General features: G+C 40.4%; 2 long non-coding RNA genes and 1 pseudogene across 2 annotated transcripts; 2 read left to right on the top strand and 1 right to left on the bottom strand.

The window, feature by feature from the left end:
* Window positions 1–47107: 47107 nt before the first annotated feature.
* On the top strand, window positions 47108–86374 carry LOC136882160 (uncharacterized). Its single transcript, XR_010861105.2, has 3 exons — window positions 47108–47207; window positions 69054–69247; window positions 86260–86374. It is a non-coding gene; the product is annotated as an uncharacterized lncRNA (long non-coding RNA).
* Window positions 86375–88009: 1635 nt separating this feature from the next.
* Window positions 88010–127426, bottom strand: LOC136882338 (uncharacterized). The gene is made up of 4 exons (XR_010861145.2): window positions 127227–127426; window positions 119564–119636; window positions 104609–104681; window positions 88010–88218 (listed from the first exon to the last, which is right to left on the bottom strand). It is a non-coding gene; the product is annotated as an uncharacterized lncRNA (long non-coding RNA).
* Window positions 97019–98847, top strand: LOC136882069 (uncharacterized; annotated as a pseudogene).
* Window positions 127427–129199: the final 1773 nt, after the last annotated feature.

Here is a 129199-nt window from a genome sequence, read left to right as displayed (position 1 = left end):
AGAATATTCCTAGTCAGATTGTACATATGACAAGAAAGTCAGATTCAAAGGACGAGAATCACGTGACAATCTGTCCTTTGGTTTAGGATGCAGCACTTCGTGGATCTGTTTCCTTTAGTAGCCATTGCTCAGGAATGTTCTGGTTAGGAACTCAAGTTCACCGCTTAATTTAGCCTCCTCACAAACCTCCAGTGCTCGATATATAAGGGTGTTAAGTATATCACGCTTTTTGCAAGGATGGTGATGTGAGGACCCATGAAGATATATGTTATTAGTATGGGTGGATTTACACTAAACCGAATGACCTAAGGTCTCATCTGATTTCCTAGAAACCAAAACATCCAAGATCGGCAAACATCCTTCACGTTCAGTCTCCATGGTAAATTTAATCTTTGGATGTATGCTGTTCAAGCGATCCAAAAATATGGATAATTCGTGTTCACCACGGAGCCAGATAACAAATATGTCATCGACATATCTCAACCAAATGGAAGGCTTGAGCATGCAAGATTGAAGACATTTTTATTCTATTTCAGTCATTTATAAAGAGAAACATTTTATACCTAGAATTATTCGTGAGGTGATAGAAATTGCTAAACACCCGAATAATTTTAACAAAGGTGATGGCTATATACTGAGTAGAACATCGCTACCCTCCATAGTTAACTCAACATCTTTCTCATTGAGTCTGGAGGTCCTGGAATGAACTATATTTCTAACTGGGTCTCCCTACCTTGAGTATGGTTACTACGGAGTGCCAGTTGCCAATACATTATTTGTTATTGCTCTGAAGACGATCCTGGTGGTAGGATCGAAACGCGTCAGCAGATTATAAATATTCCGCGACCTAACATCCTCAGAGTAATATTATAATTATACCTCGGATTTGTAGGTGGTAATAGGTTAGATTGCAAAGTAATTTGGTTTGTAGGAAGTGTCATGCAACCCGTTGTACCATAATGTAGGAAGAGTAGCATAAATTCAAGGAGTTCTATAGGCTGTAACCCCTAATATCTATGAATATCTCATAGCATAACCGTTGTACAGTGTAGGGTACACTTGTTACTGGCTTAAGTAAGTTTGCATTCTAACCTAGCAGTACCCAACAATCCGGACTCTAATTATAATGTCATTTAGTGGTCGTGAAAGTCTAAGTAATAAGATTTATTTATATTTCTTTTCCTACATTCCTCCTATAGTATTACATAGTTTCCCCGTTGTCCCCGGCGTCTTCCATTCTTTCTCCCTCTGTGGGCAGCGGCGGTAGAATAACAACCACGGTATCCCCTGCCTATCGTAAGAGGTGACTAAAAGGGATCCCAGGGTCTCTCAACTTGGGAGCGTGGTTTTGTGATCACGGGGCCCTAAGCTGAGTCCTGGCATTGCTTTAACTTACTTGTACCAGTCTCCTCACTTTCACCTGCCCTATCCGACCCACCTTGTTCAACTCTTGTTCTTTTCCGACCTCGACGGTATTAGAGTACTCGCGGCCTAGGGAGCATTTCATTTTCACGCCCTTCGTAACCCTTGGCTTCCTTCGGCCGACACCTTCATTTTTCGAAATGTCGGACCCCTTCCATTTTTCTCTCTGATTAGTGTTATATAGAGGATGGTGACCTAGTTGTACTTCCTCTTAAAACAATAAACACCATAACCATTCTTTCTTTAATAACTTAACAAGAATGTTAAGTTCAGGTTCATTTTAAATTTTACTTATCTCCTTCCCCTCTATATGTTTTTCACTGCTCTTTCTTGTTTGTTTAGAGTATTTTAGTAGGCGTTCCAGTTTTATATCTTTATTGCATAAAATGCACCTATTTTCCTCACATTTTATCTTACTGCTTCATTCTTACATACTCCCATCAGCCGCTAAATTATCCCTCTCGTTTCCCTTTCGTTAACATTTCAGTCCTTATTGCCATATTTCTATTTCATGTTTCAATATCAGTATTCATGTAATTAAGTGTAAGTAGTTCCTAGAATATGACAAATTTCAATTGTGATATTTATTCGCTGAGGAAGGGAATGGTAGTTCTCGGAGCATGTACGATAATTAAATGTTGAATTAATAAAGGATTACACACATCCTTTGAGAAAACTGAGATAATGCCAATGATACCCCTTGACATAAACGAAAAAATTATCATAGTCCTACAATATAAATACCTTGGAGACATCATTATGCACAACTTAAGCGAGAAAGAAGCGTGGATAAATAGAACCAACAAAACGAAAAAAGAACCATTTCTAACCTGATCAACTTATAACAAAAAGTGCTTGTCAATAGACACTAAGATCCAACACTACAAAACTGTAACTTTGCCAGAAGCCACTTACGCTTTCGAAGCTTTGTTCCAAATTAAAAATGAAAGAAGAACTTATCAGCTCCTCAAAATTAAAAGAAGAATTATCAGAACTTGTATAAATAAAAAGTACCAGGTTGAAGGAGTCTGGAGAATCCTCCCCAATGAAACTGTCTATCGAGAGATTGATCCAGTTACCAGCACGATGAAGGAAAGAATAAACTATTTCTTTCACATCTTATGATTACCAAAAAGCAGGATTTTACAACGACTACTAGTGATGAGAAATCTGGCAAAGAAGACAGGATGGCATTGGATCGAACAAATTCAAGAGGATTTCAAAACAGTTGAATTCGGAATTACAGATGCAGAGAACAAGAATAAAATTACCACAAATTGTCAACTGAAATGAGGCACAGAAGGCCTCTAGAGATTTAAGATCAGAACGAATGAAGAAGTAATGGACAGATAAAAGAGTGGTCCAATGTGGCCAATAAACTTAATAAAGGATATTCAATTGTGTTCTTGACAAAGTGATTAGAGAGTGGCGCCGCCAAATGCAAGGTACAAATGGTATACGAATAGGATGCAAGAACAAAGGAGATGGTGTTGACTGTTTAGCCTTTGCGGTTGACATTGTGGATCTGTCAGAGTCAATAGAGGAGGCACTGAATCAAATTGCCCAACTCCAGGAAGAAGCAAGCAAGGCAGGCCTACGGATCTGCTCAGACAAGATACAATAAATGACCAACATGGAAACAGAACCCACATGGGTGACAGTTGAGAGAGAAAGGATTCCGAAAGTTGAGAAATTCAAATATCTGGGGGAATGGATAGACAATAACTGTCAGAAAGAGAGGCACTGTTATCGAGAATCAACAAGATGAACTATGAACACTTACAATAAGAAGAATATATTCTTCAATGTAAAACTCAGAGACTCCCAGACAATCATCCGCCCGGAGGCTGTATTTGCAGCTGAAAGTTTGAACCTGATAAAAACAGGATTGGTCAAGAAGTTGGTACTGGGAAAGAAAGATTCTGAGGAAGATGCTTGGACCCCAAAGAACATAGAATGGATCATACAGAAAGAAAGGACGAGAATTTTAACTCATGGTGGAAAAGATCTCAGATACCATCCTGAAGAGGAGACCCATGTTCTTTAGCCCTATATACAGAATGAACCCGGGAAGTCTGAGCAATCAGATAATAAGATTTTTAGAGATGAAGAAAACTAATATGCGCTGGTATCAGGAGGTAAAGAAGGACATGGAAGAAATGGGAATACAAGGAACGGAAATTAGCAAGAGGGTTGCTTACAAGTCGAGGGTCAAGGTCACCATGAGGTTTCAACGTTAGGTTCCGTACCCAACTGCCATGGACAGAAAAAAGGAAGAGGATTGCACAGTGAAAGAATGAAGGACAACTGGACGAGGATTAAAGCCCAGAAACAGATGAAGCTGAATTAACGTCGTCCATAGTCGGCCATAACGAAAGATCAAGAAGAAAGTATATTAAATATTGACAGGGCGGACCTAAAAACAAACCCTTGTGTTATTCTGTATTTTTATTTTACAAAAATCTACAACCATTCTCTTGTTATTACATTCTGTCCTTTATTTTGTCTTTCTGTGTCTTTGACTCTTTGCACCACCTTCTTACACAATCCTATATCACCCCTTGCTAAATTTCTTCCCCAGTGGTACTGCATTCCTCTAGAAGTTTCTTCACCCCACCCACGCAGTAGCCCTGATTTTCATTTGGTGCAGGTGTGCTATTCTTAGGATATCACCTCCAGTACCGCTAGACTGTGAATTAGATTCCACGTCAGCTTTCTCTATTTCAAGTAGAAGGTGTCACAGCCTTACAGACGGCGAGATGAAAGACCCAGTTTCCTAAATTCGTGGCAGAATAACTCTCACAGCCTTCTGTATGTGAGTAGAACTACAAGAGAGAAAAGAGATAGTTGGAAATAAAGCATAGCATTGCATTGCATTCATTCACAGAGGCTTTTGAACAGAACGCTGAGAAGGTGCTAGCATTAGGGCCTAGGAAAATAGGAACATGCCCAGAGAGGAAGCTAGGTGGACCGACGTTAGGGAGCTTTCTATCTGTAAATCCATCCGTATTTTATTCACTGACAACAACATATGTACAACATTATAACTGAAGCACTCTTTCAAAAGTAAACCAATAAACTTCTATTGGCCTCTTACATACAAGAGAGAACAGAAAATCTATTATCTCCAGAAAATATAATGGAAACAAGTAGTACTAGAAAGTAATATTAAACGTTAACATTAAAGAAAAAGAAACGGCCGTCAACTGGCCATAGGCCCCTGGACTACGAACCCGGCCCATCCACACAGCACAGCACACACAGAAGCACAACTCTAATCCACTTACACACCCATTCGCGGCCACAAGCATTAACCTCTCACTCAATACACACACATACAACATTCACTCACGACTTACGCTCCGATGTTCGCAGCCCAGAAGCCTTGGGTTCGAAAGGAACCTCCCAGTAGTTGCTCAAGAGAGCGACAAATAATTAGTGAGAGTCTAACGCTGGATACAACCAGCCACCAATACTACGTTTGAGAAGGGAAGGGGAAGGGACAGGGGGGGGAACAACCAATGTAGAAACAATACACTCGACTGACAGCGCAGGCGCACTTCAAGTGTCTGTAAGAGTCTTGTGAGAGAGCGTAATAGAAGTTTCTCGTAAGGCAATTTCTTAAATACATGAAAATATCTGTGATAACGCTGAAAGACATATTAGTCTATAATGAAGAGTATTGTAATCGGAGATGCTGTAATTTGTGTATACTGTTTTATTTACAAATTTTACTCACACATTAATGAACCATCATCTTGAACTGAATCGAACAAGAAGAAGAAGAATAAGACTGCCACATTAGCATGTCAACCTTCTACCAACACAACAAAATCACAACATGAGTTCACACACTTAATTCGACTAACGACTTTCACTAACAACTCAACTCAACTCCCAAGACGGTCCTTTAATATACCTTGCCTGGCCAGGCTTCTAGAAAGGTATGACACAACATGCTTTCTTGTATCTTCTCGAGTCTCCAATAACCTATATACAAATAGATAGAACATTCTGTAGAACTCGAGTGACAAAGGTGTATTGGTCTAGACTATTACCCTGTGTTGCAGAACATTACATTGGATTTATACATCATATTTATAGTCGTAATAGCACAAGTATCGTGACATAACCTCACATGTTCTCTTAGACAAGACAGATCATACAACACACAAATAATAAATTATACGACCACGATTTATACCGAATAAAGTGCCTACTGACAACGTGTCGTACATAACTACCTGGATGATAATAATAATAATAATAATAATAATAATAATAATAATAATAATAATAATAATAATAACACCTACTAATCGAGCTTGTTATTTTCATTATTTACCCATGGGTTTAGAGGAGTGTTTCCAAGTTATAGTAGTCCATTACACTTGCATCAAGATGTAGGTTTATCTAAGTAAATACGAAGAACCAGACTATAGCTATACTATCCGCAGTCAGTGATCGCTACAAACCAATAGAGTGGTGAGTTCTTTACTAAACTGGGCTAATTTGTGAATATGAGGATTGCTCTTATTCCCTGTAATTTCGATTAAAATCTTTATTATTTCTTATTACCTAGCCGTGAAACTGAAATTCTTTGAAGGCCAACGGTATTTCCTTTCATTCTAACCTTCTCATATGCCAATGCAACTCACTACGTTTCCATTCCGAGAAAGAAACGTGAAGCTAGAAATTCTCCACTCAACATGTCTCTGGTAATTTGAATGCAGCGAGCACCTGGCGACAGCTGTGCTGCGCGGGTAATGGAAATCCACGACCTAATTCATTAGCTCGCCCCCTTGTTGTTCCAGCTGGTTTAGAAGTGTCCTTCTAACCTTAAGAATGGAGGCGCTGCTCTCAGGAAACTTACGATGGTGTGTCAGTTATGTTTTATAAACTAAACGTATAAAACACTCAGCTTGACGATGGGGATAATACAGTGCTCAGAAACAAAGTACAGATACAGACGTGCCAAATTTCAAAAGTCAAAAATCAGGAGATTTTCACGGCGTATCGCGACATGTTGCGACACATCATTGATGACGCAACTTTGAAGAATTTTTAACACATTGTACTACAAAATTATATGATTTCTTTTTTTCTTATTTCTCTTATTAATGTATTTATAAATACTGAAATACCGCATGTATCTGAGCTTTAGAACACATGACTCTTCATTGTAACTTCCTTAGGCCTCTTCATAAATTTCTGAACTAGATTTATGTTCAAAGCGCTGCCTTGTTGGACGGGTTTTAAGGTTTATTTGTCTTCAGAATTCTTTTTCCGGAAGCTTTGATCTGAATTGAGTTTTTGTCCTTTTAAACATGCTTTAAAAATAGTCTCACAGTTGGTATTGCTATGTGGAAATGATAACGTAAAAAGCATTACGTTAGAGATTCTGTCATATTTAAGAACACCACCAGATGATTGCATCTGTTTCGACAGAGTCCACTGAATATCAATTCTCTCCAGGTACTTAAAGAACGAGGTCAAACCTGGGATTTTCAAAAAATACAGGAATACTAAATCTGTTCTCCAAACTGGTAGGAGAGAGGGAGGTAATGTAAGGGTGTATTCTGCCCCAAAGGCAGGTCCGAACCTTCGCAGAGGTGTGCCTGAGCCGGAGTTTACGTACGGTAGTGTGGCCAGTTCCTTTCCGCTCCTCCATTCCCTTACCACAGCGCGTGGCAACCCATCCACTTCTTGACCACGCCCAATGTTGCTTAACTTCGGAGATCTCACGGAATCCGGTGTGTCAACACTGCTACGGCCCTTGACGAGAGAGGGAGGAAGGACCAAAAATACGCAGTCGGGGGAGACGGTACATCTGCAGACAAGTCTTACGGCGGTGATGGGGTAGAAAAGGGCTAGGAATGGGAAGGAAGCGACTTTGGCCTTAATTAAGGTACATCCCCAGCATTTTCCTCATATGAAAATGGAAAAGCACGAAATGTCAAGTGCTTGAGGTTCGAATCCAGTATATCCCGAATGAGTTACTTCGTATACTGTAGAAATATGTCCGTGCCCGTGAATTACACTGTTCGGTATTAAACTTTAGTCTTCCAAGAGAAGTGTTAATATCTGTTATGTAATATTTCGAGTTTTATATACTTAAAATTGCTAGATGATTTTTAAAGACACGTAATTAAATTCCATTAACAGGTTTCTGTATGACATTCTTTTTTCATATGATGAGGTATTGTATTGCACTGCTTGAAATACAGATATCGTTAAAATGTATTCGGTAGTCTCTCTAGTTTATTAATGTAAGATTTATAGAATGGCATCTAGAATACAAAAGCACATTGCAAATGCCTCCGTATTAAGGAATTAAATGGCGTTGATATGCAGTAAATATCATTCATATCTTTGCTATTTCTAATAATAAATTCCAACAGTTCAAATGTATCATCACAGATTTTATGAATATGCAAATTAAATGAATGGATTGAAGCTAATGAAACACCCAGATCTTTTACACTGTTTAACATTCCATTTAATGTGCAAGATGTGTGAAACAGGAGAAGTTCCATTCGATTTTACGTATTCGCAGAAAGCCGGTGCTGACAAGAGTGAAAACAACGTACTACTTACAGGAGAATGGAAAGACAAGTTGAAGCTGAGTTAGGAGAAGACCAATTTGACTTCAGAATAAATGTAGGAATGCGTGAATCAATCCTGACTTTATGTCTGATCTAAGAGGATCGAATTAAGAAGAACAGGAGCATGTATAAGGCATTGGTACATCTAGAGAAGGCATTCGATATCCAAGCTATTTGTTATTCTGAAGGTCGTCGGGATTAGATACTGAGAAAGAAGAATTGTCTTCAATATGTACAAAAATCTGTCTGCAGCAATAAGAATCGTGCTTTATGAAAAAAAGAAGTAGCAATCAAAAAAAACATTGAGGGAAGGATGCAGTTTGTCTTCTCTCCTTTTGAATGTCTATATAGAACTGGCTGTAAAGAAAATCAAAGAGGAGTTCGGGGAGGGAATCGAAACTCTGAGATTTGCCAGTGATATTGTTATTTTATCCGAGTCTTCAAAAGATGTAAATAACTTGCTGAATGCTATGGACAGAGTCTTGGAAAAAGAGTACAAGATGAGAACAAATACGTAGGTGGATCAAAAGGTTAGTTGCACTACCGCGCCGCAGCAGCGCGCTGTGTGTCGCAAACATGGGCACAGCAGAGAAAGGGACAGACACTGCCCACACGTCTGTTAGGCAGGTCGCTGTGGTGTCTCGTCTAGTATTGTGTGAATAGCGGCCAAATGCAATGGCGCGTCAACTGGACGTTCACTCCAAATATGAGGTGCGTGCGACAATCCGATTCCTATGGGCCAAAAGGAAGAATTGCACGGACATTCAGCGTGAAATTAGTGCTGTGTATAGGGAGCGGGCAATTTCCCGGCAAGGTATCGTAAAGTGGTGTCAGCAATTCGAAGCCGGGCGCACGGATATCACGGACAACCATCGCGAAGGCAGGCCCGCAACGTCCAGGACTCGTGCATAGGTCAACAGTGTGGATGCGATCAATAGACAGAACCGGCGCATTAAACTGAGAGAAATCGCGACGCAGCTGAACATGTCGTATGGCAGTGTGTTCGCCATTGTTCACGAGGACCTTGGATATCGTAAGCTGTGTCAAGGATGGGTCCCACGTCTTCTCACCGATGAGCATAAGGGACAACGTTTCCAATTCTCCCTGGCATGTTTGCATCTCTATGCCGCAGACGGCAAGGGGTTTCTGCGGCGAATCGTCACAGGCGACGAAACGTGGGTCCACCACTTCACCCTCGAAACGCAGCGAACATCAATGGAATGAGTGCAACCCTCGTCACCACAACGAAAGAAGGCCAAGGTTGAACCTTCAGCCGGTAAGGTTATGGCGAAGTATTCTTTGACATAGAGGGTTTGCTGCACGTGGAATTCATGCCGAAAGGAACGACGATCAACGCGCCGTCGTATTGTCAAGCGCCAGGGGAAATTGAGCGCCGGTGTGATTTTGTTGCACGATAACGCAACACCTCACAAGGCCCGCCAAACGAGAGAACTGCTGCAGCGTTTCAAGTGGAAGGCCTGGCAACATCCACCCTACAGTCCCGACCTAGCGCCATGTGACTTTCATCTGTTCGGTAAGCTCAAAACAGAGCTCGGTGGTCGACGTTTCCAGACCGATGAGGAGGTGAAGGCCGCTGTTTCCGAGTGGTTCCAGAAAGCTGGAGGAAATTTCTATGCATCCGGCATCGACAAGTTGGTTGTGCGTTCGCAGAAGTGTTTGGAGTCTCTTGGAAACTATGTGGAAAAGTGACGTTACAGTGTAAGTCGTTATAGTCGTGTTGCTGTTGTATAGGTGGTGTAATAAATGGTCATAACTGGGAAGTGCAACTTCTGATCTGCCCTCGTAGGTCCGAAACAAAAGCAATGGAGTGCAGTCGAATGAAATCAGGTGAGGCAGGAAATATTAGATTAGGAAATGGAGTCTTAAAGGAAGTAGATGAATATTGTTACTTGGGTAATAAAATAACTAACGATGGCAGAAGTAAGGAGGACATAAAATGCAAACTAACACAAGCAAAGGAGGTATTTCTTAAGAAAAGTAATTTGCTCACCTCGAATATTGGTATGTTCAGTCTTCAGCCCTAGGGCTGGTTGGATCCTCAACAGTTCTGCCATCAGCTGTCATAGATGGCCTAGGCATCACTGCAGAGGCGTACTAGGGAAATGGGGAGTAGGAATTTTAAATGTTTTTGAAGACTTTCCTCTGGAGCGTGGCATTGTATGGGAGTGAAACATGGACGATAAGTAGCTCAGAAAGAAAGAGAATAGAAGCTTTTGAAATGGGGTGTTACAGAAGAATGCCGAAGGTGAGATGGATAGATCAAATCACGAATGAAGAGATTCTGAATGGAATTGATGAGAGGAGAAAAATTCGGCTGAATTTGACGAGAAGACGAGATAGAATGCTAGGACACATCTTAAGACACCCAGAACTTGTTCAGTTCGTTTTTGAGGGAAGTGTAGGTGGTAAGAAAGGTAGAGGTAGACCAAGGTACGAATATGACAAGCAGATTAGAACAGATGCAGGAAGTAGTTGTTACGTATAAATTTAGCAGAGGATAGGGCGGCATGAAGAAAGCCCGCCTGATGGCGGTGATTGTTAAGGCGCTGAAGTCTAAACGGTCTGACACCGGGGTTACCCGGTTCGAGTCACCATCAGAATGTTGGCCGGCAGGTAGGGGAGGTGGTGGTATACAATTTCTAATCCCTGGATTGCGTGCCAAAAGCAGTGCTCATATAGAGTGAGGGCATATAACGCTGTTGATGGTGATTCGTCCGTCGGATGGGGACGTTAAGCCTTGAGCAGACCCCTTGGTGCTATTTGACAGGAGTGGGCTATGTGCCGGCACCGGGTTTTACACTCTCCCTACTGTCATATATCACGTCATTCATTTCATCGCATTAACTCCTCTCATGAGGTTGATGTCAGGAAGGGCATCCGGTCATAAAAACCCACCATGACAGTTTCATCTCACCTCATACCCGACCCCGTAAAGAAACGGGACAAGGGTTGGACAAACAGGGTGGCATGAAGAGCTGCATCAAACCATTCTATGGACTGATACCCCAACAACAGCAACATTATTTGCAAAATAATAATAATGAATCTTATTATTATTATTATTATTATTATTATTATTATTATTATTATTATTATTATTATTATTATTATTATTATTATTATCCACCTCTGTCGTGTAGAGGTTAGAGCTGCCACTCCCGAGAGTCCGGGTTCGATTCCCGGCTTGCCACGAAATTTGGAAAGTGCTACGAGGGCTGGAACGGGGTCAACTCAGCCTCGGGAGGTCAACTGAGTAGAGGTAGGTTCGACTCCCACCTCAGCCATCCTGGAAGTGGTTTTCCGTGGTTTCCCACTTCTCCTCCAGGCAAATGCCGGGATAGTACCTAACTTAAGGCCATGGCCGTTTCATTTCCTCGTCCTTGTCTATCCCTTCCAACCTTCCCATCCCCCCGCAAGGACACTGTTCAGCATAGCAGGTGAGGCCGCCTGGACGAGGTACTGGTCATCCACCCCAGTTGTATACCCCGACCCAGAGTCTGAAGCTCCAGGACACTGTCCTTGAGGCGGTAGAGGTGGGATCCCTCGCTGAGTCCGAGAGAAAACCAACCCTGGAGGGTAAACAGATTAAGAAAATTATTATTATTATTATTATTATTATTATTATTATTATTATTATTATTATTATTATTATTATTATTATTATTAACGACGGACACGTTCCCACCGAAGCACGGCTTAGCGCGCATGAAACAGGCTGACCGCGAACCAGTTTATCATAGAGCAGCGTGGTGCCGGGACGCTAAATAATCCCGGACAGCCAATAAAGTGGAATAAAATGTCAGCACAAACACCTTTCAATATAATATCCCCCGGAAATACGTGTTTTGTAGCATCGCGTTTGAAACTGTGGGCTTCAATATCGTGACATGCTCTCCCCGTGAGCAATCAGCGAGCAGAAAACTGTGAGATTCCCTACTGCACACCTTAATAATAATAATAATAATAATAATAATAATAATAATAATACAATTTGTTTTACGACGCACCGGCACAGATAAGTCTTATGGCGAGGATGCTATAGGAAAGGACTAGGAGTGAAGGAAGCGGCCGTGGCCTTAATTAAGGTACAGTCCCAGCATTTGCCTGGTGTAAAAATGGAAAACCACACGAAACCATCTTCAGGGCTGCCGACAGTGCGGCTCGAACCCACTATCTTCCGGATGCAAGCTCACAGCTTCGCGCCTTTAACCACACGGCCAAGTCGCCCGGTACAATAACAATAATCCACCTCTGTGGTGTAACTATTAGCGTGATTAGCTGCCACCCCCAGAGACCCAGGTTGGATTCCTGGCTATGCCACGAAATTTGAAAAGTGGTACGAGAGCTGTAACGGGTTCTACTCAACCTCGGGAGGTCAACTGAGTAGAGGTGAGTTCGATTCCCACCTCAGCCTTCCTCGAAGTCGTTTTCCGTGGTTTCTCAATTCTCCTTCAGTCAAATGTTGGGATTGCACCTAACTTAAGGCCACTGCCGCTTCCTTCCCTCTTCCACCCAATCTTCCCATTTCCCCGCAAGGCCCCTATTCAGCATAGCAGGTGAGGCCGTCTGGGTGAGGTATTGGTCCTCCTCCCCTGTAGTATCCTCTAACCGAAAGTCATACGCTCCAGGACACTGCCCTTGAGGCGGTAGAAGTGGGATCTCTCGCTGAGTCTGGCCGAAAAAACAACCCTAAAAGGCAAACAGATTAAGAAATAATAATAATAATAATAATAATAATAATAATAATAATAATAATAATAATAATAATAAATAATCGTATGACCTCAGCTACCGTATGCAGACATTTCAATGTGACGCCATCTGGCTGTCTGCTCGTCAATTTCGACGTTCCGTTTTACTCTAGGCCCACTAGATGGCAGACCGAGTAAACCGAAACTCTCTTGGGCGTCTATGGCTGAGATTTAATTAATTTTGTCGGGTAAACACCAAATGTGTCACCAGAGATCTTTTACATGCCGACATCGTACGACAAGGAGTGTCGAATGGACTTTTTTCCGCCCTTCAAAAATCCGACTACCTCTGCCGGGTTTGAACCCGCTATCTTGGGATCCGGAGGCCGACACTCTACCAACTGATCCACAGAGGCTCATCTCACATAAACTGTCTGAATGTTTCAACGTGCACGGGAGACTCCTTGCACTCTTGAAAATCTTTCTGAGTGAAATATTACAGCGCGTGGTGCTTGATGGATGCAGTTCTTGTCCCGGTACCACACTCTCGGGTGTCCCTCAGGGCAATGTCCTAGGTCCACTTCTTTTTACTTTGTTTATTGATGATCTTATCGTTACTGTTTCCTACAATTCATGTGAAATTCTTGTGTTTGCACATGATTGTAAACAAATCGATTCGCTCACAGATGCAATCTACTTGCGAGATGCACTTGATTCAGTATCACAATGGTGCTCTAGATGACGTCTTAAACCTCATCTCTCAAAGTGCTTCACCGTTTCGCTTACACTTCGTAAATCCCCCGTTTTTCAAGAACAGTAAATTCTTGTTTATTTCCCAAACAAACAGGTTCACCTCACGTGCTATGTCAGTACAGCTCTTCTCACATCACTAAACACAGGATGTTTAGTCAGTGATTGGTTACAATGCAAACTAATCTAGTTATCAAGAACTGCTCTCTAGCCCGTCCTTCCGTAAAGTAGCGAGAGTAACATAAATTCTAGGAGTTCTGATGGGCCGTACCCCTAATGTTTATGCAAAACTCTTAGCATATTCGTTGTGCAGGTTACAGTATCCTTGTTACTCGCTTGAGTAACTTAGCATTCTACGTTTCCTGTGTTTTGTAGATTGCCGAATACGCCTCTTAAGTCTGCTCCATTTCTTCTTCCACTTCTTCTTTTAAAAAATCAGCCACCTTGACCAAATACAATCTTCAATCGTCAGCCCTGTTTGTCGCAACTTGAGCACAAATCAAGTGGTTGGAAAATTAAACTTCAAAATCCTTTGAGCTCGGAGGAAAGTAGCAGACTGTACAAAGCAACTAATGGTCTACTCAAATCACCTGAATTAATTCCCTTCTTCCCCTTTCACGTCCATTCCTGTAGTTCCAGAGTGAAAACATTCTTCCATATTGCCTACCCCCAGATGTCTTTCATGGAAAGGTATCCTTGCTTCTGCCTTGATATTTATCGCAGAACTTAGCTTCAGTTTTTTTTTTCCTTCCGGCTCTTCCCTCAGCTTCCATATATTAATCACAGCCGGGCTGTGTGGCTCAGACGGTTGAGACGCTGGTCTTCTCACCCCAACTTGGCACCCTCGATCTTAGCTCAGTCCGGTGGTATTTGAAGGTCCTCAAATATGTCAGCCTCGTATCGGTAGATTTACTGGAAAGTAAAAGAACTCCTGCGGGACTAAATTCTGGCTCCCCGGCGTCTTCGAAAACCCTAAAAGTAGTTAGAGGGACATAAAGCCAATAACATTTATTATTATTATTATTATTATTATTATTATTATTATTATTATTATTATTATTATTATTATAAATGATAACTTGGTCAAGAAAGGAAGTTTCTCCATTTATACACGTTCCTTGGCTATTTATAACACATAGGATATAAACTTCACGGTTCTGATGCGTATTGAATGAAAATGAAAACCTACAACCTGTTTTCCAGTCATTGACCGGGTCAGGGATGTAATGAATGAAGCAGATATAGGCTATTAGTACGATGGGGTCGCCACTCCCAAAGTGATATATTAATGAGTGATAGATGCTATGAAATGAGAATGGAGAGTGTTGCTGGAATGAAAGATGACACAGGGAAAACCGGAGTATATGGAGAAAAACCTGCCCTGCCTCCGCTTTCTCCAGCATAAATCTCACATGGAATGACCGGGATTTGAACCACGGTATCCAGCGGTGAGAGGCCGACGCGCTGCCATCTGAGCCACGGAGGCTCTTGTAATCACAATAATTATTATTAAATTAATGTTGTAATGGTCCACCTTTCAATACTTTCCTTTCCTTTCTATGAAAGAGTCTCGATGATGAGCTTACTCAAGATGCTAATAATTTAGAGCCTAATTTATTTTCAAATTACTCAGAATTTCATCTCAGTTTTCAATGTCAATTGTGTGTATGTACATTTGTTTAGTTATTACATGTTTTACATTAAGGCTGAAGGTGGAGAGCGCAGGCCGAAACTGGTCCCTAGATAATGTAATTCAAAATAGTATTGAAAGGTGGACCATTGCGACATTAATTTAATTTAATAATTATTATTGCTATTTTAACTCACCTTAGAATATATATTATTTCTGAAGTATTGAACACCCTCTCTTCTTCTTCTTCTTCTTCTTCTTCTTCTTCTTCTTCTTTCGTTCAGGCCTCTGTTGCACCTCGGGCAGCTTTGCCATGGTTTGGGTTTTCTTTCTCTCCTGCTAGAACCTCTTCATCCTCTCTCTCCTCCTCTCACATTCTTCAGCTAAGATTTTCAGTATCCTCTTCTCTTGTATTCTCTATCCTATTCCTGTACCTTTCTCTGTCCTCTAGTTCCCTGTCCCTTCCACCTTGATCTCTACCTCAGTCCCGACAACACACTTAGTTCCATCCTGATCATCTTGTTCTTTTCATTCTTATTTCTTCTGATATCGTCCCCATGTTTCGGTTTAGTTCGTCCCTTGATATTCGTCCCCATCTTTCTCCTCCTCCTTTCGGTCGCAATATCCTCCTGAGAATTTCCCTCTCTCTTCTTTCTCCAGTTGCTGTTTCCCACGCTTCCCACTGTTACCACTCTGGCATTAATAAGCAGTACAGTTCGACCACTTAGTTTATTTACGCTGTCTGATTTTCCTTTGTCAGAATCTTGCGTTCACCTCAACACTCCAACAGGCTGAAGATGGTTATGAATAAATTCGAAACTTAAGTCCGAAAATCAGAGTAATTTGTGGTAAAAACTGCTTATCGGAGTGTTTATATTTGTTTATAATATTTTCACCCACCCTTCATCTTAAAGTTGGAAAGATGTCTTTCCATTCCGGCCTCTGCCCCGACTCTACTTCTCGTAAGATGAGCCCGATGTCGTCGTCCGTCAGCTGCTCCCTCCTGAGGACGTCTCGATCCCATCCTTCAGCAGCGGTGGCCCTCACGGCCCGGACGTCCACGATGCCTGCCTGTCTCTCCACTTTCTGGCAGTGTGTACAGTTCGCAGCGCACGGTCTTCTCGATAGAGCGTCAGCGTTGCAGTGCTTCTTTCCTTGTCGGTGCTCGGTGGTGAAGTCGTACTCCTGAAGGCGTTGCACCCAGCGAGCTGTCTGACCTTCCAGGTTTCTGAAGCTTAGGAGCCAGGTCAATGCGGAGTGGTCGGTGCGCAGGCGGAAAGGCTGCCCATACAGATACTAGTGGAAGTGCTCCAAGGTCTTCACGATGGCCAGCAATTCCCGACGCAGCACGCAGCACGAAGCACGTCATTGATAATTAAATTTCTTAGGTATATTATGTTATTAATTAAAAGTCTTCTATTTCAGTTTTTTTGCTTCGAAAGACTGGAAAACTTGGTTATATACTAATAAATAGATACCGGATCTAGAGAATGTAAAATTACTTAAGCGAGTAACAAGCATATTCTAGCCTGTACAACGCGTATGCTATAAAATTTGCATAAACATTAGGGGTGCGGTTTATTGGAACTGCTAAAAGTTAGGTTACTCTCTCTACATTACAGAAGAGCGGGCTAGTAGCCCTATTACAGCCGTAACATCCGAGCTCAACTTATCAGATAGGAGTCCGACATTACCAGGAAGAGTGTATCAGCAGGAGGAAAGGAAGGACCTGGGAAGGTGTGAAAATACCGCAGGCGTCAGAAGAGAACAAGAGTTGACCAAGAGAGATCAGGGCTAGGAAAGATAAAAGTGAAGAGATCGGGAGAAGAAATACTCGGTTAGATTATCATTATGTCAAGAACTGTGAGAGCTGAGCACATCAATGGTAATACCTCTGTAACTATCCGGTAGAGATAAAATTCCGTTTTATAAGGCCTGTTTACACACGGACAGTAATTTAGTGGTAACTAAACTTTTAACTTAATTTTAAGTGACTTGCAGCGTGTAGACTGCGACTTTAGTGGTAAGTAAGCAATTAAATAACAATTCACACAAGTGGAATAGAATCCCCTCTGTTTTTCCTCTCAAGTAGATGTCCCACACGCTGCGCGCGCACCCATCGGAGTTCTGTACTTCCTACCCACCTCGTGCAAATAGCCGCAATTTAGTCAAGTCCATAAATTGTGGGTGCAGTTACAGAGTTCATCATCGCTGTGAGTTCGTGTTTCATTCGATCGTTCGTTGTAATTAGTGTGAAAAAAGAAACAAATGGAAAACTTGAAAAATACTCCAGGATGCAGGCTTCCAAAGGAACTGATAAAAGGACCAAACAAGAAGCATACTAAATAACTGTACAAACTCAGCAGAGAAAATATAAGATGGGTAGTAGGACTGTTGACAGGACACTGCCATCTGAAAAAAAACCTACATAAAATTGGAATAATAAGAGACAACATATGTAGGAAATGCAATGAAGCAGAGGAATCATCTGAACACATACTTTTCGAATGTGAGGCGCTGGGTATAATCAGACTCTCCACTCTAGAACTACCAGATGAAGAGAGAAGAAAAATCCAGGAAAATCCAATAAGAACAACCTGCAGCTTTGTGAAGGGAGCAAGTGGGAATGAAGGAAATACATGGTAGTAAAAGATCTTAGAGGGCGACACTAATTAGGAAGTAATAATTAGAGGCCCCATGAATAAAATAAGAAGAAGAATTGCTTAGAACAATGGCTACGTGAACAGAAGATAACACTCTAAACTTCATCAGTAGGTACGTAAGCACGAGTACCTTTGGAATAATAATAATAATAATATGCACTACACATGAAAGTATCTCTCTTTTGTATCAAAGTTTCAACTTTATGCAGTTATTCATTAAATGTCTGGCATTCGCAAGGTTAACAAAGAAATACAGTCGAACCTCGATATCTCTAAACACTTCGAGTTATCGCAATGTCGAGATATAGAGAATACCGTTTTTGAGGATGTATAGCACATATCATAATTGTGTCATATGTATCTACGGGCTTATAATGAATACACTATTTTCTGTTCTGTTAGGTCATCAGCCCAGAGGCTGGTTGGATCCTCAAATAGCACCACCAAAGGTTATGCGGTTATAAGGAAACCCCAAAAACCAATGGCAGCACCAAAATGAGGTGTACGAGGCAAGATGAGGAGTGAGGTAGTTTGCCATTGCTTTCCTCACTGCGTCAGAAAGTACTATTGCAGCATGACTGACCCTATGAGCAGCACCTTTCATAACACTCAGATGCACTAGTCATGCTCTGAATGTCATTACTCAGCACTGCCCATACCCCAGCAACTTCCATATTGTCACAGCCATGGATGTTAACTGGGGCTTCGGTGGAAGCTACACTTTACTCTGGCCTGTGCCAAGAGATGGATGCAAAAGTACTGTATCCATCAAGAAATGACAGCAGGCAGACACTATTTTAACAGTATTTAAAAATATGCAAACAAACTCTATTTTACAGCATCACATTAATTATAATCCTTATTATACTAACTTTTTAAAGGAAGCGTGCGGCTGTGAGTTTGCATCCGGGAGATAGTAGGTTCGAATCCCACTATCGGCAGCCCTGAAAATGGTTTTCCGTGGTTTCCCATTTTCACACCAGGCAAATGCTGGGGCTGTACCTTAATTGAGGCCACGGCCGCTTCCTTCCAACTCCTAGGCCTTTCCTATCACATCGTCGCCATAAGACCTATCTGTGTCGGTGCGACGTAAAGCCCCTAGCAAAAAAAAAACTTTTTAAAGTACAGGATACAGCACGTTCAGTTGTGAAACAAGAAACACGCCTCGATTAACACCTTTGGAAAAAAATCCGTTAGTCTCTTCTGTGTGTTACTGTTAACCTTTCCTCCCTTCAAGTTGAAACTTCTCGTTAGTACCACTCAGCCGAGATTCTTAAGTGGAGCTTGTCATCCGCGACTTCCTGAGGGGGGGAGGCTGTTCTTTCGTACTGACCGCTAATTAATTCATACAGCGAGGCTTCGCCGATTTTCCGATCACTACAAGTTTTAGTTTATGGGTTCCCGTCATATTAGTTCCCAGCATCACTGTAACCCTTCCTTTACCTGTTAACTGTTCCTCACAAACTAAAAATGCCGTATTGCACAAAATTCGAGTTACAGAGTATTTTTTGCTTTAAGGGAGGAAACGTTTGTTTCGAGAAATCGAGAAATTCGTGAAACCAATTTTTTTTTTTTTAAGCCTTTATTTTCTGTGGCGAAGTTAGGGCTCTTGGCCCTTTCTTACACTTAACCACACACATATTATTATTATTATTCCATACAATGACATTAACTTAAAATACTAAGAACTACAAATAACACTAATTTTTAAGACAAAAATATGAATATATACATGCAAAGAAGAATGAAAGAAAAAGTAACTGCCTACATAATACAGGTTTGAGGAAAAAGAAAAAAAACAAATCAATACACAACAAAAGAAATAAGAATGTAAAAATACTAATAAGCTTAATAAAAATACTAAGTGAAAATTTAACTAATTGTATCCTTGCAAGACTAGATCTAAGTTAAATACTGTACTTACTACTAGCTATTTTTAGACTACTTCTACTTCGTAAATACAATGTGGATGTTTTTAATTTAATTTAAATTATTATATTAAACCAATATTTATTTTATTGTGCAATAATCTCATATCATTTTCACACACAATCACTCGTTCCACTCATACAGGTACTGTACCTTGCTGGAAGCACTTAACGAGGAACTCCTGGTAGGAGGTTTTAAATATACTTTTTGATGCAGCATCCTTGATGTCTTTGGGAAGAGCATTCCACCATCCCGAAGCGGTGATAGTAAATGATCGATGGTATGTGGTTGTTCGGTGGACAGGTATTTCTAGGAGGGACACTGAGCGAGTATCATGGAGATGTAAAGAACCAAGGTGACGAAAATTGCTGGAGAGATAAGCAGGGATGTCTTCCGAAAGTACCTGGTACATAAGAGTATTTGCATGTAGTTTACGCCTGTCGTCTAGTCGTAACCAAGATAATTGTTTATAGTAGGGAGAAACTCGAGCGTCATACCGTAAATCCATAGCATATCTAAGACAAGCATTTTGAGTGCGTTGTAGTTTCAAGCTTAATTCTTTTGTTATATCCGTAAGAATTACATCACAGTAGTCAAAAACGGGAAATAATAATGACCGAACAAGTTGAATTTTTAGTGATCGAGGGAATACATTTCTGAAACGTTTTAAGGGGTGCAAGCCACAATAAACCTTTTTGCAGATATTCTTAACTTGCGCTGACCAGTTTAGAGTTTCCGTTATAATAACACCAAGGTTAGAAACTGATTCACAATAAGGTAATTTCGAGCATAGAGAAATAAATACACGTGAAGAATACGACAAACGGCCGGGAAATTTAACTCACTTCGAGATAGAGGTTCGAAATATCGAGATTTGACTGTAATGTTATTTGATTTACGTCCCACAAACTGCTTTTACGGTTTTCAGAAACGCCAAGTTGCTGGAATTTTGTCCAGCAGGAGTTCTTTTACGTGCCAGTAAATCTACCGACACAAGGCTGACGTATTTGAGCACCTTCACATACCAGCAAGGATCGAAGCTGTCAAGTTGGGGTCAGAAGGCCATTCAGTCCGGCGGGTAACAAATACTCCTGTGGATCCTCCTCGGCTAATTATTTAAAGAGAATTGTACTTGCACCGAGATTGTTCCTTCTGGTTATCCATGTTCATTCCCTTTCTCTTTTTCTTCTAACTTTGTTCACCTAATCTTCAACTTCCTCTAAAATGCCATCTAACACGCAATGAATAACGTCATTAACAAGTGTTAATCGTTGTTGATGGCCATTCATCTGATCGCTGATCTAGTTGACGACGCAAGAACGACTGCAACATCTGACTTGAGTAACAAATTGCTATGTACCACTGTGCTAAACATTGTCTTCATGTAAACCGGCCATAATAGCCATTTATAACGCCTGGAAGGTATGCATAGCCACCTCGCGGCGTGGATGCACAAGTTGCCGCCTTAACTCCTAGGCATTCCAGCGCAAGGACTGCTGTAGAGCGGGTAGTGTCCTCCGCAGCCTGAACATTCCTGCTTAATGCTTTATAATGCGGAAATGCGGACTTATGTCACAGCCAGATAAATAGGGGGCACCAAGCGAGATGGCCAGGCGGTTAGGGTCACGTAGCTGTGAGCTAGATTTCGGGAGATGGTGGGTTCGAATTCCAGCTACTTTCCCTCTCCAATCCTTGCATAGATTCCATGTGTTGGCACGACATTAAACCACTAGCAAACATAAAACCAAATAGCGGCCGATGACCTAGCTGTTAGGCCACTTGTCCAGCTCCTTAACTCTATGGCTATATACTAACAAATAGATTCCCCTTGTTTAGGTTCAGAACGCAAACTTACCGATGCGAGCCTGTGCAACACTTATGCTGTAATCTTTGCATAACTATTACAAGTACCAGTTATCCCCTAGAAATCATGTTACTCTTCGGTTTAGAAGCCCCTGAGTTCGATTCCTGGCCGAAACGGAGATTTTACCTTAAATAGTTAATTCCTCTTGCCCGGAGACTGGGTGTTTGTACTGTCCCAACATCCCTGCAACTCACACACCACGCATAATACTATCCTCCACCACAATAACACGCAGTTACCTACACATGACAGATGCCGCCCACCCTTGTCAGAGGGTCGGCCTTACAAGGGCTACACCAAACTAGAAATAGCCACGAATTTATTATTATTATTATTATTATTATTATTATTATTATTATTATTATTATTATTATTATTATTATTATTATTATTTGAAATATAAAAACAAACAAATTATAAGAAATATTTATATCTCGCGAAGAAAATCCATTGTAAATTTGGAGGCACTGTTACCAAGTTTACAGTTAGTGAACACGAATGTCTGGACTTACTAACGTCACAGTTTCCCAAGTGGAGGGCGGTTGAAAGAGCTCCGCAGTGTCAGCACACTTGACGAACTGCGGCTAATCGGCACGAACTGCTGAGCCTCAATAGCCCGGCTCTCTCCGCACTCCAAATAATAATAATAATAATAATAATAATAATAATAATAATAATAATAATAATAATAATAATAATAATTGTTACCGTGTTTTAGCGGTAGGTAGAGGTGTAAGAAGGTGCGGGCGTGAATGGGTTTCAAACTACGGAATCAAAGTTAATGTAAAATTTAACGAGGTTATATTTTCTTTTCAATATTAAGTAATAACAAAGAACAGGTACTTAGTAGCCGAAACACAATTTGAAATGTACAATTACAGGGGTTACAGAGTTTGGGCTTCGAGCCCTGAGTTCACAATTCTTGAGCAACTAGCCCAACTTTCCGATATACAAATTTTAACAAAGGGGCAGAAGACCCCAATCAAACCCTGGAGCACTTGCTCCAAATTACACAGTTAAGCCTCCTCGAGGCACACAACACTCCGTTTCCAAAAGAGCCACACGCTCTTTAATTTAAGCCTCTCCCAGGCCACACCAAACTCCACCTTCAAGTTGTCCACAACGGACACAAACCCAGGGGTAAAATACCCAATCTACTGAGGTCTATTAAATGAAAAGCAGGTTAATTAAATGACCTCTAAAACAATTTGAGAGGAGGCGAACTTGCACTCCTAATACACTTTGATTTTAAGACCTACTTTGGCTCTTAGGCCACTGATGCAAGGGCTAATCCCATACTACAGAGGTGACTTAGAAAAGAACAACTTGTTTTACGTTATCGAAGAATAGGTTGAGAAACAATAAGTTCACCTCAAAACATAATGAGTGGGAGCTCGAGAGGGTTAGCACTCTCTATCCCAGTATGTAGCTTTTCAAGAGAATAGAAGAAAAGACTAGTTACATTTTAGGAAAAGGTTACATGGTGGAACGCTTCGCACCCGCCCCGAGAGTTAAACTGCTGAGCAAGAAAAGAAAGAATTTATTAATCGGCCATTACCTTATTGTTGACCGCTGCCGAAGAAAGAGGCGCCTCCCGCCTCCTGCTAGGTACTTAACACACTGAAAGATGGAACAGAAGTGGCCCGGAGACCCTAAAATCAGCAGTTTATATACTCTCGCGGAAGTTTCTAGGCGTTAGGGGAATGAAAACACCCGCCCACAATGTTTTTATTGGATAGGACCCCGCAACAGATACAAGTTGGGGGATGATACACCAGATTGGTCAGAAATTACTAAAAGAAATTCGGGATTGGATAAATCTAAAACAAGGGGAAAAAGAGGGGTATACAGCCAACTTAAACCATAACAGAAAGAAATTTAACAAAACACAAACTTTTGAAATAAAAATTTCTCCAACAAAATAGTTCTTTGACTCCGCACTAGGGTGCAATTGTTGATCTTCAGTAGTGTCCTCTAGAAGAGAAAGTTCACACTTCTTACTTCAAGCGAAACAAAAACACATCAAAAGTGACACAGTTCAAAAACTCTAAATTTTCCACGTGGTGACATCTTCTGAGAAAGTAGAGAATTAATAGAGTAGATAAAGTTCAACCTTCCTCCAGAAGAGGAGTTTCAACTGGCGCAACTTTTAAATAAACGGTGTAGAGGTGTACCGCCCGGTACAGACCTCCCCCCCCAAAAGTTCCTCCAAGGGGTAACACAGAAGAACATAAACTTTTGTTTGAAAATAAGTTCCAAGTTTTGATGTTGAGATTAAGATAACTTGCAGAAGTATTTGAGAAATTTCTTAATTCGGTTCCAAAATTTTGTTGTTGCAGGTGAAGTAAAGTCTTTATGTTTATAGAAGTTGAATTTCTGAAGATAAGCTTTTAATACTTAAAAGTGAAGGAAAAATTTGCAATGTCCACCAAATATTGCTGTTGAATTCCCAAGTGTAGTTATCTCTTATAGTAACTGTCCATGTAGTTGATGTTGATGAAGTTGGATGGCCGGACCGGCCGTTGCAGCTTGCGTCCAAAAGGAGGCCGCTCGGACCCCTTAAGTACCCTGAGATACCGCTCGCCCGCACTATGAGGGGAGCAGAGGTGTTGAAAGACGCCGCGCCCGCGGTGAACATATACAGGCTGCGGGCCAGTAGCAGGTCGTGCGCCGCACATCCGCCTTGGCCGGGAGGAGAGCTCCGGCTCGCCGTGCACATGTCGGCCTCGCTGGAGAGGAGGGGGCCCATCCCCCTCCCCAGTTGCTGCACGGCGCTGCGCGGCTGCGGGGGCACTGAAACATTAAAGCTAGGCGGCAGAATTGTGTTGGACCATCGTCTTCATTGAGGGTACAGGCATTATGGAGAGGTTGAGGGGCCAGCGGCGTGTAGATATCCATGGCATTAAATATTATGAAGCCACAGTGTAAGGTGGAGCAGGAGATGGGAGCGTGGTAATGGCCGTGGAAAGGACAGAATGGCAGTTTAACGGGTCGGGACAGGTTTTACAAAAATGCTTACATCTGAAACAAAATATTATAGGTAGTGCAGAATGCCTTAAAAGTGAAACTCAAAAAAAATATAACCTTCATGTCCTTTCAAAATAATATAAAGCAAGTTAACACAGAAATTACACCGGCTTCACCTGGGACAGGTGAACTCTAAATATCCTCTCGGTGGCTGGATTACTTAACAATAAGGTAACCGGCGTAAGAAAATCGAGAATGATACAAGGCCCCTGAAATCTGGGGGCAAGCTTGCCCGCGGGAACAAAATTTTTGACCATTACTTGGTCACTTACCTTTAAAGGGGAGGGTCTCCGTCCACGATCATACCTTTCCCTAACCTTTTCATGAGATACCTTAAGATTGGCTTTAGCCTTCTTCCAAAGATCTTTAATATTATCCGGATCTATTGTCTCGGGCAGAATGTCACTCAGAGACCAGAGGTTAGAGAGCGGCGTGTTGGGAACAAACTTAAACATCAAAGAAGCTGGAGTAAACTTGTGTGATTCATGAACCGCCGAATTCAAAGCAAAAGCTAACCAATGCAGGGACGTGTCCCACCTAGAATGATCTTCATGATGATAGGCAATAAGTGCGGACCTGAGATTACGGTTAACCCGTTCAGCCAGAGATGGTTGAGGGTAATAAGCAGAAGTGGTTACATGAGAGATGGACAAGTCAAAACAGAATTTACGAAAAAGATTTGATGTGAACGCCTTAGCATTATCAGATACAATATATTGGCACGGACCAAAAGAAGCAAAAATAGAATTTAGACAGGTAATGGTGGACTGAGCGGTAGCCAGCTTAGTCGGAAATAACCAAGAAAATCTGGTAAAACCATCTACACATACAAAGATGAATTTGTTGGCATTTCCCTTCGACTGGGGGAAGGGTCCTACATAATCAATATACAGGCGTTCCATGGGGCGCGACGCTTGATGAGAAGACAAAAGGCCTACTTTAGTGGACATGGTGGGTTTACTGATCAAACAAGATTTACAAGCTTTTACAAGTTCCCGAATTTCACCGTCCATACCTTTCCAGATGAACATGTCACGAATCTTTTCACGAGTTTTAAAGATACCCAGATGCCCTCCTAATGGGGTCTCATGATAATACTTGAAGATCATAGGTACAAGAACTGCTGGAACAACAACTTTCATCATCTTATCATGCCTCGAAGGGCAACATAAAACACCATTCCTCAGAACATAAGGGACAACATGTTCCCCAGAAGAAAGGGTTTCCATTATCGGAGCCAGCGTCGGATCTTCACGTTGGTATTTCTCGATATCCCTAAAAAGCATGGGAGCATCTGTTAGGATGGCATTAACCTCAGATAGCATGGACTCGGAAGGTGATGAACTGTCGACCGGTTCGTGGGTCTCGACGTCGTTATGAAACATACGGCTGAGTCCATCAGCAACAACATTTTCGGTACCTCTGATATGTCTAACATCAAACTGGAAGGCGGAAATACGAATAGCCCAGCGGGCTATACGACCAGTACGACGCGGCCTACCTAAGACCCAGCTTAAGGCTTGATTATCTGTCTCCAGGTCGAATTTGACATGTTCCAGATAGAGACGGAACTTTTCTAAGGCAAATAAGACTGCCAAACCTTCGAGCTCATAGATGGAATACTTGGCTTCTTGAGCCGACAATGTCCTAGACGCATAGGCGATGGGTCGCCTCCCTAGTTCAGTCTCTTGAAGAAGGACTGCCGCTACTGCTGACGACGATGCGTCGGTTTGGACAATGAATTTCTTCGAGAAATCAGGCATAGCAAGGACAGGGGCATTACAGAGAGCTAATTTCAGGTCTTCAAAAGCGGCTTGTTGAGAAGGTCCCCACTCGAATTTGATGCCTTTCCTACGAAGAAGGTTTAAGGGCGCCGCTCTATTAGCAAAGTTAGGAATGAACTTTCTGAAGAAATTCACCATACCAATGAACCTGGCGATACCTTTAATGTCCTTGGGAGGTTTAAAATCACGGATGACCTGTGTTCTAGAATGATCGACTGCTACACCATCGGGTGACACAATATGCCCTAGGAATGACATAGAGGGCTTAGCAAAGGCAACCTTAGACAACTTAACAGTTAACCCAGCCTTACGAAGGCGATCGAGAACTTCTCGCAGATGATCTAGGTGTTCTTCAAAAGTCTCTGAAAATACTACGACATCATCTAAGTAGTGATATAAGTACTCGAATTTGATGTCGGAGAAGACCCTATCTAGCAGCCTAGTGAGCACAGCTGCTCCCGTGGGGAGCCCGAAAGGCACGCGGTTGTATTCATATAAATTCCAGTCTGTGGCAAACGCTGTAAGGTGTTTAGACTCTTCGGCAAGGGGGATTTGATTATAGGCCTGATTTAAGTCCAAGATGGTGAAGAACTTGGCCTTACGAAACCATGAAAAACAAGAATGAAGGTCGGGAAGGGGCACAGATTGTAACACCACCTTCCGATTGAGAGCCCTGTAATCAATGACAGGCCTGAAGCCTCCTTGGGGTTTCGGTACTAGAAAAATAGGCGAAGAATACGCTGACTTAGAGGGCCTAATAATACCGTCCTTCAACATCTGATCGATGATTTCCTTCAGAGCCTTCATTTTAGGTGGAGATAGCCTATACGGTGGAAAACGGACAGGAATCGAATCCGTAACCTCAATTTTGTATTCTATAAGGTCAGTAACACCAAGAGTATCAGAGAACACCTCGGGAAACGACTGACACAGTTTGCGAATACTATCAGCCTGCTCCTCAGGTAGATGTCTAAGGTCTAACAACATCTCATCCTGGGTAGGCGAAATAGAAGAACATGACACAGAATTACACTTTAATAGTGGGATTTTACAACTAGAAGCAAATTTGAATGTGCACGACCTAGACTTGAGATCGAGCACAAGACCAGTGTGAGAAATAAAGTCAGCTCCCAATATAATGGGGCAAGACAATTGCTTGGCCACAAACAATTTAATTTTCCATGTAAACTTAAAAACACGAATTTTGACCAGTAAGGAACCTAGAATTTCTAATGGAGATGAATTAGCCGAAACGTATTGAACAGGAGAAGAGACATAGTCAGGAAGTTTACAAACCGATTTCAATTTAGAATACCATTCAGCCGCAATAATCGAACAAACACTACCTGAATCTAAGAGAGCTGTTATAGGCTCGTTATTTAACTCAATCTTAAGAAAAGGAACAGGTGCGGGGGTATCCGCCGCAATCCTAAGACATTCTTTAGGGCATTCAAAAGATGAATTTGAAGGCTGATCGTTCTCTGCATTTACAATCTGTTTACTAGGGGCTGAGTCTCGGGAAGATGGATTAGTCGACTCAACCGAAGCCACTAGTCACTTTTTATTATTGGCATAGATGGAATTTGCACCAGAAGTTGAGCAGGAGGGGGTGCTATTTGAGTTCGGACAATTCTTGGCGATATGTGAGAAGGCCCCACATTTAAAACAGCCTTGTGCTGAACCAGCTCCATTATTTGCCCTACTACTTTTGACCAATGGACATTTATTGCGAAGATGGTCAGGCGACCCGCAAGCATAACATTTACGGGGTGTGACTGGTCGGCGAGGTGGAGGCCGAGTGTTACTAAAGGAAGGCGGGGGTTCTTTCGCTACACGCAAAGAATCGGCGTATCTAACTCCTTCCGCTGAGACGGCCAACGCTTCAAGTTCAGAAAAAGTTTGCGGGCACGCCGCAAAACACAAGTATGACCTATAAGATGGTGAAATGCCTTCCACAATAGCTTGTACAATTTGGTCCTCAGGGAAGTGAAGAGCAAACACCCTGGTATAAAACTTAATGTCTTGTATGAAATCAGCCAAGTTTTCATCCAACCTCTGTACTCGATAATAGTATTTCTGAATCAGAGATGACCTTGCGCGGGCAGGAATAAAATTAGCAAGTAGATGTGCATGAAAATCTTCGATGGATGACTGTTCAGCTATGGCTCTTACTATTTTGTCGGAGAGAATACCAATAGCATACGGATAGATAATTTGCAAGATTTGACATGGAGACAGAGAAAAAACAAGGGCATGATCCTGAAATTCCACTAGAAATCTTAAAAATGAAATTACGTCACTGGTGGTATTAACAGAAAACTTGGATATACCTCTGAGCAACATTGCCAATGGATGAGGCAAGCTACTAAATCCGGGTGACATAGTAGGTAAAGGTTTCAATGGCAAGGAAGTCAATTCAGAACGGATGTTACTCAATGATGCACGACGTTCAGATTCGTTGTCCAATGGGGCAGGGATAGTTTGAGCAGCAACGGTTATCCTATTAACTTCTCCCTTGGGAGGCGCTTCCTCACTACCTGCATTCACTATGGTGGGTTGATCAGATTTGGGAGGAACTTCCCCAGTTAACAATTGAGTGACCTTACTAGATAATTCAGAAATATTTTCCAGGAGCGTACTAGCTTCCTTCCTCTGAACGTCATTCAGTTTTAGAGACAACAGATCGTTAACCCTATTCGAAAAATGATATAGCCTGCCTTGCACACGCTTAATTTGATTAGGAGACGGATCATTTTCATCAAAAAAACTAACTACAGAAGCTAGCCCAGTAATATTCTCCGTGATCGTGGAAAGAGAGTCGTCAATTTCTTTCTCTCCCAAATTGGGGATGGAAATGGGCAAATCAAGGGACTCTCTAAGCTTGTTAGTGTCTATTGCAACCGTGCCTCCAGATTGCACATTTCTGATAGTTAATTCATAGATCAACTCCTCCTTGCGCAAATAGTTAAGAAGGAGAACATCGCGAGGGCCGGGCATGGTGACAGAACAATTTTGAAAAACTCAAAAAATTCCAGCAACTGGGAAAATAGTTAGAGTTCGGAACAAACAATGTTTAGCCGTCAAAAGGGGCTAAATTGAGACCCATTCAACCACGCTCTGCTACCACTTGTTACCGTGTTTTAGCGGTAGGTAGAGGTGTAAGAAGGTGCGGGCGTGAATGGGTTTCAAACTACGGAATCAAAGTTAATGTAAAATTTAACGAGGTTATATTTTCTTTTCAATATTAAGTAATAACAAAGAACAGGTACTTAGTAGCCGAAACACAATTTGAAATGTACAATTACAGGGGTTACAGAGTTTGGGCTTCGAGCCCTGAGTTCACAATTCTTGAGCAACTAGCCCAACTTTCCGATATACAAATTTTAACAAAGGGGCAGAAGACCCCAATCAAACCCTGGAGCACTTGCTCCAAATTACACAGTTAAGCCTCCTCGAGGCACACAACACTCCGTTTCCAAAAGAGCCACACGCTCTTTAATTTAAGCCTCTCCCAGGCCACACCAAACTCCACCTTCAAGTTGTCCACAACGGACACAAACCCAGGGGTAAAATACCCAATCTACTGAGGTCTATTAAATGAAAAGCAGGTTAATTAAATGACCTCTAAAACAATTTGAGAGGAGGCGAACTTGCACTCCTAATACACTTTGATTTTAAGACCTACTTTGGCTCTTAGGCCACTGATGCAAGGGCTAATCCCATACTACAGAGGTGACTTAGAAAAGAACAATTTGTTTTACGTTATCGAAGAATAGGTTGAGAAACAATAAGTTCACCTCAAAACATAATGAGTGGGAGCTCGAGAGGGTTAGCACTCTCTATCCCAGTATGTAGCTTTTCAAGAGAATAGAAGAAAAGACTAGTTACATTTTAGGAAAAGGTTACATGGTGGAACGCTTCGCACCCGCCCCGAGAGTTAAACTGCTGAGCAAGAAAAGAAAGAATTTATTAATCGGCCATTACCTTATTGTTGACCGCTGCCGAAGAAAGAGGCGCCTCCCGCCTCCTGCTAGGTACTTAACACACTGAAAGATGGAACAGAAGTGGCCCGGAGACCCTAAAATCAGCAGTTTATATACTCTCGCGGAAGTTTCTAGGCGTTAGGGGAATGAAAACACCCGCCCACAATGTTTTTATTGGATAGGACCCCGCAACAGATACAAGTTGGGGGATGATACACCAGATTGGTCAGAAATTACTAAAAGAAATTCGGGATTGGATAAATCTAAAACAAGGGGAAAAAGAGGGGTATACAGCCAACTTAAACCATAACAGAAAGAAATTTAACAAAACACAAACTTTTGAAATAAAAATTTCTCCAACAAAATAGTTCTTTGACTCCGCACTAGGGTGCACTATTGTTGATCTTCAGTAGTGTCCTCTAGAAGAGAAAGTTCACACTTCTTACTTCAAGCGAAACAAAAACACATCAAAAGTGACACAGTTCAAAAACTCAAAATTTTCCACGTGGTGACATCTTCTGAGAAAGTAGAGAATTAATAGAGTAGATAAAGTTCAACCTTCCTCCAGAAGAGGAGTTTCAACTGGCGCAACTTTTAAATAAACGGTGTAGAGGTGTACCGCCCGGTACAATAATAATAATAATAATAATAATAATAATAATAATAATAATAATCTTTTCTGCATTTGTTTACCCTCCAGGGTAAATCCCTCGGGCTTAGCGAGGGATCCCACCTCTACCGCCTCAATATGGAGTGTGAGACTCTGGGTCGGGGGACACAACTGGGAAGGAGGACCAGTATCTCGCCCAGGCGGCCTCACCTGCTATGCTGAACAGGGGCCTTGTGCGGAATGGGAAGATTGGAAGGGACGGACAAGAAAGAGCGGCCGTGGCCCTAAGTTGGGTACATCCCGGCATTTGCCTGGAGGAGAAGTGAGAAACCACGGAAAACCACTTCGAGGATGGCTGTGGTGAGAATCGAACCTCCCTCTACCCAGTTGACCTCCCGAGGCTGAGTGGACCCCGTTCCAGCCATCGTACCCACTTTTCAAATTTCGTGGCAGAGCCGGGATTCGAACCCGGGCCTCCGGGGGTGACAGCTAATCACACTAAGCACTACGCCACAGAGCGGTCATAATAATAATAATAATAATAATAATAATAATAATAATAATAATAATAATAATGTTATGGTATCTTGTACTGTGTCCACTTATTTTGATTTAAAAGCATTTAGGCTGCCTGCATGTCAGTTTAGAACATTTTCTTATCTCCATCAGATGTCAGAGAACTCGGAATTCCTCTGGGTGACCTTGTTCTCAGTTTTAAAGGACTCTGGTGAACACCAAATGTTTTCTTGCTTCATGGACCAGAAAAAAAGGTTTCGATAACGTTACACACCTACATCGGCTTAAACATACTCAGCTTGACAGTACAGGCTCTGATGTAAGGTTTGGATGGATGGCCAGGCAATGTTACCTATCAACCGTGCAGGCTCTGATGTAAGGTGTGGATGGATGGTCAGACAGTGTTACCTAGCAACCGTGCAGGCTGTGATGTAAGGTGTGGATGGATGGCCAGACAGTGTTACCTAGCAACCGTGCAGGCTGTGATGTAAGGTGTGGATGGATGGCCAGACAATGTTACCTAGCAACCGTGCAGGCTCTGATGTAAGGTTTGGATGGATGGCCAGACAATGTTACCTAGCAACCGTGCAGGCTCTGATGTAAGGTATGGATGGATGGTCAGACAATGTTACCTAGCAACCGTGCAGGCTGTGATGTAAGGTATGGATGGATGGTCAGACAATGTTACCTAGCAACCGTGCAGGCTGTGATGTAAGGTATGGATGGATGGTCAGACAATGTTACCTAGCAACCGTGCAGGCTGTGATGTAAGGTATGGATGGATGGTCAAACACTGTTACCTAGCAACTGTGCAGGCTGTGATGTAAGGTATGGATGGATGGTCAAACACTGTTACCTAGCAACTGTGCAGGCTGTGATGTAGGGTATGGATGGATGGTCAAACACTGTTACCTAGCAACCGTGCAGGCTGTGATGTAAGGTATGGGTGGATGGTCAGACAATGCTACCTAGCAACTGTGCAGGCTGTGATGTAAGGTATGGATGGATGGTCAAACTGTTACCTAAGAACCGTGCAGGCTGTGATGTAAGGTGTGGATGGATGGCCACGACAGAAAAGATATATTTATGATCCTTTAATTTTCGCAAAAGGAGAAGTGGTTTCATTTTGTGTATCTTTCACCTGCACCAGACTATTTTACTGTAGGTTACGAGGGACTGGTCGAGAAGGATGTGAAAATGAGAGATTCCTTACGAAACAGAGTGACAGTGAGAAGAGAACCAGGATCGTCCCAGGGAGATCCGATAAGAGGACAGACACCGAAGCACCTCACTCCCACCACTGATACAGTTCTCCGCGGTTCATCTCATTGAGTGCACTTTAAATATTCCATGGGGAGACTTTGATAACCCTGTAAATTATTCAGAATTTGCACGCGGTCATATTTCATAAAAGCGCTACGTGGATGTTAATAATGAATATTCTCGTAAATATTTCACCAGAGCATTCGTGTCAACAGAGAAGACAAAAGGAGATATTAGACGGCCATGCTTGGGGGGAGGGAGATTGCGTACGGATGATGGACACTGGCTGTCTTTGGCTTATCCCAAGGCGTGTGCGTTTAGAATCCACATCAATTCACGTGGGATTTCGATAAAAGTATTATCACAGAGATTCATTTTCAAATTCTAAAAGATAAATCATTATTTCGTCCACATGCATTCCATTAAATCTGCAGCCACTGAATTAGGCGTTGCAACAGATGGTCAAGAGTCTCTTAGCTCTGAGCACGGAATGGCAATGCTGCCATGGCGTAACAGCCATTTGAAGGTCTATTGTAAGCCAGAAACAAATAAAAATATTTTAATAAAACTTATACGGTGTAATACGTAATCCGAAAGTAGCCTACATACCGTGTCCTAGGTGTCACGCGCAGCCGGCCAAGAGCATGTGACGTCAGTGGACTCCAGCCTGCCAACGCTGTAACTTACTGCATTTCAGTGTGGCAGGCTTATCACAAAAACGTTTATGATGTAATATAATATTTTCACATGAAAACCACTAAGATATTGCATAAAACTAATCGTTTTATTATTTCGTTTATGTGCTTTTGTAAATATCGCAGTGACACCATTTGTGAAATATCTTTTTAACCAAACACACAAACGCCATGGCGTAGCAGCCCCGAAGGGCCATGGCCTACCAAGCGGACGCTGCTCAGCCCGAAGGTCTGCAAATTATGAGGTGTCGTGCTGTCAGCACGACGGACCTATTCTTTGCTTTGTAGACCGTGGCCGCCATTTAACAGCCAGATAGCTCCTCAATTGCAATCACATAGGCTGAGTGGACCTCGAACTAGCCCTCAGATTCAGGTAAAAATCTCGGACTTGGCCGGCAATCGAACCCGGAGCCTCCAGGTAATCCACAAATCATTTTAAGCTGAACGCATTGATTTCTTGTATATACTGAAAAATCTGTGTAAATATTTTGATTTCCTTTTGACTTCAACTGCCAACCCGGTATTAACATTATGAGTGTTAATATTATTTTATATTATCCAATTATTATTCAATCCAAGTAGACCATAATGTTCTTATACATCAATGTAAATTATTGTAAACAATTAGTTTTTATGAATAGTTATAATATAACATCCGGTTCAGAGTTCTGACTTAGAGTATAGAATTTATGGCTGATGATGCCTGCGATGACAGGTGAAACATGTACCATTACAACCGTAATAGAATGATTATATCATAGTCTTGTGTATGTTGGGTATTCATCCCGAAGGCTGGTTTGATCCTCTGCAGCTCCGCCAACAGCTGTCATAAATAGCCTAGGCGTCACTGAAGAAGCGTACTAGGGAAATGAGGAGTGAGGTAGTTTCCCGTTGCTTTCCTCACCGAGCCAGCCGTTGCTAATACATATCAGTCTGCCAAGTCCACTGAAATGCGTGCACCCAACCGACCCTATGAGCGATATTTTCACACCATTCATAACAGGGACTGGCTGCATAAGCAATGGTATTACTAGCATCACTCATACCTCAGTCACTTTCATATTGTCAAAGCCAAGGATGAGACTGAGACAGATCAATGAAAGTAACAAATCTGATATACCAGAAGACATATTGCACTGTAAACACTACATCTCGCCAGCAAAGGCATATAAAGACTTTAAAGTATTGAACAGGTGGTTTTCAATAAATTCATGTAAAAATGTTTAATATATTGAATTTCAATACGGTCAATAATGAGAGTAATCACTTGTAATTGTTATCATTTCAATTTCTTGGCTGCAGGGGAGATGTTAATTAGAGTCTGAAAGATTGAACCATGCTTATCGCATGTTCCACGATTTGACATTTAATTATGTGAATGGCTTCCTTCAGTTTTGTCTTTCAATGTTTACATGTGTCAGTCTAATGACGTCCAGTAGGGAGCAGCACACGCTATGTTTTTATCTGTGAGGTCGTTCGTTTTGCTGAGCGATAATTTTTACTCTGTGGAGTTCTTTTGCTGTTCTATGTGGGGCAGATACTAACAATGGCTGCCGCTATGTTCGGTGTGGCATTTTTATGCCTCAAATATTCATTTAATGTGTTCAAGCCTGGACCTTTCACGCTAACTGCTATTCGATTTTACTATTGATAATCACAGGTATGTGATACTTGGTTTATATTTAAATTTGGTGACGATTTATTCCCGTATGTTACGGTCGATGGCATACATCTTTCCGCTCCGTCATACGATGTGCTTTGAATGAATGTATTTGTGGTCTTGTTGTTATGATTGAAAAAGGGTCTCTGTGGTTATGATTTGGTGCGCTGCGTGCTTTAATACTGCGTGATCCTCATGATGTGCCCCTTGTCTCGACCGCAGGAGAGACCAATCCAGGTTGTACAAGGCGCAACATGCCAGTGATGTGAATAAAGTAATGTCCAATTCTGACCTTATGTGTAATTGCACGCCGCACGCAAACATTTGAGTACGTGAGACCCACTGATAATGACCGTGGAGTCATAATTTATGGTTTGTATTTGACCACGAAATCTGAACGGCCGTTCGTGTTTTATTTTCCCGATACCCTCATTGTGTGTGAGTGAATGTGGTATGCATGTGAGTTCGAATGTGAGGGAGAGGAAAGGTTGGTATGCCGATTGACCTGTTGTATTTGTCTTTCAAATTCTGCGCCTTGTTTGGTTTTCAGCGCAGAGTTATATTTATTTATTATTCATGGCTGATGCTCAGCTTGAGTACCCGCCATGTTGGTTTCATATTTGCGCATGGGCGTACCTATTGTATTCTTTGGGTCTTGTCTCGGCTTTGATTGGTCCATGGAGGCTGTGCCCAGTCTCATCTGTCGTTATTCTTATCTGCCTTTTGTTCTCCGGCACGGCTTATTGTTATGCGAACTTTTCGCATTGTTAGTTGCCTAATGAATACATGATGCAGTGCCTTGGATATTTGAATCTTGGTAAAACGGGCGACCTAGTTGAATAGTTTATGATGAAAGGAAGCTGCTGGTATTGTAATAGCGATGTGTCGAGGAGCAGTGAGCATTTTAAATTACGTATCATTTTTTTTTTGAAGAGTATTAGTGAGTTTTCACGCCATGTTTCAACTATGTGAGAAAGAACAAGGTACGTCCATCAGTAATACGATGAATTTCCCTATTTATTTTGTGTGATTTTCTTTTCTTGCTTTAATTTTTCTCTCATATTTATTTAATAAATCCCCTGGTTTAAACCATTTCTTCTTTTATTTCTAATAGATGTAGTCTTGCCCTTGTTACCTGATTACAAGGGGGGGTTTTCAGCTCAGGGTTATGTATGTGCCTTGCCCGGTCGACACGATCCGGGCCTCAAATATTGTTCCCCATGAATATTTCACTAAGTTATTGCTTGGATCGCTGATTTATGTAGTGATAGATGGGGAGGGTGTGGCTCAGTAAATGGTAGCAGAAGCGTGCTCGACTGGGATACCTCCTCTGAAAGGAAATCGGACGAGGTAGAGCTGGAAACCCATTCGAAGTCAGTTCTGGTCGCTTTAATTTAATCTCATGATTCAGTTAGTCTCTGGCCCTAATTTTAAGTGTGATCTATAATTTATGTGCATTGTTGAATTCAAATCCATTGTTGTTATATTGTGTATGTGTCTCGTGTTCAAACCTTTGAAACTTGGGTTGCGATATGGATAATCAGAAGGCTGTAGAAATAAATAATCGTAACGATAGTATTACTAGCGACATGCCTAACCCGGAAAGCGAAATGGAGCAAGGGACGAATGAAGTCCATGTTTCGTCCGCGGGAAGCAACCGCTGTAATTCATGCCCTGACGATAACAATGTCATTACCTTTCGTAATCGTATTCCTGACGAAAATCGTAAGCGATTAACTTCCCCATCTCCTAGGCCCAGTTCCGACCGGCATGCTGAAGTGAACCCCGTGTTTGAAATTGTGAGAAAATGGAGGTTAAATTTCTCTGGTGAAGGGAAAACCTCCAGTGTAATTGAATTTTTGGAGCGAGTTGAGGACATAGCTGAGTGTAGCTCGTTACCTCTCGATTTGTTTGTGCCCGTCATCCTGGGAATGCTGGAAGGGCCTGCTCTAAAATGGTATAGGCTTATTAAAGGGAGTATCATAACGTGGAGTGAATTCGCCAGCCGCATAAAGGAGCGATTCGGGGTATCTGATATGGACTACTGTCTGAAGCAGGAAATCTTCCGTAGAACGCAAGGAGTAGGTGAAAGCATCGACGACTATGCCACTGGGATTTTGACGTTATTTAACCGCATGAATGTTAAGGTGCCCGAAGACGAGATTTTCGACCAATTCTATAGAAATCTTGCCCCCGACTACAAGCTACACATTAAACGGTCTCTAGTTCAGACCGTCGACGACATCATCAACCTGGGTCGCGAATTCGAGGGGGTAGTTAGCCAAAACAAACAATACCGTCCGCCTCCCATCCCATCCGAGTGCTCTTTTCCTGACGTCGCTTGTCGTACGCCCATCAAATCTGTTAGTTTTGGTACCTCCCCTCCTCCGTCTGGTCTCGTCCGTAGCCCCGAACGCAGGCCCAGCCCTCAAACTCCGCCCCCGCTTTATGTCAATGCAACCCAACCATCCAACACAGCTCCTGTAAAGGGTGGTAGAGTCGAGTCATGTTGGAATTGTGGTAAATTAGGCCACGTCTCAAAGAACTGTTGGTCCAGGCTTCCTGCAAAGTGTTCTCAGTGTGGTCTTGTTGGTGTCACAGCGCGCGTATGTCCTCGTTGTAACCCTCAGCAGGGAAACTAGAGGCGCGCCGGCGTGATGGCCCGCCGTTGGCGCCTAAGGTCGGTCTCAATAAAAGGATCTGGGGCCTTCCGTCATCTACCCCATGGGCCAAAGTTTATATTGGGTCTCGTGTATTGTATGGCTTGTTGGATACCGGCTCGTGTATTTCTCTTGTAGACAAATCCCTAGTGCTTTCTATGAAATTAGAGTATCTTCCTGAAAGTGAGAACCCGAGAAAGTACGTGTCTGTCGATGGTCGTGAGGTGTGTCCCGTTGGTAGAACCAAGTGCCATATCAAGATACATGGTTTGTCGTGGGATTGGACGTTTCATGTTGTGCCCAACCTGTCCGCGCCGATCATACTAGGCACCGATTTTATGTTGGCTACCGGCTTGTCCCTCGATTTCATTAATCGATCCTTTGCCTTTCGCTTTAAATCTGATGTCAGTTACCCCTTTGAGACACCATTTCAGCGTCCCACTGTGTCCGCTCTGACGGAACCTCCTCTTATCAATGCCTCATGTGAGCTCAGCGAAAACCAAAATCTCATGTTGAACTGCCTGTTAGAGGAGTTTTCCGACGTCTTGACCGATAAGCTTGGGTGTGCTAAGAATTTTTCATACTGCATCGAACTCAAAGATGACACTCCTGTGAGGTCCCCTCCGTTCAGTTGTTCGCCCCCGAAGTTGTCCGCTATGAGGGAATATGTCAACGACCTGCTAGATAAGAAGGTCATCAGTCACTCCAAGTCCCCTTTTTGTAGTCCCGCCTTCCTAATCCCTAAAAAGGACGGCAAGCTGAGATTCGTGACAGACTACAGAAAGGTCAACAAGAACATTGTCTTCGACAGCTTCCCGTTACCACCATCGAAAGTGCCTTCCAGCATTTTCATGGCGCCAAGTACTTCACTGTATTTGACTTCAATTCCGCATATTATCAGATCCCCTTGGACCTTAAAAGTCGCCCCTGTACTGCCTTCGCCACTCCGTTTGGATTGTTCGAATTCAATAAAGTCCCGATGGGCATTTCTGTGGGAGGACAAGCGCTTAGCCGCGTGATGGATTCAATTTTCGGTGACCTCAAATTTTCCTGTGTATTTAATTTTTTGGACGATCTTCTGATCTTTTCGCACAGCTTTGACGAGCACCTGGCCCATCTTCGCGAAGTTCTCAGTCGGTTGCGCAAGCACGGCTTCACGATCAACCCAAAGAAGGTCTCTCTTTGTACCAAACGGCTAAATTTTCTAGGCCACGTTGTATCTGACTCTGGAATCGCTGTAAACCCTGATCGGGTTAAGTGCATCAAAGATTTTCCCCCGCCCAAAAACGTTCGCGGTGTGCGAAGATTTCTTGGTATGGTAGGATTTTACAGCCGGTTCATCAAAAATTTCTCTCAGATTTCGGCCCCTTTAAACCTGCTGAAAAGAAAAGGTTGTCGCTTTGTCTGGAGCCATGATCAAACCCAGGCCTTCGAACAATTGAAACAGGCACTCTGTGAAGCCCCTGTATTGCATAGTCCGGATTTTTCCCGCGATTTCACCTTGCAATGCGACTCCAGCGAGCTCGCTGTGTCCGCGGTGCTCAATCAAGCCGATGAGCAGGGTAAGCTAGTCCCCGTCGCGTACTTCAGTAAACTACTACATGGAGCTGAACTGAGGTATTCCATTTACGAAAAAGAATGCCTAGCAGTAGTTTTGGGTGTCGAAAAGTTTCGCTCGTATCTTGAGCACCGCCATTTTTACATCCACACGGACAATCAAGCTCTCTCGTGGATGAGCGCTAATGTGAAAAGACTTGGTCGAACCGCCAGATGGATTCTCCGATTATCTGCGTACAAATTTACTGTCGTACATGTCCGTGGAAAGGACAATGTTGTAGCCGACTGCTTGTCGCGCATGTTCGAGGGAGTGAAGGAGAGTGCGGTCGAACCTGAGGAAGACCGTGTCCCAACCGAAGAAGATAACACCATTAGTATTTTGCAAAATTTCCCATGGTCCTTCACGGATATCTCCGAACACCAGAAGGACGACTCCGAGTGTCGTGAGTTGTTGAAACGAATCGCGGATGGCTCTCTTGAAGACGAGTCGTATAGTGTTAAGAGAGGATTGTTGTCCCGTCGATGTCGGAAAAATGGTAGTGACAGAATTTACGTACCCTTGAAATTGAGGCCCATGCTACTTCAGTTTTATCACGACTCCTATCTGGGCGCTCATTTAGGTCAATATAAAACTTTAAATCGAATCTCTCGCGACTACTTCTGGCCTAACTTGAAAAGAGATGTTTTGGAGTATGTAAGAAGTTGCGATGTTTGCCAGAGGGCTAAACCCGCGCAGTCTTCTCTCGTTGGACCCCATTCTGCTGACATAGCAACATGCCCCGGAGAAAGGTTATTCATTGACTATTTTGGCCCCCTCACCAAGTCCAAGAGTGGCAACGTTGGGATCTTGTCCGTCGTTGATGCATTTTCAAAATTTGTTTGGCTATTTCCCGTGCGCAAGATAAATTCGAACAACGTTGTGCATTTCTTATCCCGGCACATTTTTGGAATTTACGGACCCCCTAAGACGATAGTGACCGACAATGCGTCCACCTTTAACTGTCGTAAGCTCCGACACTTATGCTTTGGGTGGGGAATAAAGCATGTGTTTTTAAGCCCTCACTATCCCAAACCCTCGCACGTTGAAAGGTTCCATCGAAATCTCAAAGCTTGTTTGACGGCCTTTCACAATGCTGACCAGCGCAGCTGGGACTGTAATCTTGATTTCTTTGTTTTAGCATTCAACAGCAGTGTACATGAGTCGCACCGGCAAGCCCCGGCTGCTCTATTTCTAGGCAGGGATCTTGTCGACCCACTGCAGTTGAAGTGGAATATTGGGTATCTGTCCAAACCGTCCAGGACGATGGACGTAGAGGCCAAATGGAAGGAAGCAGTGACACAGTTAACCAGGGCTCGAGACCGTGTGGCTGAGAGGTACAATCGCAACAGAAAGAGAGTAAAGCTTGAAGTTGGAGACTTGGTCGTAGTGAAAGTTTTTCCATTGAGCTCAACGGCAAATCAAGTCACGGCCAAATTATGTTATAAATGGTCTCAGCCTAAAAAGGTAACCAGATTCCTAGGACCTGTGACAGTAGAACTGGAAGATGTAGTAAATAAGAAGGTGAGCAAGGCTCACGTCTCGATGGTAAAGGCTTACCGTCAAAGAAGCCAGTAAACCTCGTATATTTCCATATCTTACGTATCTGTAGTGGTGTATATTAACCTTGTCCTTAATGAATTCCCAGTTTTCTAACATGCCTTTTCTTTCAGGTAAAAATTCGTGTTTCATGAATGAGAACGGAAATGAAAGAAAGGAAAGAAAGGAAATAGAAAAAAAAGGGAAGTGGTTCGAATTGCTGGAGTTGAACTGAATTCACATCCAGATCCCTGAGTGCATGGAAATATTATACCCAACCGCCTTGACTTTTGAATGCCTAGATTTCAACCTGAGTGCGCGAATGAAACAGTGTAATAATGGACTGATGTAAATCAGCGTTGCACGTGACAAGCTAATACAGACCTCCCATGAGGCAGACTTTCTCATTTAAAATGTATAATGTGGTGACTGTTCTTGTAAATTTCATGTGTCTGTAAATAATTGTAGATATAAGTAGTTCATAAGTACCTAGGTTAAGTGGGCGCGCGCTCGTAGTTTTAAGTTATGGACCTCTTTTAAAATGCGTCCACTCGTCTGATCAACGAGTTTCGGAGCATTTTAAAAGGCGGTGCAGCTGGATATTTGAACCATGCTTATCGCATGTTCCACGATTTGACATTTAATTATGTGAATGGCTTCCTTCAGTTTTGTCTTTCAATGTTTACATGTGTCAGTCTAATGACGTCCAGTAGGGAGCAGCACACGCTATGTTTTTATCTGTGAGGTCGTTCGTTTTGCTGAGCGATAATTTTTACTCTGTGGAGTTCTTTTGCTGTTCTATGTGGGGCAGATACTAACAATGGCTGCCGCTATGTTCGGTGTGGCATTTTTATGCCTCAAATATTCATTTAATGTGTTCAAGCCTGGACCTTTCACGCTAACTGCTATTCGATTTTACTATTGATAATCACAGGTATGTGATACTTGGTTTATATTTAAATTTGGTGACGATTTATTCCCGTATGTTACGGTCGATGGCATACATCTTTCCGCTCCGTCATACGATGTGCTTTGAATGAATGTATTTGTGGTCTTGTTGTTATGATTGAAAAAGGGTCTCTGTGGTTATGATTTGGTGCGCTGCGTGCTTTAATACTGCGTGATCCTCATGATGTGCCCCTTGTCTCGACCGCAGGAGAGACCAATCCAGGTTGTACAAGGCGCAACATGCCAGTGATGTGAATAAAGTAATGTCCAATTCTGACCTTATGTGTAATTGCACGCCGCACGCAAACATTTGAGTACGTGAGACCCACTGATAATGACCGTGGAGTCATAATTTATGGTTTGTATTTGACCACGAAATCTGAACGGCCGTTCGTGTTTTATTTTCTCGATACCCTCATTGTGTGTGAGTGAATGTGGTATGCATGTGAGTTCGAATGTGAGGGAGAGGAAAGGTTGGTATGCCGATTGACCTGTTGTATTTGTCTTTCAAATTCTGCGCCTTGTTTGGTTTTCAGCGCAGAGTTATATTTATTTATTATTCATGGCTGATGCTCAGCTTGAGTACCCGCCATGTTGGTTTCATATTTGCGCATGGGCGTACCTATTGTATTCTTTGGGTCTTGTCTCGGCTTTGATTGGTCCATGGAGGCTGTGCCCAGTCTCATCTGTCGTTATTCTTATCTGCCTTTTGTTCTCCGGCACGGCTTATTGTTATGCGAACTTTTCGCATTGTTAGTTGCCTAATGAATACATGATGCAGTGCCTTGGATATTTGAATCTTGGTAAAACGGGCGACCTAGTTGAATAGTTTATGATGAAAGGAAGCTGCTGGTATTGTAATAGCGATGTGTCGAGGAGCAGTGAGCATTTTAAATTACGTATCATTTTTTTTGAAGAGTATTAGTGAGTTTTCACGCCATGTTTCAACTATGTGAGAAAGAACAAGGTACGTCCATCAGTAATACGATGAATTTCCCTATTTATTTTGTGTGATTTTCTTTTCTTGCTTTAATTTTTCTCTCATATTTATTTAATAAATCCCCTGGTTTAAACCATTTCTTCTTTTATTTCTAATAGATGTAGTCTTGCCCTTGTTACCTGATTACAAGGGGGGGTTTTCAGCTCAGGGTTATGTATGTGCCTTGCCCGGTCGACACGATCCGGGCCTCAAATATTGTTCCCCATGAATATTTCACTAAGTTATTGCTTGGATCGCTGATTTATGTAGTGATAGATGGGGAGGGTGTGGCTCAAGATTCATTCGGAATAAGTGAGCAGGAGCATGAGCAGGAGTACATGCATGCTTTAATGGATGCGGATAACAAACAGTAGTGGTGTGACGCCACATACATTTATCCGTAACAAACTAGGGTTTGCACGAAACTTTTGGAAAGAATTGGATCAAATCTTGCCCTTTTTTTAAAGATTATTGTATCCACGCTTAGTTCAGTATGGTCCAGATTTGAGTAAGACAGTGTTCCCAGATATCTGTGTATGGAAGACTTATCATTGTCCTTTACCTGCTTCATTTCCCAGATGATCTGCATGATTGTTACCCCAGATATTTGAGCGTCCACGAATCCATATTAATGTAATTTTACGTTTTCTAATGTTGATGTCATAGCAAATTCTGCGTATATTTTGGATGAACCAACTGTGAGAGTTGTCAGGATTTTGTAATGCCAACAGAGCACAGTAGAGGTAGTAGCACAGTCGATATTAATGTTTCATATAAAAAAGGGCTTGTCTAATCGCAAATAGTTCTGCAGATGATGCGAGGATGGGGAGGGAGAATTTATCAAGTTTTATTTTGTGGGAGGGCAGCATGAAATGCTGCTCCCACACCTGGGGGTTCAGTATGTTTAGAACCATCCCTATAAAAGGTACCTAATGGGAATATTACGATGTTTCTCTTGTGTAACCTTTATAATTTTGTTATTGGATGCCGACGGTTCATAACAGTGGGGAGCTGATTCGTATAGGTGGGAATTACAATATCTGGTTTATGATTAGGTCGTGGAGGAGTCTAAATATTTATACGGTGGACAAATGTTTGTACGATATTATGTCATAGGTCCAATTTAGATATATTGGAATTACCCTGCAAACTACTACAATGTAATTTAGATACCATATGCAAGAAAGAACCGCAGCAGCTACAAGAGCAATCCCAGCTCTGTCCTTAGCTACAGCTATGAGATTTTTTAACACCACCATATCCCCTTTAGTATCTTATGGATTAAAACTTATCTGGGGACGTCTTAAACTTAGGGACTTTGAAAAAATAGAAGGTGTCAAAGCACGCTTCCTTAAGAATACACTGAGAGTGGGAAAATCAGCATCTACAACAATGGTTTATGTACTAGCCAAGGAGACCTTTTATGTTGAGGACCTGAGGAACCAATTGTTCCTGCTATCTACTGAACAATATGCAAAACATGTGGAGAGAAGAGTGGCTAAGAGTAACGAGATAGACCTAGACTTCTACGCTACAAGAGCCATGCTAGAGAGAAACTGGATGAAGGCAAATCAGGAACTCAGACACGCCGTGACCCAATACGCTACCCGCGGATTTCATCACAAAATATCCGCGACCAAATCGTATCACAATCCCAGCGAATCGTATATGTGAGCTGTGTAATGAAGAATGAGACAGATACCACCTAACAATGGGCACAAAAAAGAACAATAATAATAATTTATTTAACGCGCACAATGTGCAAAGAATTACTATATAAAACATTAGTCTTCGTTGCAAAATTTCACCAGTGATTCTGATCGCTGTTTACAATTTAAAACATGGTACCTAGTGCAGTGTGCACCACATCTTAAACATACACAGTTCAAACCTGGTTCATGATAACGCTTTATATTACACAGTTTATAATGGAACCCATGAACGGAGAACCTTGTCAGCAGGTGTCGCAGTTCATATCCGCCTTGAACCCACTCGCGATTTAGCATGGCATCGGTAGAGTAGAATTCTTCCCAGATGTCAGCCTTCTTCGATCGTAGGTCTCGAAGCAGATGTATATAGGGTGTTGTTGCTGGAAGTAACAACTGCAACCTTAGCTCTTCCACATAAAATCCCTCTCTGGATAGCTCATACACGAGCCGGGAAGGAGAATATTTGGAGAGGCACAGAGCCCGTTTCAAGTAGATTGCCTTCAACTTCTCGATTTTATCTAACTGTTTCATACTCAAATGTTCCCAAATGTTTTCCAAGCCATATGTTGCTATAGGGCTGATTTTTAGATGAAAGAGTTTTATGGCCGTTTCTAAAGACAAGTTTCTCAGGTGCTTAATGTCAGATATTGCTTTCATAGATGCATTTAGACGGTCTATGAGATGGAGGGTGAAAACATTACCTTGGGTTTGAAAAATTACACCCAAGTATTTAAAATGCTTTACGGACTTAAGTTCTTGGTCTTCATAATAGAAGATTCCATGAGGTCCCCCTCTTCTAAACGTCATGGACACTGTTTTTTCTACATTCAGTTTGAGCTCATTTTTCTTTATCCAGCCTACTATTTGGTTTAATGATTCCTGGAGTTCCTTCTCTGACGTTGATGTTAAGATCATATCATCAGCGTACATTAATAGTTTGACGCTTTCCTGGTTTACCAAATCTACTATGTCTGCTGTCGCAATGATGAATAATAATGGACTTAACGGGTCTCCCTGTAATACCCCGGTTGTTTGTTCCAAAATAATAGATTTGGTAATGCCATCATCTACTTCTATTGAATTGTTGAGCAGTAAGTTCCTAATCAGCGGTATAAGGTAGTTCGTACTACCAATAAAACTCTCCAATTTTTCTAACAGTATGGTTCTGCTTATGGTGTCGAAAGCTTTCGAATAATCTATAAAGATGGCATGCAATTTACCCCCTGGTTTCTTTAAGGCTTCTTCTATGTCATTCTGGAGACAGCGGATAGCTAAAGTCGTTGATTTCCCTTTTCTAAATCCGAATTGCGACTCCGGTAGGTTATTTTCCACCAGTTTAATGAGACGTTTACCCACTAATGAAGTTAAAGTCTTTAGTAGAGTACACTGTCATTAATGTCATTAACACATTTTAGTATGATGTAATACCGATAAGTGTCCTGTAGATGTCCTTTGGCCTTTTGGCTGAAATACATTCTTATTGTTATTAAAGTGCAGGTTATGACCGTACGGGTAATTAATATAATTTCTCTAGAAGACTATGGGCAGAATAACATACATGTTCACTCTAGTGATAATAAGGAGAACTTTAATAGTCAGCCAGGTTGCTTAGAAGGCCACTAGCCGAAATAACGAGTTACCGACGTGGATGAAGGGATCTGCATTATCGATATAACCATAGGCAATGAGATATTTCGAAGCAAAAAGTTCAGGCTCTCAGTGGTAGATGCCCAAGGTAAGTTTCTGTAAGTCGAAATTGATTTCGAAATGTGTGTGAATTTACGAATTTCTGAGGTCTAAGTTTTGAAGAAAATTACGCCAGGCTGTTGTGCTATGAATGCAGATCCGGAAAGGGTTTTAAAATGAAATTGGACAATTGCTTCCTTCCAGCTCTGAAAGTAGCATGTTATAAGACGCTCCCAGCAAAACAGTGACTATTGCAAATATACTGTAGGCCTAGTTACCTACACAAATTTTCTGACCTCTGCAATAATTGTGACTTGTAGGCCTATACCACGTATAAATCTAAATTTTGAAGTCTTATGTCAGGTAGTCTGACTCTGAATATAACAAATACTGATAGGTCTTTATACAAACAGCATAAGCAAAATAAAAGATATCTGAAAACATTGAGCTAGTCTATTTTTAACTGAAACAATAATATCACTCTGCTTCATCTATCAGCTGATCGAGTACTTGGCTAAAACATGGCGGCTGGACTGGACTTGGTCATACTGTACCTGTATCAGTACGTCGTGACGTTTTTCGCAGTCCCTGCTTCTTGGCTCCTTAGCAAGTTTTGTGGTTTTTTAGTCAAGACCAAGTACAATGTAAATTGGTTTTATAACAAGTAGTTGGTCTTGTTTTAGTCTTATATACTACTCTTTTTTTTTTTTTTTTTTTTTTTTTTTTTTTTTGCGGTAATAGCTTTGAGCATACAAATCTATTTCGATAATCGAAGGGTGATAGGACTAAACAACGGAGTACTAAACTTTCTTTGCTAAGGAAGATCTTTGGACCAGGTGTCACATCCTCTTTGGAGCCTGGCGCAAGGACGGGCATTGGGAGAAACGTGACGTCCCAGTCCATGGTTTGTAGCTTCGCAGTCCACCTCGGCAAGTGCTAGAAGTTAATTTGAAGCGTATTCGTAACAAGAAGATAACAGGTGAGGCTATACATATGCTCAGATTAACAATGTTTTAAGTCTTCAGATAATTTAATATAATCTAAAGTTAGTTGTGTTGAAAACTGTAAATTTTCGTTCCACGATAAGATTTGCAGTTTGAGCTGTGATGAGATTGAAACCGAGAATAGGCCTAGGTTTCTGTCAAATTGGAACTTAAGGAAATATCCCCATAGCTGTGAAGTAGGTAGTGTTGTTATATTTACATAAATTATATCTGGTGTGGACAAGTACTACGGGTATTTGCGTTTGGGAATATTATATTCATTTCACTCTTTTCCTTCCCCCATTCAAACTTATAAGGAACCATGCGTTCCCTTCTGGAAAAAATGGTAAGGGGTACGGTACAGTATAAGTTAAATGGTTATATATTGCACTTCAGTTAGGCCTACTTTCCATTCTCGTAAATTTCTTTTTAATTTTGATTCGCTGCTTCGTAGTAGGATTTAACAGCGTCATAGTGTAGGACAGTAAAAAGTACTTCATAATCACTTATTCGCGAATGGTGGTTGAAACAATTTGAAGTCTTAAATAGTCGCTCAATTAGCAATGCTCTCGCACCTAACCGATTCTAACCTAACCTGTCACTATCGGTGGTTTTCAGTGGATCACAACGTAACATCGCTATCAGTCGTTTTCGTAAGGGATGCTACGAGGCCTGTTCGCTTCGCGACACTAACCTGGGGGCTTGCTTATCCCCATACCAATGGTTTTGCCACTAGCCGGACCTAACCGAACCAGAACAGTGCGTTTCGTACTTGCCGGAGGTCAGTCTAGCTCGAGCAGTCGAGGAGAGAGGTTGCGTAGCGAAGTGCGTGCTGTAATCATGGTTGGCATTGAACAGTACCGGGCCGCTATTGGGAAATGGCAGGCAAGGCAGAAGAAGGAGGTCAGGAATGGATTGGTGACGGACGGATTGAAAATGAGTGAAGCGGTGCTGGTGGTGACAGTGATAGCAGTGTTACTGGTTATTGGGGGGGTGGAGGTGAACCCAGGCCCAAATACCAGTGGAAAATTTAGCGCAGAGGATTTGGCCGCACTCAGGGGGGTTGTAAGTGAAGTGATGCAGGAAAAGTGTCAATGGGATAAGGTGCAGGAAATAAAGGACATGATGGAGGAGCAGAGAAGGGAGATAGGGAACATGAAGAAATGGCTTGAAACGAAGACAGAGGAATCGAGCAGGAGAGTGGTCAATAACGAGAAAGAAATCGAGTTATTGAGAGGGGAAGTGAAGCATCTGAAAGACGAGGTGATGAAGATGAAGAAAGAAGCGGAGGGGTACAGGCAGGAGAGATTGAAAAAAGCCATATTTTTATATGGAATTGAGGAAGGGGCGAGAGAGAGCAAGATTGAGCTGATATTTAAGGTGGTGGAAGCTATACGTGATGTTATGAAGGTAAACTTTAGTGAGGTAGACATTGATGATGTAGAGAGAGTTGGTAGAATCAAAGGTCGGAGGCCAATTAGGGTTACATTGTTCTCAACCCTAATGGCAGATTCTGTGTTAAGAAACAGCAAGAATTTACAAGGGCGGAAAATAGGGGTGAAAGGAGACATGGGAAGAGAAGGAAGTGAAAACGCGAAGATCTTGAATAGGCACCTTTGGAGAGCGAGGAACCAGGGGCTAAAGGCCCGAATAAGAGGTCTGAGGTTGGAGGTGACGAACGGGCGATGGGTCAGAGTTCATTCAGTTTCTAAGCTAAAGGAAATGGACGAAAACGAGAGGGTTGAGAGTGGTGAGAGGTCAAGGCAAGATGGGAAGAAGAAAGAAGAAAAGAAGAGGAGGAGGGACGTGGCAGGAGAGCAGGGCGTCTCGGAAGAGAATGGGCAGTGCAGCCGGGAGACAGAAGACCAAGATAGTGAAGTGGACGGTGAGAGTGGACCGCAAGAAACTGGGAGAGGAGAGTGTAGTGGTGCAGTGAGTAAGAAAGGACAAAGGGAGATGGATTCAGAAGTCAAAAATAGTGAGGGGGAGAGTGGGGGTGAGCAGCAAGAAGAGGTGAGTGCAGGGTGCAGTGGTGTAGCGAAAAAGAAAGGACAAGAGGAGACAGATCGACAAGAAGGTAAAAAACTTATGAGTAAAGTCAGGAGTAAGAGCTTAAAAGACATATGGGGAAAAGTACGTAAAGGGATGGAGGATACAGAGGGGGAGAGGTCGATAAATACTAGAAGTAAGAATAGAGTGGGAGACCTAGAAGGGAGGGAGGGAAAGTTATAACAATTTTGGAAGATAGGATGTGTGAATATTGAAGGAGTAAGGAGCAAATTAGGAAACAAGAAAGTTAGGGAAGTAATTGAAAGTTTCGATGTTGTGGCACTCTTAGAGACGTGGTTGGAAACAGGGAGGGAGATTACATGGAAGGGGTTTGAGATGAAATATAAATATAGAAGAAAAGAGAGGAATAAGGGACGAGCACCAGGAGGGATGATAGTTCTAATTAGGGAAGAAATTAGTGAAAGAGTAGAGGATATAGAGACCGATATGATGGAAACCATATGGCTGAGATTGAATTTGGGAGAGAGAGAGGGACGGAGGAAGAAAATAAATCTAGCTTTTGTTTACTGTCATCCTAGTAATTCAGAATATGCAAATAAATATTTTTTTGAAGAGTTATTGGTGGATATTGGTAGGATAAGGGGAATGTATCCAGGGGAGGAGGATATGTTGTTATTTGGGGATTGGAACGCGAGAATAGGAGAACAGAGCCCAATTTATAGTAGGGAGGATGGAATGTGTTTGTTAGAAAGCAGAAGGAGTGAGGACAAAATTACAAATAGTTATGGAGAGAAGCTCCTAGAGATGTGTGCTGTGGGAAACTTGTATATTCTGAATGGGTGGATAGAGGGTGACAGGACGGGGAAATTGACATATGTTACGGAGAAAGGGGGTAGTGTGATAGATATGGTTCTGAGCTCGGAAGGGATGATTGAGGAAGTTGTAAGTATGGAAATAGGAGATTGGATTGAGTCACACCATTTCCCGGTGAGGGTTATGCTGAAAAGAGAGGTAGAGAAGCGTACAATGAAGGAAAATGAGACAAAGGATAAACGAGGGAGGGGTTATAATAAGTACAAATGGACAGAGAAGGTAGGCCGGGATTGGAATAGGGTAGTAAAGGAGGAGTTACATCTTCTGAAATATGGGTGGGAAGGGGCGTTAGAAGAGAATGATACTGATAAAGCCTTGGAATTGTTGCTACATCCAATAAAGATGATAGCGCAGAAGGTGAAAGCTAGAAAAGGAAATAAGAAAGAGGGAGAAGAATGGTTTAATAGGGAGTGTGAAGGATTGCGGAGGAGGGTGATGGACGCTTTAGGAGAATATAGAAGGAAAGGTGGAAGCCAAGAAAGGGAGTTTTTCTGTAGATTGAGGAAGGAGTATAAAAAGAAAATTTCTGAGACAAAAAAGACGTGGTTAGAGGAACAAATGGAAGCCATAAATAATGACTGCAAGACTAACAATTTTGAGAGAGTCTGGGATAAGATTAATAGAATTATTAAGGGTGGAAGGAATATGGAGAGAACGAGTATTGAGGAAGTGCAATGGGTCAGGCACTTCGAGGAATTACTAGGAAAAAAGGGGGGTGATAGATGGAGAGGTTCGGGAGAAGAAGTAATTTGGAGTAATAGGGGAGGGGCAATTTATGACTTGGATAAAGAAATCACAAGAGAGGAAATCCGGGGAGTGATAAGTAGAGCCAGAGCGAAGTCGGCCGGGGGGTGTAATGGTATAAATAATAAGTTTTGGAAGGAAATTAGTAAAAATGAGATAATGATAGAGGGCATGGTGAAACTATTCAATAGGATATTCGAGGGAGGAAATTACCCTAGGGAATGGGAAACAGGAATTATATGCCCTATATACAAGGGAAAGGGTAGTAGGAACGATGTGAACAGTTATAGGGGTATATCTCTGTTGGATTCTCTGAGTAAAATATATACGGGGGTGCTAGCGAACAGAATAAGTGGGTGGGCGGAAGAAAATGGAATTTTGACAGATTACCAAGGGGGATTTAGGAAAAAGAAAAGAACAGTGGATAATATAATGATAGTAAAGACTATTTTAGAAAAGTATAAGAATATGAATAGAAGTACGGTTTATGTAGCAGCAATAGATTTTGAGAAAGCTTTTGATAAGGTAAATAGAGAGGCCCTACGAGAGAAATTAGGTAGGCTAGGGATTTCGGAGAAGATGTTGAGGGCAGTGGAAGGAATATACAGGGACGTCAGGTTTTGTGTAAAATTGGGAGAAGAGAGAATGAGTGGACCATTGGAGTCCAAGGTGGGTTTAAAACAAGGTTGCAAGTTATCGCCCATACTGTTTATTTTATTTATAAACGATATTTTAGAGGGGTTTGGGGCAGGAAATTGGGCTGTACCGGTAATTAATGGTTTGGAAGTGCCAGGACTGATATTTGCGGATGATGTGTTATTGATGACGTTAACTTCAGGGGCGATGAATAGGGCCTTAGAGTCAGTGATGCTATTTGCGAGGAAATGGGGATTGAAAATTAATGGAAATAAGTCTAAAATATTGATAGTACAGGTGAACAAAAGAAGAAAGATGGAAGGGAATTGGGTAATACAGGGAGAAAGATTGGAACAGGTAAGGAAGCTGGAATATCTAGGAGTTATTTTTAATGATAAAGGAACTTGGAGTGACCAGATCAAAAGAATGAAATATAGAGGCTTGGCAGCCTTAGCCTCAGTCAGAAATTTGCTACTCAAGTTCCCGGGGATCAGTTATAAAACACTGAGACTCGTGTTCAGGTCGGTAATAGTGGGGAGGGTATTATACGGAGCAGAAGTTTGGGGGCTGGATGAAAAAAGAGAGGAACTAAGAAAGATTGTTAGTAGTTTTGCTAAGTTAGTGATGGGCTTACCGAGGTGTACAGCAAACGTAGGGGCGGAATTAATGTGTGGGGAGGATTTGGAATCAGAGGGTGTGAAAAGAATAGTTAGATATTGGATGAATTTAAAAAGACAGGAAGGTGGGAGAGTTTTACAGGCTGCATATGTACAGCAATTTAAGAGCATGTATAAGGGTGGATGGTTGGAAAAAATAAAAGGATATTTAGAGAGGATAGGATTAGGGCACCTGTGGGGGGAGGTTTGGTCAAAGACAGAAGTGAGAGGGATGAAAATACTAGAAAGGAGAATTAGGGATATCCACAGGCAGAAATTATTGGGGGAAAGCAGACTAAGAAATTCGCTGATTGTTTTGACGAAAATAGAGGAGATAGCAGAGTTGAATATTAGATACGTTGATAGGTCAAATCGATATGGGATGATGTGGTGGCTTTTAGGTCTGCCAAGGAATAAGGGCTGGTTACAGGGCAGGGATAAGACAAGGTGTGTACTTTGTGGAGATGTGAATGATGAGTTTCACTTGCTAAGAGACTGTGAGGGAACGAGGGGGTTAAGACACAGATTATTGAGTGCCGAGAATCGGGAAGTACTGGGGAGAGGGGATGAGAACGCAATACTGAGATGGATTCTTAAACAATGGGAAAAAGGGGGTGAATTGAACAGGTATTTTTGTGCGACAAAAAAGGCCTGCGAGAGTAAAATGAAGGAGAGTGAGTTAGAGGGTGGGCAGGGGAATAGGGGGGTAGAATAGTTATCTGTATAAGGGAAGGAGATAGTAGGTTAAAATTTTAATGGTTTAGTGTATATAGGGACTGAGTATTTAGTTAGGGGAGTTGGGTAAGAGGACAGGATGGCATGGTCTGTTTGTTTTATGATATGTCAGTAATTGTTATTCATTGTAATTTTATTAGGCTAGGATGGTAACTATTTGTGAAGACTGAAATATGGTAAATAATTTGTGAAGGCTGAGACGTGGTAAGGGTGAAGTGATATATTTATTGTGATATTTGGAGTTGACGCTGATTGGTAAGTCTTACGATATGTCAGTAATTGTTATTCACTGTAAATTTATTAGGTTATGATGGTAATTATTTGTGAAGGCCGAAATGTGGCAATGGTGAAGTGGTATATTTATTGTTGATGTATATAAGAGAGAGGATAGCATGATAGTGTGGTATGAGATTGAGAGGTGGTATATGAAGCGATGTGTTGGTATTGAAGGGTAGCTGTATTAGCTTTTGGTTGGGTAGGAGGTTTATTTAATGCTAACTAAGTGAGTGTTAAGAGGGACAAGAGTTTTGGATGGTAGAGATTGGAATGTGGTGTTGGTGAAGAGATGGTATATGAGTGTTTGGTATTTTAAGGTGAAGATGGCCTGGTATCTAGATACGATTAAGGTAAGATGTGTCATATTGCTGAAATGAGGTGTTGGAGAAGTGGTGGTATAAAATGGTCGCAGTTATTGAGGACTATGGTTGAAATATGGTGAGAAGCGGTGTTAAGCGGTGTTATTTTGTAAATCTGAGATGTTGTAAATTTAGATTTAGTGGTGTATTGTGGAAGGTATATGAGGTGGATCTGGAATGGAAACGGTGGATAAGAGGTGGTATCGGAATCCGGGAGTTGGTATGTAGATGGTTTATTTATTGCTGAATTAGTTTAGATTTATCGAGAAAAAAAAAATGTGGTGTGGGAGAAGTGTTGGTATAGGCGAAGATGGTTTGGTAATGAGATGGTTTAATTTATTGCTGAAACTTTTGGAGTTGGAGAGATGATTGTATTAAGTGCGGGTTGGTAAATGTAGTGTATGATGGATTGAAGGGCAATTGCGGAATGTTGGTTGTTATGGTTTGGACAGAGAGTAAGTTAGAGGACAATGAAGATGACGTATGTGCTGAATCCACAAGGACACGGAATGAGTGGTGGTTGCGATAGCAAATGTATTGCTGAGCATGGCTTGGGTTTTAAAATGAGATCAAGCATGGCTAAATAATGGTCAAGTTGCAACATGAGAGGTAGTAATGCATTGAAATAAAAGTGGTATTTAAGGTAAGTGTGGAGGGAGACCAGTGTTGAAATTTGATTGTAAGTTATTATGATTTTCTGCTGGGTTAGGATTGTGTTATTTATTGTTGTGAACGTGGAGGACTTTTGTTTGTGTTATGGCTGGTTAGAATGTAAGTGCTGACTGTCGATGTTTTGGTATTGATCGGGAGTAGGTCAGGGAAAAGGAATGTGACGAAAGTTGCGGTAGGCATAAGGACAAGTGATGAGTTTGCTGGATCCTCGAGCCGAGGACTGCTACAGAATTGTTATCATTTTTGTTATTATTTATTCCTATTATCTCTATTTTCATTATTTTATTTTTATGTATTATATTATTATTATCATTATTTTATCATTATTTTTATTATTATTTTTTTTTATTATAATTATTAATATTGTGTCTTATTGCTTTGTGAACATGTAATGGGGCGGAAAGCCTGTTTGTTCATAAATAAATACTACTACTAAATACTACTACTACTTGCCGGAGGTACTTCATACTCAAGTTTTGGCCACGTCACGTCAGTCTCATCATATCGGACCGTTAATGTATCTTTTACGAACCAGCGAGTGAAGTCTTAACCCAATCTAGTGCCTGTGAATTGTTACGTCGTCTCAAACAGCCAAATATACCAGACCATTAATTCATACATTTTAGCTGTCGCTACCCCATCCCTTCGAATTATCCGCCATGATTGCAAAAACGTCATACATGTCATTTATAGAAGCACGAACACCAACCGCGGAGCCCGTGCTCGCCCGTCCCGGCGGATCCTGAATTTATACCATATTTTGACTAGTAGATAAATTTGCAATCATTTTCGTGAAAACCAGAAGCCTCTAGCTTAAAAACTGATCACTTTATGCTGCTTCACAGCATGAAGGAATATTAGCTTTGTGTATTAAAATAATTTTCATAAATATTAATCATTGAACAGTTTGTTTCCTGGGTACTGTTAATGAGCCTCTACCTACCCATATACAACTTGTCATGGAGAACATCATACACTGTCCATCCTCTGGCAACTAGATCAACCTTGATCATGTCCATCCATCAGGTTTTAGGTCTTTTTGTAGGCTCCATCACGTGCCTGTACCACTGTAGTCTGGATGTGCCAATTCTGTCTAATAGGGAGGTCTTTATTCTGGCTTCTTTCCTCACCTCATTTCTTAAATTGTCCATCTTGGTCTTCTGGATGGTGGATCTAAGAAATTTCGTCTCTGATGCTTGCAGTCTTGATGAATCTCTTTTTGTGAGGGTGCACGCTTCAATAGCATAGGTCAATATTGGTATGAAATAGCTGTTAAACATCAGTTTGGCCGGTTTTGGAATCGTGTCATCCCGTAAAAGTATTCTTACTTGTTGGTAGAATTCAGATCCCTTTTGCACTCTGTAATTTATTTTCTGACCAAATTATCACTGGAGATTACACTTCCAAGCTAAGGAAAACTATCCACACAATCTAGCTGTAGGTCTTCTAGTTTAACAGTTGTTGCTGCATTCTCTGTTGATTGCCATCACCATTGTCTTGGTCTCGCTAATGTTGAGGTTATATTCCTGGAACTGGGATTTCCATACATTGAGTCTGGTCTGTACTTCCTCTTCTGATTCACCCCAGAACTGCATTCAGTTCACTTAACTTTTCGTTGTTCATGATATTGCCCATAACAGTGAACAGTCGTGGGGACAGTGCACTTCCTTGCTGAGCTCCACTCTTGGTCTCATAAATATTCATATTCTCTGCAAGTTGAACATGTTCAACATTTGAAAAAAGTGAAAAAGAAGTTTGTCTTGTGGTACTCATACAAAGTTTTGTCTTAAGATGTACAGAATATGATTTTAAATTGCAATAAGAGTAGGCTCCGTGCGTATAGCAATGTGCTATTTTTTTTTTATATATATTTTTTTTTTTAGTTTAAAAACTTTAGTGTAAAAACACAAGTCTTGGCTGCTCTTTATGACTGCTTTGACATAATACCTGAACCAGAGATCTCAATTTCACCTGTGCACGAATATTTATTGGTTTTAAGTTTTAAAGGAATTATGGAATAGCTTTTAAAGTACAAAATGTTTGATGTGGGGTTATAACATTTTATTAGTCACAAAATGTTTGTTTGTCCAACCCTTGTCCCGTTTCACTACGGGGTCGGGTATGAGGTGAGATGAATTTGTCGTGGCGGTTTTTTATGACCGGATGCCCTTCCTGACGTCAACCTCATCAGAGGAGTTAATGAGAGATGAAATGAATGACGTGATATATGATAGTAGGGAGAGGGTGAAACCCGGTGCCGGCACATAGCCTACTCCTGTCGAATAGCACCAAGGGGTCTGCTCAAGGCTTAACGTCCCATCCGACGGACGAATCACCATCAACAGCGTCATATGCCCTCACTCCATATGAGCACTGCAGAGAGGTTTGGAATTTAATCCAGGCTTTTGGCACGCAATCTAGTGATTAGAAATTGTATACCACCACCTCCCCTACCCTGCCGGCCAACATTCTGATGGTGAAAATTTTTTCGACCAACGGGACTCGAACCGGCTAACCTCGGTGTTAGACCGTTTTTAGACTTCAGCGCCTTAACGATCATGGCCACCAGGCAGGCTTTATTAGTCACAAAATAAGGCATGAAAAATAACATCCATTTAGGCCTACAGCTAGACCAAAACTACTGGATTTTTCATGTGATAGTCTGTCTACAATTTTCACATGTCATGAAGAGTGACAACTATATACTTTCAAAACTAACTTAGCCTACTGTACACTTGCTATTTTCCACAAATTAAAGTTTAGTCATGGCAAATTTCTCTTAAATTGCATACGGCTACAGGCAAGACAACCATATGTACTGATAACCATGGAGATACTATTACTCCTGCAACTTTCAGTGATATTTGGTGTTATGGGAGTGAGGAGTAAGGAGGGAGCTCTCCTGGTTCTGGTAATACTGCCAACTGAATGGAAATGAAATCTGAATTGAATCTGATAGATTGATAAGAATTTTCTAAGCCTTTATCTTTAGCCAGCAACTGTCACACACACACACACACATGCACATATAACATTTCTCGATGTGAATCTTGTTCCTAGCATGAATTCTATAGTTTAGCTTTGCTGTATAAACAGTACTAGTACGTACAGTATATGCCATATGTCTCACAGCGATGCAGAAGCGTTTCATAGTTTGTTTCAAAGGTTGCCAGTACGAATCTGTAAGATAAGGTCTACCGATTCAGCACTAGGGAGCCCATGTATAGCTAAAAGTTGCGAGAGTAATACTATATTATGTACATCCAAATGCACTTAAACATGAATTTACATATGCGTTACTTTCTGTAATTTTGCATTTTTCTTTTTTCTGTTTAGATGTTTAGGAACCATTTGTTTTATTTACAAAAGCTTTGAGGACTACAAAGTATTTATGAGCCAACAAAGGAATAACAGTTTTTGTACATACCTTCTACACTAGCATATTTATTAAGGTCTTCACTAACTTTAACACCTTGAATGCTTTCACATATGAATTTATTTACATTATTCTGGAAAACACTGATATTTTAGGACACATGTGAGAACATTCATTGGGGAAAATCATGTTACTTGATTCATAAATCTTCACTAATGAGGAAGTTTTCACGGTCATGGGAATTAAGTTCAAGCGACATCAAAACACTTTTGCACTCATTGTGTGGCAGTCTTGAGATTGCCCAACTAATAGCTTAATTGTCTGCATTTGCCTGTAGCTTGCACAATACTGTTCTAGTTTCTTCATTACAATTAGGTCTCTTTATCAGTAATACTTAATCTTTCATTCAGTGTGCAAAATTTAGATGCTTTTGGAGTGACATTATTGCCCGCTTAACCCCTTACAGTGGCAAAAGCATTTTCCAGACAATCTTTTGTCAGTCTTCTAGAGAAGAGAAATTGAAAATCAAATTGCACCTTCAATTCTGGCCACAAAAGCTTGAGCAGTGATATTATCTATCCAACCTTGAATACATATTGGGTTCAGTTTATTACTAGCACCTCTGTTTAACAGACATTTTTCAATTTCTACCAATTTTTCTAAATAATTAGAATTACTGCAAAGGGTTTTCTATACTGCATAGAGCTACTACAGTTTGAAGAATTAAATATATCAAATAGTATGTCACTCATTTCAGCCTGACTGGTGGCCATAATCGTTAAGGCACTGAAGTCTAAACGGCCTGACACCGAGATTAGCCGGTTCGAGTCCGTTGGTCGAAAAAAAATTCACCATCAGAATGTTGGCCAGCAGGGTAGGGGAGGTGGTGGTATACAATTAATAGAATTTAATGCAGCCAGTGGCCAAGAAATACAATATCGTACATTGCTCGTTCACTACAAAATGAAGTCAGCGACGTTTTTCTTTCCGTACACTCGAAGATGGTACCGATCGCATTGTTTCTTGCACAATTTGCAAGTACAGTCATTAGTAGGGTGGTGATGTCTTGTCACACTTTGTGATGGAATCCATGCATAGCGATTCGCGTCATGTCGCAGGTCGTAATTTGGTATACAATTTCTAATCACTAGATTACGTGCCAAAGGCCTGGATTAAATTCCAAACCTCTGCGCGGTGCTCATATGGAGTGAGGGAATATGACGCTGTTGATGGGGATTAGTCCGTCGGATGGGGACACTAAGCCTTGAGCAGACCCCTTGGTGCTATTAGACAGGAGTAGGCTATGTGCTGGCACCAGGTTTCCCCCTCTCCCTACTATCATATATCACGTCATTCATTTCATCTCGTTAACTCCTCTGAGGTTGTCAGGAAGGGTATCCAGTCATAAAAACCCGCCACGACAGATTCATGTCGCCTCATACCCAACCCCGTAGGGAAACAGGACAAGGGTCGGACATACAAACAGTATCGCTCATTTCAGCGAACTCAGAGAATTAAATTGAACATGCACCTTTATGCCGCAAGCAACAGAAGTACTGTCCGAACAGCTACACACTCGTTGGTAAAAAGGGGGGAAGTGAAGTAAATTTCGTTAATTTTGGGGCTGGTCTGCGCATACAGTATATACAGTGCATAAGTCTTGCTTGTACACCCCACTTAACAGATGTGTCTTTATAATTTCTAAATAGTATATAACCAATGCACGAGACTTGGACAAGTCATTGCACAAGGTGTTGTGAACTTGATGTTAGCGATGAAAAGTCCCGGCACATAATTTTAAAAGAATAGGAGTGAAATATGTTGTGTAGTGGCCTATTTGCTTGCAACAGTCTTGTTTGTACATGTTGACTACCTTGTACTCGCTCGGGAACACTCCTGGCTAGCTGGTGTGTATCTGTGCTGTGCTAATGAGTATAGTTTCGCAGTTAGTGCCGTGAGTTACATAGAACAGAGTTAAGTGAGGAACTAAAAAATGTAATTGCATCTCTCGGATTGCAAGGGTATTCTCTGCAAGAAATTGGACCCAAAGTAAATAAACCGCATTCTACAATACACTGTGTTGAACAAATTCAGATATAGAGGGATCACAAAGAATTTGCCAAGGAAAGCAAAAGAAAAGATACTGAATATGCGAGGTGAACGCTATATTGTGAAACAAGTAAAACAGAATCATAATTAAGTGCGCCTAAGATCCGCGTAATGCTGGAAGGAAGTACGAAGAAGAAAATGTCAAGTCAGACATTTCGTAGGGTATTGTGGAAATAATAGTATCACGGTAGACGACCATGGAAAAGGCCGTTTGTTACTAAGAATATCAGACAAGCCAGAATGAAAGTTTGCAGAGAGTATGAAAACAAGGATTGTACGTTCCGGAGCAACGTTATTTGGACAGATGAGACCAAAATTATCTCTATACGGTTCAGATGGAAACACTTATGTATGGAGAAAAGTAAATGGAGCCAACAAACCTGCAAATACACTACCCACCGTAAAACATGGAGTTGGATCAATTATGATTTGGGGGTGCATGTCGTCTTGTCGAGTGGGAAATATCGAAATCGTCAATGGCATCCTGAACGGATGGGGTTATTGAAACATTTTAAAGAACAATGTCAAACAGAGTGCAGTAAAAATGGGGCTGGGGTCTTGCTACATCTTTCAACAAGACAATGGCCCCAAGCACACAGATGATATTTGCAAGCAGGGGGTGATATTGAACATACCAACGCAACTGCGAACTCCTGCCCAATCCCCTGACTTGAACCCCATAGATCATTTGTGGGTCGATCTAAAAAGAAGGGTCCATGCAAGGAAACCTCAATCACTTGAGCAGTTAAGTATAGTCAACAAAAAATGGGGTAACACCAACCTAAAGAGATGTGAGAAACTAGCTAATTCCATGCAGCGACGGTGTACGGCAGTTCTCAAGGTCAGAGGATACTCATCGGGGTATTAAATCCAAGGTTCACGTGTTTTTGAGTGAAGTTTTAATTTTCTTCTGCAAGTGTACAAACAAGAATGTTGCATGATTAGACGCCCAGTTTTGGTACATTGCTTGTATTTGTTACATTTTAAGATTACAGATGTTTTTTATTTGCATTATTTATTAGTGTACAGCTAATTATCACATGGGCAAAAATATAAAACACAATAATTGTATACCAAAGTTTAACCGTTGTTTCGTTGCAATAAGCTGGTGTACAAACAAGACTGTTATGCACTGTATGTGCTTGCTTGTTTATTTCCTTTAATTCCATGTGGAACATAGGGCCTCGACGAAATTTCTCCAGCTTGTTCTATCTGCCGCCAATGCTTTCACTTCCCTCCATGTCTTAACTCCAGCAATCTCCCTATGTATGGTTCTCTTCCAGGTAATCCTCGGTCTGACTTGCCTGAGACTGCCTTGTGGATTCCAACTCAATGCCTACCTTGAGATACTCTTGTGGTCTTCTCAGGGTGTGCCCAATCCATCTCCATTTTCTTCTCATTATCTGTTCCTGTATGGGACTTTGACTTGTGGCCTCCCAAAGGTCTTTGTTTGAGATAGTTTTTGGTATATATAATGGTTGAATCTGTTATAAAACTCTTAAATATGAGACCAGCTACAAGTTTCCCTTCCTACATTGAAATCCTCCTTCAGATTCTTTCTCATGAGTTAATTGAGTGGCATTATAGGAAAAGTATACTTTTTCATCATTTATTTCAATATATGGTTTATCTGAACTGACTCCCAGAATTGTCCTCATTTTAACATTGTTTGGGCAGTATTGGGTACTAGTCCAGTGTCCTGAATTTTCACTAATGCATTAACATATTTTTAATGCTCTGCCCTGACATAGCATTTCTGGTCAAATAATATCCTATAATTTGCTTGAAATTGAGTTACACACCTTTAACCATTATGACCATAGCCTGATTACATGCCTCTTTCAGTGACATTTAAGTCAGACAAGATTTCTGAACCTGTCTAAAAACCCTTCAAACAAGCCATTTTGAGCACTATAGGTCAACAGACACTTGAGACATTTCGTCCATTACCACAGAATATTTTTTTGGGGGGGTTTCATATTTTTTCACGGAATGCACCAGAGAAAGAACCATAGCTGGAATATTGGTAGTCAACAGCATCAAGCACTTAAATCAGATCTCTGACACTGCAAGGATTTTGTTTAGGGTTAAAATAAACTGTGGTTACCTATGGAATGAAACTCATTTGGGACTATCTTAGCAAACAGAACTTAAGAGTTGGAGAAGGTAAAAGCGATATGCCTTAGTGCCTTCTTAGTGTATCAGAATTCACCCAGTCTTGTTTAGTATATGAAATGACAAGAGAAAACTTCTTTACTCAAGGTCTTTGGATTCAGATGCATCTGCCTTACACTATGAGCTACAGAGACCTCTTGAAGAGGAAAGAAAAAATATGGGAAGAATTCTACTCTACTGATGTGATGAGAGTGGACAGATTATTTATGAAATAGTGGGCGAGATTATGGGTTCCAAACAGTGTAGTCGTGGAATAAAAATTGCTGTCTGATATGTAAAGCTATTCCCTGGAGCACCTGTGCAGATGCCAACATAGCGTGGCGCATTAAACTGCCAACAGTTACCGATAATTGTGATCATGTACAGACTGGTTATAATAGGTACCGGGTGATATTGAGTGAGATATTTCTAATGGTTAACAGCTAACACTAAGCGGGGAGAAGCCATAAAAAGAAATCCTTGCATACTTAAATACAATAAGTATATGAATGTCACAAATACGGCATTCATATTACTGTGCTCAGAAAGACTATTGAATGGCACCACAAATGGTATTGCTTTGAAGTATCTCAACATACAGACTATGAAGCAACCTAGGGAGTACATGATCCAAGTTTGAGGTCAATATCGTGAATACATTTTGAGTTACAGTGCAGCAGTGTAATTCCTTTCTTGGGGGCTTCAACTATCCAGTTTGCATGGGGTAGCAGCCCCCGTTCGACTCCCATAGTCAGTGTGTTAAGGTACATCCCCAGAATTTGCCTGGTGTGAAAATGGGAAACCATTGGAAAATGATCTTCCGGGCTGCCGAACAGACTTTCTCCTGAATACAGGATACTGGCCACACTTAAGCGACTGCACCTGTAGAGCTCGGTACCTGGTACACTGATCAAGGGAATACCTTGCTAGTCGTTGCAATACTTCATGTTACTGAGCTCGATAGCTGCAGTCGCTTAAGTGCGGCCAGTATCCAGTATTCGGGAGATAGTGGGTCCGAACCCCACTGTCGGCAGCCCTGAAGATGGTTTTCCGTGGTTTCCCATTTTCACACCAGGCAAATGCTGGGGCTGTACCTTAAGGCCACAGCTGCTTCCTTCCCACTCCTAGCCCTTTCCTGTCCCATCGTCGCCATAAGACCTGTGTCTGTGCGACGTAAAGCAATTTGTAAATAAATAAATAAAAATCCTGTTCCCTTGTTTTAGGTGTAGTTATTGCTTTCATCCAGTCAGAAGGCACCTTACATTTCATGCTAATCTTATTAGAGGGCACATTTTGGCATATTTGCAAGTCATATAGATGTTGATTCCCGTAGGAAACCTAAAATATTTGTCTGAAATTAGTACATTTATAATTTAATGTCAATTGGATCAAGCTATTTGAGATTCTGAAGACAATTGGGATCAGATACCGAGAATGAATTATCTACAATCTGTATAAAAATCAGTCTGCAGTGATAAGAATTGAGGGCTTTGAAAAAAGAAGCAACCATCCAGAAAGGAGTGAGGCAAGGCTGCAATTTGTCCCTGCTACTTTTTGCTGTAAGACCTATGTGTCGGTGCGACGTAAAGCCACTAAGAAAAAAGTTTCAATATTTACATAGAGCAGGCGGTAAAGGAAATCAGTCCAAGGAGAGAAAAACAACCCTGAGATTCTTGATGACAGTCGACAGTATTAACAAGAGCTTGCCAATGTGTAGGGTTTTTTCCTGGTGGTGTTTTGGTATTCGGTTTGGTTGTTTGAATCATAGAAAAATGTTTTAAAGAAACCTGAAGTAGCAGAGAAGATTCTTCCTAGATACTTGCAAGGACCAACCTACTGGTCCCAAAAATATTCTTACTTATAGAGAAGAATTAAAACAGCCTGAAACAAAATGCCACCATTTTGTTTGTTATATGGTCTTGTCTCTAGCAGGGCCTAGCCAGTCCAGACCTGATTTTGTAGCTCTAATCTGTACCAATCCTCTTTCTGTCGATAATGTACTAACGTTGGCAAGCCTGTTTAGGTATTGCGAGCTCCCCAGAACTGCACTAACTTGGATCTATAACCTATAGCTTCATTTCTTTGTTGTATGAAGACCAGTAACCACTAGAAACCATCCAAAAGGAAAAGCAGCTAAAAGTATTCTGCTTCAGAATTTGATATTTTGCAGAGTATGCAATGGTGCAAATGAATCCACCCTCTTCGTATTACTATGATGGTTTCATCTCTCCCATTTAGGAGATAATGGGTTCAAACCCCAGTTGGTATTCCTGAAGATATTTCTCCGTGGTTTTTCCGTTTTCACACCAGGCAAAAGCTGGGGCTTTATTTTGGGCCACAGCCCATTTCTTCCCAACTCCTAGCTCTTTCATATCCTATAGTCACAATAAAACCATCTGTCGCCCCAATTTACAGCAAATGGTAAAAAATTTCATCTCTGCTCTCCCATAATATTTCACTACTTCAGGTCTAATTTCATCTGTTTTATGATAATGTAGTTCATCTTCTCCACTTCCTTGTCATTTTTCTCCTCCCCACAAACTTGTTTGAGAAAACAAAGATTTCCTTTTACAGATTTTCAGAATATTTCTTCCTTCTGTCCAGTGATTCCCTGGAATCTGCAAAGAGTTTGCCTGATTTACCCAAAACACTTAATTTCCTTCTTCCTCTCCCTAAGATTCAGTATTACTGTCCAGAAAAGTTTCCCTGCGGCTTGACCTAGCCTTTTCCGTATTACCAAAATCTTAAGAGTTCTTTGATACCAATATAAATGGTCAATTATTAGACATAATTTTTCCAGCTAACTTGTTCCTGGTTGCCAGCGTTTCGCCCCCGTGTGCTAAGTCAGGCTCATCAGTTCTTTGATTTAATATTGTGAAAAAAGAATGTTAAGTTTTATCATTCTTCTGAAAGTAATTCTGATCAGATTTTTAATCACAGCTATTCTGTGACTTCCCTTCCTTCTCCCAAATTCTTGTGGAGTTTATGGTACCCATTTGGCACAACTAAAATCTCTTTATTTTTAAAGATCCCTGACATACTGATTTGTAGTTGGAACAAATCAAAGAGCTTAAGACATTTTTGAATACTAGGAATAGTTTTGAATTAATCATAGTCACACTTAAAATAGATGGCTTGTACCAGACAGATGTGATAAAAGAAACCTTGAGACAAACTTAAGTAAGAAACAAGGAAGAATTAAGAATTTTTTTTTAGATAAATTTCTCTGGCACTGAATAGAATCTAGCTCAATTAGCAGATATGTTAAATAAACAGGAAATGTATTTCTGGAGGATTTTTTGTCAAACTGAGTGGAGAACAAGAATTTGTTGAACTTATTTTGTGAGCTGCTTGTTTGAGTTCCTAATTTTGTAGAATAAATTGCAGACTGCACTGTTAAATCAATATTGATCTGCATTTAGGGCAGTTGCGCTGGTGGTGGATTCCCTATCTGTTGTTTTATAATCTTTTCTTAAATTATATCAAAGAAATTGGGAATTATTGAACATCTCCCTTAGTAAGTTATTCCAATCCCTAAATCCCCTTCCTATAAACAAATATTTGCCCCAATTTGTCCTTGAATTCCAACTTTTTCATATTGTGATCTTTCCTACTTTTAAAGAAACCACTCAAACTTATTTGTCTACGGATGTCATTAGGCATAAAATTTCAAGGATAATTTTTAGTCATGTGCAGTACGGAACAATGAGTTGTTACTTGTAATACTGACGTCATTCCACGCCATCTCTCCACTGACAGCTCAGAACATACCGCTTAGTCAAGCAGCTAGTCTTTCTCCCAAGTCTTCCCAGCCTGAACTTTGCAACTTTTTTTTGTAACACTATTCTGTCTGAAATTGCCCAGGACAAATCAAGTTGCTTTTTTTTTTTTTTTCAATTCTTGAATTAAGTAATCCCATTGGAGGATCCCCCAGAAAACGTGAAGGTCAATTAATACTGCCTTGAGGAATTCCCCTCTTAATTATTACAGGATCAGATAAAGCTTTGCATTCTCTAATTCTGAGATCTATTTTCTAGAAATATAGCAACCCATTGTCACTCTTTTGTCTAGTCCAGTTGCACTCATTTTTTGCCAGTAGTCTCCCATGATCCACTCTATCAATTGCGATACAATCCATTGGACCTGTCTAATATAATCAGGAAGAATGCTTTGCCAAAGCTTATATGCAACGCATGTCAAACTGACGGGCCTGTAATTTTCAGCTTTATGTCTATCACCTATTCCTTTGTACACAGGGGCTACTATAGCAACTCTTATTCATTTGGTATAGCTCCTTCATGCAAACAATAAGTAAACAAGTACTTCAGATATGGTACTATATCCCAACCCATTGTCTTTAGTATATCCCCAGAAATCTTATCAATTCCAGCTGTTTTTTTTGTTGTTTCAACTTTTGAATCTTATTGTAAATGTCATATGTAAATTGTAATACTTCTTTAGCATTAGTCACCTCCTTTATATGTTGTGTTTAGGTAGTATAGGGTCTCATATAAACCCAGACCAAACGTATGGTGTTTGTACTCTGTGCTTCGGCAGCTGCCTCAGCCAAACATGTTGCACATGGCCACCCTGCTTTAAGTGTGTATAGTCTTATATGAAATCATACCTTATAAAAGATGCTGGAAGTGTCATCCTTACTGGGTTATACTGGCATTGTATCTGGTCACCAAATTCTGTTCTGCCACTAATGTTTCTGATTTCATTTGTAATGTTCTCTTCCAGTTCCTCCATTGTGTGAGGATTTGTTAGATACTTTTTCTGTGTTTACCTCACAAGTAAAAATCACACTGCACGATCGTCTCGGAAAAAAGAACACCAAACGCCAATCTTCCTATCATAATGAGGGACTTCATTAGCACCATTAGGATTTTCTGCTCACCAGTAGCAAGATTTATGACTGTTCACACGGCCATTAAGATGAAACCAGGCCTCATCTGAAAAGAACACAAGCTGTGGGTCGAATTAATGATCAGTGATGCAAGATACCACTCACTCTCTTGTGGCTTCATCAGCAGGTTTTAAACGGTGCTAAAACTGTTCATGTGCACACATTTTCTTTTTATTGAGCACTGACCCAGTAGTTTCAAAGGTATTTATAACTAGCTGTTACCCACGCCTTCGCTCGCGAGGATTTTGTAATTTGATAGAAATGAATTGTTCCTCGGTACTGCACCAAGATATTATCTGAAAATCCCTAAAGTATAAAAACTCGGCAAATAATTGCATTTCATTCATGCCAGAACCTCTTTGTAAACCATGTTTGTAGCAGAGCCAAATTTGGAACATGCGAGATAGAACTCTACATGTGAAACAGTCCCAAAAAAAAAAGTTTCTTTATTTCTGAAGCAGATTACAAATACCAATTTTCACGCCTGTAACATATTAAGTTTATGAGATACTGAAGATATACTAATTTTAAAAACTGCCCCACTCCTTGCGTGAGAGTTCATCGTAGAGGCCTTCGGTTCACAGAGTTTGTTTCAATTCCAGGCTGGGTCAAATATTTTAATCGCGTGCGATTAATTCTTCTGATTCGAGGACAGGTTGTTTGTGTTTGTTCCAACTCTCTCCTCTTCATATTCACTCAACACACTGCATTACCAAGAACTGGAATATGCAGTAGTAATTACATCCCTGCACATAGGGTTGGCATCAGGAAGAGCATCCAGTCGTAAAACACCGTCAAATCCACATGTGCGACACGGTTCGCACCTGCGACCCCACAGGTGTGGGAAAACTGGTAGAAGAAAACTCATTTTAAAATATCACCTGCTTTTTTTTTAAATTTCACCCCCTTAAGTGGATTTTACAGAAAGTGCGTTCATTTATTTTCCAAAGAGATTCTAAGTACGGCCTACTAATCTTAACGTCTGTAACATCTTCAGTTTCTGAGATGTAATGTATACTTATATAAAGAATTCTACTCCTTCCTCACTTCATTTCATCCTTCACCCCAGCTGCCTCTGTGGATCCGTGGTAGAGTGTCGTCCTCCGGATCCCAAGATAGCGGGTTCAAACCCGGCAGAGGTAGTCGGATTTTTGAAGGGCGGAAAAAAGTCCATTCGACACTCCATGTCGTACGATGTCGGCATGTAAAAGATCTCTGGTGATACATTTGGTATTTACCCGACAAAATTAATAAAATCTCAGCCATAGACGCCCAAGAGAGATCCGGTTTACTCTGTCTGCCATCTAGCGGACCTAGAGTAAAACGGAACGTCGAAATTGACAAGCAGACAGCCAGATGGCGTCAAATCGAAATGTCTGCACACGGTAGCTGAGGCCATACGATTATTATTATTATTATTATTATTATTATCCTTCACCCCTTAAGTAGATTTTCTGAAAACAAACATTTGTGTTTTATTTTAAAGGAGATTCCAAATTTTATGTCTGTAACATGTTAGGTTTTTGTGATATATTGTAGATAATCTCTCTGCTGTAAGCATACTGGAGCTTTTGTTGCCATGGTTACGGCAGTTCATCTCTTTATCCGATTCCTAGAGCAGGGGTAATGTGGTGCCAATATCTCAATGGTTGGTTTTAGGGCCTAAAAACATGGTTTTTGGGCCTGTAGGGCTTAGTTTTGTTCTTTGTGTCAAGGGCCTTAAAATGAGCTTTGTCTCATCATTATACTACAAATTCAATATTTCGCCTACATTAGCCTAGTATTTTTATATCTCCCCACGTCGCCCCCTGCCCCCTCGAATTGTTTTGAAAATAAAACATAGCCTATAGCACTCTGAGATAATGTATCTTTCTATTAGTGAAAGAATTTTTAGAATCGATCAAATAGTTCCTGAGATTAGCCATTACATACAAACTTTAAGATTACATGAATCTGAGCTCATGAAGGTGTGACACTTCACCAGTAAATTGCTGAACAAATGTGTCGTGTACATGTTAAGCAGACTTGCTTAAAGTAACTTTTACATATGAAAACTGTCGTGGCGACTGCTAGTTCAAACACGTGCACGCTCCTTGCAAGGTCAATAACTATGCATGTGCCTCCTGTACTGCTGCTTAAGTCTAGGAGATCTGGGTTTGAGACCCTGTATACTTGAGGATTATGGTTTCATAGCCTTTCTTTGGAACAACTTCCCCGTACTTTGTTAGAAATTCCATCATTTTCTTTTGGGAGAGGAGTTTATTACTGCACATCATGTATTCTTGAGTCAGCTGTGTACATATGACTGACTGGTTGTTTCTTGTATTTTCTAGGTAAGCTGGACATTGAATGTTCAGCTCTGTCCATTTCTGGTAGATCAAGCAGCTCGGAGAAGACTGGAAGAGGCCCTGGTGTCAAACTGTCCATCCGTACTCGACAAGCTGTCACCGTAGTCAGTTTTCTACGCTGTTTACGTGTTACTTGCAGCAAGTAACGATGGGACATGATTTTCTCTGTACAGAAACAGGTCTGTTGCTCCAGTTTGACTTTTAGAAGTAGCTCTTTACTTTTAATACCTTGGATAGATTGTTCCAGAGTTTTGTCTGTACACTGATCAGAATTTGAAAAGAATGGTATTTCTGTATCGGTCATGTCCACAGTAACACAGAAATTTTCTGTAATTTCTGTATGTACACGCATCACGAAAACTAAGGGAATTTAATGAAAATCTGTGAAGTCGGAGGGGGGAAGGGTGAGTAGGCTGTAAATCATTTTATTCACTCTTGAGTTATATGGTAGTTCAGGGGAAGGCCTAAAATTTAATTCTCACATATTTATATTAGTGGTCCTATCGATATATATACTACATAACTCAAGTTACGTAGAATTAAATTTCCGATCATTTGTCGTACACATTTTTACCGTACCAGCTGTGATAGCACAGATATTCAGGAATTTGTATTTTTAAGTCCATATCAGTGCCAAGCCACAAGAAAATGGGTTGACAGAATTTAATGAAAATCGGTATATAGACAGGGATTAGGAAACTAGTCTAAGCTATAAACAATTTTATTCACCCTGGATTAAATTGTAGTTCAGGGGAAGTTGCCTAAAATTTAATTTTTAAATACCTATGTTATTGGTCCTGTTGAAAAGTATTACATGACAAAAGTTATAGAGAATACAATTTCCGATCATTTTTGTTCAATTTTACCATGAAGACTATGGTAAGAGTGGTTGTTTTGTTGGAAGGAAACTAAATGTGAAGGTCTACAATATCAAGTGCATGATTAATCATCAGTAACATTACATTGATCATTGTGATATTCTTTGTGTCTTATGCTGTCACTCAACTCCAGTAGATGGGATTACTGCTGCGTACACAGTATTATATCCTGATTGAATATTTTCAGCTGGGGACTTAAATAACTTTCTTCTTTAGCGTGACATTCCTCTGGTTCATAAATTTTCTGATACTGCTGGAATGTAACAGTGGTTCATCATAGTATTCCAGCTATTCTATCCCTCCTGAGGCACTTGTTTGGAATGAGGAGTGTGCACCCTTCAGGCAGAGGCTCAGTAGTAGTGTGACCTGATCTAGAATTTACAGTTTACGCCTATTCCAAATTACAGCACCACAATTCACTAAATAACTCAGAATTCGACCCTGAAGAGAGCTTTTTCTTAAAAGCTTCTTCCTCTTAATTTTGATTAAATTCTACATTCATTTTATTCCAAATTAGCAGGTGAATAGGGGGTTTCTCCTCTGGCTTGAAGGAAAAATTTGCCTCCAAGTTACATAGTTCCCCCCCGCCAATGTAGTGAATTGATTTTCAGACTTGTCGGGTACTCCTGGGAAGCAGATTAATAAAAGGACATAGTTTTTGTCCTGGAACTCTTCCACTATTCGAACCCCACCCCCACCGAAAAGTACGCCCCACAGCTGTCTGCGGCTGGATCATTCCAGCTCTGGAACTTCGGACTGTTAGCTCGGCAGCGAAGTACTGTTCGTTAAAAGCGAGAAAATGTGGTTTTTCATTTGATCAAGTATTTCTATATGAAAGCATTGCTTTTAATCACTGTTCCTTCTGATGTCATTGTAATGACCTATGTTCATTTTAGTTGGGAAAACCACTAAGGCAGTTTTTCTGAGGATGTAAAAAAGCAGGTGGAGTGTCTGCTGTTACGACAACTCCCCAACCTGATCGTGACTGGTGGGCAAGCGGGCCTACCATTACAATGAAAATTCTGTAACCCAGTCTTTACATGAGAAAAGACTCTTGGACTTCCCCGTTGCGTTTCTAGGGCAACGTTAAGAGCTATGCAATTTAGTACAATCTTGCTCACGTGTACACTAACCTAGAATTCTGTATACAATGTAGAATTCCGTAGCGAAGCACAGGTATATCAGCTAGTTGTATATAAAGAAATCAGTCCTTGTTTTAGTGACAGAATGGTGGCGGGGTGTGCGAGCATTTAAGTGGAGATTAAATCTGCTAATGGCCATACATTCTTTCTATTAACATACTACTGTACAGTGTCTTTTTAGCGTTGGTCAAAGTACTACTCAGAGCATGACATGGCTGGCGCAATGACACTTGATCGCTAGGCCGTGTAATTGAGAGAAATAAAATAGAAATGTACTTAATTCAAAAATAGTTCAAGGGTGTCAGCTAAAAACAATTGGTCACATCTTGCTAATTGTCTAGAATTTCAGTTTTAAGTTTTCAAGCAGACTATCTTGCTTTAAATTAATGAGAGTTTATTATTAAAGACATTACATACACAAACTTGTTTTATTACACTTGATGTATAGAAAAATAAGACATATTCAGTGTGATGAAAAACTTAATTTTTATAAGGACAAATAATGTCCAATAACGGACCGTTTATATTGGCATTACAAATACAGGACATCGATCTTTGCCAGTTAGGTGCTGTAATCTGTGGGATGATCGTCTGGTACCTCAATGTCACTTCCATATTCATTCGGAGTATTGTTGGAATTAATGCTTGATAGAACACCTGAGCATTGGGATTGACCGAAAACTGTTTTGGGTGTGATAAGTCCTTCACGTTTTGAGATTTTATAGGCAATGGTCCATTGTAAAACCTTTATTCATCTATAGGGCCTGCAGTCTTTTTGTCTTTAGAACCACAATAGCTTTATTGTAACTTCCAAAATATATACTTTTATGTAAAATAAAAATTGCCTGATGTTAGTCAGTTTTCACTATTCTAAGTGGTCTTCCATGCATAGGGCATTTTGGTTCGTACAAGTGACAGCTCTGTCCATGTATGAAAGTTGACTTCAGTACCACGGGTCACTACTTTGAAAGGTGAAGGTTTTGTTCTGCTTCTAAGCACCTCTCTCCAGTCATCTGGTGTCTCACTGTAAGAGTTTGTTAACAAGGCTCACACGAATGTCTGCATATTGGGAAAACAACTTTTACAGTATGGAAACAGTTCTTGTGAATTATTTACTTTGCTTGATGTACGTAGGTTATGTTCTGTGTGAACTGAACAGCTGTAATGAAGTGGAGAGGAGATGCATATGGACCCTGATCACTTGTTGCTCGTCAGTGGAGTCCTTGATCACCACTACCCAGTACCTAATGTCTTTTCCCTTCAATAACTGGGTGACTATGAACTTTGTGCCGAATAGAATCATGTATAGTCTCAACTAAGCTACAAAATGACACTACTCATTTTTGACCATTTTGTTTCAGTATTGCAAATTTTCAAACATTTAAAAACATTTTAAAAATTGAGGCGGTGGCAGATTAAAAGAACTCTCTCTTGCAATCATCACGAACCAATGTTGGTTGTTTCAAAACCATGCATGATACTGGGAAAAGGACCTTTCAACATCACAAGACGAGGCTTGCGTATTTCATCCAAGGAAACTCACTGGCACTTGCTTTTAATTTCACAAACATCTTCTTGCCCTTCAAAAACTTTGGCAATCATGCACATAATGGAATCCATAATTTTTTCAAACGCACTTTTAAATTTCTGGTTAATATCTTCCACTTTTGGCTTCCTCAGTGTCATGCATCTCATTAATTGTGAGAGTTAACAAGTTGGTTGAAGTTCCTAATTTTGTTATGCAGGAAGACAAAAAACTCGATTTGCAGATATATAACGTACCGTCTTTAGGTCCAATAGAATTTTAGTTGATGTTGATGATTGTTGTTTAAAGGGGCCTGATAGCTGGGTCATCGGCCCTTGATGATACGAGGTGCAACAAAATTAAACTATAATTAAAACCTCAATGTATCGACTTACTAGAATCTTCAACGAATGATCAAAAAAGACCATGAATCCAAAACATTCAGTGGATCCAATTCACAATGCCTTATTTTCTGAGATGATGCTCGCTATCCAAAGGGGTCCAAAATCCAGATTGCCTCTCATAGTACTAATCGCAGGCAATGTAAACGGATGTTCCTCACATCGACCCGTTCAAGCTGAGTGCCCAGCACCTTTTCCCACTAGACAAGTCTCCACAGCCGAGTGTCCGGTTGCCCGCCTCAGTGGAATTCACTCTATGGTACTAATTGCAAGTAACGTCGACCCATTGTTACTGGCGTAATGGTACTAGTCGCAGGTAGTCTCGTGGTTCTAAATCCGTCATCCTTTGGTTGGTTGCCTCTGACAGGCAGGGGATATTGTGTGTGTACTTAGCGTGTCCCCCACACTCACAGGGGGTTTGAGTGATGAAGTGCCATTGTTAATAATTTAGTTCGTCAATCACAGATTTAAAATTTTCAAAATTGTTTGCATACTACTTCTAACCACTTCCCGCAATGAGTAACAATGGATCTAGGTAGAAGTGCAAGATATGGAATTTTTGCTCTGAACAAATCAATACTTATTGGCGCTTTCAGAAAGAAAGAGAGAAAAAATTGGTTTGTCGACTTCACCATAAAATGTATGCATCTGCTCACATACTATTAAATGTTAAACCATGCACTACAAAAGTTACATATATCATGTTGGGGAAACTCATAAGAGGCCATCTGTTACCTTCTTCATATATGGAGCAGCATACATAATTAAGAGTAAAACATGAAATTTCACCCCACTCGGCCGTAATGTCTTAGATTCAATGAATAAGCGTGCCATTGTTGCACGATCCAATGCTGATGTTTCTCAACATCCTTGCACACGTACTGCAACGTTTCCCACTTTCAGAATTGGTTTGGCACATGGCAGAGCATCAAAAGATATTGCACACATCAGGCAGATAGAGAATGAACAAGGAATGGTTCATTTGAGATGAACATATTAAGGAGAGATGGAAGGAATATTTTGGAAAGCTGCTTAATGGGAATTTACAGCTTGTTTTCATAGATGGTATTCAAAATTAAATGTGAAAAAGCAACCGACCCTGATGTGTAGGCCTGTAAATGCCTGGGGGATAATGGAATAAATATGTTGTGGAATCTATTCAAGCATTTATTTCAAGAAGAAACAATGCTCAAGGAAGGGAGAACCATAATTCTTACATATAAGGAGAAAGGGGACAATCAGGATTGCACAAATTAGAGGAATTAAACTAGTGTTGGCCACAATGAAGATCTGGGAAAGTTACTGAAGGTAGGCTTGGGAAGGAGAAAATAGTGGAAGAACAGTTTCAGATTTATGCCAGGGAAATGAACTGCTGATGCTATTTTTGCTCTTAAGCAGGTCTTGGAAAAGCACAGACAAGACAAGCTTAGTTTGATCATGAAATTTCCTTCCATTTCAACTGAACTGATCTGTATAGTGGAGGTAATGTTGCTTTCCCTTTGGGAGGAATTCTTTCAGACTTTTCTTGCTTCTTAAACATCCTAGTTGCATTCTATATGTTAGAAATAAGACTGTACTAGCAGTTTCCCGCTGGCTCCGCCCGCAATGTACAAAGTATGGTGTTGTTCGTTACTATCCTCACGGATGTATTTGCAAAGTTTCGAGTTAATGAAATAAAGCACATGATCTGCTGTGGTAACAGAATGTAATATTATGTCAACAAAACACTTGAAAATATGTCGCACAAAGAAATTGAATTAAACTTCCCTCGGGACAACACTACACTCCGAACTGTTAAAGTCCTTCAAAGATCTTTGTCGTGGAGACAAATGTATTCATAACTTTTCTCAGAATCTACCAATTAAAAGTAGTTATCACCTCAAAAGAAATCGCTTGATCCACTGAGTGTTTTTAGACCAAAATAAACTGCGAACCTCAATTAGAACGAAATGATTGCTTCAATGAGACAAAAAATTGAAAAATCAAATAATTTGAGGAAGGCGGTAATTAAGTGATTTATAGTACCTGGTGACAAATCTGTGTGTGAATACCTTTCAGTTAAAAAAAAGAAGGAAATAGACCAGATAGAATGGCCGGACTGACTGACTTTCATTTTCATAAATGCAACAATTCTACTTACCTGGTATTATCCAAACAGATTTACAATCCTACCCACAGATTTAAGAAGGAAGCCATACTTTGCCGACTGAGTTAAATGTAACTTCAAAGCTTTTCAGTCTGAACATACAGGTTAAATACAGTTCAGTCCAAAAAAATATCCCCACCTACAAATTTTACTCAATGCATGTCAAAACAAAGGCTATATTTCATTGGTTTACTAAACTTTTTTTAGTTTAAAAGTTAAATTAAGTTGTACAGAACATATTACATTGAAGTCAACTTACATTCATATTTTGTGTCCACCTAGTGCCTCTTTAAGGGCCTGAAGTCATTTATGTCATTGACTGAAGTTTTTCACATGTACCAGGTGTAATTTCATGGTACCAGACTTGAACAATTTTCTCAATTAACTCTACTCTACTTGTTCAACAATATTTACTTTGTTTTTGAGACATAATTGCCCACAAATTGTCAATAGAGTTCATGTCTGGAGAATTTGGGGCCTGCCATAACTGCTCAGTACCCAGATCTGCTCAACACTCCTGGACAACCCTGGCATGGTTGTCATCTTGGACAATGAAAGGCCCAGATTTTCTCCACTGAAATGATCCCTTGCTGTATTTAATACCTCATTTTTAAGGATACCACAGTATTTTAACCCTATAATTGAACCTGTGCAAACCTTAATTCTTCCCACTCCTTTAGCAGTAATTGCTCCCAACAGCATTGCACATTCACTGAACATTTGTTTCCACTACACAATCTTTCGTTAATTCCTCTCTTGGATCCATCCACAGTTTCAAACCACTGTCATTGCCATACACATAAAATTTCTTCTCATACGAAAAAATTGCTCTCTTCCAGTCCTTGGATGTCCAGTATTGATACAGATCTACAAACCTTTTTCTTTCTTCAACATGTTTTTGTTAGGAGGGCTTTCTTTGCAGTTTTCTTCTTTGGGTGGTGGTGGTGATTGTTTTAAGAGGAAGTACAACTAGGCAACTATCCTCTATAAAACACTAATCAGAAGGAAAAACTGGAAGTTCCCACTTCGAAAAATGAAGATATCGGCCAAAGGAAGACAAGGGCCTCGAATGGCATGAAAATGAGACTCCCTAGCCCTCACAAACCTAATAGCGTCGGGATCGGAAAAGAACTCGAGTTGACAGAGAGGTTGGATAGGATAGGTGAAAGTAAGGAGCCTGGCACAAGTGGAAGCAATGCCAGGACTCAAGCTAGGGGCCCCGTGGTTGCAAACCCATGCTCCAAAGTTCAGAGCCCCTGGGGCCCCTATTAGTTACGACAGGCAGGGGATACTGTGGGTGTTCTGCCCCCACCCACAGGGGGTCTTCTTCTTCAAGTTCAGTTCAGAAAGGAGTCTTAGCACTGTTTGATTGGAAGTTGAGGTCCCAAGCTCTGTTCAATATTAAAAGCAATCTGGCTTGAACTTGGTTTTCTGTCTTGCCTTGCCATCATTTTCATTGTCCTGCACAATCTGGGACTGAAGATTTTCTTCTGACCACATTTGTACCTCAAACTTCAATTTCTGGTTTCAGATTGTTTCTTCAATATATTTTCCAGTTTTGTGGCTAATTGATAATTTCCTAAAAACTTCCCTATTCGAGAATCCTGCTTTGAGTCCCAAAACCATCCCTTGCTTCCTTGGAGAAAGGTCTTCTTTCCCATAACCTGTGAAACCAAATATTTGTATGAATAACCATGGAAACAATCATTTATGCTTTAAATAGCACAATAGATAAATATAAAAACTGTCTGGATACTTATGGAATTAGGTCTTCACACAATTCAGCTTAACAGCTGACAGAAAATTGGAGGGAAGACAAACTAGACAACTGGTGGAGTGAAATGAAACTTCCAAGTATGTGTCATCTAGTATCAGTTTTCGTAACTGATGTACGAAGCGTGTTTTTTTTTAAAGTAAGGTCTGTTTTGTTCTCGACACTAGTAGTTCGAGCGCGTGCGTCATGTACCGGCATGCCTCGGGAACAACTGTGCTCAGTTTCAGCTCTGTAGCTAACCTGTACGGTTCTGTTCTGTGCTTTCAAAATGTTTGACTATCAATTTGCCTGCTGTGTGCGAGGTTCAGTCAGTGATACGGTTTGTCAGCAAGGAACCTGTCTGCTGTAGAAATTCGACAGATTTGCGAATTGTACAGTGATACTGTTATGAGTGAAAGCAAAGTGCGTAAGTGGGTACGACAATTCAAATATGGCCGGGACAACGTCCATGATGAGGACCGCTCCGGTTGCCCTTCTTAGATTAGACGTTTTGGTGGCTTCAGTTGAAGCGAAGATTGGTGAGAACAGGCGCTTCACAATAACAGGTCTCTCAAACGAATTTCCTGACATGTTGAGATCAGTGCTTTACAACATTGTTTCTGAACACCTAAAGTTTAGGAAACTGCTCCTGTTGAGTCCTGAAACTCCTAACAGAGGACCACAAAAACCAAAGATTTGAGTGTGCAATGAAGTTCTTGACGTGTTATGAAGGTGACTGCTTCTTGAGTCGGATAGTAACTGGAGACGAAAAATGGGTTTTGCATATCACGCCCGAATCGAAGCAACAGAGCATGGAATGGAAACACACACTCGCCTGTAAAGATGAAGGTCAAACACTCTGTCCCAGCGCAAAATCATGGCGTCGGTGTTTTGGGATAGGTATGGTGTTTTGATGGTCGACTTTATGCAACGAAGAATCACTATCAATGCAGAAGCATACTGCCAAACTCTGAGAAAGCTACGCAGAGCGATTCAAAACAAGACGCAGCATGCTGACAAAGGGAATTGTCCTTCTCCATAACAATGCAAGACCTCACACTGCAGGTCAGACCTGTGATTTATTGGACAGTTTTGGCTGGGAAGTTTTAGACCACCCACTCTACAGGGCTGATCTTGTGCTGAGCAATTACCATCTGTTCCTCCACCTCAAACATCACCTCGGTGGCAACAATTACAATGATGTGAAAACGACAGTGAACTCTTGGTTATCGGAGCAGGCGGCATGTTTCTATGAAGAGGGTATTTTAAAATTGCTTATGAGGTATGATGAGTGTTTGAACAAACTTGGCGGCAACTATGTCGAAAAAGTGATGTACTTACTGAAAATAAATTTACTTTTTTGAAATAACCTTTCATTGTGTACTTATTTTCAAACGGACCTTACTTAAAGACACACTTCATATATTTCATTTCAAAGAACTTGGAGTCAATGACTCCTAGTTAAAGCACTTACAAAGGCATGAGGTGGACACACAGAATATTAATGCAAGTTGATTTTGATGTAATATGTTCTGTACAACTTAATTTAACTTTTAAACAAAAAAGAAAAGTTTAGTAAACCAATGAAATATAGCCTCGTTGTTTTGACATGCATTACGTAAAATTTGTAGGTGGGGATATTTTGGACTGAACTGTATTACACAATAACATACCTGTAAAAAAAACAAGTTATTAAGCAAGGAATAAAAATACAACTTGTGTGTTAGACTGAAAAGCTATTTATATTATACCTACAAATGTAACAGTAGTGATTTTCACAATACATCAGGTTCTTTCCAACAGTCCCTGTACCAGTACATGGTCTCCTTGCGCATGCGCAATATGAAAAATCCTTTCCAACACAGTCAAAATTGCGTTCATGTATTCGTCCGTGTACTGCAGTCAGGCGTTCCAACTAACTCTTCGCATCGATCCCTGGCGGTCGGAACTAGTCCGCAGTCTAAAGCATGTAGTGAGCCGTACATTTCTGTGACATACGCAGAAACACTGTATCGTTGTCTCCTGCTGTATGCTGTTTTCTTTGGAGTTCCTTAATCAGCTGTTTTTATACACATTGTGTGCTCTTCTCCCATTAATAAATTAATCAGCTGTTTGGTTACTGAGGTTAGGATGGATAGTGATGACAATTTTTTACTCTTCATCCAGTGAAGAAGAGGGACTATTTTTTGCAAAAAGAAAAGAAACAAATTATTTAGGTGATGGTAATTAAACATCTTTTAGATATTTGTGTATTGTGTTAGGCCGATAGTTTATGAAGGCACAAAAGCTACCAGGTGAAACAAAATATAATTGAAATAAGATGTATTTTTCAGAAGAAACTGTTCCTCAGTATAATGAAAATGAGTTTTTCGAGCATTTCCGCATTAGCCTAGGAGTTGCTCAAGATATAACAAATTGATATGAAAGAAGTGAGCATCATAAGACATTATGGGCAATATGGGAAAATATTGGCATTGCACCAGGTTAGTATAGTAATTGCGTTACTCCTATTCCTTGGAGTTCATGAGCGAGAATCCATTCCAACACAACCCGATCGTGTATCAATCCTGGAACCGATACGAAGTCGGCGCGTGCGTATAGAGCGGTATATGGATGCGTGCATGTACTGACAGCAAACTGCGTGTTGGAAAGAACCTATCAGTTGTGCTATGTATAATCTTGAAAATTGCAAAAATATCATGACAATATAGTGCCCACATGCAGGATTAACTCTTAAGATGTATTGGCACTTAGAGTCCGTTGTGACACTGAATCAAACCCAGCAGTTAGAATATACCTAATACACTACCTTCAGTATTAACAGGGGAGAAAGAATAAGGTTGTACTCTTAGTGTATGTACTTACATGGTAGGGTGTATACTGTACGTACTGTGCACGACCTAATACAGGGTCTCTCGTATAAACCCAGACTGGTTTCTACTCTGCGCTATGCCAGCTGCATACTTCTTGGCCTTGAAAGCAGCCTGCATGTGTTCAGCCTGGCATCAGTTGGCAGTCTGAATCTCAGCTGTTAACCTGGTGAGACAGTTATTGCAACACTGTATTTTCATATGCAAGTTATTTTAAGGAAGAGTTGCCTTGACAGGTATACAATGCATTTGTTTGGCAATTTCATGGTCAAGTGCCACCTTCATGAGCACAGATACATGTAATTGTAAATAAATTTGAAACTAATGACTTGGTACTCAATAAAACATGCCTGGCTTTAAATGAGGACAAGCTAGATGACATTGATGTGATTCTTGGAATGATCACTGAATAAATTGCTCACAAAATTAGTGCAACAAGTAGGGGCTTTGGTTTCTTCTGCACACTGAGCTACAAAGCTGTTACACATCAAACTGTACAGGTTTACATGGGCCCATTGTTTAAAACCTGCTGATCCAACCACAAGAGAGATACTTTGAGTGGTATCTTGAATCCTTGAATGATTGTTTATTTGACTGACAGCTTGTGTTCTTTTTGGATGAGGCCCGACTTCATCTTAATGGTTGTATGAAGTCATACCTCTCTTGATGTGCAGAAAATCCTAATGGTTTTTATGAAGTCCCTTATGGTAGGAAGATAGGTGTTTGTTGTGTATTTAGTGCAGTATGAATAATTGGGCCTATTTTTTGAGACAGTATGTGCAGAGAAATGACCTTTAGATGCCATTTTTCAATCGGAAAAATCTCATGGAAGAGGTTTTAACAGGATTCAGCCCCTGTTCATAGGGCAAAAGATTCCCTTCTCATAATCTTGGAAGTTCTTGACTGAGCACTAACCTATAGAACACACTGTCTGAATACCAAAAGGAAGGTATTTGCAAGGAACAACATTATCCAAAAATTATCGGGTTCAACCTGGGGGACGCATCCTCTCCTTTTAAGAACATCAGCAATAGCCCTCTGTTATTCAGCAGCAGAATATGCCTGCCCTGTCTGGTGTAGATCTAGTCATGCTAATCAAGTGGGTGTTGCCTTAAATGAAACCTGCAGACTCAAAGGATGTTTGAGATCTACACCACTTGATAAAGTTTGTCTAGCAGGTATCCCACCTCCAGATATCTGCCGTGAGTGTGCATTCAGACTGGAGAAATCTAAAGCACTGAACCTGACGACCCATACTTTATATGGGTACCATCCAGCAACCCGATGGCTCAAATCAAGGAAAAGCTTTCTCCATACAACTGAAAGCCTCACTGAATCACCATCGAACTTGGGTGAATTCATGGCGTTCCAGATCCAGCCACCTTGCAGGATGGATGACTCCTTCCGAAAGACTTCCTCCAGGCCACGAGGAAAGCTGGTCAACATGGAAGACGCTTAACAGGTTGCGTTCAGGAGTTAGAAGAACAAAGACCAACATGAGAAAGTGGGGTTTCGTCTGTGACTCCACTCTATATGAATGTGGTGAAGAACAGACAATGAGCCATCTCCTTGTTTGTAACTTATGTCCAAATACTTGCTCTCTCCAGAATGTGATGGACGCTAAAGGCAAGGTTGTATACATGCTGAAAGCAGGGTGGCTGCACGTGACGTAAATTGGGCTGAGGCAGCTGCCATAGCACAAACACGTGCATTCAGGCTGAGTTGATAGGAGAGAACCTTTGTGTTGTTGCATTGTTTTTTACAATCTAAGTGATTAGTCCTACATTAATTGTATTATTTATTCTTCCTCAAATGATTGAGGTTGCCAAACAGACCAATATCGGACATAGTAATCTAATCTGTTGTCGGCTTTCTCATTTCTGTGTAATTAACTTTTTCCAATGAATTCTCTTCTCTGTGGATTTACTTTCAGTCGTTGAACAGACCAATTGTAGCATGAAATAAGCATCCTCAGAGATTGCACAGGATTGTTGGAGGGTGTGGTTGTGCTTCATGTAGTTTTTGTGATTCCCTTCTGGCCTTTTTAAATCTGCATTGTTCCCCTTAAAACAGATTTACAGCAGCAGGGATGGTCCAGCGCCAAATTGAACGGTCTTGAGCAAGCACGTCTCAGGTGTGTGGATTGAGACCTGTCTTCTTCATAGTGAGCTAGCTGGTCCTTGTAGAACCTCGTGGGGGCTCCGTGAGGTCTGGTGCTGGAACAAAGTTCATCATACAATATTTGGTGTGGGAATCTGGTATCACTCACCTGACAGACATGGCAAATCCTTCTAAGCTGATGACCAATGCTCTTCGCATGCACTTCGTCGAGAACAGCAATGTTGGTGACATGGTCTTCCCTTTTGATCCTAAGGATGGATCGAAGTTTTTGTTGGTGGAACCGCTCAAGCTTTTTCCAAGTTACGTATGTAAACGGTCCAAGTTTCACAACCATACAGCAATGTTGTGATGACAAGAGCGTGGTACACCATGAGTTAAGTCTTCACGGTCAAGTCTTTATTGATGAACACCTGGTGTGATTGTCCAAATGCTGCATGGGCAGCATCTTGGTCACAGTTACAGTGCACAGATAGGATACTACCAAAGTATGAAGTGGTCTGCCTGCTCCAGTGGAGTATCTATGATGGAGATGTTGAAATGTGGAAGGGTTGTGCCAGGCCCTTGGTCTTTTCAATGTTAATTGTGAGACCAAAACAATCACATGCATTCTTATAGCAGTTAACTTACTGTTGCAATTCCTCTGGTGTTGTGAGTGTAGGTGATGCTGCATCACCATTTTTGGTTACCTTTGGAACTTGGGTGAGCCTCTGGGAGCAAAGTTTTCCTAGATTGAAAAGCCCTCCATCGAAACCATACTTAACCTCCACACCTGGGTTGTTCGAAACATAGCAGCCAAATATAATGCACATAGTGTAACCTAATTACAATACAGAATATAAGAACATTATTCTAATGATAGTGTGGAGAAAAGAATCCCTAGTGACATAGAAGCAGATAAAATATTTTAAATTTATTTAATGAAGTGGGTTGAGTGTAGAGATTGATATTGAGGTTTTCAATGTTGGTTTGCCCCAGCTCACAATGGTCTCATTTGGTATACCAAAGGTTCATAAGTGACCGGTAGTTTAGTAATGGTGTCCCATGCACTTGGCTTAAGCTCAAATACATCTACATATCTACGATGAGGCCTGCTAGGGACCACATGTAGATTTCAATTCGTCCTTGTTTCCTCTCCTGCCCTTTCCAATATTCCTTCATTGCACTTCGGTTTGTTCTCCTTCAGTCCACTTTTGACTGGGTCTCCTTTTCATTCTTTCTTAGAATCCTTCCATTCTTAAAATCTAACTTTAAAAAATCTCCTTTCTGTAGCTTTCTCTTATTCTCTTTAGATCTTTCTTGCCCTCTTGAATCCAGCTTGTTGACTTTTTCTCCCAAAAGTACTTGAATATCTGTTTTGTCAATCTATTTCTATACCATTCTACACATACATATTTAGACTCGTATGTCTTTCAGTGTTCAGTCTGCAAGCCTCTGAATTTACTAAACAGCACAATCCTATATTTGTAACTAAATCTATACCTCTTATCTTTAAATTGTTAGAAACTTGAGTCTAACCATTGTCTTGTTCTCCCTCTATTTCTCTTACCCTCTATAACAGTCCATTATTCTCCTCGGTGCTGGGCTGAGTGGCTCAGACGGTTAAGGCGCTGGCCTTCTAACCCCAACTTGGCAGGTTTGATCCTGGCTCAGTCCGGTGGTATTTGAAGGTGCTCAAATACGACAGCCCTGTGTTGGTAGATTTACTGGCATGTTAAAGAACTCCTGTGGGACTAAATTCTGGCACCTTGGTGTCTCCAAAGACCTTAAAAAGTAGTCGGTGGGATGTAAAGCTATTATTATTATTATTATTATTATTATTATTATTATTATTATTATTATCCTGGGTAACCTACCCTCCATTAATCTCTCACAACTCCACTACTGAAGCTGGTTTGTGTACAGCTTCATCAGTTGAGTTCACTTCCAACTTATCATTCATCTCATCACAAGCACCCTCCTCATTGTTTCCACCTGTTTGTACCAGCAGTCATTCTTGCTTCTTTCATGCCTGTTACTTCTAACTTATGAATAAGATATCCTGAATCTGCCCAGCTTTTGCTCCCAAAAGAAAAGCTGGTCTGAAAACAGTTATGTAAAGAAGCTGACTTCCTTCTTACAGAATACTGTTGACTGCAACTGTGAGCACACTGCATTAGATTTACACCACCTGGGAGAACACACTTCCTGAATACTTGAAATGATCTACCTGTTCTACTCCCTGTGGGTGGGGGATGTAGACGAATATACCCATGGTATCCCCTCCTGTTGTAAGGGATGATATTAGAACCCTGTGATTACTTGTGATTGGTAACATTACTTGCAGAACACCATGGGTCGAAGTTTCTTGCGACTAGTACCACCTTGTGAGGAAAATAATAGGTCTGTTACATAGAAGCAGTACAATTATTTGAGAAACACTATGAGTCTGGGTTTGTGATAAGTGTCATGTGCATTCCACTGGGCAGTTCCAATGTGTCTGTGTTACCTATGAGTAGTACCACTTTACAGGGAACACCATGGGTCTATGTTGCCTGTGGTTGGTGCCATTCTGTGAGAAAAAACACTGGTTTGACTGTTGGTGATGAAAACCATGGGTTTGTGTTGTCTGTGGGTGTTACCATAACCATAATGTGTGATACTGTGCATGTAAATTGCCTGTAATTACTACCACTATGTGAGCAACACCAAGAGTTTGTGGCCTGTAATTAGTTGAATGTGATGTATTGATGGTTTTCATTTTACAAAGGAAAAATTAAAAGTATCCTAAATCAATACATCATAGTTCCACCATTAGATGGAGTAATAAGTCAAACATTTGACTTCTTTAAGCCATCTTCAGTAAAATAGGGGGTCCAAGCTGCCTGTCTCCTGGTTCAACAGGCATCAGGGATCATTGAGAGAATATTGCAGTTTGTGCTGTTGCCATGCATGCCTTGAGGCTGGTGGTTGTTACTTTGAACAATTACTATGAGCTACATTATGTGGTGTATGTCCATAACACAATAAACTGTTGGTTTGCTTTTTCAGTATAATCAGTTGTGGACCACTATCACCCTGTTTCAATTTGACCAATTGCTATTGATCTGCATTTAGGGCAGTTGCCCAGGTGGCAGATTCTTGTATACTGGGTGTACACAGTTAAACAGCGTGGCACAGCACGGGCTGTAATGATCGTAGGCGTCTGAAATTTTGTAGCTATGTTAACTAAGCAATGTGCTCATGAATTATGCCACAAAAATTAGTTCCATGTCTTGCCATGAGGTGCAAAATATGGTGCTCTATTGAGCAGAGTTGCAGAAAAATCACATGGGAAAATGGTCATTCTGGCATGTTAGGATTTATGGTTACACTGTTTGAATGGCCTCCCAACTTGGCAACATCCTGCATCTGTAATGTCATGGTTGAGAGTTGCCTGCAGCATATGAGTGACATGTATGCTAGCCTTCAGATCAGGCAAAGACTGGATATGTTGCTGATATCCCCACAACCAGAAGTTACATGGATACCTTGCAACAAATCTCTCACCTGGTGAGTGATATGTGGTGTTGTCCCACCTTGAATAAAAACAGCAGTGTGGTCACAGTTGTGTTCTTGTGAAGCTGGAATTGTGTTGCACAAGGAGGTCCCTCTTATAAGGTGCACCTAACAGGCCCATGAGGGGTCACTTGAAGAAAAATGGACCAAGAATGCAGTCATGTAAGCTGAATGCAATGATTGTTCCTATGACATAATTTGTGAGTTTGTAGCTTAGCTAGCATGTCTATGAAATTTGATTCCTATAATCATTGCAGCCTGTGCTGTGTTGTGCTGAATACAGGTGGTTTAATTGTTGACACCTGGTACTATTATACACACAGCACAGTTGTGGGCTGCACATTATGTTACTGTTTTACCACTTTTAGTGTTGGCAGTCATTTGGATGTTCCCCATTCAAATGATATAATATTTAATGTATAGGAAAAATAAACTGACAATTTGGAGAATGGATGCAAACATTTATTAGGCTTAATGATAAAATGTTCACTGCAGTAATAAACTGTATTAAGGAGAACCATGCCTGTATCCAAACAGTGATTTGGACAACAATAAGAGATTACTCTCCTGGTTTCAGGATTGGAGTAATGTATTGTAGTAGGTCCTCTATGCCTCATGGGGACCTTGGGTGGTTGATTGCAGAGGTTTTTTACTGGGTACTGATAATGCATGTGGCACATCCCTGTACAGCATGAATGAACATTGTTGATGGATCCTATGACATGTGCCATTGGCTAAATAAACCTTGACAGATTTGTTTCTCACAAAGTAATATTCCAATTTAAGGGATTAATTTTCAAACATATTTTCTTTGTTTGCAGTTGCTGAGAGCTGTATTCTCCTGTACTGCATGGATGAGATGGAGATTTAATGTGGCAGTTAGAAAATTGTTCTGCAACCAAGATAGGAAAATAGTGGCTTAATTTTGCATTCATGAAAATAACTACAGTGTTGCAAGAAAGTGTAGGGACACAGTGAGTTTTTATTACCATGTGATATAACAATGCATATAACTGGACTTTTTGATGACTATTATGTCCAGTAAATTTTATATTTTATTTTGACAATTAAATGCAAAATAAAAGTAACTGGTGCAGTTTTTAGTTATTTCTGGATTGTTTGTAATGTATTATATTTTATATTGATAAGGATGATTTCTTCAAAAATTTTGCAAGTTGCTGATCATTTTCAGTAGTTTTTCTAGATGGGTGGAGTAAATTGTGGAATAAGTTGATATAACTTGCAAGGGGCCCATCAGACTTAACAGTACTTTTTTTGCAGGGTCAATATCTTGAGATAATGGTACTAACTTTTTTTAAATGGAGATATGGTTTTATACACAGCCTTAATGCCTTTGCTGGCGGGACCTAGTGTTTACAGTGCACTAAGTCTTCTGGTATGGGCTAGAGCAATTTTGTTACTTTCATTGATCTGTCTCTGTCTTATCCTTGGCTTTGACAAAATGAAAGTGACTGAGGTATGAGCGATGCTAGTAATGCCATTCCTTACGCAGCCAGTCCCTGCTATGAATGGTGTGAAAATATTGCTCATAGGGTCTGTTGGTGCATGCATTTCAGTGGGCTTGGCAGACTGATATGTAATAGCAACTTCTGGCTCGGTGAGGAAAGCAACGGGAAACTACCTCACTCCTCATTTCCCTAGTACGCCTCTTCAGTGATGCCTAGGCCATCTATGACAGCTCATGGCGGAACTGTTGGGGATCCAACCAGCCTTCGGGCTGATGACTAAACATACATACATACACAGCCTTAAACCTATAAACATTATAAATTCAGTGCTGATTATTTTGAAGATCAGAAAAGTACTTTGAGATATGATTTATTCAAACCTGTTTCATTTGCCATTGTATTTTTGTGAAGTACTTATCTGATTTTCTAAGTTAATCATGGTACTGAATTTGTAATATTTGTAGGTTTAAGACTATGGGTAGTTCCATTTAAGAGCCAGTCCCATAACTGAAAGTGGAAAGAGAATGTTATCTTCAATGGTTCATTAGTTAGCTGAATAACCATGTATAACATTTTTTAGCATCCCAGTATATTACACTATTTGAGAATGTGGCTCATGCCAGTTGTAAATAAGGCATCTGTGTGTGGTTTTGCTGTTCTCTTCAGATGTTCAGTTATTGTGACAACTGTTGGTTTTCTTTAACAGTTTTTGTCTGGAAATTTTCATGAAAAAGTAAAAAACAATGTTCAGGATACTTAACATATGATGAAACCAAAGTAGTTGTATTTCTCAGCCTTGATCAATTGTATAACTTACTGTAACATTGAGAAAATGATACAATAAAGGATAAAAAGAAAAGACTTGTTTATATATGCTCCATATATTTTCCTTTTCATGTAATAAAGCAAGTTGTGATATCTTTATTGCAGCAAGTACAGCTTTGGCTCAAATGTCCATCTTGAAGTGAATAAAAAAAGGATGGTTAAAATTTCAGGTTTTCCATTTGGAATAAACCAAAATTACGTAAATTTGGACTTAGTTTTTTTTTCTTCATTTATTTTTCTAAAATTTTTTTTTCTTCATTTATTTTTCTAAAATTATATAAAAAATAAATATATAAATCAGAAAAAAACTTAGAATTATTCCATTGAATTTATTAAAAATTACAAAAATTTCTAGAAAATTCAGGAATTTTACCAAAAAAATATGCATTTTGAGCAGAAAAACAGCTTTAAAATATACCCTAAGTCCAACACCTCATTTTCAGTGTCCAGGTCTAGCGTCGAAACTTTTATGAATCGCAGACTTTCCTGTTCAAGAAAAAAAAAATTGGAAAAATTAATATTAGCAAGTACATACAATACAGTACTGCTATTGCACAAGAAGGGAGCAATATAACTCCCCCACTTGTGCAATAGCAGTACTCCATACATATCATCGAAGCACCTGCAAATAACACTACTATGCAATGTCTGCGAATTCTTTGAGGCAACTCTCGGTACTGAACAGCTAGGGTCTTGATATCTCAATTTCACAATTACAAAGAATGGGTACTTTCCACCTAATCAATACTTGATTATTTCTTGTTACTATATATTACCGGTTTCGACCTTCACAGAGGTCATCCTCAGCTGGTCATGATATCTAAAGTTCACTTAACATATAATTTTAAAATATTACTAAATCTAATGATGAATTGTCATATGATATTAAAATATACAATGATATTACGTGTCCTCTGGTTTAAAAAACAAGCGTCGATGTTTATGTGACGTATATGCTACTTAAAATTCTAGTGTACTGTCCGTAAGTAACACATAATATGTTAAAATACAATTTCTACAACTTACGATGTCCATAAAATTCTTGAGGTACTCTTTGGAGTTTTATTAATGTTGGTAAAGCGTTGCATATGTTCACAGGTATGTTTGTACCCAGCATTCTAGAATACTCAATGGTGTGAATTGTTCATCTTGTGCATTCATACAGTTGAGATGTTGAATGATTTACATCGAAATATTGTAGTGTGTCATTAATTTCTTTAGTACTAATCTCGTTATGATATTAAATAGGTGCAGATGCTCCCTCTTTGTAGTTGTGCTGTTGGACATGCTAATAATACGTAATATCATTGTATATTTTAATATCATCACTCATGTCATATGACATCCTTCATATGTTTTGTCAACTTTATACCTCATGACCAGCTGAGGATGACCTCTGTGAAGGTCGAAACCGGTACTGTACAGTAACAAGAAATAATAAGCATTGATTAGGTGGAAGGTACCCATTTTTTGTAATTGTGAATACCAAGTATCAATACGGGCATGAAACTGATAGATTTATAAAACTTGATATGTCAAGTCGAAAAATTTCACACAGGTGTTTCTGCAGGTGCAACGATAAGCTGTTATCAAAACATTAAACACAGCAGTAGTGCCAACAACTGGAAGTGTATATGTAAATATAATTGCTATTATGAAAATCCACAGCCTGTTTCCAGTCATTCAACCAGGTCAGGAGTGGAATGAATGAAGCCCGCGTCTAGCAGCGATGGCAGGAACTGTAATGGCTGCTGAAGCCTGTTGCACGGCTATGAGGCAATGACTAATGACTGACAGGCGAAAATGATATTGGAGAGTGTTGCTGGAATGAAAGAGACAAGGAAAACCGGGGGGAAATCTGTCCCGCCTCCGTTTTGTCCAGCATAAATGTCACATGGAGTTGCCACGATTTGAACCTGAGAGGCTGGCGTACAGCCTCCTGAGTCACGGAAATTTTACAATTACTGCAGTTCAAGTCTGGCTCCATGGCTACGTGGTTAGTGTGCTGGCCTTTGGTCACAGGGGTCAGGAATTTTAACTGTCATTGGTTAATTACGGAGGGTCTTCTTCATCATCACGATGTGCAGGTCGCCTATGAGCGTCAAATCAAAAGACATGCACCTGGCGAGCCGAACAGTCCTCGGACACTCTGGCACTAAAAGCCATACGCCATTTCATTTTTACCGAAGTTTAAAATGGCACAGTTATTTCTTTGGTTCTGTTGGCACAAGATATTGAAAAAGCATATGTTTATCACCCCTTCAACTACTATAAGTCGTAAGAGACTTATTATCTCATTAGATTAAGCCTCTTTGCTAATGTTTTAACATCGCAAAGATTTACCTGGTGTGCAAATGCGAAATGCCAGAAAACCATTTTTAGGGTAGCCCCGAACCCACCATCTCCCAAATACAAGTTCACAGCTACGCAGTCCTAACCGCACGGCCAACTCGCTTGGTTAGAGTAAGTCTCTTGTACTCTCAAATGCCGAAAGACTGCACTGTTCAGTCAAGCTTCCTAGGAGGTCCAAACACTAGCAATTGATTTCGTAAAGATTTTATGATATTTGCTCCACATAGCCTGCCTGGTCCTACACCAAAGTTAGCCAGTTCGAGTCCTGTTCATCAGGGAATAAATTACCATCATGTGGGAGAGGGATGGTAAATAATTTCTAATCACTAGATTCTGTGCCAAAGGCCTGGATTAAATTCTAAACCTCTCCACAGTACTCATACGGAGCGAGGGCATACGACACTGTTGATGGTGATTCGTCCATCGAATGGAGACGAGCCATGAGCAGGCCCCTTGGTGCTATTCAACAGAAGTAGGCTATGTGCCAGCACAGTGTTTCTCCCTTCCTATCACGTCATTCATTTCATGTCATTAGCTCCTCTGATGAGGTTGACGTCAGAAAGAGCAGCTGGTCGTAAAAGCTCTCTTCATACCCAAAACGGGACAAGGGTTGGACATACATGTTAACTGAACCAAAGTTGTTGAGCACTTCCAAGAGTTGGCAATACTACTAGATAAAGAAATCACAAACCATTTCTGACAAGTATGGACAACTTTCTGATCACTGACTTGCACAACAAATTGGTAAGCCCTTATATTATATTCAAATTAACACCATCAATCAATCAATCAATCACCACTAGGACTGTCACCCAAGTGGGAGATTGCCTATCACTTCTTTTTTTAAATGCAAAGAATGTGGAAAGTTATTGAACATAATCACTTACTTGATATATTGTATTGAAAAGGTGGACCCTCTTGTCAATTTATTTATTTTAATATTCTGTACACTGTTATGATTGGATTCAACATCACCCAGTCGCTTTGATAATTTTGCAATTTAACAAAAACTTATCTACATTTCCGAGATCCTCATATAATATGGGCACAAGGTGGACTACAGCGTAACAAGTTACACCTGAAGATCAAAACCAGCGGCATTGTTGGTCACGAAAAGTTTATGCCTACGAGTAAACTGAATTACATTTACCCTTCAAAATAAAAATCTATCAATCAATCAATGATCTGCATTTAGGGCAGTCGCCCAGATGACAGATTCCCTATCAATTGTTCATCCAGCCTTTTTTTCTTAAACATTTGCAAAGAACTTGGAAATTTATCAAACATTTTCCTTGACAGATTACTCCAATCCCTTGCTCCTTGTCATATTAAACAAATATTTGCTCCAATCTGTCCACTTTGAATTGTAATGATATCTTCATATTATGATCTTTGCTACTTTTGAAAAGTTTCACTAAAGGTTTTTATAATAAACTTCAATCCTTGAGATAAGATCGAGGCAATGTAAAATACACATCAAAAAATTGAGGGGAACATGTTTTGTAATATCTGGTATATGAATGTTAATTTGGTATATGGGGTTCCAATGGTCGTACAGCATACCTTGAGACCTTAGCTACTCAGGGTACGTCAAATCGAAGTTATACTCCATCTGTAAGCATAACCATGCATTAAACTGTCAGGTGACGCCTCAAAACAAAGTGAATAGCGGTGCACCCGTGTGTTGTCGTGAGGTACACAGGCTACTGCAGTCATTTGAGCACGTTGTACCGGTACGTCAACCAGCACATCCCATGAGACATCTTAACGAGGTTGAAGTCGCAAGAACCGTCACTTTGATCCAGGAAGGATGGACATTTTGTCGTGTTGCTATGGATCTCAATCTCTTTCCATCAGTTATTCAATGCTGGTGGAATCACTACAATGAAACAGACCAGTTCACAAGGAGGGTAAGTTCATGGGATGACCGATATCTGACCATCTGTGCGTTGCGGCGTCATTCAGCAACAGCAACAAGACCTCAGGAGGGTCACTGGCGTCACGGTCTTTGACCAGACAGTATGGAACAGTTAAGAGAAGTGTCCTTATGACCCAGACGTCCTGTTTGAGTGCCCCGTTTAACACAGCAACATCATGCAGCTCGCCTTCTGTTTGCCCGTACCCACGTCAACTGGCTACTTTGCCAATGGAGACCTGTGTTGTTCACAGACGAGTCCAGATTTCCCCTGACACAGGGTGATGGACGTCAACGTGTATAGAGACGCCGTGGTGAGCAGTACATGCCAAATGTTGTCCAGGAAGGCGACTGATTCGGACAAGGTTCTGTGATGATGTGGGGTGGCATCAGTATTGATGGCCGTGCAGATCTTGTCGTCGTCCATGGTAATCTTACCGCTACAAGGTACATCGAGCAGATACAGCATGTCTTGGTTGCTGCATACGGTGTTGACCCTGAATTCGTATTCATGCACAACAATGCCAGGCCTCATGTAGTGCGCATCACCAGAGCTGTCTTGTGAAAACTGGACATTCAAGAGATGGAATGGCCAGCAGTGAGCTCCAACCTTAATCCCATCGACCATGGGATAGGCCTGACAGAAGTGTTCGTGGGCGTCCTAATCCACCACAGACTCTCCAAGACCTCAAAGAGGCTCTCAATGAAGAATGGGACCTGATACTACAACGTGACATCCGTCGACCTTTACGGAGCATGCCACATAGGTGCCAAGTTGTGATAAATGCTCGTGGAGGACATACACCATACTGAAGCTCTTCAACTGTGATAAAAATCCACCCTGGAGGACTGTTATCACTTTGCTTTCGCCCCTATTTGGACATTCCCGTTTGTGTTCTGAAAATGGACGCGAATCGATCAGTGTTCTTTTGTATACTTCAACGGTAAAGAATAAAGGTTGGGTGGTTTGGTTTGGTTTTGTTTTGTAGAGCACGGCATACATTCAAAAACATGTTCCCCTAATTGTTTTGAACTGTGTAATGTATGTTCTAACCCAACAGCTAAATAAGAGAGAAAATAAATAAATTTGCCCAAGACTTCGATCGTACTTCCTTGGAGATCGAATATAATAAATATATTTTTGTACCAAAGCAGTCCACAGAAGAACACAGTTAAAATTCTACATCCACATGCTACTTCAAGAAGGTTGTCCATACTTGCTATAAAATAATAAAATTCTCTTGAATACCTTCGTTACAATGGAGGAAATGTTAGACACACCTTCATAATGAACAAATAAATCAAGAGAACTTGAAGGACTGGAAGGAAGAGAAACTGAAAGAAAGTCTGAAACCGGTCAGCACAAAGCACGGAATGAGATTTCTCAAGTTATTCTTCCAACCAGAAACTCCATTCAAAACACATTATTCTGTTTCCAAATCAAATTTTCTTAAAGCTCACGTTCTCATTATTTGACAGGGCTACCAACAAAAGAGAGGGGGAAATGAAAAAATCAATGCTTGAAACATTACTTTTAAACAAGTTTCCTCTTTACTACAGGGAATTAAACTAGTCTGTCTATAATCTAGAGATAGCCCCTTTCATTTCAAATTATGATTTGGACAGACCTGTGATATCCTAAAACAGTACTTTCATTATCATTTGTTAAGTGATTAACTGATGATAATAAGATTGTTCAACATGAGACTCATCTCATCAAATTATACTGCATCAGAGAAAAATAACATCATTTAGCTTCACAGGTCTCAAAATCAATCACTTCAAAATATTCCTACAGAAAGTTATTTGCCACATATCTTCAGTTAAAACATCTAATCATTTTATGTTACTTGAAATCATCATTTGTTTTTTTTTCTTTTTCTGAATCCATCTTTCGTTCAGCTTTTCTAAGTCATGGTCATTTTGTCTCTTTTTAGATATCCTATCATGCACATCGTTCAGCGGGTTGATCGATATGGCTTTACGTTTCCACTCAACAACTAGGATATCCCTTTAAGACTTAACTTTTCCTCGTTCAGCACTATTTTGGACGTCATTACAACCTTGGATAAAAGTAGAAGGCTTACACCTACACCCAGAAGCCTTGGACAAACAACTAGAGTCAACCCAACACACAATCTTACGTGCCTGAGCATATTTTTATACGTTCGACAACAGTCTATATGTTCAGCGAATTATTCTAAGTTAAAGTGTGGTTGCCACTTTATTTTAATAACGCATAAAGATTTTAATCCAGCATTGTATTCTTCCATACATGACTCGCACGGTCCCACTTGACTTCTTTAAACAGACATTTCACTGTTATGTTTCATTCTTGGTTGTGTTTTTTTATCTTGTATTGATTTACTGAAGATGGTCATTACATTGCTTGAAACTAATTCAAAAACCTTTGAACTTGATAATGCTAATTAACTGCTGAAGCCGGTTCGACGTGTACGTGTACGGACGTACAAAACATACGCCAGGAGCGGTTTGACGTATACAAGTACGGACTAGGCTAGTGATGTTTTAGATGTACATATGCGTGCCATCTGTTGGTTGTCAACATCAACTTTTAGCATGGCTCACAGCACAGGGTATCATTCTCTGCAGGGGAGTATCTTCTACAGTAATGCGGCATTGTGTTGGTGAAAAAGGAATTTGTTTCATCAACGTCCATCGTTGTAAACAACATGGCGGTGTCCTTGCATAGTCTGTATTTATCTAATGCAGCAGTGATGAGAATAATCCAAGTGATAATGACAGTGTTAGTGATGATGATTATGCATAGCAGGAAATTACGTGTGATGTACATAATGGTAGTAATATTAGTGAATGCTCACCCAAGTGGTCATGGGCACCTGTTGATTCGAATTTTATTCCAACAAGAAGGTAATTCGGCAGTTTGTTACTTTGCATGCCACCTTTTTGTATGTATATACAACATATGCATGATATGAACTGTGTATCCACTTATTTTGAACAAAATCAGACAAGTTGTTTAGAAGTTATAGCAATGTTCGTAACAGCATGTAAAATTGTGATGTTTTTCTAAAATTTATTACCATAGTAGCCCACAGAGCTCTCCTCGACAGCAGTTCTCGGCAGATCCTGGTATTTAAATGAAATAAGTTTCATAATGATAGATCCGTATTGAACTGTGATTACAATACAATAATAATTTCGTGTGGCTATTTCTAGCCGGGTGCAGCCCTTGTAAGGCAGACCCTCCAGTGAGGGTGGGCGACATCTGCCATTTGTAGGTAACTGCGTGTTATTGTGGTGGAGGATAGTGTTATGTGTGGTGTGTGAGTTGCAGGGATGTTGGGGACAGCACAAATACCCGAGCCATTGGAATTAACCAATGAAGGTTAAAATCCCCGATCCGGCCGGGAATAGAACCCGGGACCCTCTGAACCGAAGGCCAGTATGCTGACCATTCAGCCAACGAGTCGGACTGTGATTAAAGAGAGTAAATTAATGTATTATTTGGGTTCACCTTTTCACTACAAAATGTAAATAGTTTAAATTTGGGACTAGTTTCGACCTAGTAATAGGTCATCGTCAGCCTAAAGCAAAATTAAAACACAAATAACGAAGAAATTAAACAATGTAAAGACACGTACGGTCTCGTAAAAGTACATACCATGTGAGATATTGTGCTATACGGCGCACTGGACTTCATTCATAAATAAACGACGTAACTTCGGCTCAGTGGTTCTTCAATTGGATACCTGCATCTTAAAGGAGCCAGCATATTCCAGCAACTCAAGGATTCCTATCTATAACATCTTTTTAATATGCACTGAACTTATTATGAATCTCTTTCAGAGAGTTATTTTTTAACATAGTGCTGCACAATATCTCACATGGTATGTACTTTTACGAGACCGTACGTGTCTTTACATTGTTTAATTTCTTCGTTATTTGTGTTTTAATTTTGCTTTAGGCTGACGATGACCTATTACTAGGTCAAAACTAGTCCCTAATTTAAACTATTTACATTTTGTATTGAAAAGGTGGACCCAAATACAGTAGAGCCTCGATTATCCGACCTAAACGGGACCTGGAGTACGTCGGATCACCGAAAATGTCGAATACAGAATAACTTTGAAAATGAACTGAAACAAACAGGAAGGCTATACTCTAGTACTAAAACAATGACATGTTTTACGGTACTCTGTTTATTGAATTACCAATTCAATTGTACAGTACATGCAGTATTGAACGAAAACATTCCAAATGTCTTACGAAAGGAAACTTTTCTCCACAGATATTAAGCTGCCTAATGCCGTACAGTTTTTTCCACCGATGAAGCCACCCAGCACTGGCAGGAAAATTAGGGTCCCCTTCATTAAACTCCTTCTGGAAATACGCAGCCTTTTCCTGTAGAATGGGGCCAGATATTGGCAGGTCCTTCTCCCGGTGTTGAGATAACCAAAGAAATAGTGTTTCACTTACTTTTTCGTACTCACATTTTTCATTTTTTCTCTGCTCTGGTAGAGCACCACTTTTAAATTTCTTCCCTGTGTTTTTTCCAGTATCCCACTGTAACACATCCAACATCCATAATCTGAAGACACATTTTGAAGAATTTCCCCTTTGTCCAGTCTCTTTAATGCACTCAACTTGTCTTCCATAGAAACAATCACTTCCTTCCATTTACTCGCTATACTCACAGAGGATATGAAAACTATAACATCCGCACCCAATCAATACTACAATGAACAATGACTGAAGACTCACCTATCCTTGAGAAAAAAACTGTCCTACCGCCAGCGGTCAGGCCAGTGCTTGTCCCATGGTCGCACCCTCCACAGCGGGTGTGCCTGAATTTAGTCTCCACCAAAAGTTCTCAAATTAAGTCTACCAGTGTCGGATAACACGGAATGACGAATAAGCGAAGGTCGGATGAGCGAGACTCTACTGTAATACATTAATTTACTCTATTGAGATCCTGGTATGGCTAGATCAAAACACACAGCTTCTCCCATGGGTCAAGTTAATCCTCAGTCTACGATGTCTGCAATGACTCCTGTCACTGCTGGACCGGAACGACCTCCCGTTCCTATTTTGCAGAACGTGGTCTCAACAGTGAACTTGAGCTGCCACCTGGACTTGATGAACATCACATTCCGTACTCAGAACTCAGAATACAACCCGCAGAGGTTCACTGGTATGGTTATGAGGATTAGACATCCACATACCACAGCATTGGTTTTCAATTCTGGAAAAATTGTTGTACCTGGAGCTAGAAATGAGTCTCATTCTCTCCTTGCTGCTAAGAAATTTGCTCGTATTATCCAGAAAGTTGGATTCAATGTCAGATGTAATGACTTCAAAGTACAAAATATTATTGCTACGTATGATTTTAGGTTGTGATACAATTCCTTTAGTTTTGCCAATTGCCACCTTTTCAATACAATAAAAGTATAGTACAAACTTACATATTTATTATGATGTTTACATGGTACATGTTTCGCTCCTTTTCGTGAGCATCATCAGCTAAACTATCATTAATCTAAGATTGTATAAGATCATAAAACAACTCTTTTGGTTCAAGATTGCTCCTATAAAACTAATTGATAATCTTATAACATTTTAAAAGTCACACAACAATAAAACTATGTCTTAAGCTAACATTTTTTGTCTAAAATCTTCTTCAGTCTAACATTTTATTGCCAAAACTCATCTGTTAAACATCTTTTAAAATTGTTTAAAAATAAGAATAAAATAAAAAAATAATAAACTTTTGAGATCTGGCTAGTTGTGTTGATTGTGTTGTTCTCAAGAGGCTAGGAGTAACACCAAACAATTACGCAGCAGAAAGGAAAGTAAGTGACAGTTCTTCAAATAAGATGTTATACAGAAATACAATCAAAACCATATATATATAATTTTTATCTTTCATTACAGACATACCAACGAGCCATTATGGAACATTCGAGAACATTTAAAATCCAATATCACATCAAAAAGTGTTTCATCAACAAGTTTGTTCACAAACAATTTTACCCCATTGATAATATAAATTAATACCAATACATTTTATAAATGTTACTCCAGCAACGAGAACAAGTCTACTGACCATAATGACAATCATCAACTGCAGAAAATATTCAATACTGTTATGAAGTTTTAATGACATTATACAAGTTAAGCAACAGGAATCAACACAACTAGCCAGATCTCAAACGTTTTTTTTAAATTTATTTTATTCTTATTTTTAAACAATTTTAAAAGATGTTTACCAGATGAGTTTCGGCAATAAAATGTTAGACTGAAGAAGATTTTAGACAAAAAGTGTTAGCTTAAGACATAGTTTTATTGTTGTGTGACTTTTAAAATGTTATAAGATTATCAATTAGTTTTATAGGAGCAATCTTGAACCAAAAGAATTGTTTTATGATCTTATACAATCTTAGATTAATGATAGTTTGGCTGATGATGCTCACGAAAAGGAGCGAAACATGTACCATATAAACATCATAATAAATATGTAAGTTTGTACTATATTTTTATTGTATTGAAAAGGTGGCAATTGACAAAACTAAAGGAATTGTATCACAAGTAGATCTTCAATACGGATAAGGAAAATGAAGTTTATAACCTGCAATGATTTTAGGTTTCCGGTGAAGGTAGAGCTACTTAATGAAAAGCATAGCCAGTTCAGTCGGTATGAACCATAAATATTCCCTGGTTTAATATATCGGATGCTGAAACTAAGACTAGTATTGCTGATATTTGTGAATGGGAAGGTTGTAATGACTGGTGCCAAAACCTGTCAAGAATTAGTTGAAGCACTGGAGATCACCCAGACGATCATTACTGCTTTCAGAAAGCGATGATATTGTACATAACCAGAGCATACCTGATGTATTCAAAGTGTAATATCTATTTCATTTATAGATTTTTGTAAGATAATCGTTTAACTTCCAATAAGTAACCAGGGGAACCTGACCCCTACAGAGCGCATCCCCAGGTGGCGGGTAGGGGGCCCCTACAGTATGTAGGGCTGGTTTGAAATAAACAATACAACCCGCGGACCAACAGGTAGCCCAATTCCTAGGGGCTTTAGAATACTGGGTCACCCTATCTCCAGGGGTCATAAATATTGAGGGCCCATGCCCTGAGTTAAGGGTGAAGACCTCAACGGCATCTACGGCGGAGAAGATGGACTTCGGTATGGTGGAGATGGCGGAAGAGGCAACCCATCCTTCTGGGGGTGTACAGATGGAACCTACTGCCTTGTAGGATGAGGAAGGCATCCTCAAAGGCTAAGGGAGTAAACCCTGAAAGAAAATCCTCTTATGCGTTAGGCCTAGCAAGTCAGCAAGAGAGTACTGAGTACAGTCGCTTTCAATAAGAAAACGAGCCTCGGAAAGAAGATTATAGACCGGACTGACACGTCCTCTCAGACAATTGTAAGGTATGATGACCGTAAGGCTGATAATATACAATGTTCTGAAAGGAAACCCAAAATAAATAAAAGATTCAAATACCGAATTGGAACTATGAACATTCTATCATTAACTGGAAAGGTAAGGGAACTCCTAGATATGATGGACAGAAGAAAAATATCAATATTGGGATTAAGTGAGACCAAATGGAAAGGAACTGGAAGTAAGACACTTCGTGGAGGATACAAACTGTACTGGAGTGGACAGGAGAAGGTAGCGAAAAATGGTGTTGGATTCTTAATTAACGAAGGGACTGATGCTTCAGCTGAAGTTATCTGCAAAAGTGACAGAATCATTAAAATGTTTGTGAAACTGGAGAACACTAAGTACACCGTTATACAAGTGTGTGCCCCACAGACAGGCTGCAGTGAGGAAGACAAAGAGAAATTTCGGCAAGACCTGGAAGATGCAGTTAATGAGGAAAACGTTGTTGTTATTATTATTGGAGATCTAACGCGCAAGTTGGGGTTGACAGACTTGGGTACGAGAACATCATTGGTCCACATGGATTTGGACAAAGGAACCCAGAAGGAGAACAACTATTAGATCTGTGCAGAAGAAATGATCTTATAATCAAAAATACATTCTTCAAAAAAAGAGACAGTCACAGAGTAACAAGGTACAGTTGGGATGGCCAGTATAGAACAATGATCGACTATGTAATCACGAATAAAGATGGTGGCAGATACATAACAGATGTAAAGGTCATCCCTAGTGAAAGCATGGACAGTGAGCACAGATTGCTGGTAGTAGACTTCAAACATAAGACTAATGAAATGCACAAAATTATTCTGAAAAACCAAGGGTTAAAACTTGTAAATTGCAAGAAGTCCAAATAAAGGAAGAATACAAACTAAGGATTCAACAGAGTCTGCCAAAGCGTGAAGTAACCAACGTTAATGAAGAGTGGAAGGCTTTCAAAGAAACCTTTGTGGGAGAAGCCAAAACCCTATGTGGAGTTACAAGTTCCATTAAAAGAAAAAAGGGGACACCATAGTGGAATGATAGAGTGAAAACAGCAGTGAAAGAAAGAAACCAAATAAAGAAGGCACTGGCCAAGGAAAAACAAAAACAGGGACAAGAACACAATGGACAAGAAATACAAAGACTCCAAGGAGTATACAGGAACAAGAAACTTGCTGTAAAGGACATTGTAAGGGAAGAAAAAGAGAAGAAATGGAATGAGTTTGCAGACAAACTGGAAGAGGACAGTAAAGGAAATATGAAATTGCTATACAGAGTAGTGAAAAACAAGCAAAGGGATCAAGAGACCATAAAAGCAATAGAACGTGATGATGGAACTCTGGCAGAAGAAGAGGGAGAAATTAAACAGGAACTCAAGATCTATTTCGAAAAGTTGCTGAATGGAGATACAGAAAACAAACAACAGATAGAGGAGAGCCAAGTCGAGAAACCACAACTGAACCACCAATTACATGGCTTGAGGTTGAAAAAGCGCTCAAGAGCATGAAGAAAGGAAAGGCAGTGGGCATAGACGAACCAAGTGCAAATATGCTGAAAGCGGCAGGAATTCAAGGAATCCAATGGCTCTAAAGACTGCTCAACAAGATATGGGAGGAAAATACTATTCCTGAAGACTGGAAGATGGGCATCATTGTACCTCTGTTCAAGAAAGGAAGCCGATGAAAATGTACTAATTATCATGGTATTACACTACTGTCTCATGTCCTGAAAATATTGGAAAAAATAATAGAGACCAGAATCAGAGATATTATTGAACCAATTTTGGAAGAAGAGCAGTATGGTTTCAGACCAGGAAGGTCAACTACAGACCTTATATTTGCAATTAGAATGCTATTGGAAAAATACCGGGAGAAGAACAAGCCTTTATTTCTAATATTTTTGGACATTGAGAAAGCCTACGACAGTGTACCAAGGGAAAGAATTTGGCACTGCATGAAAGAACTTCAAGTGCGAGACAGCCTCATAGACAAAGTGAAAATGTTGTATAGTGGGAATAGAAGTTGTATTCAAGTAGGAAGTGGTTTGTCGGACTGGTTTCAAACAAAGAGAGGAGTGCAGCAGGGCAGCTCATTGTCACCACTTCTATTTATTATTGTGATGGATGTAGTAATGAAATCTGTTAAAAGGAAAGAACATGGAGATATCAAAGCCTTCACATTTGCAGATGATGTTGCGATCTGGAGTGACTCAGAAGAGGAATTGGGAAAGAGAATGCAAAGCTGGAATGAGGAGTTTAAGAAATTTGGGTTAAACATCAGTAAGACCAAGACGGTGGTGATGAAAGTGTATGAGGAAGGAGCAGAACCAATAATCATGTTAAATGAAGCCCAACTGGACAGCGTTCCAGTTTTCAAATACTTGGGTAGTGTTCTATCAAATGACAACCTAGCAAAACATGAGGTGAACAATCGAATCAACAAGGCAACACAATTCTACCACCAGGTAAGACACCTGCTGTGGGATGAGCAAATACCTATGAAAACAAAAATGACATTGTACAAGTCCTATTATACACCAATTCTTACATACAGTCTAGAAACCACAACACTGACCAATAGAGATAATTCCAAACTCCAGGCAGCTGAAATGAAATTCCTATGCACTATGATCCAGAAAACCAGGAAAGACAAGATTAGGAATGAGAAAATTAGAGAAGAAGTAGGAATAGATGATTCTCTCCTCAATAAGATTCAGATATCAAGACTGAACTGGTTTAGTCACATGAAGAGGATGCCAGTTAACAGAACTGCAAGAAAGGAATTTGACAGAAAAGTAGAAGGAAGACGACCCGTGGGATGGCCACAAAGGAAATGGATAGATTTAGTTAAGAACGATGTACTGCTGAGAGGTCATGATTGGGACAAGTTGGTGGAGGAGGGATAGTACAAGGACAGGTTGAGATGGAGGAGGCTCATATACCACACCCGGGAAACTGGAGATGGTTTAGGATGATGATGATAGGGTAAAACTTGGCCAACTTTTAATACCGGCTTGAAGGGTTAATGCATTGATTAGGTTGGATTAAAACTTTTATCTTTTGTAAATGCAGTAAACGTTACCAAATCTGTTCACTGATTGCAACAGGGCTTAATATCATTCGGTATACTGTTCATGAGGAACTCCATGGTCTATCTGATGAAAGAAGTACACAGTGTACAGACATCACTGCATACAAAAACGTTGAAGGATCTTCATTCATTATCCATTCAACAATCATATTCGAATCTCACACCAACCAACCAATGGAACTGCACTAAGAGAAAAAGAGAGTGCACAATCCGACTGTCCCTCATTAATCTTAAAAACATAAAAGCAAGAGGACTGACTTTATCGGATGCATGGTCGGCACAAGGGAACCGTAACATCCTTCTTTAAAATTACCTTTTGCAAAGGATGTACATTCCTAACAGTACAGGGTCTCTCTTAAAAACCCAGACTGTCCAGCGGCGTTTCTACTCTCCGAGACCTAAGCGGCCGTGCGGGAGGCACGCACATAGTTCTTGACCTTGTAAGGAGCGTGCACGTGTTTGACCTAGCATCAATAGCCAGTCTGAATCTCAGCTGTTAACATGGTGAGACAGTTATCATTGCACACCGTATTTTTGTAGGTAGAAGTTATTTTAAATACAAGTTGGTTCGACAGGTACGCGATGCATTTGTTCAGCAGCAATTCCCTGGGGAAGTGCCACCTTCATGAGCACAGTTACGCAACTGTAAATAAATTTGGAACTACTGGCTCAGTGCTCAATAAAAAACATGCGCACAAACAAACAGTTTTAACAGAGGAAAAGCTAGATGACATTGGTGCGAATCCTGAACAGTCACCAAATACATCACTCGCAAAATTAGCACAACAAGTACGGGTTTCAGTTTCTTCTGCACACAGAGCTACAAAGCTGTTACACATCAAACCGTACAGGTTTGCACGGGCCCAATGTTTACAACCTACCACAAGAGTGAGATATTGTGAGTGGTATCTTGCATTGTTGAATGATCGTTTATTCGACCCACAGCTTGTGTTCTTTTCGGATGAGGCCTGATTTCATATTAATGGTTGTGTGAACAGTCATAACTCTCGCTATTGGTGTGCAGAAAATCCTAGCGGTGCTTATGAAATCCCTCATTATGAAGGACGACACTTTGAGCATCTTTTATAAGGTAAGATTTTAACGTGAGATGGGCTGAGGCAGCTGCTGTAGCGCAGAGTACAAACACCGTGCGCTCGGTCCTGATTTATAAGAGAGACCCTGAATTATGAAGAAAGTAGCCCTTAAAGGATATATTGCAATACTCGGGCAGCACCTACACCAACGATGTCTTCTTCTATTGCAAGAGGCGATACCTCCACTACCGGATATAAATGCAAAACTTTCTGCAGTTTTAGCTATGTTTGTTAAGAGGACAGATTTGTGGATGTGCTTTTAAACTGTTTGTCCAATGTGACAGCACTTGCTTTTAGCATATCCTCAGAAATCTTAACAATTCCAGCTGCTTTTCTAGTTTTTTTATTTTGACATCTCTTTGTTATCATAGATACAGTAAATCTACTTCCTTTACCTGGATATTATCCTTACATCCAATTATCTTTACATACGGCTTTCTGTCGTTTGCAGATTAACTTGGTTATCATTTCTTGATCACGCTTTCCATGATTCGGATTTCTTTCCCAGATACCATCTGAGATCTTCCGAGACAATCCAGTCCCTTTCTGTGTCGTTCCCCACAAAGCTGATTATTTTATCAAATAAATCGGCTTCAGCATCACCCCAAAAGCATCAAGTTGCCTCTTAATTTTAGAGATGAGCCTGACATCTAGAATTTCATGTTTCTCTTCCTTAACTTTTTCGTAGCTTACAAATTCTTCTTTCACCAACATGCCCCTCCTACTGAATCTCTCCTGTCTTTATGATAAACTCTCCAGTTCTGGGAGAAAATTTTTTGCATCAAAATATCCTGGAAGGCTTCATGACGATCACTTTATATTAATGAGCCAGTTTTTTACACGTCACCTGTCTTCGAGCTATATTTGTGACATACAACAGTCAAAGTAATAGCTCTCTATAAGTCCTGACCAGCTGCAAACATCAATAACAACCTAGCACTGTTAGAAGAATCACAGGCCGTTAACAGTCAATTTAATAAAATACAATGAACAAGTACTCACCATAATTTTAAAACTTCACCAGTCTGGAGATTCCAAATCCGTTCTGTTGGCAAATGAGAGCAGACTTGCTGACCTACAACCCAAGAAATATTAGTTAGGCCTCTCAGATTCGATAAAAAATCCATGTAAGGGTTTTTCACTCTATACTGCATATTTAAGTACAGTCGAAACCGTTTACTGCGACATCGCTTTTAAAGACATATTGGGTACAACAGCGAAATGTAACGGTTCCGTCCTAAATCTTATATAAGCACTTTTTTTTTTTTTTAATCGCTTAGCACAACATAGCTTACTATGACATATCTTATAAAACGGCATATTTTTATCACATTTTCCAATGTTTATTTTCCTTTGCTATGCGTCTGAGGACTGCTGACAACAATGCAAAGCTTATTTTCAAACTCTTGTCTTCAGAAGATTGTAGATAACAAATCTGTCTGTTAAATAGTTGAGGCAAACATCGCGTTGAAAATGTCGCAAAGAAAGGGAAAGTGTAAACTACTAAGGGACCGTGGCAGCGCTGCACCAAGCTTCTTTCAGCTAACGGGAAATCCCTCTCCACGCCCGCACACATTGCCTCGGACTTCAGTGAAAAATTTAAACAGAATTTCTCCCTGGTAACAATCAGCTGGGGACATGCATGTAACGATTCTCCCTCTCTCCAACCCCTACTTCTCGGAACATGAGGTACTAGGAAGTTTGAAGAGGATTTGACCCCAAGCGGCGAGCAGCCCTGATGAAGTACACAGCCATATACTCCGTGACTGTGCTGAGTCAGTGGTAGTATCTCTCTGCGAACTTCACTCTGGATCACTGCCTCAAGATTGGAAGAGTGCTGATGTAGTTCCGATTTTCAAGAAAAGGGACAAATCGTTCATTGACAACTATCAGCCGGTGTCCCTCACATCCCACGTATGTACGTAGGCAAGTCAGTAAGAGTCTGCAATTTGGCTCTAATTGTCTTTAGGTGGGCTCTAGGGCGTTGTGTGCTCACCAACCACTAGGTGCATAGTGTCCACATTCTGGAAAGTCAGGGAAATCTTCCCCAATATTGAATTTTAGGGGATATCTTTATGCTCCAGTCTGCTGTAACCCAGGCTATTGTAGCATTTCTTTATCAGGTACTTTGTCACAAGAATAATTCTACAATTTTTTGTGGCTCTGTGTCATTTCTTTCAACCATTTTTATGTTATTGTTTTTAATTTTGGTTCTAGATTCTTTCTGGAAACTCATGACAATGGCTAACAAGCAGTGTACATTTAATAAACTTTGGCTAGACGGTAAAGCGTTCCGTAATCCGTTTTTGTAGTCTGAGGGTGTACCAGGCGCGGAAATTCATAGAAGACTTTCAGCACAATACGAGGACAATGTTTTGCCACAGCGAAGAGTTTACCAGTTGATTGAACAATTCAAAAGGGGTCGCACGAGCGTGAAAGATGGAAAAATCCGGGCGTCCATCTGCAGCCGTAACTGATGTCAGTATTGAACAAGTGCGTGATATGATCCTGAATAACAGATGAATGACTGTTGATGACGTGGCAAACCGTATGCAGAGTAACCATGGTTCTGCATATGAAATCATGCATAACAGGCTTATCTTTCACAAAGTCTGCTCCAAAATAGCTCAATGAAGAGCAGAAGCACAATAATGTGAGAATCTGTCAGCATCTACTGGACCGTCATGCTAATGAAGGTGAAACATTTCTGAAACGGATCATCACTGGAGATGAAACATGGGTTCACCACTTCGAACCAGAGAGCAGACGTCAGAGCATGGAATGGAAGCATCCCGGATCCCCAGGCAAAAAGAAATTCAAGAGTCAACCTTCTGCAGGATAAATTATGCTCACAGTGGTTTGGGACTCTAAAGGGCCAATCCTGGAATGTATATTCAGTCCTCAGCCCTAAGGCTGGTTGGATCCTCAACAGCTCCGCCATCAGCTGTCATAGATGGCCTAGGCATCACTGAAGAGGCGTACTAGAGAAATGAGAAGAGAAGTAGTTTCCCCGTTGCTTTCCTCACCGAGCCAGAAGTCTGCCAAGCCCACTGAAATGCACGCATCAACCAACCCTAAGAGCAACATTTTCACACCAATCATAGCAGGGACTGGCTGCAAAAGGAATGGCATTACTAGCATCACTCATACCTCAGTCACTTTCATGTCGTCAAAGCCAAGGATAAGACTGAGACAGGTCAATGAAAGTAACAAAATTGCTCCAGCCCATACCAGAAGACAGTACACTGTAAATACTAGGTCCTGCCAGCAAAGGCATAATCCTGGAATATTACCAGGAATAAGGAGAAACAGTAAACAGGGGACGTTACAGTGATATGCTGGTAAACAAGCCGAAACCTGCAATTTGCAACAAACGCACAGGTCGATTGTCGGAAGGAGTTCTTTTGTTGCATGACAATGCGCATCCACATACTGCCACCCACACAGCTCAAATGCTTCAGATGCTGCGTTTCAAGGTGTTGGGGCGTCCTACATACAGTCCCTATCTTGCCCCGTCGGATTACCATCTGTTTGGTCCACTTAAAAATGCTCTAAGAGGCCGTCCATTCAGCTCCGATCAATAGGTGAAGGAAGCGGTGCATACGTGGCTTGCTGCGCAACCAAAAATCCTTTTAGCAGTGGGTATCAGAAAGCTTGTGGAACAGTGGACCATGTGCACTGAAAAGCAGTGTGACTGTTGAAAAATGATATCAATAAAAAGTGTGAACTCTCTTTGTAACAAATTATAAAAAGTGATTGGAGATACTTATTGACTTACCCTCATAAATGTATGGAACGATTGGGAATACTTCCGGTAAGTTAAAGATCCTGTAATGCTTTATTAAGAAAGGTTATTGTTGAGTGGCAGTTCTCCCTGGAGAAATCTAAAATTGTTCGGGTAGACCGTGTGGCTTTGGACTGGGCTAAAGCTCTTGACCAAATCCCGCATGAATGACTTTTGTTAAAATTAAGACAGATGAATATCAGGGAAAGTGTATTGGCATGGTTGTGGTTATTTCTCGAGGGTCAAACTCAGCGTGTTGTGTTTGATGGAGTTCAATCCACAACTGTTAAAGTAACCTTAGGAGTTATTTAATGCAATCATCTCTGATTTACCTAAATGTGTGACCTCAACCATGGCTCAGTACACTGATGACACAGTATTGAACAGGGACATACAATGTGCAGATGATTGTCTGAAGTTACAGTCGGGCTTGGACACTATAGCGATGTGGTGTAACCTCAACGGTCTCAACATTAATCCTGCCAATGTAAATATATTAGGTTAAATAGGTCTCGAAACACAATAGAATGTATATATAACATTAAGGAAGTGAGATGCAAAGCTGTCAGAAGTCTCCGTGTGTGCAAGTCGAATGCCATACTGACACTAGTGAGACCTATACTATTGTACGATCTACCTACCTGGTACCGTACCATTACACCTAAACCGTAGAATCCAACATCACGCTGAACGACTGATTAACAAGAACAGCTCCTGTCAATTGCCTCCTTGTACAAACAAATCAACGTCACCACCTTACACAAGTCCCTCAAGTGCCTTACAGCCCCCTTTGTGTGAAGTGAGTCCTACAAGCTAGGTTTCTTTGCTCATTCAGTGCGGCTTTGGGACGAGCTCCTCGCCAACATGAAAAGTAAAAATGTAAATATTAGAGCTGACAATCGATTAAAAATGTTGATAGGTTAACCAAATGGCTTTAATCGATTAATCGGTCAATTCATCAAATTTTAACCGGGTTCACACAGTACCTTTGATAGCTTTATTCTTAATCGCAGATGTGGGACACACACCGAAAATTGTTGTACTTTGCTCTCTCAACACCTAGAACGATATGTCTTGCACTGTCGGTGGAAACAGTGAAAACTTTGTCTTCCAAACCCCGTTCAAGAACTACATCTTCAAACTCTTCTGTGCAATTAGTGGCAATGTGGTTTTCTTTAACATGTTGTAATGTTGAATTACGATATTCCCCATTTGAATCAATCCGGTGAGCTGTAACCCCTGAGAAGCTACGGTTATATATGGAACACCAAAAATCTCCCATGAGAATAACAAACTTTGCTCTTTTCATTTCATCTAATAATTTCTCTCTCTACGTCATAACAACTAGTCATTTTTTTTTTTACCATGTCTCTAGAGGGAAGATGGTACGTGAGAAATGAGAGCTTCCCATAAAACCTCTTCAATACCATGAACAGAAACTGTAACATGCATAAGTGAGGCACTATTACTTGGACCATATTTAACCCGTACATTGGGAAACTTTTTTTTTTGCTAGTTGCTTTACGTCGCACTGACACAGATAGGTCTTATGGCGACGATGGGATAGGAAAGGGCTAGGAGTGGGAACGAATTGGCCGTGGCCTTAATTAAGGTACAGCCCCAGCATTTGCCTGGTGTGAAAATGGGAAACCACGGAAAACCATTTTCAGGGCTGCCGACAGTGGGGTTCGAACCTACTATCTCCCGAATACTCGATACCGGCCACACTTCAGCGACTGCAGCTATCGAGCTCGGTCATTGGGAAACTACTTCTGTATTTGGTACGCCTCTTTAATTGACGTCATTCTACTGTTTCAACTTATTCAAATATGTGATATTTAATTGTTGTGTCCTTGTATGGATAAGGCAATTTGCCTCTCAAAACTGAATACTTGCACGCATGCGCAGAAGCAGCGTCTTGGTCAACCGAACTCGCTCCGGCCCACTAGCTGTGTGTCCTTGTTCGAACATGGATGTGCGTTTGTGTGTATCCTTAGGGACACGTGTTGGGCCCGGCACAATGCGTTTAATTCTACGCCCTAGACTAAGTTAATTTAAGTATGTGTGATGTGGCTTTTCTAAATTTCAAAATCGGCTGTGCGCTGTGGTGGTGAGAGCATTAGCAATAATATTTGGATTATCATCTTTATTTTTGTCTTGGCTGATGTAAGTAATCCCATATTCATGTCTATCTCCCTTTGATTCTACTACCCAGTGGATTAATTCAAGAACATTTTACCTCAAGCTCTACTTAATTATATACATCTTGAAAAATTCCATTACGGCGTCTGCCCAAGCCACTAATGACGCCATGGGAAAAGAAATTATTATTTGTTTGATAACATCTAAAAAGACTTTTAGTGGGCGAGTTTCACTATTCACCTACTTCATTCTAGACTAGATATCTGGGTATTGTTCACCGACGAAACTTGTAAAATATGCGTTTATTCGTATCCACTCTTGAAAAATTATTTGAATCATTCTAAATTGTAAATTAATCTTATTTTTAAGTGAAAGTACCAACTGTTTTGGGGAGGGGGGGTAACTGCAGTGATTTTCAAATCGCAAATATGTGGGCCTATGAGTGTAAAGTTTACTATATACTGAGAGAGAGATTTATTAAAGAAATAAATCATCTGTCCTCCAATGAGGGTGACCATTTGGATCCGGAATACAGTTTCAATTTCAATGGAGTTTAAAAATATCAAGAAATGAAGATTTAATCGTTGAAGCTGTTATCTTCTATTTTCCCAGGGTTAGTGGGGGAGAAATGTCAATCACGTTCTCAGGTACAGGTGGAAGTGAATGATTTGCAGAGAGTCCCTCAGTATCTGTATTACTATTTTTTCTAACTCGCAGAATGGAACTTTCAAGTTTTGTAGGAAGTTCGTTGTCTGACTAGGGAGGGCGCCTCTTGCTCCGAATAGCAGGCCTCTGACAATCCACCGATTGATAGGTATTTTATACTTAGATGAAAGGTAAGGCAAGCATGGAATATAAATAGCTTGCTTTTCTAGGTCCACAACCTAAGCCTGATCCAGGTCCCTTTCAAAGCGAATGGTGGGATCTAAGACCATCGCTTTCATGTCCTCTCTGTTGATGTCTACGATGTCTGCCCTCCGATTAGAGTCATCGGTAGAGACGCAGTGAACCTCCTCGTGCACCTCCCATCCACGCTGTCTCCAGCCTTGAGCAATCTGATCCTACACTGTGGTGGCGGTGGTTGCGTATTAGTTCAGTGCTCCGGCAGAATCCCAGCACATGTCCAAGGGTTTCTGTCTCATTGCAGCCATTTTGGCGGCAACGGGTTGTGTTGAATGACCTGCCGGGAACCGACCTGACTGCGGTGAGGTTGCATGTCATCTTCACTGCATTCATGTATTCAGAGGAGGACAGAGGTGATTTATGAGTCATCCAGGAGTTTGCTTTCGGGCAGTCTGAATATAACACTACTCCTTTTCCTTTATGTGGTAGCTGACACCACGACTTAAGTCTTTGTATTTTATTGGGCCTCTTGCTTCAGTTTGGTATTTTCTCCTGATTTTCTTTTAGGGCATCTTTCTTCTTACTCTTGTTAGTGATGGATTTGTTTCCTTTCCTCTTCTTCTGGAGTTGGGTATTTTAATTGTACCTTATAAGGCCATCACATCGCTTCCAACAACAAAATATACAAACAGGAGAAGGGGTTGGCTATGGGTTCCCCGGCGTCGGGTATTCTAGCGAATATTTACATGGACTATTTGGAATCAAATAAAATAATTGAGAAAATTCAAGGATTAATCAAATGGTTGAGATATGTGGACGACATTTTCATTATTATAGATGAAGAAGAAATAGGTCCGGTAGAAGTATTAAGAAGGGTGAACGAAATAGACAAAAGTATCAAATTTACAATGGAGTCAGAGGAAGGAGGATCGTTGAAATACTTAGACGTCAAAATAACGAGAAATGGGGGGGGGAATTAGAGTACCAGGTTTTTAGAAAAGAAATGACCACTAGCACTATTATTAGGAAGGACTCAACCACCCAGGGCAGCAGAAGAAGGCAACATTTTACAGTATGATCAGTCGGACCCTTAAATTCCCCTTAAAAAGACAAGCTTTTGAAGAAGAGATGAATACTATATATGAGATTGCAAAGAGAAATGGATATACAAAGAAATATGTAAATAAAATAAGAGCAGGTTAATAAATAAACAGAGATCAACTTTGGGGGGAAAAAAAAAGAAAGGAGGAATGTCGCGGTAATAACATTCCACAACAGACACTCAAACGGAATAAAAAATATGTTTAGCAAAAAGGACATTGATACTGCATTTAAGACAAACAACAATAATAAGAGAATTTTATTCAATTCACATAAGGTTAATAGGTCCAGTAGGTTCAATAAATCAGGAGTATATTGCATCAAGTGCCAAAGTTGTGGAAAGAAATATATTGGATAATCAGGGAGGAGTTTGGTGACGAGATACAAGGAGCACGTGAATGCAGTAAGACACAAAAGGTTCTCAGCAACGGGTGAACACATGGAAGTGTACAATCATAATTTTACGGAAATATATAAAAATATGGAAATACTGCACACGACAACAAAAGGAAAATTAATGGACGCTCTAGAGAAAATAAGTATATATATTGACCAGAGAAGCAATGTTGTATGTTGGGTATTCAGCCCGAACGCTGGTTGGATCCTCAACAGGTTCACCATTAGCTGTCATAGATAGCCTAGGTGTCAATGAAGAGGCATACTAGGGAAATGAGAAGTGAGGTAGTTTCCCGTTGTTTTCCTCAGAGAAGCAATAATGAAAATCATTTAAATGAACTGCTGAATGAAGAAAATATGATGTACAAATTAGCATACAATCATATAAGGAAGAAGGAGAGAAAGAGAGAGCGGAAGAAATAGTTCCGGTCGTTGACACAATTCCCCTCCCTGCCCTACATTACATAACCGGCAGCATAGCTACAAGCAGCAGCTCGCCTCGTACGGTCACTGACAGCAAGCAAAGGAGCAAGGACATGTTTGTTTGGTTCAGACTAGTGTAATGTTATTTTAATTTGTGGGTAAATTTGGTAACCAGTTGAAATGAAGTAAGTAAAAAATAAAAATCTCCAATCATCAGAATTGTCGTCTTTTTCGTAAAAACTGTCTCTAAAACTTGGTTTTGTTGGTTATTTATTTTAAAGGAATTTCAGAGTTAAAATGGCTAGCATGGTCGGACGGGATTAAGAGGAGGAAATTCCGATTTATGTGAAAGGTCTCAGAAATACAGCAGTAAGTTAATCGACAATTATTGGAATAAATAAGGTAATGGAATTACAGATTAGAAATTTAAATATAATATTTTCTTTTTTAGGACTTAAGGAAAGGAGAAATTTCAAGAAGAGAGCAGAAAATATTTTAAATTCAACATATAGTGACTAACTTATTAGGTGTTATTTATTTTCTCTCTCTTTGCGTTTAGGCCATCTGTGGACCACGGTGCTTGTGTTCTAGCTGTGTTTTTGTCTTCGTCTGCCCCTTTTAGCATACTGGATTGTGTTCTTAGTGGCCTCTTGAGCCTTCCTGTTGGCCCAGTATTCCTTCATTTTCTCGCTGAATTCTTTCCTGCGCTCCTCTGACCAATTCCCGGCTCCTTTTTATAAATTGATAATTATTCTAACAAAGTAAATGTAAATTTAGACACAAAGAAACATTTTATTTCTTTTTTAGACGTAAATAACGACGTAAGTTCCAAGAGCAGAGCAGATTTTAAATTTTAGCATATAGTGACTAATTTAATAGGTTTTATTCATTTATGATTTGAAATTTTCTATTTTAAAGTTTGTAATAAAGTGCACTAGCCATGCGTCTTGGTGGATGTGCTCTTTACCAACTGATGAGCCCAACACTGGGGCGAAATGCTGGCAACCAGGAATGAGTTAGCTGGAAAATTTATAATGTCCAATAACAGACCATTTCTATTGGTATTATAAATTTACTCATTCGGGACAAATATTTCAGGCCCCCTATGCGAATCAATATATCATCTGATGGCCAGGCAGGCATTAATTTTTGGTAATGAGACAAAGTCTCTCATAGTGCATTGGCACTGCCGGTGGCTCCAAGTAGCCTACAGAGTGGCCTCCACGGTATGCACTAGCCATTAGTGTTGGCTATTGAATGCATGATTCGAAGCAGTGTATCGATTCATTCAAGTGTCCGAGTGAATCGATTCACAGGAACGGCGAGCTCACGGCACACGATTCAGCTTACTCCCAGCGGACAGTGCTGAGTGGCGCACTCACTGGACGTTGACGGGGAGCCGAGCTTGCGCTGCAGCGAGACATTGAATCATGGCACATCGAAAGAATCGTGAACGAGCGCGGCTCAGTGAGACACATGATACACACGGCTCCTTATCGGCTCACTGGACACGCGGAGAGCCGAGCTTCCGCTGCAGCGAGACATACAGTGAGCCATGGCACACGGAAAGAATCGTGAACGAGCCGGCTCAGTGAGACACAAGATACGCACGGCTCCTTATCGGCTCACTGCAGCGAGACATACAGTGAGCCATGCTACACTGAGAGAATCGTATGCTATAGTGAACTCTCGAGCTCAGCTCATTTGAAAATAATACCCATTTGCATTCACTGTCCTCTTCTTACAGGGAGGTTTAAATAATAGGTGGATTTATTTGCAGTGTTAAAAAGTTAGTAACAACATAATTATGAAGTAGCTAGTAAGTACGTAGGCTATTAGGTTATACTATTTATTAGTTTAATGAATCTTAGTATTATAACTTAGTTGACATTTGACAAACTCCACTCTAGCCTGCCCTATGACTATGAGTCATGCTCATGACCACTCAAAAGTACCTGTTTTATATTGGGAAGAACGACTCAGTATTCTCTCAGTTCATATGTCACATCGTTGCACAAGACTTCAATCATATGTGGACAGACGCAATAACAGTATGTTGAATCAGAAAACCAGCGGGCTACTGTACATCTCGGGTAGCCTATACAAAACACGACGATTAAAAAATTCTCAGCTGATAGAAAAATACATATTTTCAAAAATGACTGAGCGAGTTGTCGTGCGGTTAATATCGCGTGGCTATGTGCTTGCATTCGGGGGATGGTGGGTTCGAATCCCACCGTCGGCAGCCGTTAAGATGGTTTTCCGTAGTTTCCCCATTTTCACACCAGGAAATGCTGGGACTGTACCTTAATTCAGGTCATGGCTGCTACCTTCCTAATCCTAACATTTCCCACCCTGCGTCGCCGGAAACCTTCGATGTATTAGAGTAACTAGCATTTTTTCTAAGAAAGGAGTTCATAGTATGAAGACCAGATGGCAGCTGCGAGCACTGAATGCTGTTGCTGCTGTCTTACCAGCACATACTACACAGATGCAGTAGGAGCGGTGACCAATGAGCCGTGAATCGGATCACTGTATCGATTCAGTAACGTGAACGGAATCAAATGAATCGATTCAGTAAAATGAATCGAATGTCCCATCACTACTAGCCATGCGTCTTGGTGGGTGTACAATTTTCCAACTGATGAGCCCAACTTAGCACACTGGGGCAAAACGCTGGCAACCAGGAATGAGGTAGCTGGAAAATTTATAATGTCCAATAACGGACCATTCATATTGGTATTACATGTACGGTCATCTGTCTGCTCATGGAAGCATGCAAGTAAATCGAATCTCCGTTGAAGCCAATTTGAAGGTGAACGGAAGCAGTGTGTGGAGTGGAAAAGTGCAGATCTGTGGAACTGGTGCCAGGGTTCAAGTTGAGACCAGTTTTTAAACGATATTGTTGTGTATATCAGAATTATAGTCTATTAAAAATGGGTTGTCGTCCTAATAAAGCTAGCAGCAGTAGTGATAGCAGTGGTGCCAGGTACTGGACGAGGCCGTGCTCTCCGAACGCTTCGTGGACAGTATTGTAAGTGCAGTGGCGAGATAGGTGACGGAAATTGTAGTAAAAGAACTTGAGCGGAGTCTCCAGTTCAATGCCGAATCAGTGAAAACTCGAGAGCCGCGAAAAAGAAATAAAAATCTCAAAGAAGAAGCTGATGCGAAGTGCGACTCCCTGGAACAGTACCAAAGGAGGTCAAGTTTACGTCTGTTTGGTATTGCTGAAAGTGAGGGTGAGAACAAAGACGACATTGTTGTGAGCCTCTGCAATAAACTGGAGGGCAAGGTAACTAAAACTGACATTGATAGGAGCCACAGAATACGACCAAAGGTGCCTGGAAAACCTCGGCCCATCATTGTGAAGTTCACGTCCTTCTGCTCCAGGCAAGAGGTTTTCACACGGAAGCGAAAACTAAAAGGAACACCTACCACGATGCGGGAAGACTTGACTGCAACTCGTCTAGCAATTCTGAAGGCAGCCATCCCTGTTCATGGGCTGAGGAACACTTGGACTGATCACGGGGATGTCATAATTAAGTTGGCAGATGGTACAAGGCGTCGTATCAACCGCATGTGTGATATTCCTAGATTGTAATCTACAAACATCTCCACCCATCATCACATCAATACAGAACTACATTCACTTTTAATGTGAGTACCGAAATATTGTCTTCCCTTGCTTTCATATTAGTAATTCACCACCGTTAATTTTCACTTTTTCTTTCTCCTCTCTACCTCTCATCCTCTCTTTGTCTGTCTGTCTGTCTCTCTCTCTCTCTCTTCCTCCCTCCCATTCATTCAATCTCCCATAACACACTTCCTATCACATCTTTTACTATATCAGATATCTGTTTTCCAAGTATAACATAGCTAGTTAGAACCCTCTAATTTAAAATTAGACTCATTCGTGTGATTTACCTTGTATAATTTGTGGTGTGTTCTGTCATTGTTATTAGCTTTGCATTGTCTTTTATTTCTACAGTAATCAGTATTGTTTGAACTGTATTTAACCGTAGTCCTTTCATTAGTTCTGTTTTAGTTTAATTTTCTGTTCCAAAGTTCTGTTCGTTTTAACACAACAAGGACATGCTTCTGATGACAGCAGGCCTAAGCGCATTCCTTTAATTCCATCCCCTTACCCCCCTGTTCTGTTAACCGCTCCCTTCACACACACGTAGCTGCTAGAGTAAACCCAGGTCCTCTTTCGGCTGCTACTATCTTGAAGGAAACCATGAAATACTTTCCAAGAGCTCTTAATGTTTGTAACTGTAATTGCAGTCTTTGCTGTCCCAAATGCACATGGATGAAATGCATAACCTGTTTTCTTCGCGCCAGTTCCATGCAATTCTTATGTCTGAAATGTGGCTGAGCAGCAAATGCCCCAGCTCAGCTGTTGACATGGACAGGAACGTCCTTCTAAGAAAGACCGCGAGGGAAAAGGTGGTGGGGGGATGGCTGCTTATGTTGCCAGAGACCTCAACCCTCAAGTAATTAACCATTCATCTTCACAGTATGAACGTAAACTGGAGTTTTTGTTTGTAGAAATAACACTGTTTAGAGCGAAATGCTTGCTAGGAGTGGTTTACAAGCCTCCAAAAGTAGGGTATTTGATCGACCTTGAGACTGAAATACTAAACCTTAGCCAGACTATGAACACATTATTAAGATGGGAGACTTCAACACAAATTTGTTAGACAGTACCGCAGCTTCAACTCGACAGTTTCATAATATTTTCGAAGTAACATGACAGTTTTACCCCTCAGACCTACCCAACACACTAACTGCAGTCACACCCTTCTCGATCTAATAATAACAAACAACTCAGCGAAAGTCCTGCAACATGGACAAACATCAGCCCCTGGACTATGTGGACATGACATAATCTACCTGTCCTACCAATTACAAAGCCTGAAACCAAGGACGAAACTATTATCATTCAGGGATCTCAGACGAATTGACGCAGACAAATTGGAAGAAGATGCTTTTTCCGTGCCGTGGATGGAGATAAATCGCGCCAATAATGTAGAGGAAATGGTCTCAACATTTAATAACCTAGTAACGCAACTCTACGATCGGCACGACCCAGTGCATAAGGGAAAAGGTTCCAGAGCTCCTAAACCGTGGATAGATGACGAAATTCGCCACTCAATGGCTAAACGAGACGCTGCTCATAGACGATACAAGCACTACCCAATGGAAGTGAACCACCAGACTTATAAAACACTGCGTAATAAAACGACCTCTAAAATTCGAAGCGCTAGACTACGTTACGCCTATAACTTGATTAGACCTGACGTGCACCCTGCGACGATGTGGAAATCTATGAAATATTTTGGCATCAATAACCAGAAATCTGACAAAGAACTAAATGTTAACGTAGATTAATTATTTAAAAATATCATGATGTTCCATATTGAACTGTATCACAATTAAATTGAAATAACAAATAACGTAGTTCAACCTATTCGATACAAATAAATAAGAAATGTAGTGTTACATTTCTATTTAATTATAAGCGGAAGCGATACCGGTTTCGACCCCAATCTGGGTTATCATCAGCCGAATAAATTGCAAAAACAATGCATGGGTAAATAAGAAATTAAAGAATGAGTCTTTCACAAAAACAGTTGAAGAGGCAAAATAAGAAAATGCGGATTGGCACTGTGCTATTTTAAATCGTAAAATCTAGAGGAAGTAGAAGGTCAGTCACTTATATGAAGTAAGGCGCGATCTTCTGAATAGTAGCACAACACACGCAAAGTTCGGCACTGTGTCTCAAAATGCTTACGAGAAGAGGTGAACAGTTAAGTGAGCCAGCATGCATATATTATCAGACGCGAAGTCACAACACAATTTAATAAATATGAAGTCCCAAAACTGTGTAGAAGTCGAAGACGAGTCGCTTGATTGAAGCGAACTGTTAGCTCCTGAAGGTCAGAGCAACACACTCAATGTCCGGCACTGTGCTTTCAAATGCCGACGGAACTCGGTGAATAGCTTGATGATCCAGCCTGTAATTGTTTCAGTTGCGAAAATGTGTATATTTATATATATAATACTATTTAATATAATTGAAGTATGTAACTAGAATCTTGTAGATTCTTTAGAACAGTTGACTTTTTTTTTTTTTTTTTTACGTGACGGCCTTGACTGTAAAAGCACAGTCCTAATGATGTAAAAGAAGAGGATCCATTTTGGTTTAAAACGCACAAATATTCATGATTAACCACGTTATAATCTTCAAAAACAGTTCATTCACAGTATTTGTTAACATATTTTCTGTGCAATATACCTATTTTAGATGTTATAGTTCAACATTTTATGAGATAATTGTCCAACATTTTACTCTATAGTTTATAAGATTAGAAAGATCACGTATCCATTAATTTTTAAGATTGATATAGACTGATGATGCCCGTAAAAAGGGTGAAACATGTACCTATTTATGTATTATGTATAAATTTTAACCACATGAAATAGTGGATTGTATTGTATTGAACAGGTGGATCTATAAATATTATGATAATATTTGTGATATACGTCATCTTCAATACGGAACCAAAATGAGAATAGTTCCTTGTAATCAATTACATTCGACAGCTCTAGTAAATAGAGTTAAATGTTATGTTAGGAAGCACGTGCGGTGAGAAAATGTATGTGAATAGTTAGAAGAATGAACCAGGGAGTGAAAGGATGTGTAAATTATACTCTGTAAAGAGTGTATATTATATGACTGTTTTAGTTTGGGATTTAGGTGATTAATTCAAAAAGTGAGGGTGAACTACGTGTAGGGGGCCGGTCCTTTTTGCCTGGCCTTCTACTGATACTATAAAGGTAAATAAATAACGAACATCAACACTGTAAGGGAACTGCGTGCATCACGCTCAACGATTTCTACAATCTGGAAGTACGGAGAGAACATTTCATGTATTAACCAAGACCGTGTGCGACATTATTGCTACTTATTTCCTCACTTATTAGTTTATACTTGGCTATCAGTGCCTCTCCACAAATACAGTAGTTATTTCACTTATGTTTAACTTTATTCCGTTAGTTAGCTACATAAGTGTGCAGCCTAAAACCTACAGATATGACATTTTTAGCAACAACAAAAAAGTCTGTGTGACTATCGCCTATAACGACTAACAGTCCCTTCGGAGTCGTCGTAACCGGCCTCGACTGTACTTCTATTTCTAGGAATCTCTAAAGTACCGTCCTCTACTTTCTTAATGTTTAATAAGATACAATTTACAAGTACTCACCTAAGAATTAAAGCTTCACCAATCTTGAGGTTCCAAGTCCAATCTGCTGGCAACTGAGAGAAGACTGGCCGACCTACAATACACCAAAAAATATTAATTAATAGATATGATAAATAATCAATGTACAAGAGCTTTACGCTATCATCAGACATGTGTTCTTTTATTTCTAGGAATATCTAAAGTACCACCCAGTCTAAATTTCTTAATGTTTTCCAGCCCAGCCTACTTGCCATTCTTAGAACAATGAAGCTAGGACATCAATAGATCGATAAAGAAAAATCATGTAACAGGTGTATTATACAAGACAGAACAACAGTACAACTACTATATGCCAACCTTTTTTTGATACCTGGTTTTACAGGGGTGAGGAGTAAGGAGGTAGCTCTCCCTGTTCCAGTTATAGTGCCAACTGAATGGAAATTAAATCTGAATTGAATTGATAATGTGATCGATCGATATGAATTTTCTAAACATTTATTATCTTAAGCCAACAACTGTGTCACACACACACATTATATAACATTTCTCGATGTGAATCTTGTTCCTACCATGAATTCTATACTTTGGCTTTGCTGTGTAAACAACAGTACTAGTACGTAAAGTGTACATCAGATGTCTCACGACGATGCATAACCGATTCATAGTTTGTGTTTCAAAGGTTGCCGATACGAATTTCAAAGATAACCGAGGTCTACCGATTCAGTTCTAGGCAGCTCAGGAATCAACAAAACGTTCACAATCAAAATTCAATCAAGATTCTCAATTAAAATTCAGTAGAGAACCTTAATTTGATTTCATCAATTGAGAATATCAATTCAATAAGCCACTGCTTCATAGGAACACCTATAAAACAATCTGTGGAAAGGACGATAACCACAACTATAACCAAAGCTTTTGTTTGGGGAAATAGAAAGTAATATTCTATTTTTTTGTCTGAATTACAGTGTTACAGGATACCTGCAGCAAATTCTACATTTACATTCATGTAGGTGCTAGACACAATATTTCACGTAGCATTTCTGTCGCACCTATCACGAAAGAAACAATTTCTTTAAATAATTAATACAATGCCAGCAGCAATGTCCAGCTCCCTGGTTAAATGGTCAAGTACTGGCCTTCAATTCAGAGGGTTATGGATTTTATTCACAGCCAGAGGTTCCAACTGATTAAGTCAGTTAATTAATTAAATTAATTCAAGTAAATCAACGAAAATATGCCAACATTTCCATGCATGGTGTGGCATTCGAACAGGTATCTTCCTTTAAATACTTGGGGAGAACAATATCTGAGGATGGCTACCGTCATCAAAGCGTCAAGGTGCGGCTTGGAATGGCGAAGGCAGTATTCTACACAGTGCCTTGAGCCTAGAGCTGAGGAAGAGATTTGTTAAGATATTCTTTTGGTCAGTGGGTTATAATGTGTAGAAATGTAGACGCTGTTAGCCAGTTTCGCTATTCTTATTCAGACATTTCAAATTTGGTGTTGGAGATGCCTGCTTAAGATTCCTTGAACAGACTGAGTCACAAATGCAGAGGTACTCAGTTCGGTTCATGAAGTAAGAGTACTGCTTGGGCAAGAGCGTGAAAGACGACTTGCCTGGATTGGGCACACGCTGCAACACAGAGGGTTACTACAAGGCATAACAGAAGGAAGACTGGAGGGCAAGAATCAAAGAGAAAGACCGCAGCGAAGCAAGAAGTGGGAGTTCACACTTTTGGGAAATTAAAACAGAAGGCCGACGGCTGACAGGCTACAGAGTGGCACACAAATAGTTAACTTTATTTTTCACATAACAATAATTACATTTTAGACATGGGTAGCTTGGACCTTGGAAATACACTTCACTATAGCTCATGTTCAATGCGGCCTCCACTGCGGTGAATAACCTCTTCGAGACGAGTACGCGTGTTTCTGACGACTACGGCACAGGTCCTCGTGAATTTCTCTGCAGAGCTGCACAATCTACGGTTTTGAGATGCTGAAACGAAGAGTTTTTCTTTCAAATAGCCCCATAAAAAGAAATCACAAGGATTTAAATGTGGGATTAAATGGGGCCAAAAGAATCTGCCATTATTGTTGTGCTGTAGGTAACGATGAGACTTTGCACAATCACCAAATACGCCCCTCAAAAACTCAAGAACATTATTAGTTGTGTGAGGTGTTGCACCATCTTGCATAAACCACTGCATACGAATAAGGAGTTCTGTAGCGGGAAGTTGAGGCATGAATTCATTCTCCAGCATGTCCTTGTATCGCTGTGCATTAACTGTCTGATTGAAGAAAAATGGTCCATTTAACCCATGACTTGACAAAGCTACCCATACACTCACTTTTTACCCATATTATAACCTTCCAGTGGCTGCTGGATCAGAGTTAAAGAGAGCACTGGAAGTTTAGGGTAATGTAAAATTAATGAAATCATGCGTCCAGTTGTCGTACGTCCAAGTACGTTAGTAAATGGAATAACTCGCTCAGCTGAATAAATAACAGATAACGGATTGAAGGTACCGATGAATTCGCAAGCTCAGAACCCGTCGTATCTTATTAAGTTACGGTCAGTAACAGGGTGTTATAGTACAATGAGATAATATTGAATAAATATTGCATTTTCTTCAGCGGAAGATGAACAAATATCAATAGATGGCATGAAACATCAATGACGAAAATGTGTAGCGGAGGCCACGGAATGGGTTGGATCAAACAGGCCAAGTTCAGTTCACATACGGCGGACATACATTGTCTATTACGATATAATTTGAGAATCGAGACCCATTATGTGATAGTTGATAGGTACGTCGAGCTATGAAGGTGATGGATTGTTAAACGAGTTCTTCTGCCGAGATCAGTGATTTCAAGACCGTTCTGTATCTTTTTTTTTTTTTTGCTAGTTGTTTTACGTCGCACCGACACAGATATGTCTTATGGCGACGATGGGACAGGAAAGGGATAAGAGTGGGAAGGAAGCGGCCATGGCCTTAATTAAGATACAGCCCCAGCATTCGAACCTACTATCTCCCGGATACAAGCTCACAGCCGCGCGCCTCTACGCGCACGGCAAACTCGCCCGGTTGTAAGAATTGAAACGGGTACACGCCACAACTTGAAACTGTGTGGTTTTCTTATTTTCAATGAAGGTGCAGGCAGCCTTGTGGATACACATGATGTGAGCTCCATTGGAAGCAGTAGAAAACCCAAGCTGGCCAACAGCAACATAGAAAGCAGTTGCAAAACTGAGATTTACTGTGGCCCTGTTTTAATTCTCCTATGTAGAGTAAGTAATAATACTCCTAGGGGCAGGTTGATGGGTCCCTAGCAAGCAAAAAAGAAGGATCTCTCTTCTACGCTACTTCAGGTTTCGTTTTTGTTACCGTGTTTTAGCGGTAGGTAGAGGTGAAAGAAGGTGCGGGTGTGAACAGGTCTCAAGCTACGAAATTAGAGTTCATATAAAAGTAACAACGTTATATTTTCTTTTCAAAACAAAGAAATAACAATCATGGCAGGTACAGAGTAGCAAGGCAACAAAGAGCAACAACAGTATTTACAGGCCTTGGGCTTCGAGTCCCGAACTTCCAATCCTTGAGCAGTTAGCCCGAGTTCACATGTACATAAGGTTTAGAAAAGGGGCAGAAAACCCCAATCATGCCCAGGAGCACTTGCTCCAAATTACACAGTAATACCTCCTAGAGGTACGCAGAAACAAATTTCAAAAGAGCGATCCGCTCTCAAAGTTTTAAGCCTATCACAAGGCCACACCTAACTCTACCTTCAAGCTGTCCTCTAAGGACATAAACACAGGGGTAAAATACCCAACCTACTGAGGTCTATTAAATGAGAAGAAGGTTAATTACATGACCTCTAAAATAACAATTTGAGAGGAGGCGATCTGCACTCCTAATGCATTTGTTCAAAAACCTAATCTGGCTCTAGGCCACTAATGCAAGGGCTAATCCCATACTACAGAGGTGACTTTAGAAAAGAAACAAATTTACATTATGTTAAGGAAGAATAGGTTGTGAAAATAAGTTCACCTCAAAACAATATGAGTGGGAGCTCGAGAGGGTTAAGCACTCTCTATCCCAATATGTAGCTTTAAAAGAGAATAGATGTAAAGAGTAGTTACATTTTAGGAAAAGGTTACATGGTGGAAACGCTTCGAACCCGCCCCGAGAGTTAAACTGCCGACCTAGCAAGAAAAGAAGTTATTAAGAGGCCATTACCTGGTGTTGAACTGCTGGTGAAGAAAGAGGCGCTTCCCGCCCCCTGCTATGTACTTTACACACGAGAGGATGGAACAGAAGTGGCGCAGAGACCCTAAAATCAGCAGTTTATATGCCCTCGCGGAAAGTTCGAGGCGTTTCAGGAAGGAAAACACCCGCCCACAATCTTTTTATTGGTTAATACGGAGAACCCCTACATAAGATGAAGAAGAAACACATTATTGGTGGAAAATTAATTAAAGAAATTCGGGATTGGCTAGATTCAAAACAAGGGGAAAGAAAGGGTTAATATTGCCAACTTAAACAATGACTGAAAGAAATTTAGCAAAGAACAACTTTTGAAATTGAATTTTCTCCCGAAAAACAGTTCTTTCACTTCGCACTAGGGTGCACCGTTGTTGATCTTCAGTAGTGTCCTCTAGAAGAGAAAGTTCACACTTCTTACTACAAGCAAAACAAAAGTACGTCGAAAATGACACAGTTCAAAAACTCAAAAATTTCCACGTAGTGACATCTTCTGAGAAACTTAAAAATCAATACCGTAGATAAAGTTCAGACTTCCTCCAGCAGAGGAGTTTCCACTGGCGCACCTTTTAAATTAGCGGCGTGGAGGTGTACCGCCCGGTACAGTTTTACATCATTATTATATGCTTTTTCACCCACTTAACCTACAAAGGCTCTTAGGAAGTAACACCAGAAACTGAAATGATTAATGTCGATGACAAGGACCTGCAGCTCAACTTAGAAGCAACAAGTCACCGACTGACCAACAAAGTCTTATTTTCTCACATACCGTATTTAGATACTATGGTATGATAGTGGGTGTCATTTCTAATCCCTTAGACTCTACCATAATTAAAGCAATATGCCAAATCAATTTAAAGAAGTAGTAAAATAAATTATACGCGATCTTCAATCAATATACATATATAATACAGTGTTCTCCCCAGAAATTTTTGTCAGTTGGGTGGCAGAAATGAGTAGCCGGGCGGGGAATACGACATTAAAAAAAAGAATATGATAACATGTCAATTTATTCCTGTGCCGCACCTCATTACCTCCATACCTTGCTTTTGTATTTTACAGATATCACATTCTTTACGATATTATAGGTCTGTCTGTTATAGCTGCTTAGTGTTCTCTGTGTCAGACTTGACGTGTAGTTCGTCCCGATTAGACAGATGGCACCTCGTGTAACAGAGAATTGCCAAAGCATTTCTTTCTAGCTCACCTTTGATTTGAGTTACCTCTGGTCTGACAATAAAAAGTTTGGAGAAAAGATGGAGACGTTGACCTGCGAGATGGCTTTCGCCTCGTACAAATGGTACTATAAAAGATTTAAACATTATTTTAAATGCCTCCCTATGTTGAGAGTCGTAAATATGACTATTTCAATTTCGAAGTATTTATCCTACTTATCTTTTCTCGGTTTGCCATAGTTATGCTAGTTTGTTTACTGAGAGATCCCTTGTTTAATGTATTACTCTTTATAATTTTGCTGCAGACTAATTTCACTGTCCTTCCTTTCTTTTCATGTCTGCTTATGTGTACTCGTTCCTGCAATACAGCGAAAGGTGGCACCAATCCGATTAATTTGTGTGTGTGATGAGCTTGCCTGTTTTGATTGGAGACCTTTTAATTCTCTGTATCTTCAACGTTTTGGCTCAAGCTTATTTCTTACGTTGTGGTTACGATTCATGTTCGCCTGAATGTGCGATATGAATACGTGTTATGCGGTGTGCAAGTTATTTACGTTATGTGCTTAGACTGGATGGGCCAGGCCTCTTTGCGGCAATCTAGGTTTTTGATCTGTGCTCTCAGGTCAAGCTCATGAGCCGTTGACTGAATCATGTTATGTTGTTACGATTTTTGTTGTAACGTGTCTTGCTATTATATTTTTATACCCTCTGCTTCACATGTTCGGTCTCTGAGTGTGTGTGGGTGCGGAGTGGTTATCGGACCTGTGTTACTTTTCAGAGTCTTATGGATATTTGTTTTTTTTGACATTATTCTTATTTTATCTTGCTATTGTTTCCAGCTTCCTCAGATTATAAATATATTTATTTTGGGATTTTCCTCTCATTTTACTTGCTTTTTGATTCATGTTTATTTGTTTCTGTAACTATGGCAACTCCTTCCTTACCCTTTTGTATTCCATATTTGTTTACTTTTCTGCCAGTCTTAATTCACTGGCATCTTTGATATACGAGGACGTAATTTCTATAGGGATTGTCGGTAGCCATATTTTTTTGAAATCTGCACGTTATATTGGGGAGCTGTCAGATTTGATTGTGGGAAGGCGGTTACTTTCACCTCGAGATAGTGAATGGTCCCCTTTTAAGAAAGAAATACTTTGGATCAGATACAAAGAAAACAAACTGATAAGTAAAGTGATTTTTACTGTGGTTGGAGCATCGTTACACATTACGTATGTGAGTATTTCAATTCCCTGTATCTCCATCAGTTTGTTTTTATGCTAATCTTCAGACTGTTTCCCTTTGCTTTTATGTTAACAAACTCAATTTAAATTGACCTCTGCTCTACGTTATTGTCTCTCTGTTTTGGAGACATGCCTTTTATAATTAGTTCAATAATCTAAGAAGCGCGGATTCAGCTCCTGGCAGTTATTAGCCATTTTCGACCGATCCAAAAAGGTAGATAGTACATTCCCCCCAGGGCATTAACAATATCAGACAGATAAACATTAGCTGCAAAACTGAACTATTTTAGTGTTGTCACGAAGAAGACATAACAGAGTATTTTGAACTTCTAGTGTTCTACTGCTCATTCATTATCACTCAGTTGCTGTGGAGTGCCAGACGGTTTGTTAGGTCCAACAGAAAAGAGTGCTCGCATGCGATCCACGCTAATCCAGACACCGCTCGCGCATGGCACCACGTGCTAAGTTACACATTTAAACTCCGATATAACTTGGGCAATTATGCTGAAAATAATAAAGATTTTTCACTGAAATACTTGACAGTATTTACATTTGAATTTGGAACACACAATGACTCAAATATGTATTAATATTACGTAAACCAAGCGAGTTGGCCGTGCGGTTAGGGGCGCATAGCTGTGAGCGTGCATTCGGGCGATAGTGATTTCGAACCCCACTGTCGCCAGCCCTGAACGTGGCTTTTCGTGGTTTCCCATTTTCACACCAGACAAATGCAGGGGCTGAAGGCCACGCCGCTTCCTTCCCACTCCCAGCCCTTTGCTATCCCATCGTCGCCACAAAACCTGTATGTGTCGGTGCGACGACGTAAAGCAACTTGAAATAGTATGTAACTAGCACATATCTAGGTTATGATAGTACTTGGTATAACACTGTAAAATATCTAAGGCCCCTTTTCTTCAATAAAAATAAACATCGTTAATGACGCACGCTTACGGCTATTGCATGATTATTAATTATTGAAATACACGGTAACTCCCGTACTTACAGCAGCAATTATTATTCAACGCAAATCCATAGCTGATGCTTGATATTTCTTGAATGCGTAAAGCCATACTCGTTACTCAAACCGGGGTATTTCAGGTTTTACAATACTACACACAGACATTTATTACTGAATAATCATACTAACGATATTAACACTATGATTATTATTATTATTTACAACAACACACGTGTATAAACAGATTAAGCAGATAAAAAATTGCAGCATCTTCTTCTTCTTCCTGTACGAGTTCTTCTTCTAATTCTTATTCTTCCGCTAAATATTTGAATGGGCTAGGTATTGTACTTGACACCCAGTTTCGATAGGGATTTATCACGCAAAACTTGTCCGGTAGGCAGCGTAAAGGTAATACCCGGTATGCGCTTTCCGCTGCTCGATTGTTTTACATGAGACTTTTATGGAGCATTCCTGCATTTCATGATCATCGAAACGAAACTTTTGCTTTAAACGCATGAAAATGCATATTCTGTTAATTTTTTTAACAAGGCGGGAAATGGTATAGGTGCGTGACGATTGCGAATTTGGAAGCATAATTGAAGAAAAGGGGCAGAAAAATATCCGGAAGAAAGCAAGAGTTGATTGAAAGGTAAGGACAAAATGCAGCAACTCCTTCTTTTAGCGTTTTTGTTAAGATTGAATTCGTTAAGTACAAAAAGCACTTTGAAAACATTCCTAAAACGGTATTTTTCTTTTCTTTGCAGGTTAGAGGCGTGCATAAGGCACGAGATTGGTGTGACAGCAGTGCCTGGGGCTACATCCAGTACGACTGAACTTCATTTCCCTGCAGCGCACGAGTTTCAGGATCTTGTTTCGGACCAAAAGACAAATATAAAGATTTCAGATTTGAAATTAATGAATTATTTCGTGTTCAGGAAGTCTGAAATTGATGGTGTTCCAGTGTCAAATTATAGGTCACTGTGTGATTCAGGGTACCGTACCGCACACGGTGTTATGGCTGTTTTCCTAGTTCTATATCTTCTTGCTCTCGCAATTATTTCCAAGGTACCCGTGCCACATCATGAAAATATTGAAGGTATAACGTTCTCCGTAAGTCTTAGTCTTTCGCCTAAAATTATTGAAATAGGTCATATTATCTCTTCAGAATGTCACTACCGTATTACAAAATTAATTCTTATTTAGTAGTAATTAGCTTACTTACCAGTTTCAGTAATGACATAATCTTCAACTGAAAAATGTTTCGAGCAGACCTTGCTATTAGGCGTTACATTTTTATTTTGTAGGCCCTGCCTACGAATAGTATGCAACCACTTTTTACAGAAAGGATCCTGCTTAGGAAATTAATACCGTAAAATGGGGTGAATAGGAACATGGGGGTGAAAGGGAACACACAGTAGGGAATTTATTTTATGGAAGGTTTGCATCGTATGTAGAGCAATTCAGTGCAATTTTTTCACCCAAAATATTTCCTATCCTTATTTTCCACCATTTCTATGTGCTTTGAAAGGATAACAATAACTTGTAGCAACAATAGTGCGCAATAAGGAAACCTTGAATTTTTTATAGCTATTAAAGACCATAAAATCTTCTTCTGGATTAGAAAATCGCGTGGAGGTAAGTGCTTTTAATGTCTAGAATAAGTAACTATGCCATATTTTGATACAATTAAATGTAATTTTACCATGACATACAACCATACTTTTCTACGTTAACACTATGCACAATTAGTGAACAAAATCATTGAAAAACGGGGTGAATGGGAACACATAGATGATGTGTCAAATAAGGTTAAATGTGAATGCAGTCTTCATATAAGTACTATTCGGTAATTCTATCCCTTATTTTATCTGTATTCCAGCTGATGAAGAAAGATGCCAAGGCAATATAAACCAGATCAGAGGGGAAAAATCCACAGGAATGTCCAACCTGAACCACTTTCTGCTGCATTAGAGGATATTAAAAGAGAATTATCATACAGAAAATGTTCAGAGAAGTAT

The sequence above is a fragment of the Anabrus simplex genome, chromosome 10, assembly GCF_040414725.1.
Source record: "Anabrus simplex isolate iqAnaSimp1 chromosome 10, ASM4041472v1, whole genome shotgun sequence".
Classification (NCBI taxonomy): domain Eukaryota; kingdom Metazoa; phylum Arthropoda; class Insecta; order Orthoptera; family Tettigoniidae; genus Anabrus; species Anabrus simplex.
Note: the sequence above shows the minus strand (reverse complement) of the source record. Positions and strands in the feature narration are given on the sequence as shown.